The sequence below is a fragment of the Xenopus laevis genome, chromosome 1L (genome assembly GCF_017654675.1).
Source record: "Xenopus laevis strain J_2021 chromosome 1L, Xenopus_laevis_v10.1, whole genome shotgun sequence".
NCBI lineage: Eukaryota > Metazoa > Chordata > Amphibia > Anura > Pipidae > Xenopus > Xenopus laevis.
The window spans coordinates 99,065,375-99,182,561 of NC_054371.1; the positions used below are offsets into that span (position 1 = coordinate 99,065,375).

A 117,187-nucleotide genomic window follows, 5' to 3' on the forward strand; every position below is an offset into this window, starting at 1 on the left:
TTCTTCTGTTCAGCCGCAGGAGTAGACGCATGTAAGTGCCAAACGCAGGTTGGGACGCAGCATGTTGTTCAAACATGCATCTGTGTGAGTACAGCCCCCTTCAAAATAATTGACTGCATCTACTCCTGTGCTCCCCTGCAGCTGAATGATAGAAAGCACAACGCAGGGGAGGTAAAAACGTCCTTGTGTAAGGGCCCTTAAGCATATGACCTTTTACACATTGGGAGTTTACCCAAAAAAATGGATAAATTGAGTTAAGCAGTAGTGTATATGTTTATAATTACCCTTGCTTGTATTTTCCTATGGATAGCTACTAAATAAAGGTTAAAAAAAATATATTTTTGATAGCTTTTTTTTTATTTTAAACATTGTGCTTCCTTTTGTCATATTTTCCACTTGCTAAATTGCTAGTAGTTTTATAACTACAGACATGGCTGGTCATACCAGCCCAGTGGCTACATGGGACAGAGGGAGTTAATGCCCGGCTGCAGGTATCCTATGTTTCACTTGGGAATGAATAGGAAATCCTTTATGGAATTGGCTGCCATGGGATGGAGGGCCTTAGGTGACTCTTATAAAGTAAGAGGAATTTGGGAAATACTTAATGATTTTATAAAAATAGCAGAAGGTTAAAGGCAAGGTACTTATGTCTGTTATTACACTTGCTACTTTAGGGAATTTCTGTGATTTGTGTCTAAGATTGGTGTAGGGAGATGGGCTTTGGGGTTTGAAGAGCTGGGGTGGTTTTTCAATGGCTACATGTACTTTGTCAGGGATGCAGTTGTTTTGAGCAAGTAGATGGCTAAAAGATTGTAGAAGATTGTAAACTAGGCAGGAGACGAAGCAGTGAGAAGAATTACACGAAGATCTGTGTATAGGGAAAATAGATAAGTATAAGTCAAATATACAAAAAAAGCTGGTTCAGATATTTGTTTACTAGTGTAAAAAGCTTGGGTGGTAGAATGGGAGAGCTGGAGTTAATAGCTCTGCATAAGAATTATGATGTTGTTTGATTACTGAAACGTGGCTGAATGAGTCATGTCTGAACAGTAGAAAAAGGGGTTTAAAGTGTTTCCTAGTCACCCATGGCCAGCATTCACCAATGGGTTAACCGCCCTTCGGGCCAATGGACAGGACTTCCTCCAAAGTTAAAAAGTCAACTCCTCCACCCACTCACCTGTCTTTTTTTGTCCTGTCCGTGGTCAATGGATAATGGATACAGGTCGTCGCTAATGCGGCCATTTATCCCAGCACTGGGGTTTTTTCTCTCAGCCTCTCTCTTTTTCCCCTCGTTTGCCTGCTGGAAGCCCAAATGCTCCCCTGTTAAGGGGTTAGCTAAGGGGGGCCGGAACTGGCGCAGGGGTGCCAGGAGGCCAGCCATACCTCCCCATAAGCGGGTTAGGTGGCAGGAGCGCAAGACAATTTGGAACAGGACAGCGTTCGGCGCTGCTTGTATGGTGCGGCGGAAGCCAGGCGGACGCGCTCTGATGACGTCACTGGAGGCGCGCAGGCTTCGGATACCAGCCGCATCGCTGAACAAAGAAGCGATGAGTGAGGGAGACATGCGCCACGGCTGGGAAGCTGACAGGCGCATAGTCAGACGATCCTTGCGTCCACAGTGCATCCAAATAGGATACTATAGAAGATGTGGGTAAGCTGAAGCCATGGGCGCCATGTTGGGTAAGGGCTGGGCAATCAAAGCCCTTGGCGCCAAAAATATCAGGGGAATGTCAGGGCCAGGCAGTATGCATAAGCATAAATAGAAGGTCCTGTGCTGCAGTTTTAGAGTTTTATGCTTGACAAGGCATCCTCTTTATAAGGGGTGTGTCAGAAGGATCGTGCCTTTCCTGTTTCTGAGAAGTAAGCTGTGTGGCAAGCAGCTCGCGTATGGATCCTGGAATGCCGGGCAAACCACCTCACCCCAAGGGGAAAAGGTAAAAAAAAAAAAAAAAAAGGGAGAGAGAGTGTGATGCTTTAAAGAGGTAAACACTTTTTATTAGCTATATCTGTTGTCATTTTGCAGCCTTCCTGCCGCTGAAAAAAAGGACAAGCCTCCAGAAAAGTCCAGTCCTATGACACAGAATCAAGAGGAAGCAGGGGTGTCACAAGTTCCAACATCCCAAGCTTTTACGGATTCCCTGGCGGAAGTGATAAAACAAGCAGTTGTACAGGGTTTCCAAGAAGTGTCGAATGTCAAGAAGAGACCGAGACATTCCTATACAAGGCCAACAGAATCTTTTTCGGATGTTTCAGAAGGCGAATTGTCTGACATTTCTGAGTTCCGCTCATTTGGAGGTTCAGAGGAGGGGGAGATAGACTCTGAAGAGGAGTCAAGTTTGGATCTGGCTATCATAGAGCCATTGATAAAAGCAGTACGTCAAACATTGACATTTCCTTCAGAACCCTCGAAGCTATCCTCAGCAGACAGATTGTTTCCAGCATTAAAGAAAAGGTCGGCCTGTTTTCCAGTTCATGCTTCTATTAAAGAAATAGTAAAGTCGGAATGGAAGAGGACAGAGAAGAGACCTCAAACATCAGGAAAATTCTTAAAGAAATATCCCTTTGAAGAGGAGGAAGCAAAATTCTGGGATGCCACTCCTAAGGTGGATGCGGCAGTAGTGAGGCTTGCTAAGAGGACCACGTTACCCGTGGATGATGCGGCTGTATTTAGAGAACCGATGGAAAAACGAATGGAGTTCAATCTGAAAAAATCATATTGCGCAGCAGGGGCCGCGTGTAGACCGGCAGTGGCGCTGACATCGGTTTCTAGAGCCCTAAAACTCTGGCTTTCAGACATTGAAGAAGCAGTTACGTCCAATGTAAAGACAAAGACTGCTGGAGATGGTGACAGATTGTAAGGCGGCTGTTGAGTTTATCTCAGAAGCTTCAATAGACCTTGTACGCTTCACAGCAAGATCCATGGCACTGTCAGTAGCGGCAAGAAGGGCCTTGTGGCTGAAGCCTTGGGCTGCGGATGCATCTTCCAAGTATAATTTGTGCCAGCTTCCGTTTGAGGGAGAAATGCTCTTTGGAGAGAAGTTGGACGCAATTATAAAGAAAGTGTCTGGAGGGAAAAGCGTCTTTCTGCCTCAGGACAGGAAGAATAAAAGAGGAAGATTTGAGCCCCCTTTCTCGCGAGATAAGGAAAGATTCTTTCGAGGGGCGAGACAATATAGACGGGAAGAGAGTTCTCCAGACAGACATCATGGAGATCCGGTCGTCAAGTCCCCAGAGGGAATGTTAGAAGAACTAGTGTTTTTCCCACCTCAGCCTCTACCTCACAACGACAATGAGGGTGGATTGGCTCAGACGGCAGTAGGAGGCAGGTTGGCTTTATTTGCTCAAGTCTGGGCCGAAAATATCCAAGATCACTGGGTGTGCAGTACAATACAGGGCGGATTACGCCTAGAATTTGCAAGTCTGCCAAGAAAGCATCATTTTTTAGTTTCTTCTTTTCGAAACTCGGAGGAGAGTTATTCTTTAGTTCAAGAGTACATAGACCAATTGTTCAGGTCGGAAGCGGTCGAGATGGTACCGCAAGACGAAAGAACCGAGGGGTTCTATTTAAGGCTTTTCCTCGTAAAAAAAGCTTCAGGAGCTCTGAGACCAGTGTTGGATATGCGCAGGTTGAACAGATTCCTAATAAAGAGAAAGTTCAAGATGGAGTCCCTAGGCTCGATCATTCAAGCCGTCTCAGTAGGGGATTGGATGTCGAATATAGATTTAAAAGATGCATATTTCCATGTACTTATTTGCCCGGAGCACAGAAAATACCTAAGATTCGCAGTCGGCGAAATACATGTCCAGTTCAGGTGTCTCCCCTTCGGCCTGTCGCAATCACCAAGGGTTTTCACAAAGGTTCTGGTTGTGCTGATAGCAGAGTTAAGGAAAGAAGGCATATCAGTTTTTCACTATTTGGACGACATTCTGGTGACGGCAAGATCACAGATGGAAGCCGAAGTTCACACAAGAAGGGTGCTAGACTTCCTTCAGTTTTTCGGATGGGTCGTCAATATAGAGAAGAGCAACTTGTTCCCCACAAGATCTCTGACGTTTCTCGGGGCATTATTTCAGACAACACAGAATCTGGTAAGCCTACCAATGGAGAAACAAGAGAACATGATCCAAGCAGTTATGTTTTTCAGGAGTCAGGAGATCATAACAGTGAGACATTGTCTGAGGATACTGGGCTTGATGTCTTCAACTATACAAATGGTGAAGTGGGCAAGATGGCACTCGAGACCCCTGCAAAACTTCCTATTAAGAAAAGTGAGGAATCCCCAGTTAAATCTACACAAAAGACTGAGACTACCACAAGATGTAAAAGACAGTCTAGATTGGTGGTGCGTCCAAGACAGTCTGGGAAAGGGTATGTACCTGGAAGAACCCAAGTGGACGGTCATAACGACCGATGCTTCAGGAACCGGTTGGGGGGCACATATGCAAGATCAGTGCGTTCAAGGCTTATGGAAGAGCAATCAAGATCCGGCAAATATTCTAGAGCTGAGGGCAATAGGCGAAGCACTTTTTTCCTTCACAGAGTTTTTACAAGAAAAGGATGTAAAAATCATGTCCGACAATGTGACAGCAGTAGCATATGTCCAGAAGCAAGGAGGCACCAGAAGTATGGCGTTTCTAAGGGAAGCAGAAAGGATCTTTCAGTTCGCAGAATCACGTTTAAGGAATCTGACAGCGGTGCATCTGCCAGGAGTAGAAAATCGAAAAGCAGATTTTCTGAGTCGAGTGTTGATAGATCCTGGAGAATGGAGCCTACACGGAGACATCTTCCAGGACCTAGTGGAGACATGGGGTCTTCCAGATATAGATGCTATGGCCTCAGATCAAAACAAAAAGTGTCAAGTCTTTTTTTCAAGGTTCCTGTGCAAGGGAGCAGCGGCCCTAGACGGCCTAACTCAAGATTGGTCCATAGGGTTGATCTATGTCTTCCCTCCGATCCCCCTCATTTGGAAGGTTCTGAAGAAAATAGATCAGGAATCATCGGAGGCTATAGTGGTGATTCCCTTCTGGCCGAGGAGACCATGGTTCCCACTACTTCGCAGGTTGGCGTGCTTTCGGCCCAGGAAGATTCCAGAATTTCCAGGATGGTTATCCCAAGGGATGATCCATTGTCAGGAAGAAAATCATCTATCCTTGATGGCCTGGAGGTTGAAAGGGAGAGGCTCAAGACTCATAATCTGAGCAATGAAGTTATTGATTTTCTTCTGAAATCAAGGAAAAATTCAACCTCAGCACAATATTATAAGATCTGGGAGAGATTTGTGCAGTTTTCAGTAGCAGGTGGTAGAGATCCTTCCGAGGTATCGGCTTCTCTGCTGGTAGATTTCCTTTTTGCGGGGTATCAAAAAGGCCTTCACATAAACACGCTAAGGGTGCAGGTTTCAGCAATTTCAGCATTGTCAGGAAGAAGTTGGGCGCTGAATCCACTAGTCCAAAGGTTTTTTAATGCTTTGATGAGGATTAAACCATGTATTAAGAATATTTCCCCACCATGGGATCTTCCATTTGTGTTGGACACTTTATCTCGGGCTCCATTCGAACCACTGCAGGAGACTTTGTTGTGGAATCTAACCCTGAAAGTGGTGCTACTAGTAGCAGTGACGTCAGCCTGCAGGGTAGGTGAACTTTCAGCGTTGTCTGCCAAAGAGCCCTTTACGACTATCTTTGAAGATAGTTATCTTGCGGCCTGCTTTCAAGTTTCTTCCTAAAGTCGTGTCCAAGTTTCATATGGATTTGGAGGTGATACTTCCCTCATTCTGTCCATCTCCAAGGACGGAAAAAGAAAATCGTTGGCATACTCTGGATCTGGTCAGAGCAATTAAAGTCTATCTGAAAAGGACAGAAGACTGGAGGAAATCTGAGCATCTGTTTGTGATTCCTGGTGGCTTTAGGAGGGGCCAAGCTCCCTCCAAGAGGACCCTGAGCTCTTGGATAATAGCAGCTATTGCCAAAGCGTATAACACAGCAGGCAGGAAGGTTCCCCGGGGACTTAAAGCCCATTCCACGAGGGCATTGGCCAGTTCCTGGGCGATGGAAGCCAAAGCATCGCCAGAAATGATCTGTAGATCTGCCAGGTGGTCGTCAATCAACACATTTATAAAGCATTATAGATTAGATGTTTTGGCCTCGCAAGAAGCAAGATTTGGGAGAAAAGTCTTGCAATCAGTTGTACATTTCACTGAATAAATTTTTTTTCTTTCACTGCATTTGTAGCGTATTCCCTCCCTAGTTTTTAGCTTTGTAGCTCCCATTGGTGAATGCTGGCCATGGGTGACTAGGAAAACAGGAAATTGTTTATTACTTACCGTAATTTCTGTTTCCTGGTCACCTTCCATGGCAGCATTCACCAGGGATTTCCCACCCTGTACGGACAAGCTTATTACCAAGACAGGTGAGTGGGGGAGGAGTTGACTTTTTAACTTTGGAGGAAGTCCTGTCCATTGGCCCGAAGGGCGGTTAACCCATTGGTGAATGCTGCCATGGAAGGTGACCAGGAAACAGAAATTACGGTAAGTAATAAACAATTTCCTGTTTTCGGACGGATGGGGGAATAGAAAAGGAGCCCTGGTACTGGCTTTTAAGCCCTAATACTGGCTTTTAAGTGGTTTAACATACCCCTCGTATGTTAAACCACTTAAAAGCCAGTATTAAAGGAACACTGTTTTAGAATGAATACTTAAACAACAATTTATATCTATATCATAATAAATGGCCTCTTGAAGAATTTTACCATACTGGTCATCCAGATGAGAACCAAAGGGTAACTGAAACGCGTTCATGCAGGGACCATGAGAAACTCCAATAAATTTACTTTTTCTACATCCGTGAGTGCTTCTAGCATGTGTATTTGTTTGAAATAATTAGGAATCACGCAGAAAAAAATACATGCTTTAACTTGAAAAAGTGTGCCAGTAGAAGACAGATATCTGCTCATCCATTAACTGATGTAATTTAGCATGTAGGTGTGCCCTTGGATTGTGTGTGAGCACTATGAATTGCATTGCATGGCTTTTAGTACTAAAATGGCAGTTTTCTATTTATTATTATCTAATGGCATACTACTAGAAACTTTTTTTTTTTAAGTAGAAGAGCTTATTTAGATGAAGCAGTGTTTTACACACAGGCTTATTTTATGCAATATAGACCTGCAGTGTTCAAGGGTATAGTTTCCCTTTTATAAAGAAGTTGTGTAGGAGAAAGATCTCATGTGATCAACTTTCCACAGATTGTAAGGTAACAGGCAAATTAACAGTAGGCGCATGCTGCAGACCCACTCACATATGTAAATAAAGATGCTCAACTCTTGTTGCAAATAGGGCTTCAAGGTTGGGGTAAGTCTTATAAATCGAGAATTTTAATTAACCAGACATAGTAACATAGTAAGTTAGGTTGAAAAAAAGACACACATCCACCAAGTTTAACATTTTTACTTTTTTTAACCTGCCTATCAGCCAGTTTATCCTGAGGAAGGCAAAAACCCCATCTGAAGCCTTTCCAATTTGCCTCAGAGGGGGAAAAATTCCTTCCTGACTCAAAAATAGCAAGTGGACTAGTCCCTGGATCAACTTGTACTATTAGCTATCTTCCATAACCCTGTATTCCCTCACTTGCTAAAAAGCCATCCAACCCCTTCTTAAAGGACAAGGAAAGGCAAAAAAATAAAATCCCATTTTTACTTTCTTTAATGAAAAAGAAACATCTCCAATTTACTTTAATTAAAAAATGTGTACCGTTTTTATAAGAAACCTGACTGTATGCAGTGAAATTCTCCCTTCATTTACTGCTATGGATAGGAATTGTCAAACGATCATACTGCAGGGAAACAATCATACTTATGAACAGCAGGGGGAGCCCCCACCTTACCTACCAGCCATGCAGAATGCAAGCAGCTTTGTTTATGACGATCCCTAAGTAGCCCAGAGCACACTGAGCATGTGCAGGGTGAGGGTCAGGCAAAGATAACAAAGTTACAAGATGACAGCCCCCTGTGACCAACTTTGAAAGCATAAATCATTTGTTTGATTAGGCTTTGTGGTGCAGTAAGTTCATGCTTATGTTTAGTATACGAAATACAGCATTTCTAGCCTTATTCTATTTTAGACTTTCCTTGTCCTTTAAAGCTATCTAATGTCTCAGCCAGTACAACTGGTTCAGGGAGAGAATTCCACATCTTCACAGCTCACTGTAAAAAAAAAAAAACCCCTTCCGAATATTTAGGCGGAACCTCTTTTCTTCTAATCAGAATGGGTGACCTTGTCAGCTGGAAAGTCCTACTGATAAATCATTAGAGAGATTATTATATGATCTTATATATTTATACATAATTATCATATCACCCCTTAAGCGCCTCTTGTCCAGCGTGAACATCCCCAATTTGGCCAGTCTTTCCTCATAGCCAAGATTTTCCATACCTTTTATCAGCTTAGTTGCCCTTATCTGCACCTTCTCTAATACAATAATATTGTTTGAGTGATGGGGACCAAAACCGTACAGCATATTCTAGATTTACCAGTGCTCTATAAAGTGAAAGAATGACCCCTCCTCCTATGAAACTATGCCCCTTTTAAAAAAGCTCAAGAACTTATTTGCCATTGCTGAGTGGCATTGCTTACTACAGCCAAGTTTATCTAATTATCATTAACATGTATTTATATAGCGCCAATATATTGCGTAGCACTGTAAAGTAAATGTGATTATACAACTAAATCACATGAATTATATACATAGAACATATGGAGTTACATACATCACATTCAATACAGATACAATAAGGTGAGGAAGGCCCTATGCATAGGCATACACTCTAAAGGGAAGGGAGTAATACACAAGGTGTGGGAGTGGGCAAGATCGAATTAAGTGGATGAGAAATGTGGTACTGTATGTGGTGTTGCGTTTGGTAGTTAAGCAGAGTGAGGGTAGGCTTCTCGAAAGAAGTGCGTTTTAAGAGATTTCTTGAAAGCAGAAAGGCTGGGAGAAAGTCGGACAGACCGTGGGAGAGAGTTCCAGAGGAGGGGTGCAGCCCTTGCAAAGTCTTTAATGGGAGCATGTGAGGAGGTAACGAGAGAAGAGTTGAGTAGCAGGTCAGTAGAGGAGCGTAGTAAGAGATGAGATGAGTAGTATAGAGATAAGTTCAGAGATGTAGGGTGGGGCAGAGTTATGAAGTGCTTTGAAAGTCAGTGTCATTAATTTGAATTTGATTCTGAAAGGTAACTGAAGCCAGTGCAGGGATTGACAGAATGGCGAGGCAGAGGAGGAGCGGTTGCTGAGGTATATGAGCCTCGCAGCAGTGTTCATTATGGACTGGAGAGGTGACAGTCTCTGGAGGGGAAGGCCAATTAAAAAAGAGTTACAGTAGTCTAGACGTGATATGACGAGAGAGTGAATAAGTATTTTGGCAGCATCTTGGGTGATAAACGATCGTATTTTGGATATGTTCCTTAGGTGGAAGTGACATGATTTAATAAGTGAGGAGTGAATGACAGGGCAGAATCTAGGATAACCCCAAGGCACCAGGCCTGGGGAGAGGGGGTGATAGTGGAATTGTTAACTATGATGGATACTTCCGGGATGTTACTGGTGTTAGTTGGAGGAAAGAGAACCATTTCAGTTTTAGAGAGGTTTAATTTAAGGTAGCGTTGCGACATCCAGGTAGGAGGAGACGCTAATTAGGAGTTCTGGGTTGAGATGAGAGATAGATCTGAGTATGAGAGATAGATCTGAGTATCGTCACCATAGAGGTGGTAGTGGAAACCATACGAGTTGATTAATTTGCTGAGGGAGGAAGTATAGAGGGAGAATAGTAATGGTCCCAGGACAGAGCCTTGAGGAACTCCAACAGAAAGAGGTAGGGTAGAAGATGGTACTCCATCCATTGTAGGAGACACTGAAGGAACGATTGGTGATGTAAGAAGAGAACCGGGACAGTGCGAATGGAGGATCTACAGTGTCAAATGCGGCTGAGAGATCAAGCAGTATTAGTAGTGAGAAATGATTGTTGACTTTAGCGGTTAAAAGGTCATTAGTTAGTCGAGTCAGGGCAGTTTCCGTGGAGTGTTGTGGCTTAAAACCAGATTGCAGGGGGTCCAGCAGGTTATTGTCAGAGAGGAATGAGGTTAGTCGGTTGTAGACTAGATCTACAAGGACTCCAATCCATAATGGATTTGCCTAGTGCTGTCCCATTAAGGGTATAAGTGGCTTGGATATTTTTACATCCCAGGTGCATGCATGACTTTAAATTTATCAACATTGAATCTCATTTGCCACTTAGCTGCCAGTTTGTCAAGACCCTGTTGCAAGGATGCCACATCCTGGATGGAATTAATTGGGCTGGATAGTTTTGATTCATCTGCAAACATTGATACATTAATTACAATACCCTCCCTATATTTATTAATGAACAAGTTAAATAAAAGTGGACCCAATACCTAGCCCTGAGGGACCCCCACTAAGAACCCTACTCCAAGCAGAGAATGTATCATTAACAACCACTCTCTGTACCCGATCCTGTATCCAGTTTCCTATCCATGTGCAAACGGCTTCATTAAGCCCAACAGACCTTAGTTTAGATAGAAAGCAGTCATTTGTGGAGCATGGTATCAAACGCTTTGGCAAAATCCAAATACATCACATCTACTGCCCTCCCACTGTCCAGCATCTTACTTACCTTATCATAAAAAGCAATCAAATTTGTCTGACATGACCCATCCTTCATAAAGCCATGCTCATTGCTGCTCATAATGCCATTCACCTGGACAACATTTTGAATGTGATCCCTTAACAAGCCTTTAAATAATTTGCCCACCACCAATTTCAAACATACTGGCCTATAATTGCCAGGCTGAGATCATAATCCCTTTTTAAATATTGGAATGACATCATCTTTTCTGACATTGCTGGAGATTTGAGAAATAATACTTTCAGTACCTTCAGTGGGATCCATTTTATAAATGTTCTGCATAACGCAGATTGTTAAAGAGCCAACCAGAAAGAATTATATGTTGGATCTGGTGATATTTGTAATGAATTACAAATGTACAAGTACTAGACCATTTGGTAAAAGCCACCATAATACCATTAGGGGCATATTTATCAAGGGTCTAATTTTGAATTTGAAAAACTTTGAAATTCGAATTCAAAAAGACCAACCAAAGTTTTTTTCTTTTTGGGCAAATAGGTTAGTTTTCGATCGAATAAGTCCATATTTGGCCGAATTCTAATCATATGAATCAAAGTAATAGCGCATTTGATCAAATTTGAATCAGAGTTTTTCCCCAAAAAAATAGATTTTTCAAAGTCCACCAATTGACTCCAAATAGGTTCTAGGAGGTCCCTCCCCCCCCCTATAGGATAAAACAGCAATCTAGCAGGTTTTAAATGGCAAATGGTCGAAGTTAATATTTTAAAGAGACAGTACATGATTTAGAATTTTCAAATTTTTTTCAAATTCAAATCGAATTTGGACTATTCGAGGTACACGAAAATAGCTCGAAATTCAAATTTTTTCAATTCTAAAATTCCCCTCGACCTTTGATAAATCTGCCCCTTAATGTTTGCAAAAAAACAAACAAACGCACATTGAGTTAATTGCAGAAATACTGCAATTTATGTTTTGGGATTCTGTACCAGCCCAAGGCTACTGCAGCCCTTTAGCAATGAAGACCTGTGCTTTAAAAGATATCTCCTGTAGCTTTGACAGCACATACTCTGTCCTGCTGTCTGTTGGCTAAGCTTAGGGACCGACTCACAAATTTTAAGATTTAAAGCGAAGTGCCACATAGCTTTTTAGCTAAGGTTTGTTGATATTTGTAATGCTGTTTGCACTTGGATAGAAAACAGAAGTTTAAACTGGAGAATTGGCACTTAAGGGGCGAGGGTGTGACTACTTTGTATATATATAAAAGAGGGCAATAAAATAATCTCTCAGGTGCACTATTCACCATAGGTTCTGTAGTACAGTAGGTCCTTCAGCCAGATGGTGCCATCTTAAAATGCAGGGGAAAAAATCCTTATATAAAACAACTTAACTGCAAAGCAATGCAAAACAATTCCAGCATAATGTCTCACATATCCTTACATACATGTATAAAAATGAACTTATTTAGATACTTAGGTAGATGGATGGATGGATGGATAGATAAATGGATATGAACAGTGTTCTTCTGAACAGTCTGATGCCCAGTATATCTAGGATTCCAGAACTATGCAGCCTGTAAAGGCTCCAACACATATATTGCACACAAAATTGTCTGTGGAAAAATAAAGCAATTATGATCAAGGCAGAACACAACAAAATCACTAAAACTGAATTAAACTTTCTGAAAGCATATGAGATGGCAAAATGATCTGAGCTGGCTACCTACAAAGGAAGGGAATTTACTAGAAACAACACCTCTGCAGCACCTCATAATTGCAAAACCGAAAAGCTGAATTTATTAGGTCAGATTAACAGACAACTTTTTCGCTTATTCTGGCCCTTTCTCAAGCCTTACCCTAAGAGTTGCTGCAGTGATGTTGTTTCTAGTATGTTTACTTAACCCCTAGCAAGGTTTCGGACTACTTTGCATCAAACTCTTTTATAAGGTAGTTGAAGCAGACACAACTTCTAGCAATTTACAAAGGAAGGAGATAACACCTATCATAAAATTGTCTTTGCATGCTATTTATAATTTTGCCATAACATTTTTTGGCTGGTGCTTTTGCATATTTCTCTATGGGGATCTGCCATATTTGTGCAGAAGTAGTCCGTTAACATTAGAAACAGTTTGAGGAGAAGTCATGTTGGCAATACAGTCAGGTTTAGAAACTTTAAGGAACAATTACTTACAAAAGCAGACCTATAAGCAAAAATGACCTATAGATCACTTCTAATGTACATTAATATCTTAATAGTAGTGTTTTGCATCACTTTAAAAGCCAGCAATGAGCATCCAAACCTGGTAGTGCTGTAAGATTTTTTTTTTTTAATTTTATAACCAGATGGTAAACTTTATGATTTGCAGCAGGTAAGCGGTAAAAAGCAAGGTAATAGATCTCTGGCACCTGTGCAGCTGATCACAATTAGAAGTGCTTTGAACATAAACTGCATACAGTGGCGTAAATATACCCCTAAGGGCCCTGGTACGGAAATTTAAAACTGCCCCCCCCTAACCCCCCCATGCATTGGGCTGGAATACAGCATTACTGGGTTGGGAGAGCAAGTAGTAGGGCGAGGATTAGCATTGCAGGTGCTAGCTCTGTAAAGAGGGACTTGGTGGCATTGCGCAGAGAAGCCATGCGCCTTCTATATAGATGCACTGAATGGGGACAGCCATGTCACCGGCACAGTTTCAGCTGCGAAACAGTGGTTTGACCAATCAGAGACAGAGAGGTTATAATGGCTCAAAGCCCAAGAAGTGAACAGCCATGCTAGCACTTAACTCCCAACATTTTGGAAACAGAAAGAGGGCTAAAAAAGTTGGCGTGCGTATTGCGGCAAATTTTTTTTGACGACGACAATTTTTGTGGCCACACACCCCAATTCCCATGTTCATTTTACAAAATTTGGCAGGTTATGAAAGTATGAACACATTTCTTTGTTTTTTTCCAGTTATTACAGTTTTGCACAGTCCCACTCCCAGAGGCCCTTTACAAATTACTTTGCCCCCAAATATGTTTTTTTTGTAGATTTTTGGGTGTTTTGTAGTTTTTTTTTTGTTTTCAGATGGGCAGGGAGCTCTGGTGCTAAACGGCACTGTTGTTACCACTTGACCTATTTAAAATTTAGCTTTGGTCATGTCAAGGACAATATGGTACCAGCAGGGGACAGTTTGGACCATGACTAAAGGTGGCCAAACTGGAGGCCCACTGAATAAGGGCTGAATCAGTCTGATGGTATTTTCAAACCAGTTTGATTGATACCAAGTGAACTGGCAGGGGTTCTTCGCCAATGAGGCAAGTTGAGGCTGTCGCCTCAGGCGGTAGCGCCCCACTAGGTACCAGGGGCAGCAAAAATGCTGCTCCTGGTACTTTAAGAGCGAATTTCCGGGGGAGGGGGGGCAGCAGCAACTGCTGTTGCCTCAGGCGAGGGCCAGGATCGCCCCTGTGAACTGGGCTTGAAGCTTCAATTTGACCATGTACGGCCACTGTCAAAAAATAGCCATTGCAGACTGGACTGTGTACTGGAAACTACGATTAAGGTAAACATTTTTTGTTCCATTTACTTGAATGAAAGTCAGTGTTGTGCACAGGTCCTGTTATGAATATGGCACAATGGACAAAAAAAAACAATGTGGAAGTTGCTTTCCATTATGTCAATTCGAACTAGGGATGCACCGAATCCTAGTGCCTGGCAGAACTGAATCCTAATTTGCATATGTAAATTAGGGGCGGGTAGGGAAATCACTTGACTTTATCACAAAAGAAGAATTTTTCCCATTTTTCCTTTCCTGCCCCTAATTTGCATATGTATCTTTCACGAAGGATTCTGGGATTATGGCACGCAAGTGAGATTACCACCTGACAAAGCCAGAGGTGCCTCTCTGCCAAATAATTACTCTAGTGAGCCATTTCTTTGGTGTTTTTAGTCCATCAGTACTATTACTAAGATTTTTTTCAAAACTGCATGTCTTATGCATTATAAGAAGTGCTTGCAAGTCTTCTTTCAAACTCTCAATAACATAGAGCCTGCAGAAACTCAAAGCTGCTCATAGGGTCACATATAAGAATCTAACCAAAAGACCTCTGTTCAGAGGAGAGGTTTTTATGGCACATTTGGAAATCTAAAGATACTAGAAATGGTATAAAACATATATTAATAAGTATGCTTCAGGAGGTTCCTATGACACAGTATTTACTACCACTATGTTTCTTTATCACATAATTCAGAAACTTTGCAGTCAAACCTAACAATCGATGAGTGCCAGGATTATTGTCAAGTTGTGTCTTTAATATATTGAACGATGCAGCCTCAATCCAGGCACATCAAACCTTCCAAATGTCAAACCTGCTTTGATTAGGGGAAGGCCGTGCATGCGCCGTGACGTCAGTGTGCCGGACGTCACCGCAGGGGCCCAGAACCCAGAAGATGCGGCAGGCCGGTAGGTGATGTTTTTCTCCATCCTGGGCTGGGCGCCCGGGCCCCTTGAGCTAGCCAGGCGCTAGGGCACCTAGCGGGTAATACGGCCCTGGGACGGGCCCAGCCAGCGGAAAAAAAAAAAAAGCCAAAAATAAAAAATTGTAAAAAAAAAAAAAAAAGTCAGTGGCCCAGACGGGCCCCGGTGCAACTGCACCCCTGCTCCCCCGGTAGTTACGCCTGCATATGTTTTCTATGTGGGCTTGTGGATAAACACAAGTTGAGAATCAGCCCCTACGATGGCATCAGTCTGTCCCTGCACCTGAATCCATTTTATTGGCCGGGTGCAGTCACTCAGAGTGGATTTTAGCACAGGAATGTGAGTATACATTTTGGTGCCGAACTCTGCTCTGTGTGACTGAACCGAATGCGATTTAATGAAATTGGGGGGCAGGCTCAGGGAAAGGCCAAGCCTTCTTCTCATCCTGTTGATAAACACAGGCCGAGAATTGGCCATGTCTGGCATTTGCCTTAAAGGAGAACTAAAGCCTAACTAAAGAACTTGGCTAAGAATGTAAGTGTAAATGAGTGTAAAGGAACAGACCACTCACCAATATGAATTTAGACCATTCAATGGAGGTCTCAGACAATATGGTGAGAGAGGTTCACAAGGCTGTTTGGAGACAGTAATTCAACACCCCCCCCTGATATAGGGGGAATTTGCAACAATAAGCTTCTTGGTGTGGGCATACTTAAATGTGATGAGGAATTCAGCACTACAGTAGTGCAAAGGAATTACCAAATTTCCCTGGAAAATGGGCCCACTCATTCTCCTAAAATAAAAACTGTATATCTTAACTACTCTATGCTGTTAACATGGGGAGAATCCCCAAAGCCCTACCTCATGTGACAGGACAAAAGAATGGCCAATAAGTGGAGAAAGTCCTGTGGATACCAAGGGAAGTGGAGCTAAAAATCTTATTCTAGTATCCTACAGGTGTCCAGGTTTAACCACATGCATCTGCAATGACAGGATTGGTCTCCCAGGGAAATTGTTTTTTTCCTCAGCTTAAGTTTTTGGTGAAACCTTGGCTTGGAAGTTGCCGAAGGGAGGCTGAATACTGAATACGTTGGTAGCCATTTTGGTGCTTCTGTAAGGCTGGAGTGCCAGTGGCAATTGCTTGTGTTAAAGTGTCTAAAGAGATTCACCAGCCGGTTTAAAATTCCTAGACTCTGACATAATGTAAGGCTTACTGAGTGTTGGCCATGCACATGAAGATCCGATCATTTGGCGAGGTCACCAAATGAGCAGATCGATAGGGCTCAATGACCAGAGCACAATGATGCAGGCATTTGGATCAAGAACTGCATCAAGGAGACAATGCGGTCCTTGCTCAGATTTTTAAACCTGTCCAATTAATATCTTCTTCATTTTCATCCCAGATATCACCAGGGAATCCTATTGGATAGGCCCATACATGAGCCAATAAGCTGCCTCAGCACCTTTAATCTGCGCTTACAGTTCTCCAGCTTGTACACCCTCAACTGGAAAAGGAGAGAGAGATGAGATTCTGTCTCAGTAACTTGGTGTAGCAGTTGGCTGAAAGATAGTTTTGGAGAACTGGCCCTTTCCACATCCTTCATGATCGAGAGAGCACACAGGATCCCCAAGAGACTTGGACTGCCACGGACCCCCCCCCCCCCAAGGTTGCTAAACGAGAGGGACCGGGACAAAATCCTGAGGCTAGCAATGCAGAAAGAAGCCATTTTGTTTCAGGCCAGTAGCATCTCAATATATTCGGATTTCTCTGCTGAAGTACAAAAGCAAAGAGCTCATTTTATGGACTGCAAAAAACACATGCAAGCCCTTAACATCCAATACGCTATGATGTACCCAGCGAGAATGCGGGTGACCATTGATGGAAAATCACACTTCTTCAATTTGCCTAAGGACCTCAGCAACTGGCTGGATGGCAGGAGGCAACGGGCAAGCACTTTGTCAGTGAGTCTGAGGCAGTGCCCAAGTAATCCTCCTCAGTAGAGCAGCCCTACTAGATGCAGACAGAGAGTATCCCTACATCTCTGACTTAAGTAAGTACAGCCGTTAGATGACACAATAGTACAGTACGAAGGGTAGTGAAGAAGTTAGACACTTCTGATCCCCTGATTTAGACTGCAGTCACAAGAGGCACAGGAACTGATGCATTAGACATTACCTTTACACCTCGAAACAGACCCTGTAGGCCGGGCAGGCCACACTTCTGCATACCGGGCTAATTGTGGTAACATGAGCTATGGGGGGAGGGCACCAAATGGAGCAACTCAAGTTGTTTAGTTTACAGCTCTCTTAGAGCGCACTGCACTGGCCACCCCAGTGTGATAACATTACAAGTTATGGGCACAATTCTACCTAAAATTTGGGGAGGCGGTAGAAGGGGAGGGGAAGTTCATACTGTTTAGTTTTGGTTCTTGTATGCAATAGACTTTGTTCAGGGAAAGTACAATCGGTAGGAATGTTATGAATACGTATGCACATGTGCGATCCCCACTAAAATACAAGCCCCCATGACACTAAAGTTTCTGAGCTGGAACGTGCGGGGTCTTAACGCAGGCTAGTTATGGACTACTTAAAACACAAGAATGTAGGTATTGCATTACTGCAGGAAACCCAACTAACGGGGAGTAAGTCCTGAAAAAACCCTGGGTGAGCTGGCATTTTCATGCCACATATAGCTCACACTACTCAGGGGTGGCAATATTAGTGTCCAAACAGGTTCCCTTCCAACTACTAGCCCTGCAATCTGATTTAAAGGAGAATTCAACCCATAATAAAAACCCTCCCCCTACCCTGGGTAGACCCCCCTCCCTCCAGCCTACCTGCCCCCCCGGGCAAATGCCCGGGGGGGGGTCAGTTTAGTGATCTTATTCAGTTTAGTGATCTTATTCTATTTGATTCAGCTGATTCTTCCAGAAAGTTACAAAGGGACCTGGTTGATTGTAAGCAGTTGCAGTATATATATTCCGTAGCGTTCTGTAAGGGTTCAGAAGTTTACGTTCAAGTATTTTTTTTGTTCTGCCTGTTTATATTGGCAGTGGTTAACTCTTGAAAAATGTAGTAGAAGTCAGCACTCAGCAACTGAAACTTTTGCAGTTGGGGTGCGCGTCTCAGGTAGCCACTTCCACCTGAATGCTAAACTCTATTTTCCCAGGTAGACACCACAACACATCCAGCCAATTTTCTTAAAATGCCTATATTGGCAAAAGGGCTTTAATAGGACAGAAATACAGCGACGTTTCAGGCCGACAACAGCCTTTCCTCAAGCTACTAAGTGCATGAAGTGAACACATTTACTGTATATACTATCTCTATACAGTGCCATCTACTGGCTACTTTGATGCTAAAGAAACAGCTGAACTTCCTCAAGATAATGAGAACACACAATGTTGCAAAAATACATCAGGGATTATATAATTCTTGAAACAAATCTTCCTACTCCATCATTGAATGTTTCGATGAGCCTTACAACAATCCCAATGACACAACTCTGTAAAATAAAACCAATAAAAAAACAGTTTGCTATAAAAACACATTATTGAAAGATTATATGCAGCTCATACTCCCTATTCAATCTCCCAGGTGTAAGGATGCCCAATAACCATGTCCACATTGCCTCCTTTTTTAGTAATACTTTTAATCTATCAACCCGACGATGTGGTTTGGGGACCCCATCTACTACTTGGTATTTCAATTGATGGATCCCGTGTCCCTCCCCTACAAAGTGATAGGCTACTGCTTGTTCCATTTTTTTCGTTCTAATAGCAGACTTGTGCTCACGTATGCGTTCCTTGACCATGCGGGTAGTCTGACCTACATACTGTAGCCCACATGGACACCTTATCACATAAATTACAAATGAAGAGGAACAAGTAAAGAAATTGGGGTGCCTTTATGGGAATGGTAAATCAATTCCCCTCTTTGACAATTCGAGTGTCAGGACTTACCCTGGTGGTCTAGTGGGCAGCGTGGACGCCCGCTGCGCAGCTCCCTCTTCCTCCTATGCGGTTCCTCTAGGGCGCGTGCGCATTATTTAAAGGCGCAGTCGCGCTGGCGTGATGACGCCAGCGCGCAATTGGCGCGAAATTCTAAATATTTAAGGGGAATTTAGGTTTCAGCAAGTTGCCCGTTGTTAGGTTCAATTAGTTTGTTCCTGGGTGTTTGTTTTGTGTAATTCCTATTTGATCTACTGTGTTTGACCCTTGCTTGTCTGCTGACTACTCTGACCTCTCCAATCCTGACCTTTGCCTGCCTGAAAACTACGTTGTTCTCTCCAATCCTGACCTTGCCTGCTTTCCGACTATTCTACGATCTCTAATCCTGATTCGGGCCTGTCTGACTATTCTTACTGCTTGTGCTGGCCCGGCCTGCCTGTTCCTGGTGGCTTCCTATCTTCCAGCATCCTTGTAAAACAGTCGTGCCCCATTGCCTGCCAGAACTTATGCCTTGCACCTCTCGTTAAGTCCAGGTGGCATCTGAGTACGCCGAGGGCTCCTCCCGAGGCCAAAGGAGGTCACTTAACTGGTGAAGTCGAGCCGAGACCAGGGTGCTTGGCATCTGTTCTGGTGTAGGGTGCCGACCGTGACAGTACAACGGGCCATGAGACGGAAGAAAATGGAAGATGTTCCTGCTATTCCGCAAACCACTGAACTGTTGTATTCAACCCTCCTCCAGCGCCTTGATGAACAAGAGGGGAAGCAGAATTTTACCATTCAAGGTCTGCGGTCTCTTTCCGAGAGGTTGGATGCACAGCAATCTGAGATTCCTGAGGGGTCTGTTCCGTCAGCTACTCCGGGTAATAGAGGTTTTTCCCATGACCCAAAAATCCCCTTTCCTGATGTTTAGTGGGGATAGGAGTAAATTTTTTGTTTTTCAAGAGGCATGTAAGTTATACCTCAGTTTTTTCCCTCACAACTTCCCTACTGGTGAGGATGAAGTAAGGTTCGTTATGACCTTACTACAAGGTGACCAACAAGTTTGGGCACTAAGATTACCCCCCTCTGACCCTGCCGTTTATCCCTAGAAGCATTTTTTGCTACCATGGCCATGTTATCCGATGACCCGGATCGTGCTAGTTCTGCCGATTCCGCTATTCGTAAACTCTGTCAAGGGAAAAGAGTTGTTGAGGAGTATTGTACTGAATTTCGCCGCTGGTCAGTTGAGACGGGGTGGAATGATACAGCTCTTCGTAGTCAATTCCAGGTGGGTCTTTCTAGCTCTGTCAAAAATAGCCTGGTTAATTACCCTCCTTCATCCACTTTGGATGACCTCATGAAGTTAGCCATCCAAATTGATAGGAAGCAAAGGGAAAGACGAGCTGAGGGGGATATAGATTTCCCTACTACATGTAATGACGAATCACCAACTCCCTCGTTTCGTAACCCTCAGGGGGAACCCATGCAGTTGGGGGCTACACGCCTGTCTTCCGAGGAAAGGGCCCATAGGCGATCCCTGGGTCTATGCATGTATTGTGGGGATAAGGGGCATTTCCTTAAAAATTGTCCCAAGAGGCCTGGGAATTCTCAAAACCTTTGTGGAGAAGGGAAGCTCCATTTGGGTAGAGAGATTTCCTCTCCCCAATTCGCCTCAAAAAACTTAGTACCTGTAGTTTTATCCTGGCCTGGGGGTTCAGTTACAGTTTCGGCCTTAGTGGATTCGGGGGCTGGGGGAAATTTTTTAGATGCTGCCTTCGCAGAAAGGTATAATATTCCCCTTAATCACCTCACACCTCCTATGAGGATTTCTGCTATTGATAAAAGCCCACTGGGGTCAGGTTTGGTAACCCAAAAATCCAAAGCATTATCCATGTGTGTGAACAATATGCATTGTGAAAAATTAGCTTTTCACATTCTCGATGGTTCCTCGTCTCCATTAATTCTGGGGTTACCATGGCTACAGGTACACAACCCCCACATTGATTGGGTAACTGGGGAGGTTATTCAGTGGGGTTCCAAATGCCAAGATTCATGTTTAGCTTCCACTTTAATGGTAGCAGTTACTTCCTTAGAGAAACTCCCTTCTGTTGAGCATAGCTCTAAGTTTCGTTCTGGGGTACGTAGTTCCCTATCGGGACTTCCATCCGCTCAAAAAAGAGCAGTAGTTAAGTCCCATAGGGAGGTACCCAAATTTCAGATTGGGGACTTGGTTTGATTATCCACAGGAAATATTAAGCTTAAAATTCCAGCTCTTAAGCAGGGGCCCAAAGTTATAGGTCCATACCCTATTGTGGAAATCGTAAACCCAACCTCTGTCCGCCTTGAGTTACCTGAGCTATTTCTGTTATCTAACCTGTTTCATGTTTCTGTGTTAAAACCAGCCATACAGGTCCACCAACAATCATGTCCTACTCTAGTGTTGGTGAAAAGTCTGGTCAAGTCTGATGCCAAGGTAGACCACCTTAGGAGACAGACCCATCTCAGGTCTCCTGGTAAGCTTGAGGGTCCAGTGGCCCCTCCTAGAGGGGGGGGTAATGTCAGGACTTACCCTGGTGGTCTAGTGGGCAGCGGGGTCCACCGCCGCTCCTTCGGCGTGGACGCCTGCTGCGCAGCTCCCTCTTCCTCCTATGCCGGTTCCTCTAGGGCGCGCGCATTATTTAAAGGCGCAGTCGCTCTGGCGTGATGACGCCAGCACGCAATTGGCGCGCAAAATATTTAAGGGGAATTTAGGTTTCAGCAAGTTGCCCGTTGTTAGGTTCAATTAGTTTGTTCCTGGGTGTTTGTTCCTATTTGATCTACTATGTTTTGACCCTTGCTTGCCTGCTGACTACTCTGACCTCTCCAATCCTGACCTTTGCCTGCCTGAAAACTACGTTGTTCTCTCCAATCCTGACCTTGCCTGCTTTCCGACTATTCTACGATCTCTAATCCTGATTCGGGCCTGTCTGACTATTCTAACTGCTTGTGCTGGCCCGGCCTGCCTGTTCCTGGTGGCTTCCTATCTTCCAGCATCCTTGTAAAACAGTCGTGCCCCATTGCCTGCCAGAACTTATGCCTTGCACCTCTCGTTAAGTCCAGGTGGCATCTGAGTACGCAGAGGGCTCCTCCTGAGGCCAAAGGCGGTCACTTAACTGGTGAAGTCGAGCCGAGACCAGGGTGCTTTGAAATTATAGATTTTTTCAATCTTTTTATTACAGAGGCTATCCTACAGGACATGGTTCATTATACAAATTTATACACAGAGCAATATCTTGCCAGCAACCCTTTACTAGGGTATTACTAGGGTATTCAAGAGCCTAGGCATGGTATACCACTAATGTAAATGAAATTAAAAGATTCCTGGTGCTTACATTGGCAATGGGACTCATAGAACGTAACACTTTAGCTTCCTACTGGGATACCACTACAGTCCTTTCCATTCCTCTTTTTTCAGCAATTATGCCAAGAAACCGTTACCAAATTTTAATGTAGTTTCTTCATTTTAACAACAATGCAGCGGCTATTCCCCCTAATGAGCCCAGTCACGACAGGCTTTATAAATTGAGGCCCCTTATAGATAGCCTGTCTCCACACTTTACAGAGGTCTACACCCACTCCCAAAATATCTGTGTGGATGATTCCCTTTTGCTCTTTAAAGGGCGCCTAAGATTTTGCCAATACATCTATATTAAGTGTTCTCGCTATGGGATGAAATGTTATAAACTCAGTGAAAGACAAGTTAAGACTCTAATTTGGACCCCTCTGGTTGTCCCATTGCCTTTGCTTCCTTTGGTAAAATTCTCTGGGAGCTAATAACTCCACTGTTGGGCTGAGGTTACCACTTATACATGGATAACTTTTACACAAGCATTCCTTTATTCAGAACCCTACATTGTTTGGACACCCCAGCCTGTGGCACCGTTAACAATAACAGAAAACAACTGCCAAAGGAATTGCTGGATAAAAAATTGAAACGTGGCGATGTACATGCTCTAAGAAGTGATGAGCTGCTGGCATTACAATTTGCAGACACCAAAAACGTTTTTATGCTAACTACAATCCACAATGAGAGTGTCATTGTCCAACAGAAAAGTGGCGGTAGGCCCGCAAAATCAAAACCACTGTTGTAAAGAATATAGTAAGCATATGGGTGGCGTCAATAAAACAGACCAAATCCAAACTTATTATGACGCCGCCAGAAAAAACAGGACCTGGTACAAAAAAGCAGCAATTTACATGATCCAAATGGCCCTTTAAAATGTTGTTTACAAGGCAGCAGTACCAGACCCCAAATTGTCTTATTATAATTATCTGCTGCAGCTGCTCCCTGCCCTATTATTTAGAGATGTAGAGGAGGTTCCAGACATGCCTGGCAATGACAATGTTGCCTGAATGGTGGATAAGCATTTCATAACCCAAATTACACCAATTCGTAATAAAAGATATGCCCAGAGAACGTAAGGTTTGCCGTTCCAAGGGTGTTGGAAGAGATGTGCATTATTATTGTTATTATTGTCCCAGGTGTACTAGCAAGCCTGCTTTGTGATTCCAACCCACAATATTCCACATAGTAAAGCATGAATGGCATCTCTGAATAGTTGAAGGTGTTTATTTTCAAGACATCTAAAGTTTGTGGGGGTTATTTCATAGGTAATGGACAGTTTAGGATGAAAAACATATATATGCATATAAATTCACAGCCCCAATATTACACATTGTTCCGTTTTTGGGTTGTTTGGTGGTTGCGTCTCTATGTGTATCCATACATATGGGATATCGTTGTATACAGGGGAACTTGCAGGTTTTTGCTAGTTGCCATGGAAACTTAAGGAGAAATCCAACTTTGTATTTCTTTTTTTCTTTTATTTCAGACCAAATCACTGATTTCTATAAAGGACTTTGGCCACAATTCTCCATGTAGAAAAGCAGGAAATGCATCTTTGAGTAGCTGAAGATGTGTACCTTTCTGAAATATATGCTCTGTGTGGGTTATTTCACAGTTTGGGGGTGTTTAGACTGAATAACTGCAAGTAGTACACATAGAGCGCAGCCTCCAGATTTTCAACTGTAATTGTCCTTATGCATTGCTCCTGTTTTGGGGTGTTTGGTAGATGTATCTCTATGTGTATCCATACATATGGGGTATCAGATTGTTTGTTATTGAGCAGGTTTTTGTTTTATTTAGGGAGAAATCTAACTTTGTATTTCTTTTTCCTTTATTTCAGAATAAATCACAGATTTCTACAAAGGACTGTAGCCACAATTCTCCATGTAGAAAAGCAAGAATGGCATCTTTGAATAGCTGAAGATGTGTACTTTTCAGAAATATATATACATATATATATATATATATATATATATATATATATATATATATATATATTAGTTTGTGTGGGACATGTTTAGGGGATGTTTAGACTGAATAACTGCAAGTAGTACAGTTTTTCACCTGTAATTGCCCTTATGCATTGCTCCAGTTTTGGGGTGTTTGGTGGCTGCATCTCTATGTGTATCCATACATATGGTATATAGTTTTATTCAGGAGAAGTTTGTCTTTCAAATTTGCTGTAGTTTGAACATTTATAACAGTGTTATTTTGTCAAATTTACATTTGATCCTGCATCTAAGTTTACATTTTAGATAAAAACTAAAAATGCAGTAAAAAAGCTCTAAATTTCATGATGCTCTGGTAAAATGTATTTGACTTTTGAGTGAAAACCAAAGCACCCCTAGAAACCTGAAGAAAAAATTCATGTCAAATTAACTTTTCTATGGAAAAAAAACACAAGATAACCATAATTTTTTACATATTTTTTTTATATATTTTACCCAAAATACACATTTAGGGGCAGATTTATCAAGGGTCGAATTTCGAGGGTTAAAAAAATCGAAGGATTTTAGCGCAAAAGGTTCAATCGAACAATTGAATAAAAATCCTTCGATCGAACGATAAAATCCTTCGAAACAAATGATTTCTATTCGATCATAAAAAGTGCCCAAAACCTTTCTACAATGTCCCCATAGGCTAACATTCAACTCGGTAGCTTTTATTTGGCGAAGTAGTTAGTGAAAGAATTTTTTAAAGAGACAGCACTTCGATTATCGAATGGTCTAACGATTTTTACTTAGAATCATTCGAATCATTCATTCGATCGAATTTGACCAATTCGATGGTCGAAGTACCGAAAAAAATACTTTATAATTTTCCTAGTTTCATGGAGGTTTTCCTACAAAAAAACCTTGTTAAACTGAACAAGTACCAAATGCTTTAAAAACATCTGGCACTAGGTGCAAATGAAATGCAAAAATCGGCTGGCACTTAAAAGAGTTAAGGCACTAAATGGCCTAAACCCAATTACAATAGCAATGCACATAAGTTACTAATGGCAATAAACCTAGAAGGCTAATACTGAAATATGCAGCATTGACAAATGAAATGGCCTACAGTTAAATGCTTCAAAAAAAGGATCCCGTTCTCAGCCTCAAAACTATAGGCCAGTTCGTCTGACGTCAGTGGTAGGAAAGCTTTTCGAAGGGTTAATAAAGGATAAGATACTGGACTTCATAGCAGTACCGTAACTAGAGGGGGTGCGGACCCTGGCCCGCTCGCACCCCCTGCTCCCCCGGTAGTTCCACCACTGCTTCATAGCAAATCATAATACTATGAGTTTGTGCCAGCATGGTTTTATGCGTAATAGATCTTGCCAGACTAACTTAATTTCTTTTTATGAGAAGGTAAGTAGAGACCTCGATTCTGGGATGGCAGTGGATGTGATTTACTTAGACTTTGCATTTGATACAGTGCCACACAAAAGGTTACTGGTTAAATTAAGGAATGTTGGCCTGGAACATAGTATTTGTACCTGGATAGAGAACTGGCTAAACGATAGACTATAAAGAGTGGTGGTAAATGGAACATTTTCTAATTGGATCAGTGTTGTTAGTGGAGTACCACAGGGCTCTGTACGAAGTCCCTTGCTTTTCAACTTGTTTATTAATGACCTGGAGGTGGGCATTGAAAGTACTGTTTCTATTTTTGCAGATGATACTAAATTGTGCAGAACTATAGGTTCCATGCAGGATGCTGCCACTTTGCAAAGTGATTGGTTTAAGTTGGAAAACTGGGCAGCAAACTGGAAAATGAGGTTCAATGTTGATAAATGCAAGGTTATGCACTTTGGCAAAAATAATATAAATGCAAGTTATACACTAAATGGCAGTGTGTTCGGAGTTTCCTTAAATGAGAAGGATCTAGGGGTTTTTGTAGATAACAAGTTGTCTAATTCTGGGCAGTGTCATTCTGTGGCTACTAAAGCAAATAAAGTTCTGTCTTGCATAAAAAAGGGCATTAACTCAAGGGATGAAAACATAATTCTGCCTCTTTATAGGTCCCTGGTAAGGCCTCATCTGGAGTATGCAGTACAGTTTTGGACTCCAGTCCTTAAGAGGGATATAAATGAGCTGGAGAGAGTGCAGAGACGTGCAACTAAATTGGTTAGAGGGATGGAAGACTTAAATTATGAGGGTAGACTGTCAAGGTTGTTTTCTCTGGAAAAAGGAGCTTGCAAGGGGACATGATTACACTTTACAAGTACATTAGAGGACATTATAGACAAATAGCAGGGAACCTTTTTGCCCATAAAGTGGATCACCGTACCAGAGGCCTCCCCTTTAGACTAGAAGAAAAGAACTTTCATTTGAAGCAACGTAGTGGGTTCTTCAAAGTCAGGACAGTGAGGTTGTGGAATGCACTGCCGGGTGATGTTGTGATGGCTGATTCAGTTACTGTCTTTAAGAATGGCTTGGATGATTTTTTGGACAGACATAATATCAAAGGCTATTGTGATAATAAGCTCTATAGTTAGTATAGGTATGGGTATATAGAATTTATGTAAAAGTAGGGAGGGGTCTGTGTATGGATGCCGGGTGCCATATGGCCGAACGTTCGAATTACCCCCGATATAACCATGCCGTTAGTGGCATATCAGGGAAAGATCCGCTCGTTTGGCGATGTCGCCAAACGAGCGGATCTTTGAGTCTATGGCCAGCTTTTGTTTATTTTCATCCCAATTTAACTATGTAACTATATGCAGTGGCCCATACAAACTGGATAATTAGGACTTACACTGCTATCTCAGTATATTGAATTAATTCCAACATTAATCACTGGCTTTACACAAAGACCAACCCACTCCTGTGTTACACCCAGTTTAATAACTAAATGACTCTAATGAACAGGGTAGTTAGAGATATATACACAGCACACAATTACTGGATGGCCCCCAAATGTAATAGGTCTGTAGTTATATACACAGTGTAGAATCACTGAGTGACCTTAATTGTAAAGGCTAAAACACAGTTACTGAGAGGCCCTTACTGTAAATGGCCTATAATGCTATACACAAAATACAATTATTGAGTGGCCTTGATTATAACAAACAGCATGTAGTGCTATACACAGTGTTGTACACAGTGGCCGTAAATGTGCAGGCGACAAGTCGCTAGTGAAAGAGACAGGCACTATCGATCATTTGCACTCTATCGCCAGGAGACAATTCACTCTGACGAATGGATGTTACTCCACAAATTCACTAAAATGTGGATTTTACTGAACGTTACCTCTTTCGCCAGACCTGCCTTCGCCAGCTCAGACCAGGCAAAGTGCATTGGAGTGCATAGATCTTCCACAATCTTCTGTCACTTACATCATATTCTGTGAGTGGAAAATGCATCAAAGTTCAAAAAACACTGACATCTTTTCCTTATTTCAGAGTGATAGGCTGCAAAAGTGCTTAAAATTTTTTTTTGGGAAACCAGTTTTCTCCATACATTTCTAACATATGGAACATTAACTTTACAGTGGGCTCAAGTGTAGGGCATAACAACTCTATTGTCTTTATTAAGGGTCCCTGGAAATGTGTTTTAAAAAGTGTAATTGTGCTGGGTGCATAGTGGACGCTGGCGAATTTTCACCGGTTAGTAAACCTGCCCCATAGTGTGTGGAGCAGGCTCTTCAGGTAGCAGAAGAATATGTTCAGTATATACTTATTTATACATACATATATACACATATATATATGTATAGTGCGGTAGCGGAGTCCAAAGAACCCATCTCAAAAAACAACTGAAAAACACATGTTCACTTAATTATTAGACCACTGCACCGCAACCATTATCATCCTGTGTGCCCCAGTTTACCCCTTTTAGTAGGCAGTTTGGGAGGACATACCGGAGGGGAAATGTGGAACTTTAGGGTAAAGACACATTGAGCCATCATCACAGCTACCTGTTGTGGTCACAAAATGCCAAAAATTCCCTGCCATAGACAATACTGAGAATTGCCTCTGCTAAAACACACATAGTGTGAAATTTCACCAAACTAAGTGGACTTAGTAAGGTGGTGGTGTACTTCATGGCTCTAGTGGTGGAATGCATGGGAAATGTGATTTGCTGTTGCTATGGCTAACAGAAATTGGCACATGAGGAGGAGAAATTAGTGTGATTTCCAAAATTTGGTGAAGTTTTGTGGTAAATTTCGACAGTGAGATTTCACCAAACTAAGTGGATTGAGTAAGGTGCTGTTGTACTTCATGGCTCTAGTGGTGGAATGCACGGGAAATGTGATTTGCTGTTGCTAAAAGCATTGTCTGATAGCTTGAATGTGTGCATTGAAATAAATGGTCTGATAGCTTGACTGTTGTTCAGAAACAGTCTGATGGCTTGACTCCAGTTGCCTATTCACTGTGCACATACCTTGCCTGCCTCATCTATGCTGTTTTTAAATAAAAACTAGTCTGCGTTGCCAATAACTGTACTCGGAGCCTGAGCTGTCTACTTACTTACGAGGTACCCAGAGGATCCCTGTGGCATGTGCAAAAATGTTTTATTTATTTATTATTATAATTATTAAATGATAAATAATCCCACGAAGAAAACCCAAATAACATACTTTTGTAACTATATAATATTTCTATACGTGTTTTCAACACTAACTAAATCAACCAATTATAAAACATTTTTGTAAATTTTGTAAATAAAATCTTATTTTCCCAGAGGTCTCAAAAATACGAACGCTTCCACAATGATATGTATACGTTTTACCACTGTAAAGATGTTTAAATTACAGAAGTATTACTTATGATTCATTTTTTAACGTCACAGGTTTCTTTCTCTGGTGAGGAATCACTACTCACCATTTTCTTTCACTCATTAACAAAGTTTCACTCCGCCCCTATTGTACTAACCTCGCGATAGCGCCTGTCCCGCCCATCAATGACGCAATCAAACTTTTCCCGTCATGCTTCGGTGTATTATATAGTCTCTAGCGCAGACTTTGGTTTTCTCCATTTTGAACAAAGCGATAGACGAAATTTAAGATGGCATCCAGCGCTCTTATCAAGGTAAAGATCCAACGAAATTTAAACGCGAAGCCAAAGAGCGATGATACAACTGCGACTAACGGCGCTACCGAAAGCAACAAAGAAACGCAAGCATCAGGGTAAGAGCTGATATACGAATTTCCCTAATTGGAAGGCGATTTCGATGCGTTTGTGTGTCGTATGTGGATAATAGTAGACAACCCGTATCTGGCAATCTTTATCTTTCGAATTTTGAGTCATATTTGATTTGTTAGACCACACGTGTGAACTATCCATAAAGGGCGCCCAACGTCTAGTTTCTTAGTAAGCAAGTGTTTTTCTTGCATCCTGTGACGTGCCATAGTTTCGATATTGTTGATCTTTTAAATTGTACTAGTGGCCTAAGTTGTTAGTGGCAAATTTAGACGTATTTGCTTGCGTATAACCTTTTAGATTCTGAAACTAAAGATTTTGTTTACAGGGGTGAAGTGTAAACCGCATTTTTTGTATTGTAAGTAAACATTTTTACTTCTAGACTGTTTTTAATGCCGTATAGACTTGTATTTGCATATACCGTAAGTTTAACTCTTACTTTTGATAGCATATTGTTAGACACTACTCCCCCTCCCAAATATTACTGGCGCAGCCCAAAAGCTAAGGGGTTTAGGTGAACGTTGGTGTAATAATTGGAGAATTACTCAATGGGTAGGGCTTTGATCGTTTGATAGAGGCCACAGGAAAACTGAATAAAATGTCTCCAGTACTTTACTGCGCAGCTGGCTGTTTCCATTTTGCTCCCAGGTGTCACCTGTGTATGGGTAGTACTTGTCAACCATCTTTATGAAATACCTGCGGGTTACTCCGAGCAACAAAGGGAACTTAAAGTAAATGAAATGTATCTCCATCGAAATGGGTTTCCCTTCTGCAATTTTTTTTCCAGTACGCATTAACTGAAACATTTAGTGTCTTTAAAGTTATTTATAGGTGCAGTAAGTGTTTGAAGCTACACTGCTGTACTGGTTTTAACCAGAAGCCCACCTAATTGGCAAACCAGAAGACCTTCTGCTAAATTATTAGGGGGTAGTAAACACATTTCCCCCCAACATGATAAAATCCTATTTTGTTTTCTTTATTGCAATAACAGATACTTTTGCTTACATATCTCTATAAAGTAACTCAGTTAGTGTAACTTTAGATACTTAGCTCAGTATTTACACCTGTCTCCCCTTTTTGTTGAAGCAGTTTAGCTTTACTTTTCCTGTTTAGCTCAAGAAATAACAACCAGAAGTTATTTGATTAAAATAAGGAAAAAAGTCTATAGTACATCTCTGTTCTTTGGACTCCTGTTGAATAAGTCAGGCAGGTATACGACTGCTGCTTGTACAGGACAGAAATTAGAAATGTTTGTATTATTCAACTATATTTACTTAATTATAGCTGAGTACATTTATATAAAGATTGGTGTGTTTCATGTTCCTTTTTCACCTTTTTATGTTGGTTTTTTTTCTCAAACTGCATACTTTTTGCCTTAAAGGGAAACTTCAATCACTCTTCACTGCTGTACTGCAAAGTTGGAGTGATATCACCCCCCCCCTTTTCACCCCCATGTCCCACTGAGACACTTTACATCAGTGATCCCCAACCAGTGGCTCATGAGCAACATGTTGCTCTCCGACCCCTTGGCTGTTGCTCCCAGTGGCCTACAAGCAGGTGTTTATTTTTGAATTCCTGACTTAAAGGTAAGCTTTAGTTACATAAAAAACACATGTACTGTCAAACAGAGCCATCTGTTGGCTGCAGGTCCACATAGGAGCTACCAATAGCCAATCACAGCCCTTATTTGGAAGTCCCAGGGACTTTTTTCATGCTTGTGTTGCTCTCCAACATTATTTTACACTTGCATGTGGCTCACGAGTAAAAAAGGTTGGGGACCCCTGCGTTACATTGAGAAGGAAAAACAGCAGCCTGCCAGAAAGCATTTCTCTCCTAAAGTGCAGGCACAAGTAACATGACCTGGGGCAGCTGGGAAATTGACAAAATATCTAGCCCCATGTCAGATTTCAAAATTGAATATAAAAAAAATCTGTTTGCTCTTTTGAGAAATGGATTTCAGTGCAGAATTCTGCTGGAGTAGCACTATTAACTGATGCGTTTTGAAAAAAAGTTTTCCGATGACAGGATCCCTTTAAATATTTAACTCCTGTATCATACGCATTGAATGTAATGTTAGGTAGCACAACCATCTTGGCTGCCTCACTAGCAGAAATGATGCAAGCAAGATGGGGGTCGCAAAAAAACTCTGTGGATCTCTGCATTCTGTGCCTCTGATATAGTAAAGTATTTTGCTACCTTCCCCCAAGTAAAAGCGTTGATGTGTGAGAAGGTTTGGGGTAGATAATTATAATATAGGCATTTATTCTTTCTGCCACATGTAACCAGATGATCCTTTTTCCAGCAGCAGGATCAATGACTGCACAGTTGTTAGTTTGAGCTAGTCTGATCTGCTACACCCCTTTTTCCTGCATATTGTGAAATCTGAAAAACTATACTGAAATCCAGACCTTCTGTCAAATGCTGAAAGCTTGAAGGGGAACGCCGCCTTCCAAACCAAAATAAAGAGGCCGTCATAACACAGAAACCCCTAATAATATATCAGTTACGTGTTCCTTCAAAAAGTATGACTAAATGCCATTTTCCTATGCTGAAATCCAGCTGGTTAACAGTTGTCTTCATCATTTGAAATCCTGACGGGGAAAGAAGGGCTAAAGCACTGATTTTGCAAATTGTAACAATTTGTCCGCAGCTTACGGACCTCATGCAGGAACTACATAACCCACAATGCATTGCACTTTGATGTTGTTTTCCTTATTGAAATCACATGTGCACTGAATTGTGGGGTTTGGAGGATGCAGTCTAAGGACAGCTGAGCTGTCTGAACTATCAGCAGAAGAGTAGGTGGCTAGGCTTAGGGAGCTGTCAAAAACCATGATGTGTATTGCAAAGCTGCTTTAAATTATCTTTACTTTTCAAAAACCTTGAGTTATGTTTATGTGGAGTTCCTCTTTAAGGAAATCTAAACCCAAAATTATTAATGTAAAAATCAGTCTTTCAACTTACAGATACAATATACATTTTTTTTAATTGGTTTCTGTGAAATTTAACATCTTACTTTATGGAAGGGCTGAACTGATGCAATTGATGGGGTACACTGAATACAGGAAGTTCATAGATAGGGTTGCTGACACTCTGGGCCTTCAAGAAGCTGAAAACTTGCTATAAGCATTCTAAAACTGCAAATATCTACACTACCACAAGTAGTTAACAAAAAGCAATTTGTAGCCAGTATGTTTTTCCAGATGGTCCAGAATTTTTTTTTTTTTAACATTAATGGCATACAGGGTGATTGTGTGGTTTGGCCAGAAACCTGCAGGTCTGGTGTGTTGGGGCCTACATCCACAAGATTTGTTGGTTCAGACCCATGACATTTTTATGCTCCGATTCTGACCGATATTTATAGGTGCGCTCCACTCCACCTCCTTTGTGATGTCAAAGATGGGTTGTGTGCAGGTCTATGAATAGAGTTGAATTGCTGGCTTGGGAGCAGGAAGGTTAAGGTAGAGTGTGAGTCAACTTTTTGTTTTCAACAGGTGTAGTAACCAAATGATATAAGTTATCAAATGCAGTGAACTCATGATATTCTGATTGGTAGCTATGAATATTCTCTAGTTGAAAATGTTATAGCCATATTCACTTTGCTTGACTAAGCTCATGAAAAATCCTGATCCTAATTTTTTATATTTTTTTTCTAAATTTGCACCCTGCAACAATTTATATGCCTTTGCCTGACCCAGCCTGTTTCTGATCTCTTTGAAGAGGGTGAACCTGAGAGATATAAGCAAGCGCTTCTCTGTCATAACTGACCTCAAACTGAGCTAATGGTTGCAAATACTTTTCCACCATTGAACTACCTGTTACTACAATTGTGTGATCTGCTGCTTCATCTTCATGAGGCTTCTTTGGACTGGTAACTTGCCTTTTTTTTTTTTTATTCAAAAATAATTTTTCCTTTTGTTATAGTGATCAAGTTAACCAGAATGACAAACGAAAGGAGAAAGGGATGAAAAAATCTTCAAACCGTTTTGAGCCTTATAACCCTCAAAGACGTTTTAGGGCTTTCATCTCTAACATACCCTTTGATGTTAAATGGCAGGCCCTGAAAGACCTTGTCAAGGAGAAAGGTAATGGTGGTCCACCAGACTATCGGTCTGTTTTCTAATTAAACTGTATCTGATTTTGCTAATCTTTAGGGTGGTGGCTGACGGGGAGCGACAAATCTCCTCTTCTGTGGGCAACTAATCTCCCCGTACTGCCTTCCCACCGGCTAGAATACCGGTGATTCTTATTCTAATTGGCAGAAAGACAGTACGGTGAGATTAGTTCCCCACAGAAGAGGAGATTTGTCGTTGGGTGACTAATCTCCCCGTCTGCCACTAGCCTTTAAGAATCTGGGTTTTGGTAGCTTGGACTTGGAAACTGTGTTAAGTTTATCAGCTTTTTGATCTTTAACATAACTAGAATATCTTAACTTTCAATTGTTGGCATAGCTATCCGAGTTGACTGGATATGGATGTTGGTAATGTTTCTACATTCTGTCCAGCTGTGTACATTTATCCTGTAATTTTAATTAAATTCTCTGCAAGTCTAATTTTGCTCTTTACTCTAGTTGGTATAGTCTTTCTATTTGAATACACAAACTCTGACTTCACAGTTATGCTGTCAAATTCTAAAATTTGTTTATACATTTTCTTAAAGTGGTTGTATTAGGATAATTTATAAACGTGATCTAGATGTGTATCAAGTCAGGGTTTTTTTCCTGCTATTTTTGTTGTTTAGCAATGGGTAGTTTTTAACATTTTAGATTCATAAACTTCTGTTAAATCAATTTTACCAGTTCTGTAGTTGTTGCATATTGTAATACAGACCGTCTAAAAGCATTGTGACAGCAGTGGCTTGTTTGCTAAGTAGAATGGCGTTCCAGCATGCAAAATACAAATGCGAATTCAGATATACCGTATTCTTTATAAATAAGTTTCAATTGATGACCAGGTTTTATTCTGCCTATCCACAGTTGCATGTGGCAGAGGATACACTGGTTTCACAGCTGAATGTGTATAAAGTTCTACATAATGTTAAGACGCCTTCAGCTGTAGAATGACACACTTTTCAAGGTTGTTGGTTTATTTATTTTTTTATTTTTTGTGGTGGTGGATATGAGCAATCTAAATGTGAACGCTTATACATGAATTCACAGCTGATTATGGCATTTGAAATGTGTGCCGTTGTAGACAGTATTTTAAAGAACTTAGTAGTTTTAGAGTGCATAATAGTTTTCTTCTGACTAGTTCCTACAGGCTATAAGTTTAATCCTGTTGGGACCTTTCTATGTTGGTTCTGTTAAATTTGGAGCTTGTTGTCAGTGATTGGATTTACAAGTGTGCAGTCCAAATGACAAATTTTTTTCAAAGATATTTTTTCCCCTCCTGCTAAAACTGTAGAAATGTTATATGAGAAAATACGAATTTCAATATTATACACCGTTTTAGTTGTTCTATATTTTTTTCAAGAGCACGGATTTGTTTAATCTGCTTATATATTATGCCATGGCTTTCTACTGGAGGCCTGTGTTCTAGTTTTGGCCCCCAAGATTTATTTTTTTTTGCCATAGATTTATTTATTTAAAATATTTAGAAATTATCATTTTATTTTAAGATTTTCTGCCCTCAAACATAATGCTGCATGTATTATGCTGCGTAGCAATTATTTTGTACAAAACATCCTGGATCAAAGGGGTAGCTCACCTTTGTTAATTTTTGGTATGTATAGAATGGGCAATTTTTTTTTTTTTTTTTTTGTTTGCCTATTATAGCTTTTTAATTTTGAATTGCTTTGCTGCTTTCAAATGGGGGTCACTGACCTTGGCATTGCTATGCGAGGCTACAATTTTATTGTTGCTGCTCTTTTATTATCTTTAAATTCAAGCCTCTCCTAGTCATATTCTAATCTCTTATTGCCTGGTTTCTAGGATAATTTAAACAGATGCTAGAATTCCAACTGGAGAGCTATGGAATAAAATGCTAAATTTAAAAACCACAAAAAATGGAAGCCCAATTTCAAATTTTCAGAATAACACACTGTACTAAAAGCTAAACTCCCCCTTTAAAGGTAGTACTTAGGCTTGTGGCCTAACCCTAAAGAACATGGTGGCAGTGAGGAAGAACAACTGGGGTTAACTTTCAGCAGACCCTACTTGACAGGAGTGTTAATTTAGTGACTAGGTTGTCCCAGGGCCCTCTTATTAAGATGAGCGTCAAAAGCCATTTCCTTGTCCTTCTTTAAGATCTGAGTGCTGTGACTTCCTACCTCTTTTATGTAAGCTTTAACCCTTTGCCTGCCAAGCACGTACACCGTACGTTCTGGCAGGCAAGGGCTTTAACTGCCAAGCACGTACATTGTACGTTCTTGCAGTTTTACTTGCTGTACTCTGCATCAGCGGCTTTAGCCGCCTCTGCAGAGGTTTAGCAGCATTGACAGCCCCCTGGGCAACGAGGCTGGGGGGCTGTCATGTCGGTCCTGCGACTGGATTGTCGCAGGGCCGACCTAAAAGAGGCAGACACAGCAAATCGCGTGTCTGCCTTGCTGCTCTGCTTCCTCCTGCTCACCTCGTGTTCCAGCGACGCCCACACACTTCCTGCTTGCTGTGAATCTGCAGATCTCTCTTCTCCAGCTCTTAGATCAGCCAAAAACGGTAAGTGCCCTTTATTTTACACACTTGCATACACCTACCTACATTATACACACATACACACATATTTTAGTAGTAAAAAAAAAAAAAAAAAAAAACGTTTTTTTTAATTTTTCATTTTCCACTTATATGCACTTATATGCATTTATATACACTTATATGGACTTATATACACACTTATACACACTTATACACTGTCACACAATTCTTGGAAGTGTACACACATGTATACACATTTTATTTTTTTTACTTTTTCATTTCACCAATTTGTGTTTTTTTTACCCATAAAAACTGTTTATTTCAGCAGCATGACTATTGGATAATCGATTTCGGCCACTAATTATGCTGTCGGTGCAGTTATTTTGTTATTTCATTGATTTGCACAATTTTTGTGGTTTTATTGCAATTTTATCCCTGGATTATTGTTCCTTATGTATCTTTAGTATAGTTTTGCTGTTTGGTGCTTTGGTATATCATTTTACTTAGATTGATCCGTCAGAATATATGCTTTCCAAAAATATATGGTTTTCTGGGGTCTTTTTACAGTTTGGGGGTCTTACGGCACATAATGCACAGTTGGGGTTCTCTTTTCAGCAGCTTAGTTGGCCAGCGTGAAAATTCATATGCACATTTTTCATTTGGGGCCGTACACACCATATACTTTGGTAAATCTATGCATATTGGGCATCAAACTATTCAGTAGACCTCTGATGTCCATATTTGGGGTGATTTTTCTTTGTACGTAAAACATTGTGTGAGATAAATGTGGCATACTTCAACATTTTTAGGCGATTTTCAGAAATGTAAAAATCTCTATGTTTATAAAAGTTTTGCAGTTTGGTACTTTGCTGTAGAAAGACGTCTTTATCTTGGTTGTTTTCGTCAGAATGTGTACTTTCCAAAAACATATGGTTTTGGGGGGTCTTTGCTGTTAGGAGGGTCTTGAGGCACATAATATGAAGTCAATGGTCTATGTTTACAGAAGGCGAATCGGCAGCAGAGAAAACTCATATTCACTATTTACATTTGGGATCCGCACATGCCAGCTGCCTTGGTATATCAATGAATATTGGGCATAAAACTGTTCAGTAGACCCTTGGCATCAGTATTTATGGTGTTTTACAATTGTATGTAAGAAGTTGGGTGAGATAAATGCGGCCAATTGCAATATTTTTAGGCGATTTTCAGAAATGTAAAAACCGTTGCTTTTATCGCCAAATTTAGGAAAGGCTTGCGACTTGGTACTGTGGAGTACAAAGACATGCATACCCAATTTGGATTCGCGGGAATGTGTACTTTCCGAAAATATATGGTTTTCTGGGGCGAACATACTTTTTTCTACCTTTGCCCCCCCCAAAACTATGTAAATGTGTTGATTTTGCAGTACCTGAAATGACAGACCATATGGGGGTCTTCCTTTTGGGGCCCTATATGCCACGTGCTTGGGTACACCTATACATATTGGGCATCAAACTGTTCAGAGGACCCTAGGCTTTCATATTTGGGGTGATATCTCTTGATACCTAAAAGTATGTGGGTTATACGATGCTGCAGGGTAGAAATTTTGAGGTGATTTTTGGAAATGTCGCCAAAATTATCAAATTTAGGAATGGTTTGCGGCTTGGTACTTTGGAGTACAAAGACATCCATACCCAATTTAGATTCGTGGGAATGTGTACTTTCCGAAAATATATGGTTTTCTGGGTTGAAATTACTTTTTGCTGCCTTTGCCCCCCCCAAAACGATGTAAATGTGTTGATTTTGCAGTACCTAAAATGAAAGACCATATGGGGTTCTTCCTTTTCGGGCCTCTATATGCCACGTGCTTGGGTACACCTATACATATTGTGCATCAAACTGTTCAGAGGACCCTAGGCTTTCATATTTGGGGTGATTTCTCTTGATACCTAAAAGTATGTGGGTAATACGATGCTGCAGGGTAGAAATTTTGAGGTGATTTTTGGAAATGTCACCAAAATCACCAAATTTAGGAATGGTTTTCGGCTTCGTACTTTGTAGTACAAAGACATGCATACCCAATTTAGATTCGTGGGAATGTGTACTTTCCGAAAATATATGGTTTTCTGGAGTGAACTTAATTTTTCCTACATTTGCCCCCCTCAAAACGATGTAAATGTGTTGATTTTGCAGTATCTGAATCGACAGACCATATGGGGGTCTTCCTTTTGGGGCCCCTATATGCCACGTGCTTGGGTACACCTATACATATAGGGCATCAAACTGTTCAGAGGACCCTAGGCTTTCATATTTGGGGTGATTTATCTTGATACCTAAAAGTATGTGGGAAATATGATGCTCCAGGTTGGAGATTTTGAGGTGATTTTTGGAAATGTCACCAAAATCACCAAATTTAGGAATGATTTGCGGCATTGTACTTTGGAGTACAAAGACATGCATACCCAATTTAGATTCGTGGGAATGTGTACTTTCCGAAAATATATGGTTTTCTTGGGTGAACTTACTTTTTTCTACTTTTGCCCCCCCAAAACGAGGTAAATGTGTTGATTTTGCAGTACCTGAAATGACAGACCATATGGGGGGGGTCTTCATTTCAGGGCCCCTATATGCCACGTGTTTGGGTACACCTATACATGTTTGGCATAAAACTGTTCAGAGGACCCTAGGCTTTCATATTTGGGGTGATTTGTCTTGATACCTAAAAGTATGTGGGTAATACGATGCTGCAGGGTGGAAATTTTGAGGTGATTTTTGGAAATGTCACCAAAATCACCACATTTAGGAATGGTTTGTGGCTTGGTACTTTGGAGTATAAAGACATGCATACCCAATTTGGATTCAGGGGAATGTGTACTTTACGAAAATATATGGTTTTCTGGGGTGAACGTACTTTTTTCTACCTTTGTCCCACCCCCCCCAAACAATGTAAATGTGTTGATTTTGCAGTATCTGAAATGACAGACCAAATGGGGGTCTTCCTTTTGGGGCCCCTGTCTGCCACGTGCTTGGGTACACCTATACATATTGGGCATCAAACTGTTCAGAGGACCCTAGGCTTTCATATTTGGGGTGATATCTCTTGATACCTAAAAGTATGTGGGTAATACGATGCTGCAGGGTAGAAATTTTGAGGTGATTTTTGGAAGTATCACCAAAATCACCAAATTTAGGAATGATTTGCGGCTTGGTACTTTGGAGTACAAACACATGCATACCCAATTTAGATTCATGGGAATGTGTACTTTCCGAAAATATATGGTTTTCTTTGGTGAACCCACTTTTTCCTACTTTTGACCCCCCCAAAACGATGTAAATGTGTTGATTTTGCAGTACCTGAAATGACAGACCATATGGGGGCCTTCCTTTTGGGGCCCCTGTATGCCACGTGCTTGGGTACACCTATACATATTGGGCATCAAACTGTTCAGAGGACCCTAGGCTTTCATATTTGGGGTGATTTCTCTTGATACCTAAAAGTATGTGGGTAATACGATGCTGCAGGGTAGAAATTTTGAGGTGATTTTTGGAAATATCACCAAAATCACCAAATTTAGGAATGGTTTGCAGCTTTGTACTTTGGAGTACAAAGACATGCATACCCAATTTAGATTCGTGTGAATGTGTACTTTCCGAAAATATATGGTTTTCTGGGGTGAACTTACTTTTTTCTACTTTTGACCCCCCCAAAACGATGTAAATGTGTTGATTTTGCTGTACCTGAAATGACAGACCATATGGGGGTCTTCCTTTTGGGGCTCCTGTATGCCACATGCTTGGGTACACCTATACATATTGGGCATCAAACTGTTCAGAGGACCCTAGGCTTTCATATTTGGGGTGATTTTGCTTGATACCTAAAAGTATGTGGGTAATACAATGCTGCAGGGTAGAAATTTTGAGGTGATTTTTGGAAGTATCACCAAAATCACCAAATTTAGGAATGATTTGCGGCTTGGTACTTTGGAGTACAAACACATGCATACCCAATTTAGATTCATGGGAATGTGTACTTTCCGAAAATATATGGTTTTCTGGGGTGAACCCACTTTTTTATACTTTTGACCCCCCCAAAACGATGTAAATGTGTTGATTTTGCAGTACCTGAAATGACAGACCATATGGGGGCCTTCCTTTTGGGGCCCCTGTATGTCACGTGCTTGGGTACACCTATACATATTGGGCATCAAACTGTTCAGAGGACCCTAGGCTTTCATATTTGGGGTGATATCTCTTGATACCTAAAAGTATGTGGGTAATACGATGCTGCAGGGTAGAAATTTTGAGGTGATTTTTGGAAATATCACCAAAATCACCAAATTTAGGAATGGTTTGCAGCTTTGTACTTTGGAATACAAAAACATGCATACCCAATTTAGATTCGTGGGAATGTGTACTTTCCGAAAATATATGGTTTTCTGGGGTGAACTTACTTTTTTCTACTTTTGACCCCCCCAAAACGATGTAAATGTGTTGATTTTGCTGTACCTGAAATGACAGACCATATGGGGGTCTTCCTTTTGGGGCCCCTGTATGCCACATGCTTGGGTACACCTATACATATTGGACATCAAACTGTTCAGAGGACCCTAGGCTTTTATATTTGGGGTGATTTTGCTTGATACCTAAAAGTATGTGGGTAATACAATGCTGCAGGGTAGAAATTTTGAGGTGATTTTTGGAAGTATCACCAAAATCACCAAATTTAGGAATGATTTGCGGCTTGGTACTTTGGAGTACAAACACATGCATACCCAATTTAGATTCATGGGAATGTGTACTTTCCGAAAATATATGGTTTTCTGGGGTGAACTTACTTTTTTCTACTTTTGACCCCCCCAAAACGATGTAAATGTGTTGATTTTGCTGTACCTGAAATGACAGACCATATGGGGGCCTTCCTTTTGGGGCCCCTGTATGCCACGTGCTTGGGTACACCTATACATATTGGGCATCAAACTGTTCAGAGGACCCTAGGCTTTCATATTTGGGGTGATTTTGCTTGATACCTAAAAGTATGTGGGTAATACGATGCTGCAGGGTAGAAATTTTGAGGTGATTTTTGGAAATATCATCAAAATCACCAAATTTAGGAATGGTTTGCGGCTTTGTACTTTGGAGTACAAACACATGCATACCCAATTTAGATTCGTGGGAATGTGTACTTTCCGAAAATATATGGTTTTCTGGGGTGAACCCACTTTTTTCTACTTTTGACCCCCCCAAAACGATGTATATGTGTTGATTTTGCAGTACCTGAAATGACAGACCATATGGGGGTCTTCCTTTTGGGGCCCCTGTATGCCACGTGCTTGGGTACACCTATACATATTGGGCATCAAACTGTTCAGAGGACCCTAGGCTTTCATATTTGGGGTGATTTCTCTTGATACCTAAAAGTATGTGGGTAATACGATGCTGCAGGGTAGAAATTTTGAGGTGATTTTTGGAAATGTCGCCAAAATCACCAAATTTAGGAATCGTTTGCGGCTTGGTACTTTGTAGTACAAACACATGCATACCCAATTTAGATTCGTGGGAATGTGTACTTTCCGAAAATATATGGTTTTCTGGGATGAACTTATTTTTTTTTACTTTTACCCCACCCCAAAACGATGCAAATGTGTTGATTTTGCAGTATCTGGAATTACAGAACTGATAGCTCAAATGAGGTATCTACATTTTAGGGCCCCTATATGTCACGTGCTTGGGTACACCTATACATATTTCGCATCAAACTGTTCAGTGGACCCCAGGCTTTCATATTTGGGGTGTTTTACATTGATACCTAATGATGTGTGGGAGATACGATTCTGTAGATTGGAAGCTTTGAGGTCATTTTTCAAAAAATTCACCAATTTCTATAAAACATTATAACTTTAGGAAACAATTGCAACTTGGTAGTTTGGAGTACAACGATATGTTTACCCATTTTTGATTCACCAGAATCTGTTCTTTCTAATAATGGGTAGTTTTCTAGGGTAAACCTACTGTTAGTGGAATGTTTGGCCTTGAAATCAGAAGTATGCCGTTTGGGGAGCGGTGCTTTGGACATTTGCTAGTGTACTGCTTTTAGATTTTGATCTATACAAGTGAGAAATCTCCATAAAACTATATATATTTGGTATTGCCGCGTTCAGGAGACATAGACCTTTCCAAATCAGCTGTGTTCTCATACATAAAGTAAATAATGTTTCTGATATATGTGATTGTTCTTTGTGAAACATGATTTTTTTCATTTTATTGGACACTTAGAAGCCTATATTTTTTTACAGAAGTAGAATTACACCAAAATTCTTGCATATTTTCAAAGTTCAGGTTGTCCTGAAAAAAACAATATATTGTTTTCCTGGATAAACTAAAAGACCGCCCCAGGAAGGGGCCTAAAAGTGAAAGAGTGCAAAATATCTAAAAACTGCTTGGCAGTAGATGTTCGCATCTAGGACAAAACGGCTGGCAGGGAAAGGGTTAAAAGGTATCTGTACTGAGATTATGCGCATTTGGGCCCCTCCATTAATGTGTGTAAGATGTTGACATTTCTTGTAATTACGTTGGTCTGGTTTAAAGTGGATGTAGTTTTAAAAAGAATGGGCAGCACTGGCTTCCATTATCGGCCCTTCGGCATGTACGCCAACAACATTTTGGCCCTTGGTACCACAATGGAAGGGGCCCGCACCTATACAAACAGAATCTGAAAGCCGGCAGTGTAAGGTCGACAACTGTTTTCAATATATGGGAACCAGCACTGACCACCTATAATTTCCCAGCTGTTTTGTGGTCACACACTGCAGCTCCCATCTTTTAAAGGAGAAGGAAAGTCTCTAAACAACATTCCCTAAAAATCCCAGCCTTAATATAGTCTCTAACATATTCCCCCTAGCTCAATGTCCTGTTGCTTAGTTTTCCTTTGGCAAAGTCAGGTCCTGCTATTAAGTACCTGTTTCAATCCAGAGCTGCTTCCTTTTTCCACCAACAGCGATTTCCCTGAGCAAACACATGCGCACCTCACTGCTGAGCTGCTGCCGTTTTTTTTTTTTTTTTCCTGCATTAGCATATTCAGCCTGTACGTGCTGAAAGTCTTGCCCACTTAATCCCATTGTCCAATCGGAACTCTCCTCTTTTTCAAGACAGTCCTGCACAGCCCCTCTCCCTAAAGCTGCAGTTTACAGTGTAGGAGACACGGGTGGGCATGATGTCAGCAGCTTGAAAATGGCAACTGTAATCTAGTAAACAGCGTCTGAGGTCAGACCTCAGACGCTATGTTTACTGGATTGATATATGTTTAAATAAATTGTAACATTTTTTTTTAACCAACCTGGAGACAAGCAATCAATTTTTGAAACCCAGGAGTGCGCTGCCTTTATTCTACTGTAAGGCAAAGTTTTAACTATTTACAATTTACATGGCCTGCTCCAAGATTGCCTTGGTACTGGCTTTAAATATGTTGATATACACAGTTATATCTAGCATCTAAAATCTTTAACCTTTGTTATAATTGTGATCATAGAATGTTGTATGCTGACAAGATTATTACTATATCCAACAGACCACAGCACACTGACACCTTGCTGCGGTCTGTTGGATATTGCATATGATTTGATACCCATGGCAGAGTGGGAAATTGACTGCTAAGCACCTGGTCCCAAAGGGAAGAGAAACGGAGGTGAGCGCTTCATTCTTGTGTGGAAGACAAGATTATTGCTGTGAATTTACTTGTATAGATTTTGCAGTTTGGTTTGTTCAGTCCACAAACTAATTCTTTTTTATTTATTTATTTTTTTTAAATGAAGCAGTACAGCCATGTACCTTCTATTGACTGCACACTTGTAAAACCTCTGAAGTCACTGGGCTTTCTCAAAAGGCCCTCAAGGCTGTTGTTTGTTTGTTCTAAATACAATTGTTTTTTTGGCTTTCTCCTATGGTATATGTATCGTCTGGAATCTGATTTATAGTTGGTGAGGTAACATACGTGGAGCTCTTAATGGACGATGAAGGAAAGTCAAGGGTAAGTTACAGAGCAAATTCTCCCTTCTACGGATTTGTGAACTCATGTGTGATAAATGATCGCCGTGACTTCCGGATTTTTTAAAATTTGTTCAAATGTTTGTATGGGCTGATCTACTATTGGAACAGCTGACTGAAAACTTGGAGGATTAGCTGGAGACTCGTGTCTGGACACTCAAAATGAAGCCTGAACTACAATACTTGGTCATGTTATCAAACCGTGCTCTTTTTCATGGCCAAGGTTCATGCTAACCCTGTTATAGGGTGACCTGTACAGGGACTCGCCAAATTTTCGTAAACTGGTGTTTGGTGTGCGTGCCGTGTTTGTCCAAATATTTTATGATGCTTGGCTATAGGCAGAACTAGTAAAATTCTTGGTAGCTGTAGAAGCATAGATCTTTTCCTGGAGCTTTAAATGATTGTTTTTTATTGTCTCCAACAGTTAAAATTGTGCTGAATGTTAATTGTTTTTTGTTACTGAGGGATAAATACTTTTCTGAGCCTTATTTAGGCTGTGGTTCTTAAGGCAAATATGGATGGGCACAGATTAATACTTCGGAACAAAAAAGTTTAAAATATTTGTAGTTAACTTTATTTATTTTTATTTTTTTTTCCTCTCCTGCCCCTGTGGTGGCTACCTGCTCGCATAGGGATGTGCGTAAGTATCCATCATTCACTGTTTTTGTGGACTGCATTGTGGGTTTTTTTTTTCTTTTCTTTTTTTTTTTTCTTCAGACACATAATTGTGGTATAATGCCCCCCTTTTTTTCCATAGGGCGGTTGAGTTTAAATTGGAGGAAAGCATGAAGAAGGCTGTGCAAGTTCTCAATAAGCATGTCTTTAATGGAAGGCCATTAAAAGTTAGGGAGGTAAGTTTGTACACTTTAATCATAGCACCTATAGACTGATGGTGTTGGTTTTGCACACTTTAATACTGAGAACTTGTTCATATAATCTGTATCTAAGGTATATTTCTGAATTGTCTGCTGTAAATATTTATCTGAACCATACATATTTCTTATCTCTACAGGATCCTGATGGTGATCGTTCAAGAAGAGCTGCCCACTCTGTTTTTGGACTAGGCCCTATGGGCATGGGAGGTCCAGGCCCTATGGGTTTGGGTGGTCCAGGTCCAATGGGAATGCCGGGGCCAATGGGAATGGGTGGTCCAGGTCCAATTGGGCTTGGTGGACCTGGTCCTCTGGGAATGGGTGGCCCAGGACCAGTTGGAGGCAATATTCCGCCTAGCCTGCTTAACAACCCAAATATTCCTAGGGAAGTTATCCATGCACTACAAGCAGGAAGACTTGGGAGCACAGTGTTTGTAGCTAATGTGAGTAAAAGTATCATGGGTGAACCATCATCAAATCGAATGAGCTCTCTGTTTCAGTTTAACATGGATGTGCACCTAATAGTCTACCAAAATCTATTACTAACCTACATTGATTGACCTAGTGGATTAAGAATTGCAGTTGCAACTTACTTGTTTATAGAGACACAATTAGCTTTTTAAGGTTCTTTAAAGGGATACTGTCATGGGAAAACATGTTTTTTTCAAAACGCATCAGTTAATAGTGCTACTCCAGCAGAATTCTGCACTGGAATCCATTTTTCAAAAGAGCAAACAGATTTTGTTATATTCAGTTTTGAAATCTGACATGGGGCTAGACATTTTGTCAATTTCCCAGCTGCCCCAGGTCATGTGACTTGTGCCTGCACTTTAGGAGAGAATTGCTTTCTGGCAGGCTGCTGTTTTTCCTTCTCAATGTAATTTAAGGAGTCTCAGTGGGACATGGGTTTTTACTATTGAGTGTTGTTCTTAGTTATACCAGGGAGCTGTTATCTCGTTACCTTCCCATTGTTCTTTTGTTTGGCTGCTGGGGGGGAAAAGGGAGGGGGGTGATATCACTCCAACTTGCAGTAAAGAGTGATTGAAGTTTATCAGAGCACAAGTCACATGACTTGGGGCAGCTGGGAAATTGACAATATGTCTAGCCCCATGTCAGAATTCAAAATTGAATATAAAAAAATCTGTTTGCTCTTTTGAGAAATTGATTTCAGTGCAGAATTCTGCTGGAGCAGCACTAATAATTGATTCATTTTGGGAAAAAATTTTTTCCCATGACAGTATCCCTTTAAGCAAAACACACTGTCTGAATATAAATTTGCTATTCCTTGCAAACAGAAGTCTTCCCTTCGGTCCAACAGTTGATGCTTTCTATGACCATTTTATATCAAACCAATACAATATATATATATATATATATATATATATATATATATATAGATATATATATATATATATATATATAGATATATATATATATATATTTTCTTTTTCTTGTAGCTTGATTACAGTGTTGGCTGGAAAAAGTTAAAGGAAGTATTTGGAATTGCTGGCACTGTGCTGCGGGCAGATGTTTTGGAAGATAAAGATGGAAAGAGCAGAGGAATTGGTACAGTTACATATGAACAACCTATAGAAGCTGTTCAGGCAATATGTATCCTTTCAGTTCTTTAGTGCTGATCTTTATGCTTGTAGTACACTAGATTGACTGTTCCTGCATGTACACAACCACCCTCAGAGTAACCTAGCCTGGTCAGTGTCATGACTGGGTGCATACTGCTGTGCTGGGTGGCTTAAGTGCTTGTTAGAAAACAAATCGAGGTGGTTCATTTGCAATATTGACCTGTTTATTGTCTGTAGCACTTCAACAGTGAAAAACTTTCTGGGGGGAGGGGTATTTCTATTTTAAACTTTAACGGTTTTCTGCTTTTAGTCACTTTTTTCCTTAGCTTTCTTCTAAATTAGTGTTTTAGAGGGGGAAACATAGGTGCAATTTGCAAGAAATATGAACCCACTAAAGATATCCTTGTAACTTATTTCTAGTGCCATTAGAACACCTGTTCATACAATCAACTAGGACAGTTTCCAGGCCAGCGCAATCTAGTAATATTGAACTGCTTGACAGTGGTTGACTGGCTATGTAAAGGTTAGAAGTAAAGCATTATTATTTCCCCTTTATGAATTTACAAACTGGTCTAAAAAGGCATAGTTACCTTAACTGCTCAATAGCAATGTTCAATGGACAGCCTCTCTTTGACAGACCTATGATGGTGAAAATGGTAAGTTTCCAGTCTTGGTACTCTTGTAAATTGGGTGTGAGTGCTGGGGCTTTATTAAAAAACTGTTCTGTGTGGTTTGAGAGATGAAACATTGTTTTTTAACAGGATGACAAATCAATGCCTAAAGGAGACCTGTTTCCTGCAGATCGGCCACCACAACTTCCCCGTAAGTAAGGGTTTTCCAAAATCGGTCTATAAATAATTCTTCCGATGAATGCTTTCGGAATTAAAGGGTACATTTACTCCCCTTAAAGACAATTGAAATGTTACTTGTGACTGTAATTACTTGAATATTGTTGCGATTACGGCATAGTAACTGTTTTAATCTGTCTAACGTTATTCTGGTGGGTTTGCTAAATTCCTGATTTATATGACACTGTACCGCAGATGCAGGAAATTTTAGTTTAAAAAGCCTTTATTTGAAACACATGGCTTTAGATGTACGACAATGCAAAGTTTCTGGCCTGGTCCCGGCCCTTTCTCAAGAAACATTGCATTTGTTGCAGCTCTAAAGCCATGGTTTTCAAATTAAGGCTTTTTAAACTAAACTTCCTGCATCAGCGGTGCTGTGTCGTATATTAGTCTTCTAACGCAGCTTTTGAGTGGACCATGAGTCACTAGCACTGGCATTTAATGAACTGACATGTCGGTGAGTGCTAATTGAACTATATTGCTATCATAAATGCTTGACTGGGCATTAAAGGGATATGTTATTGGAAGAAAACACTCTGTGCTATATAATAGAGAATATTTTAAACAGTGATTAGACTCTAGCAACCATCTAACGATTCAAGTTCCAACAGGATAGCTGTTGAACAAAAAGCTTTAGGAACCTCCAAAAAAAAATGGTTGCAGAGAAAAAACAACTTAAATGTGAACTAAATCCGGTGCATTCTGTATTTCTCTTGCCTAGATTGTGGGTTAAAGATCCTGTTGCTTGGAGAAAGGACACTAAAAGGTTAAAGTGGCTCCTCCTCCTGCTCTGTGCTTCATCCCCCGCCTACCTCCTCAATCCTCCCGTTTTCATGTAGAGTCCTCAGAAGGAGGACGGACACTTTGTGGCTCGGAGCAATGGTACAGATTTCAGTATCTTGCCATTGCTGGGTTCAGTGTTTCTCTTCCAGAACCCCTCCAGCCAAGGATTTCTGATCTGTAGATGCTCTGTTGCCTTCCCGCTCTACAGAGGCTGCAGGCTTGGGGGCTCCCCTCCACAATACCCTGGGCAACTGGTTTCTGCTCCCCGGAAGCTGCACCAGTAGCCACAACGGAGGGTACACCTTTTATTGTGCATTCCTGACTGGCACGAGGAGTTAAGTCCATTCCCTCCTCCCTCCCCTCATTACTTGCTGCCTGTCGGCTCAGCAGAAAGACATTTAGTTCACTATTCTCTGACAGAATTCCCTACAGGGGGACATAGGACACAGCTTCCTCTATCCCTCTCCCTCTTGCGCCTGTAACCGCATTTTTACCTTCCTCCCCGGGTTCTCAGCACCATTTCCCAGCAAAATTTCGCAGAAGTTACACAACCTAGATGTGGTTCGTTCTCTCAGAACATACACCAGGGCTACCAAGAGCATAAGGAAGGTGGACAACTTCTTTACCTTACCAGAAGGAACATGGAAAGGCCTGAAGGCATCTTAAGGCCACCATTGCAAGATGGATTAGATCAGCAATCTTGAAGGCCCATGGTGCCCGCCCCCCCCCCCCCAATCTAGGCAAGAGAAAAATATTTTTGTACTTATGGTAAATGTTTTTCTCTTGTCCTACATTGGGGGGGACACAGGCCTTCCCTCCCTCAGCAGGTGGTTTATACCATGCTTAGCTTGCATTGGGGAGGTGCTACTACTCTTCACATGGGCATTTGGTAGGGCTCGTCATCTTTTTCGGTCAGAAAACGGAGTTGGGCGGGGGATGAAGCCCGGAGGAGGAGGAGCCACTAAGCTTTTAGTGTCCTTTCTCCAAGCAACATGATCTTCATCCCCCTATGGTGCATTTGTCCCCCAATGTAGGACAAGAGAAAAGGATTACGGTACAAAAATCTATTTTTGTCAGGTAACACTCATTACTTATTAGCCTCCCCTTGTTGCTTGTATAATTAGCCATTACAGTTCTCAATTGCCCAATTTGTCAGTTTGAAATTCATATACTAAAAACAATAGCTGACCCCACCTATAAAATGAACATAGCCCATGTTTGGTGGTGTATGCTGAGATAGAATTTCCTTATCTTCCAAAGATCTTTTAGGTGTCTTATTTACCTTAGCGAGGCCGTCTCTGTCCAGGTCGGCATACTACTGAAGTTCACTTTTAAATTTATAGCTAATTTTTTTTTTTTTATGCAGAATTCAGCTGTAATATCACTCTGTGTTGTATACATTTCACTGCAATAAATGAAATTCATTTTTATTTATACCTAAAGGGATCCTGTCATCAGAAAATGTGTTTTTTTCAAAACACATCAGTTAATAGTGCTACTCCAGCAGACTTCTGCACTGAAATCCATTTCTCAAAAGAGCACAGATTTTTTTTTTATATTCAATTTTGAAATCTGACATGGGGCTAGACATTTTGTCAATTTCCCAGCTGCCCCTGGTCATGTCACTTGTGCCTGCACTTTAGGAGAAAAATGCTTTTTGGCAGGCTGCTGTTTTTCCTTCTCAATGAAACTTAATGTGTCTCGGTGGGACATGGGTTTTTACTTTTTATTGAGTGTTATTAGATCTACCAGGCAGCTGTTATCTTGTGTTGGGGAGCTGCTAACTGTTTACCTTCCCATTGTTCTTTTGTTTGACTGCTGGGGGGGGTGATATCACTCCAACTTGCAGTACAGCATTAAAGGGTGATTGAAGTTTATAAGAGCACAAGTCACATGACTTGGGGCAGCTGGGAAATTGACAATATGTCTAGCCCCATGTCAGATTTCAAAATTGAATATAAAAAAAATCTGTTTGCTCTTTTGAGAAATGGATGTCAGTGCAGAATTCTGCTGGAGCAGCACTATTAACTGATTAATTTTGAAGAAAAATTATTTTCCCATGACAGTATCCCTTTAAAAAGAACTACAGACTCCCCCAAGCAATTTAGTCAACCACTGCTTTGTCTAATCTGTGTTCAGTGATCATAGCAAACCTAAAACTGCTCTTTATACCCCTGTAAAGAACCTAAATGTTAGCTAGGCTGGCAGGTGCTGAAAGTTTATTTGGAAAAAAATAACAATAATGTTGTACCCTTACAGAGCATTTGTTTTTAGATTGGGGGCAGTCACTCCTGTTTGAAAGCTGGAACGAGTTAGAAGAATTAGAATTAATTTAAAAATATACTGAATTCATAACTGAACAAGCAGTCCTTATGGAAGTAATTAGTTCTTGTGTTTGCATCACAAAGGTCACTGCTCAGAAGAGGACTTTTTTTAAGCACTGTTGCTGTATTTAAAGATGATATTTCCATACATGCTGCTAAAGAAATTCTATCGCTGTTTTATGAACACCATTCATATGTTTTTACTGATGTGTGTTGCCAAGGAGTTCTGTGATCCTATAAATGCAAGAGGCCAATGTTTTGCTTGCTTTCCTGTAATAACGTACCAAGATAAAAAAAGATTTGGATGCACAAAGCTAAACATTATGCTAAAGTCAGAAACGTATGAAAATACTTCATATGTTTTTGTTTTAGGTGGCCTTGGAGGTATTGGGATGGGCCTTGGTCCTGGCGGTCAGCCAATAGATGCAAACCATCTGAGAGGATCAAGTATGGGGGGCCCTGGAGGTAAGATTTGCTCAGAGCTTTCGATTTACTTGTTCAAAACCCTTTCAACATGGTTTTTTTTTTTTTTTTGTACTAAATGTTCCTGTGGTTCTCTTAAAGCTCTGGCTGTCTATGAAGTTTCAAATAGGGTGAATTTCCTGGTGTATTCATACTACCTGTGTATGGGGTAAAAATATATTATTATTTTTTTTCCCTGAGGTTTTGGTAGCTGTGTGGTCACACAACCATGTTACACTTGGTTGCCTAGTGTACTATACACTACACTTTTTTTTTTTTTTTTTTTTAAGCACTGGTGTTTTATTCATAACGAAGGGGTGGGGTGACTACACTTGCGGAACCAGGCCAAATTCAAACCTAATATTGTGACGTGACACTTTGTTGGGAGAAAGTAACGGCTTTAGACACATGGGGCTGATCTCTGCCTGCATGTGTGTTCTGTTCACACTTGTAACTCCTCTATTGTTCGCACCCGAAACCCAGACTGTGCCCACATACTTCACCTGTTCACACATACAAAATTTTGAAGGGGCAACTGCTGGTCACTGTATGTAGTTCATCTTGCAGTGGTCCTGAGAGGTTTCCCTGTCTACTGCTCTGTTCTGCCTGCCCTGTGCTCAATGTGTGCCCTGCTCTGCCCGTCGAACATAAGCCTATTTGTTCTGGGGGTTTGTTGGCATTTTAAAATTGTTAGTGGTCCCTAATGTGTTTAATCATGTGTTGGGGTTGCGGTGTTATCCCCAGGGGATGAGGAGATGTATGGATTTAAGGGTATGTCTTAATATGACTTAACTTTTGTCACATATGAGTGATATCCCTGCAGTGAGCACCAACAATTTAGTTATTTTGGTGTACTACCACAATTAATGTGGACATGGTCGCGGGTGTGGTTTAAAAACAGGGAGCGGTTAACACTGCCTTCCATTATCGGCCTTCCACCATGTAGGCCAGAAAAAGTGCACAGAAGTTGGACAGAACTGAACAGTGCATTATATTTTACTTTAAAAGACCATGTTTTAATGTTACTGCTCTCTTCCACACCTAGTATGTAAAGTTATACAGAAAGGAAGTTACAGGTCGGCTACACAGAGGGAGTAAGGGGAATACAGACCTATGGTGTGGGCCTTCTGCTTTTCACTGTAAATGAAAATGCATGCTCGAATCAGATATTAATTTTTCCTTTTTTATTTTTAAAGGTATATCTATGGACTCAATGGGCTTCGGGATGAATAAAATGGGTAATTCAGTGTGCACAAAGCTCTTTAATTCAGTTACAGAAGGTCACCATAGTTAATTTTACCCTCCAACTGGTATCCTTGGGGGGGGGGGGTTAAAGCCTCTTCCTTAACATTTAAGACTTGTATATTTAATTTTTCTATGTACATTTTTAACTTGTTTTATTTTAAATCTTTGGTTGATTTCATCTCTTGTGCAGTAAAACCTGTGCCTGGTGGGAATTCTAAGACATGAGAAAATACTGTAACATACAAAAAACTGCTATAGAAACCGCGGGTTGACTTTGGCTAAATAGAATGAGCTAGCTAGTACAGTTTAACAAATATGACACTACTCTGAGGATCAATTATTTTGCCTAAGCATTTTTGTCCAGGTCTTTAATACTTAGATATTACGAGTTTATTAACTTACATCAGAGTTTAACATATCTCTTGAAATTTTATTTAGGCATTGATGGCCCTCCAGTTGGTGGGAACAGCAGTCTTGGTAGCATAAACAGATTTCCATCTGGTTTGGGCCTTGGAAGAATGAGTGGAGGTAAACTTTGATGTGTAAAGAGATGCTTGTCGTTTATTCTACACAAATACCCAGAGCTCAAATTGATGTGCTGAACTCTATATGGTATACATTATTAGTAAACTGATAATCCACTGCCCCCAGGCCTGCATTGGCAATGTGTAGATTATGGGGCTGCCGTAGACCGTAGCAATAGCCTTTGTGGAGTTGTTTGGCCACCCCCAGCCTTGTAGTCCTTTAGGCCTTTTCTTACCTTGTATTTAAACAATGTGTTTTGGGTTTCCAGAGGATATCTGTATCACCAACCATAGAAAAAAGAGGGACATAGGTCCCAGAATCCATAACTTAAGCATGAATCAATGTGAGTGACGGACCCAGTGATTCTGTCTGAGAAACTATGTATGTCCCTGTGTTTGCGATGAAAAAAAAAATGCCATCCTGCTGCTTGACCCGTGACACACTGGCATCTATGTTTGCCCCATTCTATCAGATTGCCATGCCTAATAAACTACACATGCGACAGACCTTCTTTCCATTATTGTAAACTGCACTGTATGGAAAACGCTGTTACCAGCAGAGGGGGATCACTTGGGAATGCGTACACTGTGTTTTGTATACTTCTAGAGTGCCCCACAGGTATTGTGTATTTTGCCCCCATTATTCATTTTAAAATATTGTTACATTAGGTATCGAACACATAATCATTCAAACATACCCTTTTTATTCAGATCTTGATCGAGCAATGAGTGTTGGATTTGATAGGAGTGAACTGAACACGTTATCCAGAGGTTATGGGGACTCACTGGATAGAGGAATTGGTAAGACTGAAATTAGGATTTATCAAATGATGCTTCTAGTCATAATTTAAAACATATTTGGGGGAATTTGCTGCAGCACTACACTGCAGTCAAGTAGTAGTGGAGTTATTACTCACTGTGGCTTTTGAAGGACAGTCATTTAACTTTCTGTTGAATAGACGCATACCGATTTAAACTTTCTCGGTTATTCATGTACAGGCTATAAGGAAGTACATTAGCATATAAATGTTTGTATATTCCACAAGGCTGTACACAAAGGGTGTATACAACAAACATTCAAAACCAGTACAAGTGTTGGAACATGTATCTTAGTATTTCTTTCCATCAGTGCCACAGCATACAAACGTTTACTGAAACATGCCTGTGGTTACGCTTACCTGATATGTTGACTGTGTTAAGGAATTTTGATATTTAACATAATGCATGTCAGATTTACCCTTTTCTTGAAAACTTTTCAGTACCTCAATCAAAATGACTTAAATTCATTTAAACTTTTTATTTGTTTTATAGGGTCTGGAGCAGGCAACCTTGTGGCTGGTATTGACAGACTGAGTTCAGGCCTAGGGAGAGGTGTAGACAGAGTACCATCTGATATTGATAGAATGGGGCTTGTCATGGACCGTTTGGGTCCTAGTGCTGACAGAATGGGCTCTGGGATAGGCTCTGGTATGGGATCATTGGGCATGGACCACATTTCCTCCAGTATTGACAGAATTGTAGCATCCAGCTTAGACAGAATGAGTACTAACATTGGTTATGGTGTAGACAGGATGGGATCATCAATTGATAGGGTAGGCTCCACAATTGATAGAATGGGTTCCAGCATAGACCGCATTGGCTCAGGAATGGATAGAGTGGGTGTTGGTATGGACCGCCTAGGATCCTCTTCAATGGATAGAATGGCATCTGGGTTGGATCGTATGGGTCCCATGATGGATAGGCTTCCATCAGTGGATCGACTTACTGCTGGGTCTATGAACAGAGTTGGGTTAGACCACATTGCATCCAGTCCTTTAGATAGAATGGGACCAGGCATTGGAATGGGTTCCAGCATGGGACTGGGAATGGGAAGTAGTTTTGACAGGCCAATGGACATTGACCACACTAAGTTTGGAAACAACTTTGGAGGTTCTTTTGGCGGAACAGCTGGTATACGGCCAGTTGCAGTACCGCGGAAAGGATGCCAGATTTTTGTAAGAAATGTGAGTTCATAATTTATAAAGTATGTAGAAGAACATTCTAGGCAACTGCAAAGAAGCAATACTTTTGAATAAATTTGTGTGATGCCATAAAATAAACTACAGGTATCTGGCCAAACATTTAGGGCAAGATGGCTACTCAAAGGAAGACCATGCTACTTCCAGCTTCTAAATGTGCAATTTTCCAAGTAATATAAAACTCCCTTTTACTCATGAAAATAGTTTTTACTTAAATTGAAATGTTTTGCTATATTAAATTAAAAATACTGACAAATCTTTCTATAGAACATTGTGCCTATAGAGTACTATTTTCAGGCAAATGGCTTGCAGTGTACTCGCGGACTGCTGAATTAGGAAGGCTTGGAACAAATCTGAGCTCTTTTTTTCTTTGTTGATCATATGTGGGCATGAGAAATGTAAAAAAAAAAAGCTTGCTGTAATAGTAAAGATATATATCTAGATTAACCTTTTAATTAAAACAAAATTCGTAACACAATTGGATTTCATTTCAATTGTCAACCTTGGTTTGTTTTTTTGTTTTCTTTACTTCTATTCTGGTTGTATGTATTAAACTACAGCTACCAGAAGGCCATTAGGAAGAGGGCCAGAGATCAAGGTCAGCAATATTAAATCCAGCAGGGAAGTGGTGGCTTTTTTTTTTTTTTTCCTACCCATTTGTTGACAACTAGGCTTGAAAAGGGCACTATTGACTCTGACCCTGCATAGTCATTTAAAAAAAAAATGTCTTGGACCACTCAAGGTAAACAGTAAGTAATAGCATCACATTGATCGAAATGCTTGAGATTAACAATTATACTTGAACCATAATGAATACTTTCTCTGTAAAGTTACTTGTCTTCTTGTCCTGAAGGTATGACCTCTGAGATGTTGAAGGCTTTACCTTTTTCTCCACAGTTATCTTTTGATTGCACTTGGAAAATGCTGAAGGACCAGTTCGGTGAATGTGGTGAGTCCTCATTGTGTAAATGCATTTTAGGGCCTTTTAAAAACAAACCTTTACTTATAAAAAAGAGGAAAACTGTCTACAGTGCAGGAAAGATATTAGAATAAGTGTCTACACAAATTCACAATTTCAAAAAACTGCTCCCCTCTCTCCATTGGCATGCATAATTGAGTATACTCTGTATGAGAGCTAGTGAAGCACAGGATGCATTGACTCAGTTAGGTCCACAAATATTTGGGCAGAGTTCACTTTTTTTCTATTTTGGTTCTGTACATTACCACGAGTTTTAAATAAAACATGTCAGATGCAGTTCAACTGCAGACTTTCAGCTTTAATTCAGTGGGTTGAACAAAAAGATTGCATAAATGTGAGGAACTAAAGTCTTTATTTAACATAATCACATCATTTCAGGGGCTCAAAAGTAATTGGACAAATGACTTAAAGGCTATTTCATGGGCAGGTGTGGGCAATTCCTTTGTCATTATCAATTAAGCAGATAAAAGCACTGGAGTTGATTTTAAGGGGGCGTGCTTATATGTGGATGATTTTGCTGTGAACAGACGTGGTCAAAGGAGCTCTCCGTGCAGGTGAAACAAGCCATCCTTAAGCTGTAAAAACAGGAAAAAAAACATCCGAGAAACCGTTACAATATTAGGAGTGGCAAAATCTACAGTTTGGTACATCCTAAGAAAGAAAGCACTGGTGAACTCAGCAATGCAAAAAGACCTGGATGTCCATGGACAGGGCTGCCATCAGAAATCGCAGGGCCCCATACAACAAAATTTCCTGGACCCCCTGGGCTGCACCCTCCACATAACCCACCTACAGGTCCGCCCTCCCCACCCCACAGGTCTACCCCCCACCACACAGCAAAAAAAGACAAAATTGTTACTATGGTTCCCACATGTTAATAATAAAAAAAAAAATTGTGGTCAGGGCCCCTGTAAAAAACATTTATGGTCAGGGCCCCCCATTAAAAAATATTGGTGGCCAGGGCCCCCCACGTTATAAGAAAATTGGTGGCCAGGGCCCCCTTAAATGTCCATGTAAAAAAATCTTGCCCCCCCCCCCAGAAGTTTAAAAAAAAAAAATGGTGACCAGGGCCCCACCACACAACAGGTACCACAGAGGGTTAGCTTTAGGGGGGCCCTGCCATGTTGCACTTCATAAGTCAGAAGATACCTCCCCCCTGTGCTCCTGCCCTGCCTTCCTGAAGTCGGCAGCTCTCAGAAAGCAGGGGGGCCTAGCTAATCAAGTAAGTGTGGTGTGGCCGGGTCCCCCTTACCCTTGGGGCCCCCCGATGGCGGCCCTGTCCATGGAAGACAACAGTGGTGGATGATCGCAGAATCATTTCCATGGTAAAGAGAAACTTAAATTCTTGTTTTCTTTATAGTTTTAACTGGTGCCTTTTTAATCTCTATCAGGCCATGTGGTATATGCAGATATAAAAACTGAGAATGGGAAGTCTAAAGGATGTGGTGTGGTGAGATTTGAAAGCCCAGAAGTTGCTGAACGAGCCTGTCGCATGATGAATGGTGCCAAGCTTGGTGGCAGAGAAATCGATGTTCGGATGGATAGAAATGCTTAATTTCTTCTTTAGCATGCCACCCAATGTTTTTTATATTGTCAGATGAAAATGTCAGTTCAAGCAGAAACCGTGTTCTTGCTGGTAGTGTTTTTTTTTTTTTTATTTCTTAGGGTATGGGGAAATGTAATTTTACTGTAACCAGCTTTGTTTCTCCATTGATGTGACTCTGACATGAGCAACACTTCGTGTTTAATAATAAATTCAAGCTGTTAATGCTACCTGTGATTCTTAATGTTCATTGAAAAGCTAAAGGTCACACTGCCATTACTGGGTAAGGCATTTTTAACCTGTTGGTAAACTGTTAGAGCTTATATAAATGTACTGCTATAAATTATATATATATCTATCTAGATATCTCTCTCTAGATATCTCTCTCTAGATATCTCTCTCTAGATATCTCTCTAGATATCTCTCTCTCTCTCTCTCTCTCTCTCTCTCTCTCTCTCTCTCTCTCTCTCTCTCTCTCTCTCTCTCTCTCTCTCTCTCTCTCTCTCTCTCTCTCTCTCTCTCTCTCTCTCTCTCTCTCTCTCTCTTTTTCTTTATTTTTTGCTAAGTGATAATACAGATATAGGATCTCCATATCCTAAATTTGCTAAAAATGTAAATATAAACTCCGTATTTCATGCAGCTTAGTTGGGAACAAGTATAAGGTACGGTTTTATTAGAGAAAAATGGAATACTACACTATATATAATAAAAATTCCTCTAAGGTAGATGGACTTCCTGAATAATTGGATTCCAGATAAGGTATCCTATACCAATACATGTAGCATTTGGATTAAATCTCTACAATAATCATCTCTAGACCTGCCCTTTCCTCTACCTCTGGATGTCTGATGATCCTAATGAGTAATAAGCAGAACTCTGCTTTTCTGATACCAGCCATATCCGACTCTGTCTTTCTGCAGCTTTTCCCGGTCACTAAACTCGTGTCCCTTTATTGCATCTCATTCTTGGCACTTTTATTTGCACATTTTTTTCTTGTATATAGTTTTCCCATGAATCATAAATTCCAAGTTAGCGCAACATTCCTTAAAGAGACGGGTGCACATTCTGTTGTGGCCACAATCCACTGATATACTCGTATAACAGGGTTTTCCAAACCTTTTGCAACGAGGGCCTGAGTTGGTGAGGTGAAAATGTGTGGGGGGCCGACCATTCAGCCTGACATTCTTTGAACCATTAACATAATTTAAACAAGGAATCGAGTAGCAGTAATATTTGGGCACATTAGTGAAATGATCCGACACTTGGTCTATACAGCTGAAGATGTTGGCAATAGACACGTACTGGTATGTAGTGACGCGCCGTTCTCGCATACTTTAGTACGTGTCTATTGCCAACATCTTCAGCACACAGGCAGCTGTGTAAACAAAAGTGACAGATCATTTCACTAATGTGCCCAAATATTACTGCTACGCAATTCCTGATCGCACTGTGCTGGCGGGCCACATTGTTAATTTCATGATGGAGGCTGAGGGCTGGTGTAAATTTGAAAACGGCCGCAAATTAGCCCGCGGGCTGGACTTTGGACATGCATGTCGTATAAGAACAAAGAACAGCACCTTTTGATGGATTAAAAAGCCTTTGTTTCATAGTAACATAGTAAGTAAGGTTGAAAAAAGACACGCGTCATCAAGTTCAATCTTTTCGTTTTCTTTTTAATCTGCTGGTTGATCCAGAGGAAGGCAAAAAAAAACATCTGAAGCCTCTCCAATTTGCCTCAGAGGGGGAAAAAATTCCTTCCTGACTCAAATGGCAATCTGACTAGTCCCTGGATCAACTTGAACTATGAGCTATCTCCCATAACCCTGTATTCCCTCACTTGCTAAAAAGCAATCCCACCCCTTCTTAAAGCTATCTAATGTATCCTCCTGTACAACTGATTTAGGGAGAGCATTCCACATCTTCACAGCTCTCGCTGTAAAAAAAAAAAAAACTCTTCCAAATGTATAGGTGGAACCTCTTTTCTTCTAATTGGAATGGGTGACCTTGTGTCAGCTGGAAAGGCCTACTGGTAAATAAAGCATTAGAGCGATTATTATACGATCCCCTTATACAGTGGTGTGAAACTATTTGCCCCCCTTCCTGATTTCTTATTCTTTTGCATGTTTGTCACACAAAATGTTTCTGATCATCAAACACATTTAACTATTAGTCAAAGATAACACAAGTAAACACAAAATGCAGTTTTTAAATGAGGGTTTTTATTATTTAGGGAGAAAAGAAATCCAAACCTGTGTGAAAAAGTAATTGCCCCCTGAACCTAATAACTGGTTGGGCCACCCTTGGCAGCAATAACTGCAATCAAGCGTTTGCGATAACTTGCAACGAGTCTTTTACAGCGCTCTGGAGGAATTTTGGCTCACTCATCTTTGCAGAATTGTTGTAATTCAGCTTTATTTGAGGGTTTTCTAGCATGAACCGCCTTTTTAAGGTCATGCCACAACATCTCAATAGGATTCAGGTCAGGACTTTGACTAGGCCACTCCAAAGTCTTCATTTTGTTTTTCTTCAGCCATTCAGAGGTGGATTTGCTGGTGTGTTTTGGGTCATTGTCCTGCTGCAGCACCCAAGATCGCTTCAGCTTGAGTTGACGAACAGATGGCCGGACATTCTCCTTCAGGATTTTTTGGTAGACAGTAGAATTCATGGTTCCATCTATCACAGCAAGTCTTCCAGGTCCTGAAGCAGCAAAACAACCCCAGACCATCACACTACCACCACCATATTTTACTGTTGTTATGATGTTCTTTTTCTGAAATGCTGTGTTACTTTTACGCCAGATGTAACGGGACGCGCACCTTCCAAAAAGTTCAACTTTTGTCTCATCGGTCCACAAGGTATTTTCCCAAAAGTCTTGGCAATCATTGAGATGTTTTTTAGCAAAATTGAGACGAGCCTTAATGTTCTTTTTGCTTAAAAGTGGTTTGCGCCTTGGAAATCTGCCATGCAGGCCGTTTTTGCCCAGTCTCTCTCTTATGGTGGCTTTGCAAGCTACTTCTAACTTTGCCATAAAGTATTTGCATGATGCTTTTACATTACCTGTCTGATCCCCCATGTTACTGTATGAGGGGGCTGCCATATTTGTGCCGCAGGAGTCCGTTGGCATTAGAAACTGTAACTAACAGGCTGAGATGGGACATTCAGGTTGGCAAAGTCAGAGAGTCAGGCTTAGGAACTTCAACTAACAATTCTATACAAAAACAAACCTCTCGGCAAAAAATGATCAACGTGACCTATAGGTAACATTTAATGTACATTCATATGCTAAAATTCATTTTTTAGTGTCAGTATCACTTTAATTGAGGCAAGTGAGGCCTACAGTTCTTTAGATGTTGTCCTGGGGTCTTTTGTGGCCTCTCGGATGAGTTGTCTCTGCGCTCTTGGGGTAATTTTGGTCGGCCGGCCACTCCTTGGAAGGTTCACCACTGTTCCATGTTTTTGCCATTTGTGGATAATGGCTGTCACTGTGGTTCGCTGGAGTCCCAAAGCTTTAGAAATGGCTTTATAACCTTTGAAATTGAACTCAGGTGTGATAAACCACAGTTAAGTTATTTTTTAGCAAGGGGGGCAATCACTTTTTCACACAGGCCCATGTAGGGGTTTGTTTTTCTCCCTTAATAACGTAAACCTTCATTTAAAAACTGCATATATGTTCAATTATGTTATCTTTGACTAATAGTTAACGGTTTTTGATGAGCAGAAACATTTAAGTGTGACAAACATGCAAAAGAATAAGAAATCAGGAAGGGGGCAAATAGTTTTTCACACCACTGTATATTTATCATGTCTTCAATGTTCAGTGTAAAAATAAAAACTGGGTAAATAGGCTTTGTTGCTTTTGAATCTGAGCTGCATGCTGAAGATCAATTGCAAACTCACTGAACAGATTATGTAAAATGTGGCTGACTAACTCAGTTATAGAGCTGAAAAGCAGGAAGTAGTGTTCTGGCTATTGTTACACATCCAGTCACTCCATCCTTTATACATTACATTTTTGCCTAACTACATTCAAAACATATTTTTATTTTGCACAGCCTATTTGCACAGTTTTTTGGTTTTTTTTCACACTGAATTGTTCCTTTAAGCGCCTTTTCTCCAGCGTGAACATCCCAATTTGACCAGTCTTTCCTCATAACTAAGATTTTCCATACCTTTTACCAGCTTAGTTGCCCTTTGCTGTAGCCTCTCTAATACAATAATGTCCTGTTTGAATGTTGGAGACCAAAACTGTACGGCATATTCTAGATGGGGCCTTACAAGTGCTCTGTAAAGTAGAAGTTTTGTGGTTTCGAGCAAGCGTGTAGCAAAGGTTTAAGACTCTCCCGGCTCTCTTTAAAGCAAACTGATATATTCCCTTTTAAAAACATTAGAACAGCCCCATCTGTTCACACCTACAGGCAATTTTCCAGTAATTCTGGATTTTTTATGGATCTAAATCTGACATTTTGTGAATAATTTGGATGATGAACAGATAAGTACTAATGCCATTTTGTTATATCTACTTTGAAACAATTGTATCCATTTTCAATGTTCATTTGTAAATTGTTTCCAATTATGATGATTTATTTGTATGTGGAAACAGTTGGTGCTGTTCGAATGTCTTTTAAAGGAAGTTCAGGGAGCGTTTGCTTGAAAAAGAGCTGGGAAATGGCTTGAAACGTTGCTACACGCTTGGACTAAGCCATGAAACAATAAAGGCTTCTTTTTTTTTTCTTGCAGAGATCTGTGGGACACAGGGACCGTGGGGTATAGCATCCACCACCAGGAGGCAGGACACTGAAAGAAGTTGAAAGCTCTACCCCACTTTACTATAGTTGGTTTTTTCAGTGTGCTCATGGAGACCCAACCATCTCCCTTTGTTCAACATTTTTTTCAGCAGTCTGGCACCAGGAGTTGCCAGAGAGAGCTTTTCATGCAGGACTGCCTCTACAGGGTATCCATGGATGGATAGAGCACTGCCCAGCAGGCCTGGACTGGCAATCTGTGGGTTCTGGCAAATGCCAGAGGGGCTACAATAAGGTGCCATAGAAAGTCAGTATTTAGTGGGCTGTTTAGGTCTCTCTGTGGGCTGATTAGGCCTCTGTGTACCTGAAATGCTAGGGCCTATCTTAATTCTCAGTCCAGACCTGCTGCCCAGCACTAGCCAGGAACAAGGACCTAAGGGAAGGGCTCCGCTTGTCATAGCTTTATGTGCCTGACTCGAGTCACCTGGACTCGGTGAGTAAGTTTCCCCCTTAAGCGCAACTATGCGTGCCAGCAGCCCCAGTTGCCTTCTGAGCCCTAAGTTTATGCAAACCCGGTGCCTAAGGGGTGGGAATTCTGGGCGACTCTTCCGCTGTGATTCGCGCCGTCTCCTGGTTACGCGGTACTGACGTCACTTCCCCAACTCGCATCTGTGACTTATATTGCTAGCCCCCGCTCAACTGCCGCTCTCCATATTGAAAGGAGAACCAGAGAGTTACCACTCGTCATCCAAATATGTTAAGCTCCAAGGAGAACCCACTCGACATACAACACCTGGACAGGTTACTTCTAACGGGGCACAACTATTTGAGAGCAAGGGGAATAAGTGGGATTGCACTTGCTCAGGTGGGGCACACACTGTGGGGAGAAGAAACTAAGGGAAAACCTCACCAGAAGTTTCTATTACTTCCCTATCCTAGTCCATTTTATGTCTAAGAAACATTTCACCATGTCAGACAATCAGGAGGGTCCATTTACCAGAGGGGCACATGCTCAATCTAAAGTTATGTATTTGGCTTGTATTTTATGCTGCAAATGACCCCTCGCCAATGTATAAAAATATTTTTAAAAATGGGCGTTGGTTGGACAATGCCTCTCCCTTAAAAGCCGCATACTGGCGGGGGAGGATAGATCCTTTTCACTGAAACCAAGGTTCAACAGACACTGATTACACTGAATGCTACTATGCAGTAAGACTTTTTATACTATGGCCGAAAGGCAAACAAGTTAGGGACCGCCATGTGGGGTTTACCTTGACGTGGTATGGTGGCTTTTCAACTTTATGATCATGGCTTTGTAACTGAAAGCCCCTGTTTTGTAAACTTACTTTTGAGACAGGGGCCCAGGGAATGTGCATTGGAACTAGCACTTCCTTTATACTTAAATATACTATTACTTAGCCTTTAGAGTGCTTCCACACCCCTATTTTTATACATTGTATTGTTGCCAGAAGCTGTGGCTGAGCTTCATGTGGTTTTTAATAGCACCCCATACCCCCCCTTAAACTAATGGGGCCCTATATTTTTAAAAATGGGCGTTGGTTGGACAATGCCTCTCCCTTAAAAGCCGCATACTGGCGGGGGAGGATAGATCCTTTTCACTGAAACCAAGGTTCAACAGACACTGATTACACTGAATGCTACTATGCAGTAAGACTTTTTATACTATGGCCGAAAGGCAAACAAGTTAGGGACCGCCATGTGGGGTTTACCTTGACGTGGTATGGTGGCTTTTCAACTTTATGATCATGGCTTTGTAACTGAAAGCCCCTGTTTTGTAAACTTACTTTTGAGACAGGGGCCCAGGGAATGTGCATTGGAACTAGCACTTCCTTTATACTTAAATATACTATTACTTAGCCTTTAGAGTGCTTCCACACCCCTATTTTTATACATTGTATTGTTGCCAGAAGCTGTGGCTGAGCTTCATGTGGTTTTTAATAGCACCCCATACCCCCCCTTAAACTAATGGGGCCCTATATTTTTAAAAATGGGCGTTGGTTGGACAATGCCTCTCCCTTAAAAGCCGCATACTGGCGGGGGAGGATAGATCCTTTTCACTGAAACCAAGGTTCAACAGACACTGATTACACTGAATGCTACTATGCAGTAAGACTTTTTATACTATGGCCGAAAGGCAAACAAGTTAGGGACCGCCATGTGGGGTTTACCTTGACGTGGTATGGTGGCTTTTCAACTTTATGATCATGGCTTTGTAACTGAAAGCCCCTGTTTTGTAAACTTACTTTTGAGACAGGGGCCCAGGGAATGTGCATTGGAACTAGCACTTCCTTTATACTTAAATATACTATTACTTAGCCTTTAGAGTGCTTCCACACCCCTATTTTTATACATTGACCCCTCGCCAAACCCATTTGGGCGTAAAGACCCTGTATGTGCAGCCTGTGCCAAGCCTTTGGCAGATGCACCCCCTTAATCCCAGGGTCCGTCTGCAGCACCCTCTCAGTCTGGTCCAGGGCCACAGGTTACCCTACCCCAAGCAGTACCTGTCCAGCTCTCCACATCCAGCCATGACACCCTGGCCTGAACCTTACATTTATCCACAGGCTTTCCCAAACTGGCGGCCTGCCTGGATAAACTATTGGACAAACTTGATCAAGGGGGCTTAAACAAGAGTGCGCCACCCTCACTTGGTACAACAAGCCCTTAAGTGAAGGGGAATTATTCAAGGAAGAGACAGAGGATTGAGAGGATTCAGCACATTCCTCTCCGGACAACATTGACTCAGTTTTGGGGGGTACTTCAATGTTTAGCTCTTAAGGGTGCAGATACCACCGCTGACTCTTCCCTTGCACCAGAAGAAAAGCTTTTCCATGTTTCTGCCCCACAATAGGACGGTATTATCCAAACTGAATGGGACCACCCTGAAAGCTGACAAATCAAATTGCCGATTTAAACGCCTTTATCCTTTGTGGGGGAATCATTCTTTAGGTAGTAGCAGCAGCTGCTTTTCTCACATATAAGAGACAGTACAATGGGTTTCCAGATGAACTTTGCATGTGATTTTATTCTACACAGCAGCTTGCATAGAAACATAAAAGTTCATAATGTTTGGGGAAGCAGTAAAGAAAATAGTTACAGCTTTTCTGGTAAAGAAAATGACCTTTCCCAAAGTATCCACAGCCCCACTTGGGCAAGTTAAATCCAACAAGCAAAATAAAAAGTTCACTAACAGTCCATAGGAGATTCCCTGTGCTTTCTCTTTGAAGCAGGTGCAGCTCACTCCCAAAGCACTTTAGGGCAGAAGCTTGTAGCCAATCCTTGCTACCAGGGACCTTGCCCCCTTGTGGGAAAACCTTAAGTATCCAGCAGTAAACTCCTTATGCTAAATAACACAGGGGCATGCAGTCAAACTGAAAAATCTTTTCCAATACCGCATTCGTAGCTCTCCTTTCTCTCTCACTCACAGAACAGGGCAGAGAGCAGCCTTAATTGAGCCCCCACCTTTTTACTCCAGGTGAGGCTAATCATCCTTCACTGCTGCTCAGAGCCTCATTTTCACAGCCCTCTGTACTGCTTCATAGAGGATTCTGGGAGGGATATACTTCCCATCTATGATTTTTCCAACCATGCTACATATCCTCCCCCTCTGCTTTGCGCCCTAAGAGACAGTACTTTAGGGCTTCTAGAGCCTACTTAATGGCCAGGCACTCCTTTTCCACAATGGCATAATTTCTTTCCCCTGATGTTAGCTTTCTGCTAAGGTAGGCCACTTGGTGTTCTACACCCCTGATCATCTGGGACAAAAGGGCGCCTAGACCCACCTCTGAGGCATCTGTTTGAACTATGAATTCACGGTTAAAATCAGGGGTGATCAAAACTGGGCATTTACACAGAGCAGTTTTTACAGTATGAAATGCTGTCTCTGCTTCTGGGTTCCATGTAACCATGGTAGACTTTCTCCCTCTAGTTTACTCTAGTGGGGCTGCAATAGTGGCAAAATTGGGCACACATCTGCTGTAGTAGCCCACCATTCCTAGAAAAGCTCTTACTTGTTTTTTGACAGTGGTTGGAGCCAGTTTTGTATAGCCTCACTTTTGTGTATCTGGGGCTTAATTACTCCCCTGCCAATTACATATCCCAGGTAATGGGCCTCTTCTAGCCCAAGGGCACATTTTTTTGGGTTGGCTGTTAAACCAGCAGCTCTGATTGAATCCAGAACAGCCTGAACCCTGGGTAAGTGACCTTGCCAATCTGTACTAAAGATGACTACGTCATCAAGATAGGCAAAGGCATATTTATGATGGGGCTTAAGATCATGGTCCATCAGCCTTTGAAATGTAGCTGGGGCCCCATGCAAACCAAAAGGCAGTACCTTGTACTGAAATAACCCTTCAGGGGTAGAAAAGGCAGTTTTCTCTTTGGCTCTGTCAGTTAATGGCACTTGCCAGTAACCTTTTGTAAGGTCAAGGGTGGTTATATACCTTGCTGGGCCAAACCTCTCAATTAGCTCATCCACTCTGGGGAAGGGGTATGTGTCAAATTTAAAGACTTCATTCAATTTTCTGAAATCATTACAAAAACGGAGACTGCCATCTGGCTTAGGCATTAAGACAATGGGGTTAGACCACTCACTGCATGAATCTTCTATTACCCGAAGCTCTAACATCTTTTTAACTTTCTCCGAGATTGCCTGCCTGTGAGCCTCAGGTACCCTATAAGGTTTCAAGTTTACTTTTACCCCAGGTTCTGTTATAATCTCATGGTTAATCACCATGGTTCACCCTGGCAACTCTGAAAACACATCCTTTTTTCTCTGTAAGCAGTATTTTACCTCTTGCGTCTGACTTGGCGACAGGGTCTCAGATATTTTTACCTCTGGGACCGAACTATCTGCTGTTTCCATAGGGAAGGTTACAGCCGCCAGGGTCTCATGGTCCTTCCAGGGCTTAATCAAATTTACATGATACACTTGGTAGGGTTTCCTTTTCCCAGGTTGATGAACCCTGTAATTGACTTCTCCTACCTTCTCTACAATGCCATTGTCACGGTCAGCACCCAACACCAGAGCAGATGCCAAGCTCCCTGGTGTCGGCTCGTACATCACCAGTTAAGTAACCGCCTTTGGCCTCGGGAGAAGCCCTCGGCTTACTCAGATGCCACCTGGACTTAACGAGAGGTGCAAGGCGTAAGTTCTGGCAGGCAATGGGGCACGACTGTTTACAAGGATGCTGGAAGATAGGAAGCCACCAGGAACAGGCTGGCCAGGCCAGCACAAGCAGATAGAATAGTCGGACAGGCCAGAATCAGGATAGAGATCGTAGAATAGTCAGAGGACAGGCCAAGGTTTCAGGATTGGAGAGATCAACGTAGTTTCAGACAGGCAAGGTCAGGATTGGAGAGGTCAGAGTAGTTTCAGACAGCCTGCACAGGAGAAGGAAGCAGCGCAGCAGGCGTCCACGCCGAGAACACGGCGGTGGGCCCCGCTGCCCACTAGGCCACCAGGGTAAGCCTTCCTTACAGCCATTTTGCTAAGAATTTACTTTCTACTGTGGGAACAAGAACCAGTACTATATCCCCCGGATGAAACGATTATACACCCGGGACTGGGCCTCTTGAGCCTGGTGTAAATGTTCCCATACAATAGGCATAACCTTTTCAATTCTACTTTGCATTTGGCTCATATGTTCGATTATACTCTTAAAGGGAGTGGCTTCCTGTTCCCAGGTCTCCTTAGCAATATCCAGGAGACCCCTTGGATGTCTCCCATACACCAGTTCAAAGGGTGAGAACCCAGTCGTAGCTTGGGGCACCTCCCGTATGGCAAACATGAGGTAGGGTAAAAGGCAATCCCAGTCCTTTCCATCTGTGGCTACCACCCTCTTTAACATGCCTTTTAGCGTTTTTTTGAACCTCTCTACCAGTCCATCTGTTTGGGGGTGGTACACTGAGGTACGCAATTGGGTGATTTCGAGTAATTTACATAATTCTTTTGTTAACTTTGACATAAAGGGTGTACCCTGGTCAGTAAGGATTTCCCTTGGGATCCCTGTACATGTAAACATCAAAACCAACTCTTTGGCAATGCTTTTTGATGAGTCATTCCTTGGGATTGCCTCAGGATACCGCGTGGCATATTCAAGTACATCAAGGATATATTGGTGTCCCCTAACAGATCTGACTAAAGGGCCTACCAGATCCATGGCAATCCTGTCAAAAGGTACCTCAATTATAGGCAAGGGTACCAGGGGACTTTTGAAATGTGGCATTGAGGCCGTTAACTGACAAATGGGACAGGAATCACAATACTGTTTCACATCTCAGTGTACCCCAATCCAGTAAAACCTTTGTAACAGTCTTTCGTTTTCTAACTCCCATAATTCTGGGGTTCCCCTGGCTTTGGTTACATAATCCCTCTTTCGATTGGTCTTCCGGAGAACTCACCGCTTGTCTCTCAAATTGTATCTTCTCCTCCGTTGTTCCTGTCTCTGCTTCCTCTTTGTCCACAACCGCTAGTCTTCTTCCAGACGTATATAAATAATTCACAGATGTCTTTGAGAAGAAGAATGCTGAGATTCTAGCTCCACATCGGGTTTACGATTGTCCTGTTGATTTGTTACCCGGTGCTATTCCTCAGAGGGGAAGAACATATCCCCTATCTGTTCCTGAAACACTAGCTATAAAGAAATACATTTTGGAGAACTTATCCAAAGGTTTAATTAGTTAGTGTACTTCAGGTGCTGGAGCCGGGTTATTTTTTGTGCAGAAGAAGGATGGCAGTTTTAGACCTTGTATCTACTATCGTGCTTTGAATAAGATAGCAGTTAAGATCTGGTACCCTCTTCCACTCATTCCGGAGCTCTTTGATAGGTTAAGAGGAGCCAAAGTCTTTACCAAACTTGATTTATGGGGAGCCTACAACTTGATACGTATCCGCTAGGGAGATGAATGGAAGACAGTGTTCAATACCCAGGATGGTCACTATGAATACTTGGTCATGCCCTTCGGCTTATGCAATGCCCCTGCTTTTATCAATGATGTGCTCTGTGATTTGTTGTAGTCCTGTGTCGTATATCTAGACGATATTATAGTTTACTCTTCTTCACTTTCAGATCATGTGGCTCAAGTAAAACAGGTTTTGGACAAACTAAGAAAAAATTGCCTCTATGTAAAGCATGAGAAGTGTGAGTTCCACAAGACCAGTATCTCCTTTTTGGGATACGTTACTTTGAGATGGATCCTGTCAAGGTCTCTGCTGTTCTGAATTGGCCAGTTCCCAATTCTTGAAAGCCATACAGCGATTTTTGGGCTTTGCCAATTTTTAGCGTAAATTCATAAAGAATTTCTCTCAAACTGTGGTTTCCATTATAGCGCTCATGAAAAAACCATACAAGACTTCATGGACTCCGAAGGGGCAATAGGCTTTTTGTAAGCTTAAACAATTATTCACTTCTGCTCCTATACTCATTCATCCTGATCCAGCTCGTCCGTTTATTTTAGAGGTGGATGCCTCCAAGGTGGGTGTAGGTGCCGTTCTCTCGCAGAGAGTGGATTTCCAAAAAACTCTTCACCCTTGTGCTTATTTTTTCCACAGACTTTCTTTAGCAGAGAGAAATTACGATGTGGGCAACCGCGAATTATTAGCAGTAAAACTCGCTCTGGAGGAATGGCGTCGCTTGTTGGAGGGTGCTAATCAACCTATTTCCAGTATGACAGATCACAAGAATCTATAATATATTTCTTCTGCCAGAAGACTTAACCCTCGTCAAGCTTTGTGGGCTCTTTTCTTCTCTAGATTTAATTCTCTAATATCTTATCGAACAGGGTCTAAGAATATGAAGGCTGTTCTATCTAGATGTCTCATGGAAAAGGAGGTCAATCATTCCCCACCCTGCCCTATTATTCTCTGAGTTTATTGTGGCTCCTACTTCTTTGTCCTGATCTGAATGTGCTTCTTTGGATGCTCCTCCTGAATGCCTGTCAGGGAAGTTATTCATTCCTCAACAAATGGTTCCTCAAGTTCTCAAGTGGGCTCATTCATCAAAAATTTCTGGTCATCCTTGAGTTAAAAAGACACACGAGTTTGTGTCTAAATACTGTTGGTGGCCTTCACTTGCCAAGGATGTCAAGCTTTTTGTTTCGGCCTGTTCTGTCTGTGCACAACAGAAAATTCCTTGTTCATTATCTTGTGGTCTTCTTCCACCCTCGCCTATTCCTGCCCAACCCTGGTTGGACATTGCCATGGATTTCGTGGTGGAGTTGCCTAAATCCTTTGGAATTATTACTATTCTAGTGGTGGTCGACAGATCTTCAAAGATGGCTCATTTCATTCTCTAAAGAAGCTTCCTTCAGCTGCTGTCCTGGCCCAGGTTTTTATCAAGGAACTTTTTCATCTGCACGATGTTCCTCAATCTATTGTGTCGGACCGTGGTCTGCAGTTCATTTCCAGGTTCTGGCAATCCTTCACTAAGCTGTTGGGGATCAAATAAAAATTTTCCTCTGCTTAACATCCTCAAAGTAATTGTCAGATAGAAAGGACCAATCAAACTTTGGAACAGTCCCTGCGATGTTTTATTTCCCAAAATCAGAGCAATTGGGTTGAACTTCTTCCTTGGGCTGAGTTTGCTCATAATAATTTAAATCACGATTCTTTGGGCTGTTCCTTTTTTCACTGTTTTTGGTTACACTCCTTCTGCACTTCCAACTACTTTCCTTAAAGTGGAGTTTCCTGAGGCGGACTCACTGGTCCATGACTTTAAAGCCATCTGGTCGCAGGTTCATCAATCTCTCCTTAAAGCTTCCTCACGTCAAAATAGTTTATCAGTCTCATTTTCTCTTTTCCACTCTCAAATTTTAATAACCTGAAATGAAACAAAATGTTCATTAGCCCCATGTTCATCAATTATTTGTTCTACAATGGCTGAAGATATACATTTTCTATTAATACATGCTAAATGCCCTAGGACTCTTATCTTTGAAGTTTCTAGTTGTCTTCCCAACATATTGTTTGCCACACCGACAGGTAGCAAGGTATATAACATTGGTTGTCCGATAGTTGGCATAGGTCCTATTCTCATATATTTTCCTGTTAGTAGTGCTTTGTATCTCCTTAGATGTTTTTATGAATTTACAACATTTACATATATTGGCACCACATATGTATGTCCCAACCGTGTGTAACCAATTTCTTCTATCTCTTCAAGGTTATATGTCGAAATAAATCTCATTCTATTAGTTGTTTGTGTCTGCCATTTATTTCTATTTTTTTCATTAGTCCTGTATGTTTTGAGTAGTATCTATATATATATATATATATATATGTATATATATATATATATATATATATATATATATATAATGAGACCAGGTGAGGCCATGCGCACACCTCAAAGGTGAAGTAACCAGGTGCCGCCGCTATATCGAATATCCACTTCTCTCATGTTGTAAGCAGCGCACACTGGATGATTTTTTTAAAAGATTAATTTATTTTTCAAAATATTAAAAGCATAAAGCAAGATCAACGTTTCGGTCCTGGTCTTGGACCGTTGTCAAGATCACACCTGTTATTAAAAACAAAGCTTTATACACACATCAAGGCACTAAACAGGAAATGAGATCATTGACATTCAAATTAAGGATATCCTGTGGATCAAAGCAGTCATAGCGAACAATCATAACAAATGTGTAATAAATAGCAACAATGTTGTTTTAAACCAAAACAGTTGTAACACTCAGCAGCTATACAAATTTTTTTATATGCTATGTAACTGTCCCAGATCTAACAGCTGTGACCGGCATGACTTATATTATTATTGCTCATCTCTGATTAAGAAAACAAGTAAGGGACAATTGTTCATTGAGACCGTGTGGCATAAGCGTATTTAGTTTTTTTATCCAAAAACACTCCTTTTGTAGGAGCATCTTGGATCGGTCCCCTCCTCTCCTAGGGGGTGGTATGTGATCAATGCCAATATATTTGAAAGTGGGTAAATGATGACCCTTTTCTAAAAAATGCTTAGCCACCGGTTTCATAGTGTAATTGTCCCTGAAAGCCGTGCTGATTGCCGAGCGATGACCATCCATTCGCTGGCGTAGGGTCAAGTCAGTTTTGCCCACATAAGACAAACCACAAGGGCAAGTGATCAGGTATATTACGTGGGTGGTTGTACATGTAATGTGGGACTTGATATTAAATCGCCTGCCAGTGTGTGGATGGGTAAAACTCTGGCCTGGGGTCATGAAACGGCATGAAGTGCAGGTAGGGCACTTAAAGCACCCATTTTTTCTTCCCACTAGCCAATTGGTACCTTCTTTTTGGTAACACTCAATTGGATCTGTCTTAACAAGTAAATTATGCAAACTGACCCCTCTCCTATAGGCCATCAATGGAGGATTTTGGAGTATTGGTTTTAACCCTTTATCAGCCTGCAAAATATTCCATTTCTTGTTCACAACTGACTTAATTTTCCCTGACACATCAGAGTACTGGGAGGAGAATACCAATCTCTGTGAGGGTCCCTTATTTCCATAATCACCACTCACTCTCTGTCTGGCCTTGTGTAGGGCCTGTTTAAGTACTCTTCTGGGATACCCCCTTGCTAAGAACCTACCTTCCATTTCTCCGAGTTGTATGTTCTTGCTAACTTCAGTGGAATTATTGCGCAAAACTCTACAGAACTGCGAGATCGGGAGGGAGGATTTCGTTGCCGCCGGATGCTGACTGTTGAAATGAAGTAGAGTATTACGATCAGTTTTTTTTCTAAATAAAGAGTAATCAAATTTGTGCCCTTTACGTGTAATTTGTATGTCCAAAAATTGAATATTGGTAGTGCTGGTCGTCGCTGTAAATTTCACTGGGCTGTCAAGGTTATTTAGATATGACACCATATCAGTAAATGAAGTTTCACTACCCCGCCATATGATTAATATGTCATCGATATAGCGTTTGAAGAATAAACATTGTTCTCCAAACTTTGGCATGATGTTGTTTTGCTCAAATTGGTGCATGAATAAATTAGCATATGCAGGTGCCATGGCCGCTCCCATGGCGGTGCCTGACACCTGCATATAGTAAGTGCTCTCAAATCTAAAATAATTCATGCAAAGACACATCTGCAATAATTGTAAAACAAAATCAACATTAGGACCTACATATACATCACTTTGTATCACAGTTCTACGAACAGCCTCAACACCCATGTCATGAGGAATGCAGGTATATAGATTTACAACATCCATGCTAGCAATAGTGATATTCTCCTCTTCACCCACATTGAACTCATTAATGAGTCTCAAAAGATGGGGAGTGTCTCTCAAGTATGTTGGGGTGGTTTGTACAACAGGCTGTAAAACTGAATCGATGAATATTCCAATTGGATATAGTAAACTATCTCTACTGGACACAATGGGGCGTCCTGGGGGCGTTGTTGGATTTTTATGAACCTTTGGCAAAGAGTATAAAATGGGGCATTTGGGAAAGTCAGTATTTAAGAATGCCCTCAGATCATTAGTGATCAGGCCATCATCATGGGCCAATTTGATACACTGATCCACCTGTTTCTTGAAAGTATTAACAGGGTCTCCTTTCAACACTCTGTAAACCTTAGGGTCTGACAATTGTTTAATGATTTCACCTTGGTAATCATCATAGTTTAACAAAACTATCCCCCCACCCTTGTCAGCTGGGCGGATCACTATTCGGCTGTCTTTGGATAATGAGTCTATGGCAGCACTTTCGACCCTAGTTAAGTTATTTCTAGATTTATGTGAGTTAATAATAGAAAAAACCTTGTTTTCCACATCCTGTTTAAACAGTTTAATGGCCGGATTCGTCAGCGTAGGGTTGTACAGACTTTTAAGTTTCAATTGTGCAGGCTGCTTTTCCTCCGTGTTATCCCGGAAAATGTCCTTTAAACATAACAGTCTACAGAATTTGAAGAAATCTACTTCCCAGTCGAACTGTTTTAGAGGGGTGGTGGGCACAAAGGTTAATCCCTTCTTTAATAAACTCTGTTCCCCTTCAGTTAAAGTATGCTGGGATAGGTTGAAAATAGGGATTTCTAGGTCTTGCGGCCCCTTCCTCCTCTGCCCCCTCCTCGTGTGATGCTTCTTAGGTTTTCCCTTCCAGTGGGGGGTTTTCCGGGAGCCGCTAGAGTGTTCTCTAAAAAAGGGATTTCCCCACTAATGACATTAGCTTCCCGTGTATTAACATTAGTGGTTACTTTACCCGCAGCCGCCTCATCAGGATCGGAATCTCCGGAGCTTACATCAACTGAATTAGTAGGGCGCACCAATTTCGCTCGTTTGCGCCATCGTGGACGCTGGGGCATTTGGAATCCGTCTTTCTCCCCTGTAAGCCATCGGTAAACCCGAAACTGTGCGTAATCGTCGTTAACTCTGCGTAGTTTTTCGCGCTTGAAGCGCAGCAGCTCTTGTTTTTACTGCTCCACCAGAGTTCTTGTTCGTATAAGTGTTTCATTAGCGTCATTTACCACAGCGCTGTGTTCCGTCTCGAGGGCCGCAAGGGACTTCCGGGTCTTTACTAACTCCCCGGATACTTCCTCGATGACAAGCACCATGAGATCCAGTGAGCAACGATTTAGAACTCCGACCCACTTTTTACAAAAATCCGGATTGGATCTGCCGATGGTTGGAACATTGCGGATCCGAAAACCGCGAGGGATTTTTTTAGAGCGATAATAGTCAGAGAGAAACAAGCCGTGCAGATCCAAATCTATCTCCTTCTTCTTTATTCTCTCCCACTCTTGCATGATGTCGGAATCCGACTGTTTGAACGGTATTTCAGTGTGGCTGAAATTCCAAAGTACTCGTTCGGCATCAGCTTCAGTTACATGCCAGGTCTCGGCATAGTCTCCTTGAAAATGAGTTCTGTCAATGAATTCATCCATTTTCTTCCAAAATTGTTAGAGTATAGGGTGCGCTGACCAGGTATACGAAAAATACCTATATTATAATGAGACCAGGTGAGGCCATGCGCACACCTCAAAGGTGAAGTAACCAGGTGCCGCCGCTATATCGAATATCCACTTCTCTCTTGTTGTAAGCAGCGCACACTGGATGATTTTTTAAAAGATTAATTTATTTTTCAAAATATTAAAAGCATAAAGCAAGATCAACGTTTCGGTCCTGGTCTTGGACCGTTGTCAAGATCACACCTGTTATTAAAAACAAAGCTTTATACACACATCAAGGCACTAAACAGGAAATGAGATCATTGACATTCAAATTAAGGATATCCTGTGGATCAAAGCAGTCATAGCGAACAATCATAACAAATGTGTAATAAATAGCAACAATGTTGTTTTAAACCAAAACAGTTGTAACACTCAGCAGCTATACAAATTTTTTTTATATGCTATGTAACTGTCCCAGATCTAACAGCTGTGACCGGCATGACTTATATTATTATTGCTCATCTCTGATTAAGAAAACAAGTAAGGGACAATTGTTCATTGAGACCGTGTGGCATAAGCGTATTTAGTTTTTTTATCCAAAAACACTCCTTTTGTAGGAGCATCTTGGATCGGTCCCCTCCTCTCCTAGGGGGTGGTATGTGATCAATGCCAATATATTTGAAAGTGGGTAAATGATGACCCTTTTCTAAAAAATGCTTAGCCACCGGTTTCATAGTGTAATTGTCCCTGAAAGCCGTGCTGATTGCCGAGCGATGACCATCCATTCGCTGGCGTAGGGTCAAGTAGTATAGTAGAGTATTACGATCAGTTTTTTTTCTAAATAAAGAGTAAAAAAAAACTCTTTATTTAGAAAAAAAACTGATCGTAATACTCTACTTCATTTCAACAGTCAGCATCCGGCGGCAACGAAATCCTCCCTCCCGATCTCGCGATCTCGCAGTTCTGTAGAGTTTTGCGCAATAATTCCACTGAAGTTAGCAAGAACATACAACTCGGAGAAATGGAAGGTAGGTTCTTAGCAAGGGGGTATCCCAGAAGAGTACTTAAACAGGCCCTACACAAGGCCAGACAGAGAGTGAGTGGTGATTATGGAAATAAGGGACCCTCACAGAGATTGGTATTCTCCTCCCAGTACTCTGATGTGTCAGGGAAAATTAAGTCAGTTGTGAACAAGAAATGGAATATTTTGCAGGCTGATAAAGGGTTAAAACCAATACTCCAAAATCCTATAGGAGAGGGGTCAGTTTGCATAATTTACTTGTTAAGACAGATCCAATTGAGTGTTACCAAAAAGAAGGTACCAATTGGCTAGCGGGAAGAAAAAATGGGTGCTTTAAGTGCCCTACCTGCACTTCATGCCGTTTCATGACCCCAGGCCAGAGTTTTACCCATCCACACACTGGCAGGCGATTTAATATCAAGTCCCACATTACATGTACAACCACCCACGTAATATACCTGATCACTTGCCCTTGTGGTTTGTCTTATGTGGGCAAAACTGACTTGACCCTACGCCAGCGAATGGATGGTCATCGCTCGGCAATCAGCACGGCTTTCAGGGACAATTACACTATGAAACCGGTGGCTAAGCATTTTTTAGAAAAGGGTCATCATTTACCCACTTTCAAATATATTGGCATTGATCACATACCACCCCCTAGGAGAGGAGGGGACCGATCCAAGATGCTCCTACAAAAGGAGTGTTTTTGGATAAAAAAACTAAATACGCTTATGCCACACGGTCTCAATGAACAATTGTCCCTTACTTGTTTTCTTAATCAGAGATGAGCAATAATAATATAAGTCATGCCGGTCACAGCTGTTAGATCTGGGACAGTTACATAGCATATAAAAAAAATTTGTATAGCTGCTGAGTGTTACAACTGTTTTGGTTTAAAACAACATTGTTGCTATTTATTACACATTTGTTATGATTGTTCGCTATGACTGCTTTGATCCACAGGATATCCTTAATTTGAATGTCAATGATCTCATTTCCTGTTTAGTGCCTTGATGTGTGTATAAAGCTTTGTTTTTAATAACAGGTGTGATCTTGACAACGGTCCAAGACCAGGACCGAAACGTTGATCTTGCTTTATGCTTTTAATATTTTGAAAAATAAATTAATCTTTTAAAAAATCATCCAGTGTGCGCTGCTTACAACAAGAGAGAAGTATATATATATATATATATATATATATATATATATATATATATATATATATATATATATATATATAGAGGTTTGTTTGCAAGGATCCGTACACCAATGTTTTCATCAAAATAAGTGCTTTATTTAGTACATAGATCCGACGTTCCGGCCCACATTTGGGCCTTTATCAAGGATAATGCATGTACATCAAAATGGTGCTTTTATACCACTCCCCCATTTGAATCTGGCGCCAAAAGTGACGTCATTAACCCCGGAAAATATTTTTCCATCACCCATAGTCCTGTAACTTGTATATTCCACGTATATAGTTTTTCACCACTAGGTGTCATCAGTGCTCTGTGTGAATTGTCCAAGACGTGTCAAGTTTGTGCTGTTATCTGCAAAAGTGTATACAAATTATATACATAGTGTCAAATAAACGACATAGTAAAAGAAATAATATGGCTCTATTTTTTTAAAACACTTGCAATAAACTGGCCTTGAATCTAAATCTTGTGTTTTGTCGTTTTTAAACAATTGCAACTAACAGGTGTGCATCCGAATTTCTTTTGCTAATGAAAGTATTAGGAGTAACCCAGGTTGCTGCTCTACAGATTGCCTCGGAGGAGGTTCCCGCCTCTGCCGCCCAAGAGGCCGCTAAACCTCATGTGGAATGTGCCTCAACTCCCTCAGGTAATGCTCTACCCTGTTCCTTATAGGCTTTGGATATGGTCTTAGTTACCCAAGAACTTAAAGTGGGCTTAGAAGCCAGTTCTCCTTTTCTTTTTCCTGCCGGAATGATGAACAGCATTCTGGATTTTTTAATCTCCTCTGTTCTGTTAATATATATTTCTAGACATCTTTTAACATCTAGGGGCACATTTACTAAGCTCGAGTGAAGGAATAGAATAAAAAATACTTCGAATTCCGAATGTTTTTTTGGCTACTTCGACCATCGAATTGGCTACTTCGACCTACGACTTTGACTTCGAATTGAACGATTCAAACTAAAAATCGTTCGACTATTCTACTATTCGATAGTCGATGTACTGTCTCTTAAAGAAAAACTTCGACTCCCTACCTCTCCACCTAAAACCTACAGAGCATCAATGTTAGCCTATGGGGAAGGTCCCCATAGGCTTTCTAGGCGATTTCTGATCGAAGGAATTTAGTTCGATCGATGGATTAAAATCCTTTGAATTGTTCGATTCGAAGGATTTAATCGTTCGATCGAACGATTATTCTTTCGATTGAACGAATAGCGCTAAATCCTTCGACTTTGATATTCGAAGTTGAAGGATTTAACTTCGAGGGTCGAAGATCGAGGGTTAATTAACCCTCGATATTTGACCATTAGTAAATGTGCCCCTCAGTGTAGATAAATCCTCTTGAGAAGATGGAGGTGGTTCAAACACAGGTAAAACGATTGGCTCATCTATATGGAATTTTGAGACAACTTTTGGAAGGAAACTGAGGATTGGTCTCAGAGTTACTTTCTTTTCATGAAAAACAGTATAGGGAGGATCCACAGAGAGAGCCTGGAGTTCACAAATCCGTCTAGCTGACGTGAGAGCCACCAGAAAAAAGGTCTTTAAAGTTAACAGCCACAGAGACCTCTTTTCCAGATGTTCAAAAGATGGAGCAACAAGAGATCTTAATACTAATGGAAGATCCCAGGTTGGATGAATTATCTTGACTGGAGGTTGAATTCTGAAAAACTGCTTTGAAGAATCTCTCAATTACTGGGTCATTAGACCACCTTTACTCTAAGATGGCCGATAGGGCAGAAACTTGGCCCTTAAGTGTACTTAAACTTAAACCCTTCTGGAGACCTTCTTGGAGAAATTCCAGAATGTCAATAACCGAAGGCGTCAACGGTTTAAGGTGTGTTTTAGTGGAACAGGCAGTGAAGGTTTCCCAAACCATATGGTACAGCCACTGTATTAACTTTTCTAGCTCTGATGAGTGTATCAATAACTGAATCTGAACATCCATACTCCTTTAGGATCCTCCTCTCAACCTCCAGGCCATCAGTCTGAAGCTCTCCGGCTTCGGATGTTTCCATTTGCCCTGAAGGAGAAGATTCTTGTACAGTGGAAGTGGCAATGGGTCTGCCACTAGAAGACTCTTCAGAAGTGGATACCAGGGTCTCCTCGGCCAATCTGGTAGAATGGCTATAACTTCCATCCTGGTTCTTCGGATTTTTCTCAAGACTAGGATTACTAGGACCGGAGGGAACTCTGAGAGAAGGCATCCACTGCTATCGTGCTCCAACATGGAGCTCTGGAAAAGAAAATTGGGAGCTTGGAGTTCACATTCGTCACCATCAAATCCACCTGTGGACAACCTCAAATGGAAATTATCCAGACAAAGACCTTCTGATTCAACTCCCACTCCCTGGGGGTAGTAGATGTTGACTGAGGAAATCTGCATCCTCGTTCTGGACTCCCGGAACATATTGAGCCGTTAAATCTTGTAGGTGACTTTGAGCCCATTCCATAATTGGGGTTGTCTCCCTGAATAAAGTCTTGCTCTTTGTTCCCCCTTGTCCTCTGATATATGCTGCAGCTGCTGCATTGTCTGTTCTGACTGAAGAAAATCGCTGTGAGCTCCAGAACATTGGACGGGTTCCTGGACCAGGTCCCCTGTGCACATAGATCTAGGAGATGCGCTCCCCATCCTAGACCTGAGGTATCCGTATATGGTTTTATCCATGGCGGTTCCTCGTGTGGAAACCCTGTCTGAAGATTGCTGGGAACCGTCCACGATGTTAGATGTTTCTTGCAGTCCCGGGTAATTTATCTCTGACCAGTTCTGAGTTACTGCATTCCATTGCCTCAGGAAAGATAGCTGGATAGGCCTCATCCTCCATTTGGCCCATTTGACTAAGCCTATTGTTGAGGTCAGGAGACCCAAGAGCCTCACAAATGTTCTGGCTGACGTGAATGATTTCCTCGAAAATTGAGTTGCTTGATAACTCACATGATGAATCTTCTGAATTGGAAGAGGAATCATGCCTAGAAGAGTATCTATTTGGGCTCCCAAATATATCATTCTCCGAGATGGAACCATCTGACTCTTTTGCACATTTATGAGCTAACCGAAACTCTCCAAAACCTACTTCGCCCTTTCGAGATTGACTTGTAGAGTAGTCAGATCTCTTGCCACAAGAAGTAGGTTGTCTAAGTAATGATAGATCTCTATGTTTTCTTGTCTCAGTTTGGCTATTATTACAACCATGACGTTGGTGAATGTTCTGGGAGAGGTGGCCAGACCAAAGGGGAGACAGCAAAATTGATAGTGATGATTCTAAAGAGAGACACAAAGGAATCTCTGTGTAATGGAAACTGTTACACTCACCCAAGATGGCTTCCAAGATGGCGACCTTCTGCTCCACCGCATGGCTCCTGCTGGGCGCTGTCCTGTGACATCGGCATCTTCACGCTCTGGGATTGGTCGTCGGCGACTGAACGGACGCCGGCGTCAGAATCGGGTGCCGGCGTCAGGACGCCAGCGTGGGGACGCCAGCGTGGGGACGCTGGCGTCCGCGTCTGACGCCAGCGCGTCGACATTTTGGCGCCAAGTCATGGACTATTTAAACCCCATTCCCCTTTTCTTCCTTGCCCAATTATAGGTTCCATTGTCTTGTGTTCCTGGGTGTGTTTCCATATTCTGTTATCTGTGTACCGATCTTTGCCTGTTCCCTTGACTCCGTTTGATTGCCGCCTGAACTGATATTTTGCCTGTACCTTGACGATTCTTCTGGATAAACCCTTTTTGTACTTCGAACCTGGTTTGGTCTCCTCTTTGGTCCACAATTTACTGCTGTGCCTTCGGGCCCCTTACAGTATAATTGGGCCATGGACCCCTCGGAGGAGGCCCAAGCACCTCTTGATGTCGGAGGGGCCATTCGCGGATTGGCTTCTCGGATGAAAACGTATGAAGCTCAACAATCCCATTTTGGCCAGGCCCTTGAGGCGATCCTGGAGAAGCTGACTGCTCTGTCTCCTGCGGCCCCTGCGGCTGTACCTGCTCCGGCCATTCCAATTCCGCTTCAGGTTTCTGAGCCACGCCTTCCTGCTCCACCTCTTTTCAGCGGTGATCCAGAAGCGTGCAGAGGCTTTATCAACCAGTGCGAGATTCAGTTCGCCCTGCTGCCAGGTCAGTTTGTTTCTGAACGTGCAAAAGTGGGTTATATAATCACTCGTCTGCAGGGAAAGGCTTTGTAGTGGGCATCACCCTTTTGGGAAAAGGAGGATCCGCTGATTGACAACGCCAGGGCCTTTGTCCAAGAACTCCGTATGGTGTTTGATGCTCCAGGTCGTGCCACTGCATCCTCCGCTAGGCTTTTCCAGCTGCAGCAAGGCGTTCGTTCAGTCTCCGAGTATGCCATAGAATTCCGCACTCTGGTGGCGGAGACTTCTTGGAACAACGACGGTTACCATGCAGCCTTTTATAACGGATTGGCCATGCGGATAAAAAACGACCTGGTGTCCCGAGAAATTCCCTCCAGATGGGAGGACCTGGTCGCCTTGGCCGTGAAGGTTGATACCCGCCAGAGAGAGTTCCAGGTCGAACTAGACCGTGAGCGCTCCAAGAGGAATTCCCGATTTCAGCCTATCCTGGCCCCCCGCTTCCAGAGACCCTTGCTCTATGACCCTGCTTACATCTCACCCTCTCCAACTCCTGCGGCTTCTGCTTCTTCTTCGCTACCAGCTGAGGAACCGATGCAGATCGGACGGGCCCGTCTTTCCGAACAGGAGAAGAAGAGTTTGGGGAGACTTACCTGGGTGGGATTTGTCGTTCTCCCCATTCTTCTGCTCAACGTTTCCTCCTCCCAGTGCAGATCCAGTTTGGTTCCAAAAAGATTTCTTCTCAGGCCTTCCTTGATTCTGGCGCTGCCGGAAATTTCATGGATCGAGTCTTCGCTGGAAACCATTCCATTCCTCTCCAGTCTTTGGCGAACCCTCTTCGAGTCCTGGCGATTGATGATCGTCCCTTGTCATCTGCTATCATCTCGCAATCCACTCAAGAACTTTCTTTCAAGGTGGGCACTATGCATTTGGAAAGGCTGTCCTTTCTTCTTATTGATTGCCCCTCCACTCCAGTTGTTCTTGGTCTACCATGGTTGTGCCTCCATAATCCTGTTATCGATTGGGCCTCTACACAAGTTTCCAGGTGGAGCCCATTTTGCTTACAGAACTGCTTACCTGCTGTTCCTGTCGTTAAAATTTCTTCTGTGTCTTCAAACTCTTCACTTACCTCTGTGTATCAAGCATTTGCCGATGTCTTCAATAAGAGTTCTGCCGAGAATCTTCCACCTCATCGTCCATACGACTGCCCTGTAGAACTTTTATCCGGCTCCATGCCTCCTCGTGGCCGCACCTACCCACTTTCTCCCTCGGAAACTTCTGCTATGAAGTCCTATATCCAGGAGAATCTTCAGAGAGGATTTATTCGTCCTTCCACCTCCCCTGCAGGAGCGGGGTTCTTCTTTGTTGAAAAGAAAGATGGAAGTTTGCGGCCCTGCATTGACTACAGAGGACTTAACAAAATCACCATTAAAAACAGGTACCCTCTTCCTCTCATTTCCGAACTGTTTGATCAACTTAGGGGAGCCAGTCTCTTTACTAAGTTGGATCTTCGTGGGGCCTATAACCTCATTCGGATTCGTGAGGGGGACGAATGGAAGACCGCTTTCAATACCCGCGATGGTCATTATGAGTACTTGGTCATGCCTTTTGGTCTCTGTAATGCCCCTGCAGTCTTCCAGGAATTTGTTAATGACATTTTTCGAGATTTATTGGGGCAGTGTGTGGTCGTCTACTTGGATGACATTCTTATTTTTTCTAAGGATCTCCAGGAACATCGCAACCAAGTACGTGAAGTACTATCCAGACTGAGGAAAAACAATCTTTATGCCAAGTTGGAAAAATGCATCTTCGAAGTCCCTTCCATCCCTTTTCTTGGCTATATCATTTCTTCTCTAGGCTTCAAGATGGATCCTGCCAAGGTCTCTGCAATCCTGAACTGGCCCCTTCCTACCAGCGTGAAAGCTGTTCAAAGGTTTGTCGGCTTTGCAAATTACTATAGACAGTTCATTAAAAACTTTTCTTCCAGACTTTCTCCAATCCTTGCCTTGATTCGTGGTGGAAACAAACCTCAACACTGGCCCCCTCAAGCTTTGGAAGCCTTCAAGTCTCTCAAGGAAGCATTTTCCTCCGCTCCAATCCTTAGACACCCCGAGCCTCTTCAACCCTTCTTCATCGAAGTTGACGCCTCGGATATCGGTGCTGGAGCTGTGTTATCTCAGAGATCTTCTTCTGATGGTAAACTTCATCCGTGTGCTTTCCTTTCCAAAAAGTTTTCTTCCCCCGAACAGAACCATGACGTTGGCAACCGGGAGCTTCTTGCCGTTAAGCTGGCCTTGGAAGAATGGAGACATTTATTAGAGGGTTCTTCTGTTCCGGTAACGATCTTTACTGACCACAAAAATCTCGAATTTATCCAGTCCCTCAAACGCCTCAATCCCCGGCAAGCCAGGTGGGCACTTTTCTTTTCTCGTTTTAATTTTGTCATTACTTTTCGCCCTGGTTCCAGAAACAAGAAGGCCGATGCACTATCCAGAAGCTTTATTCCTGAGGATTCTTGCTCCGAGGACCCCGAACCTGTTGTTCCTTCTTCCAAGATTATCGCAGCCTTATTTCCTTCCTGTGCTCCTCAGTTACTCTCCGCTCAAGCTTCTGCTCCTGAAGAGACTCCTCTGGGTTTGGCTTTTGTTCCTCCTGAGTTTCGTCTTGCCATTTTGTCTCATTCTCACAATTCCAAACAGGCCGGTCATCCTGGGATTAAAAAGACTACTGAACTTTTGTCTCGTCTGGTCTGGTGGCCATCTTTAAGGAAGGATGTTAAAGACTTTGTTTCCTCTTGTTCCACCTGTGCCGTTTCTAAGTCTGGACATTCCCCTCCCAAGGGTTTTCTGTTACCTTTACCCATTCCTTCTAGACCTTGGACTCATCTTGCCATGGACTTTATTGTCGATCTTCCAAGTTCTTCCGGCCACACTGTCATCTGCGTGGTGATCGACAGATTTAGTAAGATGGCTCATTTCACTCCTCTCCGCAAACTGCCATCTGCTCCGGAACTTTCTGAACTCTTCATCAAACATATTTTCCGCCTCCATGGCTTTCCTGCAGAAATCGTGTCTGATCGTGGTCCTCAGTTTGTGTCTAAGTTTTGGAGGTCTCTGTGCAAAGCCTTGAATATTTCTCTTCAATTTTCTTCCGCTTACCATCCTCAGTCCAATGGGGCCGCCGAACGTGTCAACCAAGCATTGGAGCAGTTCCTGCGTTGTCATGTGTCCTTGTGTCAGGATGACTGGTCAGACCTTCTTCCATAGGCGGAGTTTGCCCACAACAATTCCCTGCATTCCTCTTCCCAGAAGTCTCCATTTTTCTGTGTTTTTGGTTTAAACCCTTTGGCATTTCCTCAGGACCTCCTACTCACCAACGTTCCTGCCGCCAATGATCAAGCTGCCCATATGATGGCCATCTGGCATGCTACGGCTGCTAATTTGGAAAAGAGTGCTTCGTCCCAGAAAAAATTTGCCGACAAAAAGAGGATTGCTTCCCCAACTTACTCTCTTGGTGACAAAGTTTGGTTGTCCACTCGAAATATTCGTCTCAGGATTCCCACTCCTAAACTTGGTCCCAAGTTCATCGGTCCCTTTCCCATCATCGAGATCATCAATCCTGTGGCTGTCCGTCTTCTTCTTCCGCCTGAGATGAGGATCCCTAATGTGTTTCATGTATCTCTTCTTAAGCCTGCAGTCTCTTCTCCCTCTTCTTCCTCCACAGCTCCTGTTGTCGTCAATGATCATTTGGAGTTCGAAGTTAGCAGAATCTTAGACTCTCGCTTTTCCAGGGGTGCTCTCCAATACCTCATTGAGTGGAAGGGTTTCGGTCCTGAGGAATGCTCCTGGGTGAGGAATTCTACGTTCATGCTCCCATCCTTGTCCGCAGGTTCCACAAGCAGTTTCCTTCTCGTCCTGGTCCCGGTGGTCCTGAGGCCCCCCCTAGGGAAGGGGGTACTGTAATGGAAACTGTTACACTCACCCAAGATGGCTTCCAAGATGGCGACCTTCTGCTCCACCGCATGGCTCCTGCTAGGCGCTGTCCTGTGACATCGGCATCTTCACGCTCTGGGATTGGTCGTCGGCGACGGAACGGACGCCGGCGTCAGAATCTGGCGCTGGCGTCCGCGTCTGACGCCAGCGCGTCGACATTTTGGCGCCAAGTCATGGACTATTTAAACCCCATTCCCCTTTTCTTCCTTGCCCAATTATAGGTTCCATTGTCTTGTGTTCCTGGGTGTGTTTCCATATTCTGTTATCTGTGTACCGATCTTTGCCTGTTCCCTTGACTCCGTTTGATTGCCGCCTGAACTGATATTTTGCCTGTACCTTGACGATTCTTCTGGATAAACCCTTTTTGTACTTCGAACCTGGTTTGGTCTCCTCTTTGGTCCACAATTTACTGCTGTGCCTTCGGGCCCCTTACACTCTGATGTTCTAGAGCTATTTGGACATATAAATAAGCATCATTTAAGTCCAGAGACACTAACCAGTCTCCTGGATAAATGATAGCTTTCATCATTGAAATAGTTTCCATCTTGAATGTTTGTTTTTTCAAAAATCTGTTCCTGAAGTCTAGTATAGGACGCAAGTCTCCTGTAGTCTTGGTAACTAGAAAAAGAGGAGAATAAAATCCTCTTCCCTCCTCCTTGGATGGAACTACCGCAATAGCCTGTTTTAGTAACAGTTGATGAACATACTGGAAAAGAGCTTTTCTTCTTTCTGAATTTTGAGGTACAGTTGTAGGAACATAATGATCTAAAGTAGGCTTTTGCTGAAACTCTAGGCGATAGCCTCTTAAAATTATGAATCTTGCATTTCTTTCGTCCAAATCTCCCAAAAAGAAAAAAGCCTTGCTCTGACGGGAGGATGGACGGAGTGACCATCATTGAGTCTTGGTTGCGGGTTTGGGAGATCTTGGGAGCTTAGCTCTGGATCTGAGGAAGCTTTGTCCTGAACACCATGCAGAGGTTCTAAACTCCCCTCCATATCTGAAGGATCTTTGCTCATCTGTTCTAGACGAAATGGCAGACTCTTGCCTTTTGGAATTGTCTCAAAACCTCTTAGACTGGGAAAGAAAATAACTTTTTCCACCTGACGACTTAGATATGATATCGTCTAGATCTTTTCCAAACAGCCTTTTCCCTTCATATGGCATCTTGCAAAGAGAATTCTTAGAGGCTGTATCCGCAAACCAAGACCTTAACCATAAGGCTCTCTGAGCCACTACTCCAAAGGACATAGAACATGCTGAAAGTTGAATAAGGTCTAAAGAGGCTTGTAGACAAAAATTAGATGCAAGTCTAAAATCTTCTAAACCTTCTAGAATTTCTTCTCTAGAAAATCTGTTTTTGATTGCATGTTCTAGATTCTCAGCCGAGAGAGGAAGCGCTTTTGTGACCGAAACTAGAGCCACTGCAAGCTTACAAGTTGCTCCGGGTGACATGTAGCACTCTTTCAATTCCGACTCCATACGGCGATCCATAGGGTGCTTCAAGGCGGAAACATCATCTATCTATACTTAATTTTAAAAAATGTTTAATTTTCTTTAATGTAAATTTTTTTTGTACTTAGCTGTAGTATTTAACTAGTATGTTTTAACTTTGCACAGTCTAAAAAAGTGGATCAGGATGCATTTCACTGCATGTTGTACTTGTAAACTATGCATGTGACAAATAAAGAACCTTATCTTATCTTATCTTGGCAAGAAAGATAAGTCTAGCAACTAGCACCGTACCAGAGGCCACCCCTTTAGACTAGAAGAAAAGAACTTTCATTTGAAGCAACGTAGGGGGTTTTTCACAGTCAGGACAGTGAGGTTGTGGAATGCACTGCCGGGTGATGTTGTGATGGCTGATTCAGATAATGCCTTTAAGAAGGGCTTGGATGATTTTTTGGACATACATAATATCAAAGGCTATTGTGATACTAAGCTCTATAGTTAGTATAGGTATGGGTATATAGAATGTAATTAAAAGTAGGGATGGGTGTATGTATGGATGCTGGGTTTTCATTTGGAGGGGTTGAACTTGATGGACTTTGTCTTTTTTCAACCCAATTTAACTATGTAACTATGTAACTGGAGCGTCAACTGAAGGAAGTATATTCCAGATTTCAAGCATGTCACATGTGAAAGGATATAATCTTTCTATTATCTTTTCAAATGGAATGATCTTAGATAATTTAGTCCATTCTGTTTGGACTAGGTCTTGAACCTCTTTATGAATAGCAAAAATAGATTTTTTCTTTTTAGAGTAACTGGCTGATCATCTTCTTCTAGATTTAAAGTATGCCTAATAGCCTTGATCAGGGGACCTAAAGGCCAAAAACAGAAATTTCCTCTTCATTTTCCTCGTCCTCAGATGAGAAAGTATCATCATCAACTGTAAGGAAGATTCCTTGGTCCCTGCAGTTCCCGATATAGTAAGTCCTGTCTCTTTGAGAGTTAGAGCAACAGCATTCTTAATCCACAGCATTAAGGATTGTTGGTGTGGTAAAGCAGCAGAAGTGGAAAGTATCGCTAAATCTTGAGAAATCTCAACAGGAGCAGAGGTATTCAGTATTCAGGTAACTCAGCGAAACAATCTCCACAAATCCTCTTATCCTTCATAGCTGGCTTGTGACACGCTTTACAATGCCTTTCACTCTCCATTTTATCCATCTTTTTGCTGGGTTTCCTCCAAGGGGGCAGAAGCACTAGGGATAAATGAATGATATTAGTAGCTCACAGCTAACATTCATGCAGATTTTTTTTTTGCAGCTGTAGATACTTCCTCATTTTCTTTCATTGCCTCATCCATCATATTAGATGACTTTAATATACCCGTTAACATTCTTTTTTTTTTTTTTTACAATTAAACTTTTATTAAGTTTTCAAATAAGTAGAGAAAAAAAAAGGAGTAAGGGTACAGAAAAGAAAAAGGGGGGGAGTACATACAATTCAGAATTATATTCAGGTTTTGAATCTCTATGGGCTCTGTGGTTGGCTGTTTTATATTTTGATTGATGGCAGCGGAATGTGCTTTCGCATTTTCCTTGGCTTGGCTAGTTGTGCTAAGAGCCTAACTCTCTGAATCTTATATTTAGCAGATTCTGTTGAATTATCAATTTTACTAAATCGCCGTTACCCCTCTCTGATTACAATATGCTCTGTCCTGGGCCCCTAATTATTTTCTCTCTATACTTCCTCCCACTGCAAACTTTCAACTCATATGGTTTCCAATACCACCTCTAAGCTGACGACACTCAGATCTATCTCTTCTCTCCTGATCTCAACCCAGATGTCACGGTCGGCACCCAACAACAGAACAAATGGCAAGCACCCTGGTCTCGGCTCGTGCTTCATCTGTAGTTTTACCGCCGTTGGCCTTGGGAGGAGCCCTCAGCTACTTGGATGCCACCAGGACTTAATCGAGAGGTGCAAGGCTAGAGGTTCTGGATAAGCAAAGGGGCACTACTGTTAGCAAAGTCTTTGGGCAGAAGGTCTTTGTACAAGGTGTTAAGCGGAATCGTAGTTGGAACTGGCCGGGTCGAGGCAGGCAGAAAGTGAGCATAAACAAATCAGGCTGGGTCTGGGCAGGCAGCGTTCAAAGCAAGGTCAGGCAGGCAAGGGTCAAAACTGGGAGATCAATCAGAGGGATAAAGCAGAAGAGGTAGTCAAAATGCAGGCAATGGTTCAGAATACAGAGGTCAGAATCGTCAGGAACAGGCAGGGGTCACAACAGGTTGTCAGAATCAAGCTCAGGATCAGAATAGCAAAAGCTAAAGGTACCAGGAACAAACCTATAACGGGCAATGAAAACCAGTGGAATGGCCCTTTAAATATTTGAATTTTCGCGCCTTTGCGCGCTGACTTCATCACGCCAGCACGCATGCGCATATAAAGCAGAAGAGGCGCGCCGCGTGCGCCCTTAATGAACTGGCGCAGGAGGAAGAAGACGCGGCAGGCATCCCCACCGAGGGGGCGGCAGGTGTCCCTGCCATCCCCCCACTAGACCACCAGGGTAAGCCTTTACACCAGAGCTCTTAACTCGGGTCTCCTCTGACTGTCCACTATCTCTACTTGGATGTCACAATGCTACCTTAAATTAAACCTCTCTGAAACGGAACTCTTTCCCCAACTAACACCTGTAACATCTAAGAAGAACAATTCCACTCTCACCTCGACCCCCTCATATACAGTCGCTTATAAAATCATGTTACTTTCACCTAAGGAACATATCCAAAATACAATCATTTATCACCCAAAATGCCACCAAAATTCTTATTCACGCTCTCATCATATCACGTCTAGATTCAAGACTTTGTAAGGGCTGCAACCCTCCTCTGGTATTCTATCCCACAGTCTGCCCAACTTTCTCCTAACTGTTTTGCTTCCAGATCTCTTAAAAAGTACTTATGTAGAGAAGCATACCCTCACTCTGTTTAGCTACCAAATGCAATACCATATGCTACATCTCTTACCTTGCTTATTTCTGATTTTGGCCATTCCAACACCTTGTGTCTCATTCCTTACTCCTTTTAGATTGTAAGCTGTTTTGCACAGGGCCTTCCTTAACTTTTGTACCAATTCTGGTCGTTGTGTATGTAACGCTGTATGTTCTATGTATGTAATTCATGTGATTTTACGTGACATTTATTTTACAGCGCTGTGCAATAAGGTATAAAAATATCTTAAAAATTAAAGTCTAGAAATAGCAGGTCTATGAGAAAAAGACACTTTTCTAACAAAACACATACTAACGAATGATAGAGGTATATCAATAGAGTGGCCTGAAAAAATACATACCTGTGGGGCATTTCTACCTGACAACAGGGTGACCTGCTTAATTCAAGTTACTTGCTGCATGGCCAGGCCCCCTTAAGACCCAATAACCCACCAGTGTTCAGAAAGCTGTGTAGGTTAAAAACATGCAGGCATCCAACCTTATGCACTCTGCAGCTCACTGACAGCAGGGGGGGGGGTTAAGTTAGTTAAGTCCAGTTAAGTTAGGGACCCTGTTTTGATTTTTAACCACTAGACTGCAGGGAGTTTGGAGTCCTGATATTATCTTTGTATGGGGCCCCGTGATTTCTGATGGCAGCCCTAGGTATTATGCTGTGGGCAGGATGTGGGGCTTAATATAAATGAGACAAAGAGCAGCTCAGAGCCTTGACAAAGCCATGAGCTCTAGCAGCTGTCCCGTTTGGAATTTAAAAAGCAATCTGGTTTCTATGGTCATATTTACCCTAGCAACCAGCAAGTGGCCTAATTGAAATACTGGCAGATAAATAGGATAGAGCACAAATGAAAAGATATACATATTTACCCTAGCAACCAGCAAGTGGCCTAATTGAAATACTGGCAGATAAATAGGATAGAGCACAAATGAAAAGATATACAAGTCACCAGTTTATTAGCCAGTGTATGGGGCCCTCCGATGGGCTTCCCTGACTGATATCTGACCAGGTTTAAAAACCCCGTAGGATTGAAAACTACATTGGTTTGTTGATGCGGTCCTTGCACTGACCGCCTGAATCCCTGTCATAGTGATCAGACAGTTGGGTCCTAGTCCCCATGAACTGATCAATGGATATTTCCCACTCAAGTTGGCATATAGGGACACGATCAATTCATTTTGCAACCTCTCCAAATGAGCAGATCTGACCATGTATGGCCACTTTTACGCCCATGTGAAAGTTGGCGACAAAAAATAAAACATGGCCCCTGTCTGTTATCTGTAAACTAGCGAAATAAGGTACGTCTACTTTGTACAACCTTATGTACATTATGGAGATGCAGAAAATGACAGCAGACACTCTATAGAGGGTTCTGACCTGTGTCACCAGAAACCACTAGTATACCTGACAGTCCCCAACAGACTCTCCAACAAGCAGAGAACAATTGCAGTTGCAGATACATTTCTAATTGTAACTCACATTTGTTTTTTGCAATAACCTTTCATGACTGTATATTGTGAACACACATAATAATATATAATATTTATAAGCAATCATTTGGCATTACAGCTTATTTAATATAACACCATTTGCCAGCGTTTTTGATACATGACCCAATGTTTAGCTGATCCTCTGCCCTCAGTACAGTGTCTTGTAAATGATCTTACGTGATTGTAGTATACAGTATGTTGCTGCAAACTGTTTTGCAGTGTAACTCACTTGAGTATTGTGTCACAGTATGTGAGCTTTAGAAAAATTGTTCTGTTTCTCCAGAGCACAGCACAGTCCAATGACAGAATTCATAAGACACCAAATATGCCATGAAAATTAATGTGTTCTTTTCCAGATGGACCTTTCCAGCAAATTAAAATTAATAGCAGCAAGATATCCTGTGTCTCTTTTAAATAATGGACTTGTTTACAGGTAAGGAATTTATGCAAAAATATAAGACTTACATTTTTGTGTAACATGCTCTCTACTAAGTATGTTATTTTGTTTATCATATGCTGTTTTTCCCTTTTATATTCTATTTTGAGATACTGACATCAGAAAATAACTTTTTTTATTGTCTATCATAACATTGTCTGTGAATGCTATTTATAATTTTGCTATAAAATTATTTGCCTGATGCTTTTACATTACCTTTCTTACCCCCATGTTCCTCTATGAGGGGGCTGCCATATTTGTGCAGCAGTAGTCCATTAGCATTAGAAACTCTAACCGAAAGGGTAAAGAAGGGACAGACAGGTTGGCAAAACAGTCAGGTTTGGGAACTTCAAATAACAATTACTTACAAAAGCAGAGCTATCAGCGAAAAATGATCAACATGACCTATAGGTAACTTTGAATGTAGATTACTATTTTCAAAATAATATTTTTAGTGTCAGTATCACTTTAAATATCTCTGCACACCTAGTTTCTGTGAATTCAGACGTATTTGCATGTAGACGGCAGCATGATTGTGAGGTATCCACTGATCCATTGTGCACTGTGGTCCACATTGTACTGCCTGAATCTTCTAAATGTCACATTAGTATCGCTTATGACATGGTTGAAACTTGTTTTTTTTACTCAAGAGTGTTTTATTTAATAAAGCAGTTGCACAAATGACACATGTATATAAGGCAGTACTGTCCAACTTCTATGGTACCGAGGGCCGGAATTTTTCTAATCTAGATGGTGGAAGGCCGATAATGGAAGCCAGTGTTAGCCACTCCCTGTTTTTAGACCACACCCACACCCATGTTACCGCAAGACCATGTCCACATTAATAGCACACCAAAAAAACAGATGGTTGGTGCTCTCTGCAGGGATTAAGGCCGGAACTAGGGGTAGGCAGAGTAAACGGCTGTCTAGGACGCCATCATTGAGGGGCGCACTTTTAATGGGTTTTTTTTTGTTCATTATTTTCAAGCGTTTATTTAATAATTTGTTTTAGTAATGATGGTCACTCATTCGGGTGGAATCCCCCTCCTTCACCTTCTCTCTCTTGCCAGCAAGTAATAGCTCCTTCTGTGTGGTGCGGCAGTGCAGCGGGACGTGTGTATTTGCGTCAATGACATCACTGATGTGGTTGGGTGGCAGAGAGAGGCAGAGAGCTGGCGGCCTGCTTGGTGTGGCTCGCGCTTGCTGCTCTCAGCCTTGCACAGTTGTACTGAACTGAAGACATTCTTTCTATTACTGTGAAAGTGTGAAGCTTCCTGCTGGCACAGCCAGGTACAGATTTGGGCCCGGGCCATATGTTTGCTGTTGCTGCTGGGCGCTGGCACAGGTACATAAATACTTGGGGGCAATATGATGTGATCAGATTTATTTTTGGCTGCTGCTGGCACAGGTAAAGATTGGGGGCAATATGATGGCTGCTGGAGGGCTGTATGATGGATGGCTGCTGAACTTGCTGGTACAGGTACAGGGGGCAGTAATATAAATGAAAAAGTATTGTACATTTTCTTGCTTTCTTTATTTAAAAACCATCACGGTAAGGAGGGAAATGGTAATGCAGGACTGATTGAAGCTCTTGCCTAGGGTGCCGAACTACCTTGGCCCGGCACCAGCAGGGATGCCACTCATATGTGAAAAAAGTTGTCATATTAAGATATACCCTTAAATCCATATGCCTCCTCCTCCCCTGTGTATAATACAGTACCCCAGCATATGATTAAACATCTTAGTGGCCCCTAACAATAATTTTCAAATGCTAACAAAACCCCAGAACAAATACCAGGCTTATGTTCCATAGGGATCATAGGTCAGGCAGAGTATGACACACACACGGAGCATAGGGAAGGCAGAACAGAGCAGGAGACAGGAAAATCAGGACCACTCTAAAATGTACTACATACAGTGACACCGTGCTGGTGCCCCATTAGCATTTTGAATAAGGTGTGAACAGGTGAACAATGTGGGTAGTTTCAGTCTGGGTCTCAGGTGTTAACAGTACAGGGTTTTAGGATATAAACAATAGAGGTGTCACAAGTGTGAACAATGCAGGAGGATCACAGGTGTGAACAATACAGGGGATTAGTCTGAATTTGAGGTTTAAACAATGTAGGGTACAGTTAAACTCTGTAGTGATAATTTTTAAAGTTTACACAAGGTAAACAGACACAGCAGGCAGACTTTGATATGGAGGGCCACACAACGGGCCGCCAGTTGGACAGCTCTGATATAAAGTATTGTGTTACATTTCAGTGGTATACTTAATTACAACAACATCACTGGGTAAGCAGACAGTTTGCTCCACAATAGCAGTAGGAGTGCCCCCCAGGATACCACCCTACCCCAACAAGCCCGAGCCATATCCATGTTTCTTGTGCCCCTTGTGGTGTATTATATATTTAAATTAACATTCCAATCCAGCACTGCGAGGTTTGTGTAAACTTTTCCAGTTGCCCATTTTTGGACCTTATTGCATGTTCCATTGTGGCAAGGTCAGACATTGCTCTGTGCCATTCTTGTATAGTAGGAGGGGTAATGTCCTTCTAGTGCAGAGTAAGGACCCTCCTGGCTTGAAATAGTGCCTTGGTGATGAAAGTTTTCTTAGGGAAGTCCAGGGTGGTGTTTAAGTCCAATGCCAAGAGACATGACCTGGCAGTGCAACTACTCCATTAAGTTAGCAAAAAGGGCCAGCACTCCAAATAAGTAGATAGACCAAGTGGTATTTGAATAGTCATATATTTATATATTTAAAAAGGAATACATGCATAAGACAGGGCCAAAACATGCCAAAAAATATTACAGAAATTCAAATGTACATACCACTCAAAATATGGTCAAACAGCAATATGATAAAGAAAGCAGATACACCTGCCCTGAGAGGAGAATCCCCCGACGTTTCGGCTTCGGGCAGGTGTATCTGCTTTCTTTATCATATTTTGAGTGGTATGTACATTTGAATTTCTGTGATATTTTTTGGCATGTTTTGGCCCTGTCTTATGCATGTATTTCTTTTTAAATATATAAATATGACTATTCAAATACCACTTGGTCTATCTACTTATTTGGAGTGCTGGCCCTTTTTGCTAACATAATTCTGTGTTTGGCCTTGTATGGGGGCTTTCTTTGGGCTTTATTTGCACCCATAAGTTAATAATATTGTATGTATGCTATATTAGAGTGCCCTCCATTTGAGAACATTTCCTAAGTGCAACTACTCCATCCCGGGACAGCCCTTGACAGCCAGTCACAGATGTCACCCCAGTACTTCCTAATACTTCTCCAAGATTAATATCTACGAACATGGTGAAAAGTCGGGCAGGTTACTAGCTCACCTAGCTAAAGCCCATACTTCCCCTCCGTCCATACCAGCATTGAAGGACCATAGGGGCAGCCTTCAAACAGACCCGGACAAAGTGAAAGAAATACTGGTATGCTTTTACCGTGACCTGTATGCCTCAAAACTGCAGGCCACCGCAGATGAAATAAGTGCACTCTTAACCCCCCTTGGGCTTCCAAGGCTACCGCAGGAGTTTAGTGATTATCTAGAGGGGGATTTCACAGGCACTGAGATACAAGAGGCAATTGATTCCTTCTCCTTGGGCAAAGCTGCTGGCTCGGATGGCATTCCAATCGAGCTATATAAGAGGCACGGCAGAACCCTAACCCCTTTACTTTTGAAGTTATTTAATGAAGCATTTCAGCAAGGACACTTTCCTGAATCGCTATATGAACAGCTATAATCCTTCTACCCAAGCCAGGCAAAGACCTCCAATTGTGCAAATCTTTCAGGCCCATATCGCTCTTAACCACCGATGTTCAAATTTATGCCAAAGTTTTCGCTAGGAGATTAGGCAAGGTGATAACCAAAATAGTTCATCCCGATCAGGTGGGATTCATTCCAGGGAAAACCCCCCACCATGAACACTAGGAGACTATACCTTACCCTAGAGGAGTCATTTAACAGTACAGGGGAAAGAGCCATAGCGGCGTTGGACATAGCCAAAGCCTTTGATACTGTTGAGTGGCCATAGTTGTGGCAGGTGCTGACAGGCTTTGGTCTAGGCCCAAAAATGTATTGGTGCAACTCCTGTACAAGGCTCCCCAGGCTACTCTCCGCATTAACTCCATTTGCACCCCGGGGTTCTCCTTGGCCAGGGGCACCCGGCAGGGCTGCCCCTTATCTCCCCTGCTGTTTGCTCTGGCTATAGAGCCATTTGCCCAGGCAATTAGGCTTCACCCACTTATCAAAGGTTTCGGAGGTACTGGGGCAGACAACAAAATCCAGCTCTATGCTGATGATGCTTTAGTATACCTGGGTGATACGGGCCCCTCCATAGATGCCCTTGTGGCTTTGGGGGGATGTCAGGCCTTATCATCAGCAGTTCCAAATCTACGCTCTTACTGGTTGATGGTCAAGGGCAAGAAGGGTCCCCACTGAGTTGCCCCCTTCAAACCACTACAGAATTCAAGTACCTAGGGGTAAAAGTTACTCTCCCCCTCGCTCACTACAGAGAGCGTAATGTGGACCCGTTGATAAAATGGGTACAAGACAAATGCAGAGCATGGAACACGCTCCCATTGGGCCCCAAAGGCAAAATCCACCTGATTAAAAAGTTTATCCTTCCTAAGCTCTTTTATACCCTCTGGCACTCCCCAGTCTATATTCCTAAGGCTCAATTTACAAAAATCAACACGCTATTAAATACATTTTTTTGGGGTGAATCGAGGGCTAGACTTCGCCTAACAGCCCTAATGAAAGCAAGGGACCAGGGAGGAATGGCCTTCCCCGACCTTTATTTATATTTCCTGGCTGCCCAGCTTACCCATATCTCGCCTATGATACACCAGGAGATTTCACCACCTCTCCACAGCCTGTGAGCATCGGTAACGGGCTACCCAGAGTACCCGTGGTGTGCCCTTTTGTTAAATAAAACCCAGAGGCCTAACCTCTCCAATAACCATGCTGCAGAGGAAAATCCTGCATTTAGCACATGCAGCAGTTCTTTCCGCAGACTCCCCTATGGGGAAATCGGGAATTCCCGGGCCAGGTCCCCTTCAATCTGCCCCAGGTGTGGTTAAAGTTGGGCCTCACTTCTCTAGAGGATATATGGGAAGATGGCTGGGTCAGGTCCCTCCAGGTGCTCCATGTTACTAGGAATCTCCCCCTTTCGCAATGGCTAATGCACCATAGACTGAGTTCTATCCTAGCATCTCAATCCAGTAGTGAAAGCATTGTAATGTCAAACTCACCAATAATGGATACCTTACTTGAATCTAGTCAGAGGGGCAAGCTATCTAAACTTTATTAGCGTATGCACAAGCAGATACACAATGCCGTGAATATCCCAGCTAGAGATGGGAGTCCGACCTAGGGGCTATTACTGATGAAGAGTGGAAGTGGATATTGACCACACCACGCATTGTATCCATGTCCCCCGGCACAGCCTGTTGCAGCTGTATTTAATACACAGATCATACTATACAGTGCAGAGATTGTTTATGATGAAGGGTCTTCCATCCCCAATGTGCACAAGGTGTGAGATGGAAGCAGCCACCCTACTGCATACACTTTGAGAGTGTAAGAGTATTATGTTTGAAACTTGTTAACTTTTTTGTGCAGTAGATTCTTAGGAATCCTGTCTGAAGAAAACTGCTAATTTTTAAAAGTCAAGTTTATTTATTTTTTATAGTAAGAGGTGTGAATTTTTGTAATCACCTCAAGCAGTTTAACTGGCAGATACAGTAGATTGTTTCAGGAAAGGTTGGTAAGCCTTTGTAGCAAGAGAGAAACTACAAGGGTTACTTAAGTTAACTCTAAGGGGATTATTTACTAAACTCTGAATGCAAAAATCACATACAATTTGTGATATTTTCTTTTATAAAATCAGACTTTTAAAAAAATCACAATTTTTTCAGAATTTATTAGAGATTGCATATAAATCAATGGGAGAAGTTCCAATGATTTTTTGATGTGCGCTGAGTTTCGTGCAATACACTGAAGTTTTCGGGTGAAAATCCAAAAAAACTTGAAAATTCCATGCAATGCAAATTTTCGGGAAAATGTAGTAATAAATAAGTGAAAAAAAACCTAAGCAGATTTGATCGGAGTTTGTAGCAGAAAATATCGAGATAAATTTGAGATAAATAACCCCCTAAGTGCAACATGGATCCATAGGCTAGGTTGATTGACCTCTTGGAGGAAGGGCTTTTTTTATTCTGTGATGTAAATAGAGATGGCCTCTGCGATGTGATGATGTCATCACCCTGCCTCCTAGCAATGTCACCACTAACCACAAAAATTAAGGCTGGTATCAAGTGGAGAAAAAGTGGCAACCCTAACTGTGGGCAGTCTTGCCAGATAGCTGAACTCACCAAAACAATTAGCATTAACAAAGGTTTCTTATTCAGGGTAGATAGGCGAGTGTTAGAGGTCAAAGGGAATACAGGTAACCTCTGGGAGCAGCTTTTTACTCATGGAAAGCAGAAACAGGAAAAGGATAGCAGGAAATGACATTACACATAAGGAAGGGGAATAGTACGGTTTACAGACAAGGAAATAAACACCTTGTAATATGACTTGAGTCACTAGGCGACAACAATGCATGCATTAATGATGTGTAGGGATGGGCGAATTTTTTCGACTTTTTTCGCTGAAAAAATGACGCCCATAGACTTATATGGCGCTGTGCGTCAAAATAAAAAGACGTGAGTCTAAAAAAATTTGCTGTGTGACAAAAAATTTTTGACGTCCATTATAGACTTAAATGGGCGTCGACAACATTTCGCAGATGGCGAATTTTTGGTGAAACGAAACGGGTCAAATTCGCCCATCCCTAGTGATGTGTGGGTCTGGAAAAACTCAACCCACACCCGACCCTAACCCATAAAACCTTAATCCACACCCACAGATAACCCACAAAATGTTGCTAATGTTTGGACTGCACCTGACTATTCGCATCATCTTGCTCTTTACACTGCTTCTATGTATGCCTCTTATGGAGCAGTGTAAGAGTATACTTCCCCACTATAACCCGCACCCAACCCTTGCCCACAACGACTGGCCAAATTTCAACACGAACCTGCCCCAACTTAAGGTCAACCCATGGGTAACCATGTGTTTCAGGTTAACCTGCACATCTCTAGTATGCATGGATAGAATTAAACATATCCATTTTAAACACAACTAACAAAGTTAGTGCCTGTTGGGCAATTATGGATTTTGCTTATTTATTAGTCTTACATGTCCTTTGTGCATCTATGAATGCCAATTTTGCACTGCTATTGCTAGTAATGCTTAAATGTTCCTGCAATTAAAGATGAAAAAGTAGTAGCGAGGATATTTTTCATATTAAATATAATACTGCTCTTAATTCAGTGTACTTGTGACATTCAATAAACATGCAGTTCTGCCTAACCCCTGAAGTTTCTGCAATTGCTTTTCCATATAGAATAGGATTTGAGGGGCCTGCTTGTTAAAGGTTAAAGGGCCAATGGAGAAAAGGTGCCTAGTGGTGCAAGACATAAAGGGGCACATTTACTAATGGTCGATGTGAATTTTCAAATTTAAAAGCTTTGACTTTCGAACTCATTTTTGGGGACTTCGACCATCGAATAGGCCTAAATTCAACTTCGACTTCGTTTTGAAGTAAAAAAAGTTCGACTTCGAAAATCGAAGTACTGTCTCTTTAAAAAGGTTTGTCATCAACACTTCGCCACCTTAAACCTGCCGAATTGCTATGTAAGCCCATGGCGACCTCCTAGAACCCATAGCCAACATTTGGCTATGTTTTTAGAAGTCAAAGTAAAATCGTTCGATTGATCAATTAAATCGTTCGAATTGTTCGATTCGAAGGATTTCATCGTACGATCGAACGATTTTACTTCGACTGAATATGGTCAAATTCGATAAAAAAAACATTCAACTTCAACTTCGAATATCAAAGTAATGCAATATGATGGTCGAATTTCGAAGTTTTTTACACTTCGAAATTTGACCCTTAATAAATCTGCCCCAAAGAGTTGTAGTGTCTAATACAAGTATCTTTTATACTTTCTCGTGACATACCCCTGTGCAAATACTAGTGGCTCCAGCTGTGTGCACTGTGTGGGATTACTTCATTTCGTTTCTGATTTAGTTGTGCATGCATGTTGATGGATAGCTGCAGTCTCATCAGTTGTGCATTCATGCTGACTCGCATGAGGGTCATCAACTCAGTTTTTTCAGCAGGGAAAATAAGTATTGAACCTGTCAATGTTTTTCTCAGTAAATATATTTCTAATGGGGCTATTGACATGCCAATTTACACCAGATGTTGGTAACAACCCAAGTAATCCACACTTACAAAGAAATCATAAATCCATAAATTAAATTATGTGTAATAAAGTGAAAACGTATTGAAGACTTTTTAAAGCTTAAGATTGCCATCAATTCCCTCTCCCCCTCACATCCATAATTATGCTGGAATTAAGGAGAAGAACTGCTGAAGTCTGTGTAAAAAACAAGGCAACTTTCTTGTGATATTTTCTTTGCACTTGTGCTTGTACTGTATATGCGCCTTGTTGTCTCCTTAGATTAATAATTTGGTGGATTGTGTACTAGAAATGCCAAAGGCCTCCTTGGTATGGATGACCTTTACAAAAACATCCTTGTACAGGTATGGGACCTTTTATTCAAAATGCTTGGGACCTGGGGTTTTCCGGGTAATGGATCTTTCCGTAATTTAGCTCTTCCTCCCTTAAGTCTACTAGAAAATCATGTGCACATTAAATAAACCCAAGAGGCTGGTTTTGCTTCCAATAAGAATTAATTATATCTTAGTTTGGATCAAGTAAAAGGTACTGTTTTATTATTCGTATTATTGTTATTATAGAGAAAAAGAAAATCAATTTTAAAAATATGGATTATTTGGATAAAATAGGGATGGGAGATGGCCATTCCGTAATTCAGAGCTTTCTGGATAATGGGTTTCCAGATAATGGATCCCATACCTGTACTTGCAAATACTTTGGCAAGAAGGTTACAGGTCTTCAATTTTGTTGGGTTCCCCTCCCTGTCTTTATCTTTTAAAATTTACCAAAACTGCACATACAATCCAGTGAATATCCCACTGGATGTCAAACAGCTCTTTTATTGTCACATCATCTTCCATAAAATCCATTAGCCATTTTCTTGGTGTCTTGCAGTTTGTTACGTTGGAGAAGAAATGCATAGATACCCATTATAGATTTGATTGAACATACGGCTTTCTGGGGTGAATTTATTTTTCTGTTGCTGTACCAGACATAAAATGCAGTACATTTTGTAGTAGGTGAAATAACAGTATTGATTACATGGGATATTTTTATTTTGGGGCCTCTACAGGGGCGTAACTACAGAGGAAGCATACCCTGCGGCTGCGCCCAGGAGGTACAGGGGGCCCCATGAGGCTCTCATTGATGAGCAATTTGAACATATATTGGTAAAACAGGACAAACACTGGATATGTTGGGGGCCCTAAAATTAATTTGATGTGGGGCCCAGCAACATCTAGTTACACCACTGGGCCTCTACATGCCACATACTTCAATAGAAGTATAGACCTCTAGCATTCGTATGTAGGTTGTTTTATCTGGTTACCTGATGACCTGTATGAGATGAGATGCTGTAAACTGGAAGCTTTGAGGTCATTTTTTTGAAAAAATTAAGAAACTCAATTTTATACAAACCGATAAATTTAGGAAAGCATTGCAACTTGGTAGCTTGGAGTAGAAAAATATATTTACCTATTTTGGATTTGTCACAATCTTTTTTTTCCAAAAATGTAACTTAATGAAAAGGTTAAAAACAGTGTTAAAATAAATATTTTCATCATCAAACAATGCTTGATTGATTCCTATTTGAGTAGAGGCAGTGAGTGCGCAGTACACACCTCTTTGAGCTCTTCACAGTCAGAGAGAATAGGAGAGCTCTGAGTTTCACACTAAGGGCCACATTTACTATGGGTCAAATATCAAGAGTTAATTAACCCTCGATATTCGACCATCGAAGTTAAATCCTTCGACTTCGAATATCGAAGTCGAAGGACTTACCGCAATTCGTTCAATCGAACGAAAAATCGTTAGAATCGAACGATTCGAAGGATTTTAATCCATCGATCTAACGATTTTCCTTCGATCACAAATTGCCTAGAAAGCCTATGGGGATCTTCCCCATAGGCTAACATTGGTGCTCGGTAGGTTTTAGGTGGCGAAGTAGGTGGTCAAAAGTTTTTTTTAAAGAGACAGTACTTCAGCAATAGTCGAACAATTTTTAGTTCAAATCGTTCGATTTGAAGTCGTAATCGAAGGTCAAAGTAGCCAATTCGATGGTCAAAGTAGCCAACAAAAATACTTCGGAATTCAAAGTATTTTTCCTTCTAATCCTTCACTCGAGCTAAGTAAATGTGCCCCTAGACAAGGAAGTAGTGAGCTGCAGTTGAGTTGCTTGTGATACATAGGTATGTTAGTGATTTTAGTGGATTTTAAAACAAAATCCATTAAGAAGGTTAAAGTGCAGAGACAGGCAAATATTCTGGTGTAAAGAATGGAAAAATTTAACTGTCATGGTTGGGGTTATTTTTTTTTTTGGAAAAGGTTCTTTTTAAGGGTCATGATTACTCACATTGGTGTGGATGGCCTAGCACAGACAGGGGCATTGTTTAAAGAAAAAAAAAAAAAAACCCAATAAAAAAATCTGTATTGTACCATGATGGCTAGTGATGAGATCGATACTTTTCATGGGATCTGGGACCCGTGGCTCCGATATAGAGGACTTACTGTATGACACTGGCCCTGACGTCCTTTCTAGAAAGAACAGCCCTTAACCTTAATACCACCTTACATATACCATGCCTGCATTATGAATACCACCATGGATGTTACTACTCTGAGATAGTTTGCTGTAAGAGTTGAGATACTATCTTGTTTCTTTTCTTTTTCTTCCTTGCCTTTTTCTTTTTTTTTATACCTTTACTGTCCCTTGTTTTCCTTCCTCCTTCCATGGCACAGGAAGTTCCTCAAGACAACCGTTATATTACGGCAATGTTGAATCGATATGCTGACTTTGTAATGTACATCTTTGTTTTTATTGCATTTTGTTGGAAATTGTCATACTGCCAACTGTCAATATTTTTTCTTGCTGCATTTTTTGCTTTCTGTATATTCTTGAAAATTGAATAAAGACTATTTTCAAAAAAAAAAAAACTATTACAAAACTGCTACACTGTGAGGCTACATTTTTATGGCAATTGTTACTTTTACTTCATAGTAACATAGTAAGTAAGGTTGAAAAAAGACACACGCCCATCAAGTTCAAACCTTTTTTTTTTTTTTTTTTTTTATATCAGCCTAACTGCCAGTTGATCCAGAGGAAGGCAAAAAAACCCATCTGAAGCCTCACCAATTTGCCTCAGAGGGGGAAAAAATTCCTTCCTGACTCCAAAATGGCAATCGGACTAGTCCCTGGATCAACTTGTACTATGAGCTATCGCCCATAACCCTGTATTTCCTCACTTTTCAATGCATTATACTCAGCAACTGAAATATTTTTTGTACATTTCTTATTAGTTTTCTTTAGATGTTTACTGATATCAGCCATTACCACAGTTTCAAAGGTGTCAATTTTTTCGTTAGATGGAATTTTTTCGTTGGCTGATATTATTCACCTCTGAACTATGGTCTTTTTTTCAGTCTTTTTTAACTCTTTCAAGTTTTCTAAGTAATCATGTTTGCCAATTAGAGCCTAATTTGTAATCCTTTAAATACTCTGTTCAGAATCTTACTTACCACATCATAAAATGCAATCAAATTCGTCTGACATGACCTATCCTTCATAAAGCCATGCTGATTGTTGCTCATAATGCCATTCATTAGGACAAAATTTTAAATGTGATCCCTTAACAAGCCTTCAAATAATTTGCCCACCACAGATGTCAAGTTTACTGGCCTATAATTGCCAGGCTGAGATCATAATCCCTTTTTAAATATTGGAATAACATCCGGTTTTCTCCAATCCATAGGCACCATACCAGATGACAGTGAATCTGAGAAAATCAGAAATAAGGGCTGGTCTTAGAACCCAGGGGTGTATGCCATCAGGCTCTGGAGCCTTGTTTACATTAATTTGTATTAAAGCTTTTTGAATCATATCCTGAGTCAGCCACTGATTAGATTGAGCTGAACCATTAGTGCAGTTATAAAGTGAGCCTGTGAACCCAGACTCCTCTATTGTATACACTGAAGAAAAGAACTGATTTAACACATTTGCCTTTTCTGTATCTGTTACAACCATGCTGGTACCATTATTTAATGAAGCAACACTCTCAACCTGCATCTTTTTACTATTAATATATTTAAAAAACTTTTTAGGGTTAGTTTTCACCTCCACCACAATTAACTCTTCATTTCTTTTCTTAGCCTTCCGGATTGCTGATTTACAACATTTATTACAGTGTTTATATTCATTACATGCAGCTTCTGTCCCTATAGATTTGTAGTTTTTAAATGGCTTTCTCTTCTTTCCCATTAACTTCTTTAATTCTGTATTAAGCCACACAGGGTGATTCTTTGAGCTTCTACATTTAGTCCTTAAGGGAATAAATTGAGAACAGTAATGGTTTAATATCATTTTAAAGGACAACCATTTCTGTTCTGTATTTTTAGCTGAAAACTTATTGCTCCAACCAATGCTCTGCAGGGCAGCCCTCAAGGCACTAAAATTAGCTTTTCCAAAATTCATGGTTTTTGTTGCCCCAGTATATTTTTGTTTTTTGCACCAGACATTAAAAGATATAACATTATGGTCACTATTACCCAGGGGTTCAATGACTTGCACATTTGCTATAAGTTCTGGGTCATTTGAGATCACTAAATCAAGAATAGCATTTTTTCTGGTAGGCTCCTCAACAACCTGTGCTAAAAAATTGTCGTGCAATAAGTTTATAAACTTGTTCCCATTAACTGATCTAGCAGTACTGTTGCTCCAGTCAATATCTGGGTAATTAAAATCCCCCATTATCATTACTTTACCTAAACTAGCAGCCTTTTCTATTTGCATTAGGAGCTTTGTCTCTTCCTCCTCACTTACATTAGGGGGTCTATAGCATACGCGTACAAATAATTTGCTGGATTCTTTACAATTGGTGAAGAACTCATACGACTTCTGCCCCCTCATTTTCTAACATAACCTCCTCCTTTATATAAGCTTTTAAATCCCGCCTAACAAACAGACATACCCCTCCTCCTTTTTTATTCCGTATCCACTGCTGTAGTGTATACGTTGACCTTGCAGACATTGTTTGCCCAGTGTGTTCTTCAAACAACTGCCACCTAGCTGTGTGAGCTTGTTCACATTCTGTCTAAATATCAATAATAATACCGTCTCCAGAAACACCACCTGAGTGACGTTTTCCAAGCAGCAATAATATATTCCGTATCCACTGCTGTAGTGTATACGTTGACCTTGCAGACATTGTTTGCCCAGTGTGTTCTTCAAACAACTGCCACCTAGCTGTGTAAGCTTGTTCACATTCTGTCTAAATATCAATAATAATACCGTCTCCAGAAACACCACCTGAGTGACGTTTTCCAAGCAGCAATAATATATTCCGTATCCACTGCTGTAGTGTATACGTTGACCTTGCAGACATTGTTTGCCCAGTGTGTTCTTCAAACAACTACCGCCTAGCTGTGTGAGCTTGTTCACATTCTGTCTAAATATCAATAATAATACTGTCTCCAGAAACACCACCTGAGTGACGTTTTCCAAGCAGCAATAATATATTCCGTATCCACTGCTGTAGTGTATAAGTTGACCTTGCAGACATTGTTTGCCCAGTGTGTTCTTCAAACAACTGCCGCCTAGCTGTGTGAGCTTTTTCACATTCTGTCTAAATATCAATAATAATACCGTCTCCAGACACACCACCTGAGTGACGTTTTCCAAGCAGCAATAATATATTCCGTATCCACTGCTGTAGTGTATACGTTGACCTTGCAGACATTGTTTGCCCAGTGTGTTCTTCAAACAACTGCCGCCTAGCTGTGTGAGCTTGTTCACATTCTGTCTAAATATCAATAATAATACTGTCTCCAGAAACACCACCTGAGTGACGTTTTCCAAGCAGCAATAATATATTCCGTATCCACTGCTGTAGTGTATACGTTGACCTTGCAGACATTGTTTGCCCAGTGTGTTCTTCAAACAACTGCCGCCTAGCTGTGTGAGCTTTTTCACATTCTGTCTAAATATCAATAATAATACCGTCTCCAGAAACACCACCTGAGTGACGTTTTTCAAGCAGCAATAATATATTCCGTATCCACTGCTGTAGTGTATACGTTAACCTTGCAGACATTGTTTGCCCAGTGTGTTCTTCAAACAACTGCCGCCTAGCTGTGTGAGCTTTTTCACATTCTGTCTAAATATCAATAATAATACCGTCTCCAGAAACACCACCTGAGTGACGTTTTCCAAGCAGCAATAATATATTCCGTATCCACTGCTGTAGTGTATACGTTGACCTTGCAGACATTGTTTGCCCAGTGTGTTCTTCAAACAACTGCCACCTAGCTGTGTGAGCTTGTTCACATTCTGTCTAAATATCAATAATAATACCGTCTCCAGAAACACCACCTGAGTGACGTTTTCCAAGCAGCAATAATATATTCCGTATCCACTGCTGTAGTGTATACGTTGACCTTGCAGACATTGTTTGCCCAGTGTGTTCTTCAAACAACTGCCGCCTAGCTGTGTGAGCTTGTTCACATTCTGTCTAAATATCAATAATAATACCGTCTCCAGAAACACCACCTGAGTTGTTGTTGTTGTTTTAAAAAAATGCCAGGCAAAGGCAGGCCGCCACGCAGAGGCACTAGGGGCCGTGCTGCTATGCTATCCTGTGGCCCTAGGAAATTGCCCAGTTTTACAAAGGCAATTACCCTGAACTCCCAAAACGCTGAAGAGGTAGTTGACTGGCTTACACAGCACACCCCATCCTCTACCGTTTCTAACTTTGCCACAACATCCTCATCCTCCTCTGCTATGGGCACCCCACGTAACACTTCCTCCACCACCGGCGCCCCTTCTTCACTGGAGTCAGAGGAGTTATTTACACATGAGTTTCTTGAACTGAGTGATGCGCAACCATTATTGGCAGAAGAAGATGAAGGAGATGAGGACGTTACACCAGATATAATTCTGGCAGACAACACAACAGAGATGGACATAATGAGTGATGAGGAGGTCCCCGCTGCTGCTTCCTTCTGTGAGCTGTTAGAAGAAATTGATGCATCTGAGGAGAATGATGATGAGGAGATTGATGTTTTGTGGGTGCCCAGTAGAAGAGAGCAAGAGGAGGATAGTTCAGATGGAGAGACGGAGAGTCAGAGAGGCAGGAGGAGAATAAGACTTAGAAGAAGCAGGGAGGACAGCTCGCAGGGAACAGTAGGGCAACAACATGTATCGGCACCTGTGGTCAGCCGGCCAACGCACCCGCCATTGCCGCCAACTTCTACTGTTACCGCCAGATTGCCAGCTTCAAAAAGCTCAGCAGTGTGGGATTTTTTTTAATGTGTGTGCCTCTGACAAAAGCGTTGTAATTTGCAATGAGTCTTGGGAAGCCCAACACCCACATAGGTACAACTTCTATGCGAAGGCACATGAACGGCAAGCACAAAGCACTATGCGAGCAACACCTCAAAGGCAGCAGACAAACTAAAAGCCACCCTCCTTCTGGTCCAGCATCTTACTGCTCTACCTCTGCTGTCCTTGACCCGTCTGAACCACCCTCCACTCCGCCTTCCACCTTGACCACCAGTTCCCAGTCATCTGCCCCCAGCCAAGTTTCTGTGAGGGCCATGTTTGAGCGTAAGAAGCTAATGTCTGCGAGTCACCCCCTTGCCCGGCGTCTGACAGCTGGCTTGTCTGCACTCTTAGCCCGCCAGCTTTTACCATACCAGCTGGTGGACTCTGAGGCCTTCCGCAAATTTGTAGCAATTGGGACACCGCAGTGGAAGGTACCAGCCGCAATTTTTTTTCCAAGAAGGGAATACCACACCTGTACCACCATGTGCAGAGCCAAGTCACCGCATCTCTGTCACTTAGTGTTGGGGCAAAGGTCCATATGACTACTGACGCATGGTCCTCCAAGCATGGTCAGAGCAGGTATGTCACCTACACTGCCCACTGGGTGAACTTGCTTATGGCTGGGAAGCAGGGAATGCGTGGCTCAACAACAACAGTGGAGTTGGTGTCACCGCCACGGATTGCACGCGGTTCTGCCACCACCTCTACTCCTCCTTCGCTCTCTACCTCGTCTTCTTCCTCTGCTTCCTCCTCCTCTGCTGCTGGGTCCTCCTCCTCCACACCTGTGCACCCCCAGCTCCCCCTAGGCTATTCGACGTGCCAGGTACGCCGTTGTCATGCTGTCTTGGGGATGACGTGCCTGGAAAGCAGAAACCATACCGGATCTGTACTCCTGTCATCTCTGCAGTCACAGGCCGATCGGTGGCTGACCCCACACCAACTGAAGATCGGAAAAGTGGTGTGTGACAACGGAAGCAATCTGTTGGCAGCACTGAGACTGGGCAATTTAACACATGTGCCCTGCATGGCACATGTTCTGAATTTAATAGTCCAACGTTTTGTCTCGAAGTACCCAGGATTCCAGGACATTCTCAGGCAGTCCAGGAAGGTGTCGGCCCATTTCAGACGTTCCTACACAGCCATGGCACGCCTTGCTGACATTCAGCAGCGGTACAACATGCCAGTCAGGCGTTTAATTTGCGACAGCCAGTCTCGCTGGAATTCAACGCTCCTCATGTTTGAACGTCTGCTGCAACAACAAAGAGCCGTCAATGAATACCTGTTTGAACTGGGTGGTAGGACTGGATCTGCAGAGCTGGGGATTTTTTTCCCCCGTTACTGGGTGCTTATGCGCGATGCCTGCAGGCTCATGCGCCCTTTTGAAGAGGTTACAAACATGGTCAGTCGCACCGAAGGCACCATCAGCGACCTAATACCCTTTGCTTTCTTCCTGGAGCGTGCCGTGTGACGAGTGACAGATGAGGCTGTAGACCAGCGTGACGAGGAGCAGGAAGCGCACGATTTCTGGTCGGAATCACCAGAACGAGCCCAGGCACCTGCTGCAACGCAGGGAGAGGTGTCAGAAGTGGAGTCAGAGGAGGAAGGTGGCTTTGTGGAGGAGGAGGACCAACAGGAGCAGGCTTCCCAGGGGGCTTGTGGTGACCTTTTGGGGACCCCTGGTCTTGTACGTGGCGGGGGGGAGGAGACCGTGGATGATATAGTCCTTGATAACGAGGAACCGGAGATGGATACTGTACCTCTGCATCCAACCTTGTGAGAATGGGGTCTTTCATGCTGTCATGCCTGTTGAAGGACCCCCGTATCAAGAGGCTTAAGGAGAAGGACCTGTACTGGGTCGCAACGCTACTAGACTCTCGGTACAAGCATAATGTGGCAGAAATGTTACCAACGTACCACAAGTCCGAAAGGATGCTGCATTTACAAACCAGCCTGCAAAACATGTTGTACAATGCTTTTAAGGGTGATGTCACTTCAGGAACTCATCAACATTCCAGGGGCAGAGGTGCCAGTAATCCTGCCACGAGCGCACCTGCAAGGACAATGCACTTTGGCCACTCTGTAACGTCAGACATGCAAAGGTTTTTCAGTCCAAGGCAGTGCCAGAACCCTTCTGGATCCACCCTCAAAGAACGCCTCGACCGGCAGGTAGCGGACTACCTGGCATTAACTGCAGATATCGACACTCTGAGGAGCGATGAACCCCTGGACTACTGGGTGCGCAGGCTTGATCTGTGGCCAGAGCTGTCACAATTTGCCATGAACCTCTTGTCTTGCCCCGCCTCAAGTGTCCTCTCAGAAAGGACCTTCAGTGCAGCAGGAGGGATTGTAACTGAGAAGAGAACTCGCCTAGGTCACAAAAGTGTGGATTACCTGACCTTTATTAAAATGAACGAGGCATGGATCTCGGAGGGTTACTGCACGCCGGAAGACTTGTTCTGACTCCCCATGCAGCTGTCCTTCTCTGCACGCCGCATGACTCCACACACAGCTGTCCTTTAGCGTCCTCCTCCCTCAGCCACCGTTACAAACTAGGGTGCAAACCCTACTGGTTTCATTTTAATCAAAACTTTTTGGACAGGTAAATCCTGAGTTTTTCTGGCCTCTGTGCTTCAGTGGCTGCAACCAAAAAAATATATATTTTCAGCATTTATATGGCATATTTTTTCTGGCCTCTGTGCTTCAGTGGCTGCGACAAATTTTTTTTATATTTTTAGCATTTATATGGCATATTTTTTCTGGCCTCTGTGCTTCAGTGGCTGCGACAAAAAAAATTAATATTTTTAGCATTTATATGGCATATTTTTTCTGGCCTCTGTGCTTCAGTGGCTGCGACAAAAAAAACATAATTTTTCAGGAAAGTACACATGCCTAATTTTTCAGGGTTCTGCAACAGTGGCAAAATCGCATCTTTTATGGTCACCGCAGGTGATCAATAAAGTAGACCAAAACTGGGCCCACACTGCAGAATCAGTGTTTTTTGGTTCACTTCACTATACATTGAATTACCTCTGCCTGACCGTGCACGTGCGCACAAGCACGGTGACTGCTAAACACACCACTACAGAAATATTGCCACCAACAGGACGAACATCCTGGAGGTGACAAGCAACTAGTAATTAAAAACTATTATTTGCTCACTTGACGGTATCATTCATTAAAGCTCTTTGCGTTTTTTTGCGTTGCAGTAAGCGCCGCGTTTTGTCTTTGCGTGTGAACAGGCTGTAACCTTTACACGACTTGATTGGCATGTAGACGCCGGACGTTTTAAAGCAGTTTATTACACAAGTTTAGAAATGTAGTGTGATTTCTGCCCTTTACAGAACTCTGCAAGGATTTGATGGACATTTTAGGTTAGGTAGCTTTGCTGGCTAGTAATCTACCTTCTACTGCAGTGCTCTGTATGTAGCTGCTGTGGGCAGCTGTCCTGCTGCTGATCTCTCATCTGCTGACTGCTGCCTGTAACCCAATAGTCCTTGTAAGGACTGCTTTTATTTTCTTTTTTGTTTTTTTACTTTGCTACTGTAAGAGCCCAGTGCTATTAGTCTAGCTGTGTTGGGGAGTGGGACTGGTGTGCTGCTCCTCCTAGTAGTTCACCACTACCAGCACCAACCAGAGTCAAAATTGTTACAAAGTATCTTATTTGCACCTGTTAGCTGTTCTGAGCTCTCTGCCAAAAGCTAATTAAGTTAGAAACTGTTTTTTTTCTGGCTGTTCAGTTCAGAGAAAAGAGGGACTGGTGTGCTGCTCCTCCTAGTAGTTCACCACTACCAGCACCAACCAGAGTCAAAATTGTTACAAAGTATCTTATTTGCACCTGTTAGCTGTTCTGAGCTCTCTGCCAAAAGCTAATTAAGTTAGAAACTGTTTTTTTTCTGGCTGTTCAGTTCAGAGAAAAGAGGGACTTTCCAGTACAAAAGAGGGACAGGGGGTTGAGTGGTCAAAAGAGGGACAGTTGGGATGTATGCAAGTGCCACCTAGCTGTGTGAGCTTTTTCACATTCTGTCTAAATAACAATAATAATTCCGTGTCCGTAAACATCACCTGAGTGATGTTTTTACAACAGCAATAATATATTCCGTACCCACTACTGTATACGTTGCCCTTGCAGGCATTGTTTGCCCAGTCTTTAACCAAGTGCCACCTAGCTGTGTGAGCTTTTTCACATTCCGTGTCCAGTGTGACGTAGTGTGATTTCTGCCCTTTACAGCACAAAACGCAGCGCTGTGTCAACAATGTATTTTTCAGATACATTTTTGCCCTTGATCCCCCTCTGGCATGCCACTGTCCAGGTCGTTGCACCCTTTAAACAACTTTAAAATCATTTTTCTGGCCAGAAATGTCTTTTCTAGCTTTTAAAATTCGCCTTCCCATTGAAGTCTATGGGGTTCGCGACGTTCGCGAACCGTTCGCATTTTTGACGCAAGTTCGCGAATATGTTCGCGAACATTTTTTCCGCCGTTCGCTACATCCCTAGTCAAAAGAAGACATTTAAACCAAATATTCTATGATAATAAACAATTTGGATCGCTATAACTTGAGTATGCTAACATTAAACAGTCAATAGGACTTTGCCACCAAATATGGATTCATGTAGATCAAGAACAAAGTACAGGTTTGGGATCCATTATCCGGAAACCCATTATCCAGAAAGTTCCATGGAAAGGCCATCTCCCATAGACTCAATTAATTCAATTAACTCAAGTCTTGCAGATGGTGGCCCCACATTTATAGGTTCCTTTAACGGATAACCAACTGTGCTTGGGACTTTTTGATGCTGAAGTAACTAGGCTGGGTGCTATAATCTTACCTAAAGTTGGAGCTTTTTTTGAGACACATTTAATGTCTATCGATGACAGAACCTCTGATAACCTGGCATCATTATATAGTACTGGGAGGTGTCTTCTAATGATGCCACACTTTTTACCGTATTCCTCACTATACTCAGTGGTAAAATAAATTTGGTCCTTCTCCTTTACTTCTTATATCTTTATGTTGTGTTTAAAGGTTGAATATGTCTTACTTTTATTGTGACTCTTGCCTGCTTTGTTATATGATGCCCTGACCATCTCTTTGGAGTAGCCCCATCTGTGTAATCTATTACATTTGGGAGACTGTAAGTACCCAGTGTAAATATGAGTGGGTCTGCTGGTATTACTCAGTGTGTGTCTTGTCACTTGTATGTGGTGTTGGAGAAGCAGTTCCATGCAGTATTTACATGTGAGAGATGTCGGTGGGTTTTCATCTTGGAATCTGAGCTGCAGACTCTAAGGGGTGAACTTGCAGCACTGAGAGCAGCGGCAAATGAGGGGAATGACAGGAGGCTGGCAGAGCAACCACTGGCAGGGGCTAGTGGAGTGGGGGGAGGAGAAAGGGCAGTGGAGGCTAATGAGGGAGGAAGGTTTGTGACAGTCAAGAGGGGAAGTAGGGGATAGAAGGTTAGGGGGGCTGGTCCACAGTTTGTCCAAAACAGCAAATTTGCCATTTTGGCTGAAGATGCTGGGGAGAAAAACTCCGAACTGGCGTGTATGGAGAAGGCTGACTCTCGGAGCACCCCGGGAGGCAGTGGCTCTAATACGGGTGGTGGGGGTAGTGCAAGGAAGGAAAGGCAGGTTCTAGTTATAGGGGATTCAATTATTAGAAAGGTGGATAGGGTAATCTGTAGCAAGGCTCCTACATGCCGAACAGTCTGCTGCTTGCCTGGTGCTAGGGTTCGGCATGTGGTGGAACGAGTGGACAGATTATTGGGAGGGGCTGGGGAAGACCCAGCGGTCTTGGTACACATAGGTACCAATGACAAAGTTAGAGGAGGTGGTGAGGTCCTCAAAAATTATTTTAAAAAACTAGGTGCAAAGCTGAGGGTGAGGACTTCCAAGGTAATTTTCTCAGAGATATTACCTGAGCTACGAGCAACACTAAGGAGACAGCGGGAGCGTAGGGAGATTAATGTGTGGCTGAAAGATTGGTGTAGGGAGGAGGGTTTTGGGTTGTTAGAGAACTGGGCTGATTTCTCAGACGGCTACAGGCTCTTTGCTAGGGATGGGTTGCACCTCAATGATGATGGGGCAGCTGTTTTGGGAGAGAAGATGGCTAGACGGTTGGAGGAGATTTTAAACTAGGTGTGGGGGGGAGGGTTCAGTAAAAGATTCAGTGGAAGACAGGTTAGATGAGATAGTGGGCAAAGAAAGGGAAAATGGGGGAGGAGATTTGGCTGGGAGTACTGTTAAGGATAGGGAGGACCATATATATACAGTGGTGTGAAAAACTATTTGCCCCCTTCCTGATTTCTTATTCTTTTGCATATTTTTCACACAAAATGTTTCTGATCATCAAACACATTTAACTATTAGTCAAAGATAACACAAGTAAACACAAAATGCAGTTTTTAAATGAGGGTTTTTATTATTTAGGGAGAAAAGAAATTGAAACCTGTGTGAAAAAGTAATTGCCCCATGAACCTAATAACTGGTTGGGCCACCCTTAGCAGCAATAACTGCAATCAAGCGTTTGCGATAACTTGCAACGAGTCTTTTACAGCGCTCTGGAGGAATTTTGGCCCACTCATCTTTGCAGAATTGTTGTAATTCAGCTTTATTTGAGGGTTTTCTAGCATGAAACGCCTTTTTAAGGTCATGCCACAACATCTCAATAGGATTCAGGTCAGGACTTTGACTAGGCCACTCCAAAGTCTTCATTTTGTTTTTCTTCAGCCATTCAGAGGTGGATTTGCTGGTGTGTTTTGGGTTATTGTCCTGCTGCAGCACCCAAGATCGCTTCAGCTTGAGTTGACGAACAGATGGCCGGACACTCTCCTTCAGGATTTTTTGGTAGACAGTAGAATTCGTGGTCCCATCTATCACAGCAAGTCTTCCAGGTCCTGAAGCAGCAAAACAACCCCAGACCATCACACTACCACCACCATATTTTACTGTTGGTATGATGTTCTTTTTCTGAAATGCTGTGTTACTTTTACGCCAGATGTAACGGGACGCGCACCTTCCAAAAAGTTCAACTTTTGTCTCGTCGGTCCACAAGGTATTTTCCCAAAAGTCTTGGCAATCATTGAGATGTTTTTTAGCAAAATTGAGACGAGCCTTAATGTTCTTTTTGCTTAAAAGTGGTTTGCGCCTTGGAAATCTGCCATGCAGGCCGTTTTTGCCCAGTCTCTTTCTTATGGTGGAGTCGTGAACACTGACCTTAATTGAGGCAAGTGAGGCCTGCAGTTCTTTAGATGTTGTCCTGGGGTCTTTTGTGGCCTCTCGGATGAGTTGTCTCTGCGCTCTTGGGGTAATTTTGGTCGGCCGGCCACTCCTGGGTAGGGATGTAGCGAACGTCGGAAAAAATGTTCGCGAACATATTCGCGAACTTGCGTCAAAAATGCGAACGGTTCGCGAACGTCGCGAACCCCATAGACTTCAATGGGAAGGCGAATTTTAAAAGCTAGAAAAGACATTTCTGGCCAGAAAAATGATTTTAAAGTTGTTTAAAGGGTGCAACGACCTGGACAGTGGCATGCCAGAGGGGGATCAAGGGCAAAAATGTATCTGAAAAATACATTGTTGACACAGCACTGCGTTTTGTGCTGTAAAGGGCAGAAATCACACTACATTTCTAAACTTGTGCAATAAACTGCTTTAAAACGTCCGGCGTCTACATGCCAATCAAGTCGTGTAAAGGTTACAGCCTGTTCACACGCAAAGACAAAACGCGGCGCTTACTGCAACGCAAAAAAACGCAAAGAGCTTTCATGAATGATACCGTCAAATGAGCAAATAATAGTTTTTAATTACTAGTTGCTTGTCACCTCCAGGATGTTCGTCCTGTTGGTGGCAATATTTCTGTAGTAGTGTGTTTAGCAGTCACCATGCTTGTGCGCACGTGCACGGTCAGGCAGAGGTAATTCAATGTACAGTGAAGTGAACCAAAAAACACTGATTCTGCAGTGTGGGCCCAGTTTTGGTCTACTTTATTGATCACCTGCGGTGACCATAAAAGATGCGATTTTGCCACTGTTGCAGAACCCTGAAAAATTAGGCATGTGTACTTTCCTGAAAAATTATGTTTTTTTTGTCGCAGCCACTGAAGCACAGAGGCCAGTTTATTTATTTCCAAAACTATACTACCTTACATAATATGTCACTTAAAGGTAAAATTGTTCTGGCACCAATAACCACATGACTAATCATTTTTCTGATACCTTTCAAGCTGTTTACTGAATGATCTGATTTACTGATTCAGCAGATAGGTCATGCAGGGTAAAACAGTGACTAGACGTTTCTAACTCTTGTTGAACTTGTCTTATGTTCCAGCTGGCAATGGCAGTTGATGGAACAAGATAAAGTCCTTATTATAACATTTCAGGCTCAGCTTGTAATGGTAATCACAAATCAGAATGGTGAAGTTGTAGAAGGAGACCAGGTGAGTTTTTCAGCACAGGACATACATACTAATAGGCATTTTATCTTGTATATAACATGCAGTGGATTTTCATGTGTCCCTCCTCAAGCAACTTTCCCAGCAACATAAATGTTTAAGAGGATCTAAACCCAAAAATTAATTGGTGTAATCATACTCAATGTAAAGACAGTTGGTCACAAGAAAATGTCTAAATATGGCACATGCATTTACAGTCATAAACAGTAAACAAAAGCTCTGAATGAAAAAATCCAGATACAAAAAGATCAATTAAAAATGCTGAATAAGGTACAGGTCCAACAACTTCAAATGCGCAGATCAGAACTACACTGCTACAAAAAAATAAAATGTACTACAGACATTTGAATACAATACAAGCATAGTAGCAAAACAAATATCATACATATAATGGTGACAAAGTGTACAATGGTGAAGGCTTTCATATACATCATGGCTGTAATATAGGACCAAAATAGCCAATAGTTTAATGCCAAATTATCTAATAATCAAACTTGTTAACTGACGGGTATACCCGTTTACATGGAATCCAGGCCATCGCTTCAGAAGCCTGAGCCCCTGACCTTATATTTACCTTATCTTACATTTATCAACATTGACTCTCAGTTGCAACTTAGATTGTAAGTTTGTACAGATCTCCATGCAAGGATGACACATTCTAAGGGCAATGACAAATGAGACAGTTTGTTGCCAGCAATTAATCTCAGCTACAGTGGGTCAAAATGTCTTTTGTTTCTTCTCCACCCAGGGCCAGATTTACATAGCGGGCACCCCTAGGCATGCTGCTGTTCATCGCCTCTGTCCTCTCCCATTTGTTCACACAATTTTTCATCATCGGGACCGGAGCAATGGGGATTTGCGCACGAGAAATTTAAATATCTATTGAATCTCCTGTGCATCTCCAGTGTTTCTGAACCAAAGTGGGTGTGGTTGGGCAGCATGCCACCCCCTAAAATCCTGCCGCCCTCTAAAATCCTGCCGCCCTAGGCCTTGGTGGCCTTTCCACAAATATGGGCCTGTCTCCACTGTCTAACGTGAATCACCACTGTGAAAAGATACGTGGTGCAAAGTTGCCCAAACTTTACTTGTGAAACATTCCTTCCAAAAGTAGTTGGGCTACATGTTTCCCCTGTAAATTATATCCTTATAATACACAAAAGCCATGAATTTCTTGTAAATTATATCCTTATAAATCGTGAGTTCTCATGCCATCAGTTATAAACGGTGAGTTCTGATGTCATTTCTGTCACATGACTCACTGAAACTTGTGTATTATAATAAATAAAGTACCCCCAGTTGCAAAATATGAGGATATTATAAGTTACCTCTGAGTTCCGTATAAAAACACTCGGCCTTCGGCCTCGTGTTTTTATATGGTCATGAAACTCCATGGTAACATAATATCCTTAGAATTTACAAGAGGGGGTACTTTATTCACTATATAAA

General features: G+C 41.8%; 1 protein-coding gene across 4 annotated transcripts; it reads left to right on the forward strand.

Moving 5' to 3' along the window:
• Nucleotides 1–29,353: 29,353 nt before the first annotated feature.
• On the forward strand, nt 29,354–63,205 carry hnrnpm.L (heterogeneous nuclear ribonucleoprotein M L homeolog). 4 transcript variants are annotated; one of them, XM_041560918.1, is made up of 16 exons: nt 29,354–29,534; nt 33,472–33,632; nt 44,125–44,177; nt 44,827–44,834; nt 44,952–45,045; nt 45,207–45,509; nt 46,524–46,677; nt 47,253–47,302; nt 47,408–47,468; nt 50,974–51,066; nt 52,260–52,301; nt 52,747–52,836; nt 53,544–53,633; nt 54,144–54,835; nt 55,748–55,799; nt 62,110–63,205. In XM_041560918.1, the coding sequence occupies exons 1-16, from the start codon at nt 29,413–29,415 to the stop codon at nt 62,178–62,180; spliced, it is 2,136 nt and encodes a 711-aa protein (XP_041416852.1). In that variant the 5' UTR covers nt 29,354–29,412; the 3' UTR covers nt 62,181–63,205. The 4 variants fall into 4 exon arrangements, with proteins under 4 accessions (XP_041416852.1, XP_018109434.1, XP_041416854.1 ...); XM_018253945.2 differs by lacking the exon at nt 62,110–63,205 and adding an exon at nt 57,221–57,602 and having other exon boundaries at nt 29,356–29,534; XM_041560920.1 differs by lacking the exons at nt 44,125–44,177; nt 44,827–44,834; nt 62,110–63,205 and adding an exon at nt 57,221–57,602 and having other exon boundaries at nt 29,392–29,534.
• Nucleotides 63,206–117,187: the final 53,982 nt, after the last annotated feature.

Excerpts from the sequence above, each read along its gene's own strand:
- hnrnpm.L (XM_018253945.2), top strand. The coding sequence starts at position 29,413 with ATGGCATCCAGCGCTCTTATCAAGGTAAAGATCCAACGAAATTTAAAC. Across the intron at positions 47,303-47,407 it reads GACCTATGATGGTGAAAATG|GATGACAAATCAATGCCTAA; the intron begins GTAAGTTTCCAG and ends GTTTTTTAACAG. Across the intron at positions 52,302-52,746 it reads CTTCGGGATGAATAAAATGG|GCATTGATGGCCCTCCAGTT; the intron begins GTAATTCAGTGT and ends AATTTTATTTAG.